This window comes from Microchirus variegatus (assembly GCF_963457635.1).
Source record: "Microchirus variegatus genome assembly, chromosome: 6".
Classification (NCBI taxonomy): domain Eukaryota; kingdom Metazoa; phylum Chordata; class Actinopteri; order Pleuronectiformes; family Soleidae; genus Microchirus; species Microchirus variegatus.
This window is the reverse complement of record NC_139807.1, coordinates 26,650,690-26,787,777: the sequence shown is the minus strand read 5'-3', so window position 1 is coordinate 26,787,777 and position 137,088 is coordinate 26,650,690. Positions and strand designations below refer to the sequence as shown.

Genomic DNA, 137,088 nt, shown 5'->3' with positions numbered 1-137,088 from the left:
CTCGCGGACACCTTTACAACGCAAAGCCGCACGCTGCACTGTGAGCGACGGTAAGACTGGAGTAGATCTGTTCTCTGAGTGAAACTGTGGGCGTTTCCTGACTTTCCTTTGCTTACATGAGCAGCACGCTGATGTGAGATGGAGTTAAGATAGACACTGTGCTGTGTTTTAGCTGTGTTTACTTTAGTGTTTCAAGAGTTTTTAGATAGATAGATAGATAGATAACTTAAGTTTTGTAACTTTTTTGACAATTTTAACATTTTAAATTGTATATTTTTATGTGTAAGACTAACAACCAGTTTGTTTTAACATAAAATGCACAATAAGAAGGTAAGTTAATACAAGTGGTTATTATTCACTAAACTTTTCTATAAATGCTGACAATATAAATTTTCTATACATTTTTTTATTATTAAATATTTAGTTAATTTCCATATACATGAATTACTCAATAGAATAATAGTATATTCTATAAATCAATATTTTTTTTTTTTTTACTTTTTACTGAATTACTCAACAAACAAGTTATTATTTGAATTACTCAATAGAATAGTAGTATATTCTATAAATCAGTATTTTTTTTTTTTAACTTTTTACTGAATTACTCAACTCACGCAGAAAAATGGTGACAATTACGAAATTTGAATAGTGCCACAGCAGGAGTTACAGAGTGTGGACATCAAGCCTGCAGTCATTCTGGTCAAACTGATGTTCTGCAGAGCAGGAGTGCAACACTTCCTGTTGCGACGTACCCTGTATCCTGTTTTCCACAGTCAGTGGTCATGCGTGTCATTCCCCCCTGCATGCTAGGCTGACGTGTGGGCACAATCTCGTGACCCCGCGGTGTGAGGACAAAAAGCAAAAAAAACTAAAAAAAACTTCATCAAATTCTCTGGAGAAAGGACTGAATATATATTTTGCTAACACAGTTTTAGCACTTTAGCATAGCCTCTTAAAATAAGTGCATGCAAAGCTAGCGACGAGAACATAAACACCTCCACACTCAGCAGGGCCAAAGTTCTCAGGGCCAAACTCTGTGACTGTGGTGAGAGAGCAGAGATCCTGTGACTGTGTTCAGACGTGTTCAGTTACACCCTGTGGTGGTGGGACCAAACCATGCAGAGGAACTTCACAGCGAGCGATTTGCACTTGAAAACAAATATATCACTGCATACGACTTTATTTTCTACAGTACGATTCACCGGAGATGGTGTTTTATAGAGTAAATGTAACTTGATCTGTGACTACTCAAAATATCCAGATCCTTTAAAGTCAGGGTCTTTAGCATGTTTCAAAGCAACACTAAGCTAATCAAACAATATATATATATATATATATATATATATATATATATATATATATATATATATATATATATATTTATATATATATATATATATATATTCATGTATTTATGAATAATATAATTTAGGGCGCTTTCACAACACTAGTTCGATTATTTGATCCGCACCAGGCAATACAATTGTTATTATGTAACATATGACTCCAGTGTGGTCCGCTTTCACACCAGCAAACGAACCAAAATTGGCACGATTGACGTTTCATCAATATGTCTATATCTTCCGGTAGAAAAGCGCCAATTTTGACTCACTATGGAGCAACACGTTCGCACATTGCTACTTGCTCTGATCTTCGTTTATTACATTCTCTGTATTGGCCATTTTTGGCAAAATATCCAATTTGAGAATGAGTCGCGACTGCGTCTGGAGAACAATCAGCTGATGCGCTGGAGTCGGCGAAGACGTATAGCGCATCATTTCAGGCAGAGGAGATGCGCTATTTTCATGAATGTGACGAAGATTGCTCCAAAGACCTACAAGGTAGGCTATGTCCATGGCATTTACTGCAGAATATGGTTCGGACCCGAGTTCGCGTTCTCACCAGAGGGACCGCACCAGAGTCTGACATTTGGTGCGGAGTCAAGCGGACCGAGACCACCTCTTTTTAACGGTCTCGGTCTGCTTGATTTGGTGCCGACCCGAGTGCGATTGATGCTTTCACACCAACGAAAACGAAACGAACTAGAGTTTTTGGTTCGAATGGATCGTTTGGTGCGCACCAACTGATGTTGGTGTGAAAGCGCCCTCAAATCAAGAAAATAGAGGTCCAATACCTCTATGGACCCAATAGGGGACCTGGGAAGAGTGGCTGTCAGATCTGCAGCAGCTGGTTAGCCTAGCTTAGCTTAACTACTGTGGGCTCTGTCTTCCATGAACTCGAATGACAACAATAACAATGACATAAATCTGGAAATGAATTGGAGGCGCTTTAAATGATTGACACATTGGTAGAAAATAGTTTAAAAATCAGAAGAAAGCTTGCCAGGTCTCCTTGTAATCATTTGGGACAGAAACAGGCAGGGTTTTTTGTCGTCCATTGTGTTTATTTTGTTAATACGATTTGGCGCACGACCTTTAACTCTAGATATCTATGTGGAAATCTAGACTAGACAATGTCAATATGGACACACGCAGATCCGATCGTGCGATATATAATGTGAGAAGTGGGTCGGGAAGATCAGATTCTGATTGGATGTGCTTACAAATGTGGGCTGCAGTTTAAACAAGGTCTTATTCACCTGCAGTAACTGTTCAACTGCTGATTTCAGCTGCGAATCGAAATAATCAGTAAAGTTAGTGCCGACTCTACATATCATCTTCAATGTCACATAACAATGATTTGTATCTCAGCTGCTTGTGTGATTTTTGGCTCCCGTCTCAGGTGCACTGAGCTTTTAAAGGAAATGACAAGCAAAAGTCTGATTGGTTTTATTGATGTTACGCCCAAATACATCCCCTTAGGAGATGGGCACGCCCTTTAGACCCTTGTGCTGCTGGTTGTTGTGAGCTGTGGATGTGTGGGGCCTGGGTCAAACAGTGGGTTCAAATATCTGACATTCATTCGTATGATTTGTTTCTTTAAAAAAGTGGCCACATTTCAAAAGTGTTTGCCATTCTCGTCAGACAATCAGCAGTCAGTGTTGTCAGATTACAGATTAGGTAAACGTTACAGATTTTAAGAAATTATTTGTAATTTGTTATTTGTTTAATGTGTACTTTAAGGAGTAATTAGACTGTTATGAACTTCTAATTCTCTGGGGCTTACAATCCATAATGACCATTACAGTAGGGCAGTAATTCTTATTCTAAATTATATTGAGAAGGTTAAAAGCCTGTTTTTTTCCCTGATGGGAGAAACAAGGTATTTTCCAAAAATAGGACTGCTTAAGCAAGTATATGTTAGTATTATTGGCTGAATGCACCTATAATAATTTATAGATGCTGAATAAAGTTGAGGTAACCTTTATTGTAATTAGCCAACTGGGTAAATTGAACAAGTATGACAACTAGAATTAGAGTTATTCCATAAAATAGATAATGGAATTTTTTCTTCTTCTTCTGAGTTGCTTGCTGTTGTTTGCCACAGGACGCGTTCATAAATGAGTCAGCACATCTGTGACTCGTACTTCACTAAAAGCTGAGCGTGGTCAGAGTCACATGCTCTGCGTGGCAGTGGTGTCGAGTGTCTCATGCTATTGTTTTCCAACACTGTCTTATGAATTCACAAAAGTCAATAATAAATAAGGCCGGTGGAATTTCCCGGAGACGCTTTCAAAAAGCCAGAACGTCAGCCCTACATTGTTGTGTACCCCTTTGTACAAATCTGTCTCGGTACAATAGTACGATAAACTTTCATAGGTTTCCGGTGGATGTGGGACGGCGGGACGACTTCACACAAGTTTGCAGCCGGCGCTTCAAAAATAATTATTTTGTTGTCACGCCAGGGAAATTGACGAGGTTTAAGAAAGATGCCTTTCCTGCTCTTTATACTTGGAATAATTCCAATAAGTACCAACACTGAGGGCGAGCGAGTGGGAGCGGAGTCCGCGCACTCTGTCTTGTGACTTGTGCTTATTAATGACTTAAATAGTGGTACGACTTTTAAAAAAAGAAGAAGAAACGTTTAATTTGTCGTATAAACTCAGATGTCGTCGTTGCGCCGTACCCTCACCCTAGGGCTGGCGTTCTGACTTTTTGATACGATTACTGTCTCTATTGTATCCGAAATCGGCCCATTTTACTAACAAAATTGACGACTACTTAGGCTGGCTTTACACGACAACGATCTGAACACAAACTGCAAAAGTGGCGTTGTGTTCCCACTTTTTATTTCGCGTTTAGACGAGCGCCTTTGGGGTGGAAATCATGCACGCGGTGACGCAAAAGTGCGTGAAATTTGATGTAGTATGCATGCCAGGTGGCTAGGTGGCACTGTGAAGCACTGTCATACAACAACACCAGGAGCGCACGCATGCGCTGAAACGTCCTTCTACTTCTCTCTAGTAGCGCTGAGAAGCCCACAGTCGAAAACCAAAACATTAACTCTGCGTAATTGCAGAAATGACTCCTGGATAGGTATCAGAGCAGCTAAGGCAACTTGAATGTCGGACTGATGGATATAATCCGACATGTTTTTTGTCGTCTGTCTGTACTGCACATGGATCCGACGTCAACGCGTACAGGAGGGTTAGCCAGCGTGAGCAGCTCAGAGAACACTTTTGCGTTTTCAACCCTTTAGACGGGAATGCGACAGCGGAGCGTTTTTTAAAGATTTCAACTCTGGAGGGTGGGTTCATATTTTTTGCGTTTTTAAGCCTCAAAAACGCCGTCGCCGTCTAAACGAAAGCCAGCCTTAGATCACAATGACAACACGACCTACTGGAAGCAGCCCAGCGTACCAGCAGCCACGGTTGCTCGGCGGAAGTTCCATTGCGCACGTAGCCTATTGTCAGAGAGGACCGGATGAAAGTGGAGTTTTCTCTGTATTTTTATTTATTTTTAATCATAGCAGGCACATAGTGCACATAACACATGGAAATACTGGGAAAAAAACAAAACAGGGCACGTGATCTGTTTTGGGTTTTTTTGTAATGTCGCAATCGGTTACAGTCCATTACAATTTTAGCCGTCTCTTTTTAAAGCAGCACAGTGTGTAGTGTATTACGTAAAGTCGTATTCTCTCATTCTTTGCATGGTATTACGGTGCTGACCCCAAACCTGGAGATCCATAAAGTGCCAGGTCCAGTGATGCAGATCTGCTCAGGCTTTCACAGAGGTGCCACCCTGATCTTAAGAGATATTAATTGAATGTTGTTTTGGCTTAAAGAATGCAAAGTGCTTGAAAGTATAAATGTGTGCCTCGTTAATATCTCATTTCTGTTGTTTTCTTCATTTTGATGCCAGATAAGATGTCTCGCTCAAAATGTCATAAAAACAACTTCTGTGGACATTATTTTTGGTGCACTGACAGCAAAGTCTTATCTGCATCTGCATCTCCATGTGCTAACTGTAGTTTCTAATGTCTTACACAACAGCAACCATTATTATATTTTGGTTGCACTTTCCCACACAGGATGATGCATGTGCAGCTTCAACTGCGTGTGTGTGTGTGTGTGTGTCGGCACCTGGAGCTGGTGGATCCAGGAAATTTCAACAGGCCAAACTGCATCATGTAGGAAAGCAACAGCGGTTGCACAAAGATTCAAGGTGGAAATCAACCATTAGGACATAACGTTTCACAAAAACTGAGCAAAAACACACACGCGACCAAAGAGCAAGCATCGCTCGTCAAGGCCTGGATTATTCCTGACCATATGACAAGAAATGGATTCATTTAAAGGCGACCTTCAAGGAACTGAATCTGAAAGACAAAGTAACCAGTTCCTCATTTGACGACATGTCACTCTTTGGTGTGAATGATGCACGTACTTCATGCTTTAGGTTACAAAGAAGACGAAAAGAGACAAGAGACAACAGATTCTGTGGATTATAAGAAGACTATAAGTCATACACAAGAGCAGTAGAAACACCATGTCTTTCTAGTGACAACAGATGTGAATGTAGTTTAAATGCAGTTTAAACTACAAATCCAGACGACCTCACTGTATATTTTTTGATGAATTTCCCCAAAAAAAGTTTCAGATGGCAGAAAGAGTGACAGCAATATATGTAAATATGTCAGATTCTAGGCCAAGGCTATAGTTTCCACATACAGTTCCTTAACAGGTTGGTGAAGACACTTAACACAGAGATAACAAACAAAGATGGAGCAACTGTAGAAAGATAAAAAAAGACAGAAAAACAAGTCAACAGACGAGAGATAAAGCGCTTGAGTGATTAGCCCTGTTGCACGTTAGCACTCAGAATAGGGAGACAGAATAGGAGCCACTCCTTTAATTTTTTCTTTTTTTTTGCTGTAAGCTGTTCCATGAAGTGCTACCGTGAATGAAAAGACATTTTTAATATCATTAAGTGTGGTAAGAGCCAATCCATGCAGGTTTTTAGACATCAGGCAGGCAGTTTTAAAAGTCTCATTTGAGGAGGTTATATCTATAGGTTACATGTAGAATATTACAGTGCCGATATGTAAAGGTTTTTTTTGTTTTTTTTTAATTGAATGTTTTCAGTGCTTTTTTATAAAGTGATTTGATTGGTTTGATAGCGCAACAATAGCTTTCATGTAATGTAAAATGAAGAACGACAGGCCTATTCTATCCTTTGCAATGTATGTGCTTGTCTGCAGCTTCAATGAGACTACACCTCCAGTTTCACTTTCATCATGTTAGTAAACTAAGAATAATTAGATCCTCAACTTAACTGGTGACCTCACCAAGTTTGAAGATGATCGGAACAAAGCTCTAGGACAAATTCCTTTTTGGACCATCCTGACATGATTAACAAGATTTTTCAGTTATGGTAATGCATGATAACATAGCTGTTAGCCTTGTAGCTGTAACTGCTAACAGCTAATTGAACATTTAAAAAGTTGCGTTGTGCCTTATGAGGTTACACAGCGTTTATATTGTGTTAGCCCTATGCTAATGCTAATCGTGGCCTCTCTAGCTTACCTTTGGAAACAGGTTCGCCAAGTAAGCCGCAAAGTAGCACCATGCAATGTGCTTGCGTATTGGTGAATGGACCCCGACTTCGTCATTTCAGTATAACACCATGTTCTGTGGTGAACCGTGTGAAAATGTCTCACCCACCGTGAGGACAGCCTCCTCACTCCCACCTCCCCGCTGCAGACAGCGCAGCTGCTGCTGATGAGCCTCTGCCTGCCTGGTGTAGCGTGAAAAAAATCAGCGAAAGTGCAGTGTGATAAATCAGTGAAAATTAAAATTACTCCAAAAAATGTGAAAATCAAGGATGCACACACCCTCAAAAACGCGATATGAAATTTGAGAAATTAAAAGTACACTTAGTTAAATTATGTTCATTTATGTAATTGATTAGGGTTATCATCACAAAACACCATGATAATTGGAAGAAGCGCAAAAGTCGCAGTAATTGGTTCCATTTTTGCGATTTCAAATTCTATAGTGTGTATAAGGGAAGAAAATAGCACAGAAAAGGTTGGGGCTATCTATAGCTTTTAGGCATTCTTTGCACTCATCTGTTCATGATTATTATTACCTCTGTATGAATGTTCTGTCTGTCAATGATCACCTGTATAAATAAAAATGTTAAATAAAATACGACGTCTTATTTAATCACCAGTGTTGATGCTGTTTACCGGGATCATTTGAACTGATTTCCTGAAAGGTTTGACTTTCATTTAGTTCTCTCAGGTAAAGCAGTTTTCCTACTGCATGTGGTGGACGTTGCTCAAGCAGAAGTAAACAAGACAAAGGCAACGTGGAGGAATTCAGGGGACAACCGAATTGTCTTCAATTTGACTTTGTGACTTTCTTTGTTTCCTACGCCATTTTCCCCAGTACGTGGTCCTTCCCTCTTCTTCCTCCTGCCCACAGCTTACATGGACATGCACATTGATGACATAATCAAGTATTTTGTTTGGTTCCAAATTTATTTATTGTCCGTGTGAATGTGTAATGAGCAGAAACTTATATTATATAATAATTATTCTCATTCAGTTCAACTCTATTTAAAGTTGTGCATATTTTATTAATTAATTTATGTTACAAAGTACACTTTGAGGTGAATGCACTGAAAATGAGACTTTCTATTTTATAGCCACTGCTTATTGAACATTCTGATGATTTAATTAAATGATGATGCACATTTAAATAGTGCTGAAACACTGGAAATGTCAGTGGAGAAAATAACATCATCCATCCAATTATTAAAATTGTATTCTTGCAAAATGGGTACTTTTACTTGTGATACTCTGGGTATATCAGTATAAATGTCGTATCCTGTGTATCAGTTCTGTTATTAGTACTTTTGTTAAAACTGCAGTGGTGATTTTTTTTATGTTATCTTTGCCTCAGTTTAGTCTTATGTCTTTATGCTCATCTGAAAACAGGCTTTGTCAAGCAATACTATCAGACCTGACTGTTAAGCTTTTCATGGGTGCTTCTTTGTGTTTTAACACCAACATTGCTTGACCAGCACACTCATTCTATTGCCTCCATCTGTCTTGACATTCACTTCCTGTGTGCAGCGCTGGAAAGTCGCCAAGGTGATGCGGGGTATAAACACTGCGACGCTGCCAAACATGGACAAACAGGGAGTCACGGGGAGCTGATGGAGCTGAATCTGCAATCTGTGAACTCATGTAGCAACGGCTTGAGTGTCACATTGTTTTTAAATGTTAAACACTACAGTGACAGTTTTAACAACTGAATTGGATCATTTCATGAGCATTGGAGTCTCTAAGTATAAGTGATATTACACTTGAAGTTGCTTTACAGTCACTTTGTCAGTAAAAAAAAAAAAAAATTACCAGAGATGGGGGAAAAAAGTATCTTTTAGATTCACTTTAAATAGTTGATGGTGGAAATAGTGCATGGCCTAATGCAGCTGCTTATTAATACTCTCGGAAAAATGTTGCTGCCGTCAGTTTTGTTCAAGCAGCTGTGATTCAGATGTGGGACTGTGTCTGCCACAGTCAGTGTCTGTGTGGTTTCAACAGCTCCCACAAACACAAGCTCTGATGATTGTTGACTGATGTCAGTTGAAATCAAACCGACACGAGGTTTGAATGAATTAGACCGTCTAGTTTGGGGTTAGTCAGCATTGCGTTGGCTTTTCTGTGCTGCATAGAGAATGTTTAACAAAGTCAGAGTTAATGCAACCGTGATAAGCCATAATAAAAACACAGTTAGGTTGAAGTTATTCAATCGTACACGCACACAAATATTCAGCACCTTCTCCTTATCACGTCGCTGCAGTCTCGGCTCCTAAAAACAGCAGAGCTAACTATACACTCAGATTTGTGCAACACTGTAACTGTACTATTCAGCGCTTATCTCTGTCAGCATCTGGACAATTAGCCCTTTAACTTCAGCCTTTTGCAGTTGCAATGACATCAGCAACACCACGCTTACCATTTTATTTTTGCTCTGTGCAAAAACCAGAAGTGGACCAAAAACTGCACAGTATCTTTATATCTATATTTATTTATATATATATAATGTAAGAATAGATTAGATTAGAACAGTGGCGAGTAGAACACATCGAGAGACTAAGTAAGAAAATAAGATCGAGTGTAACAAATGCAGCATATGAACTGATTATATGAATAAAATAATGTGAAAAATATAAGATATTTGAATAAAATGCACCTTTTCACAGTGATAAGAAGGTGCAGAGATGTATTTTGAGGGAACAAATGTATGATTCAGATCAGTGTGCGAAATACCCATTAATAATTGGGGGGTCCCATCTCCCATTTGTTGCGCAATACTGTTTCACCACCCCAGGTGCCACGCTGCAGTTTTGGCTATTTTCCCTGTCAGATGTGGGCTTGTGTGGGCCTTTTCCACAGCGCCATTTGGAAAGCAATTCATTAAAACATTAAAAATACAAAATAACAAATAAAATAATTTACATTTTGTCTGGTTATAAAGGACAAGAGAGCATGCAAAGTGTATTATGTATGTAGATCATAGTAAAACTGAAATTACAAAGATCTTTAGGAAAAAAACATGTTTTTCAATGACACTGTAACATAACTCACAAACTCAGGCTGGACGATTATGGCAAAAATATTAGTACACGATAGTTAGATTAGTTACACGATATTCATTGATTTCAAAACTTGAGTATTTATTGAACCACCAAAAGTCAACTTTAAATATATTTAAAAGAACAACCAGAAATACATTAGTAACAAGAAAACAAGTAACCAAAAAAAAATGATAGTAAATTAAAATAATGATAGCAATAAAAAAAATAAAATAACCAATCTACTTGCACTGCTGCACAACCTGCAAAAATGTACAACATGCAAAACACACAAATAGCCTCTAGTTATCTCTTGATGTCTGCGGGACGTGGTGGGATATGGGACGGCATTGTAAAGAGTGTCCTTAATAGAGGACTTTGTTGCGGTGGCGCTGACTGACGAACTTTATCGCCTGGTCATAGACCAGTTTATGGCTGAACTTTTAAGTGATTGAATAAGTTGGTCGTGTTGCCTTGAGGAGCAGACACGACAGCGCCAGAAACTGCAAACAATTTCCTTTTGCTCGACGTCCGTCAAATTGAAGCCAAAACGTTTCCAGGTAACTGATATTATACTACATTTCTTCTCAATCAAAGGCAGACTTTCTGCCATGTTTTCAATCACTCGCTCCTCACATTATTGATATCCACGCGTCACACTCTTGCTGCAGCTGCACGTAACACGGGTGCATTCAAGGTGTTTTTGTAGCATAGGAATTTACATACATGCCACACATTAATCGCTTTTCTTTGATTATAAAGAAAGTTTTTATGATCGTGAGAAGCCAAAATCGAAATCATGAATAAAATTCAACTAATCGTCCAGCCCTAGTTTAGACCCCCCTCAAATTTTGCCTTTGAGAATTTCAGGGGGGTCTCGAGTGTTAATCAGGGGTCTAGCCCCCCCCAGACCCCACCCGTATTACATAATATGAATCACTGAATATGAATTATGTATAATAATTAGCGGGACGTAAGGAATAGTGCAAACTGTTTAAAAAAAACCCTCTTCTTCTGAGTTTGGTCATTGTTGTTTTTCAGCACAGAGGAATCACTTCCCCCAGGAAGTGTTTTAACAGCGTCTCCTCTCTTTGTGATAATCATAATCTCCTTTTACTGCAGTGAAGTTAAACCACAGATACTGTCCATCTTATCTCACACATGTCTGTGTGTCTGTGTGTGTGTGTGTGTGTGTGTGTGTGTGTGTGTGTGTGTTACCTCTTTAGGACCTTTTTTTCTGACATGGTCACTTCTCAGATCTTCTCAGAACCAGTCGTCCTCATGGAGACCGAGTCCTGATGAGGCAGAACCTCATTCCTGAGGAATTGGTAAAGTTTAGAGCTTTAGAGATTTGAACTGTGGTGAATATAAAGTCAGGGCTAGGCATTAACTTAGGTATGGTTCAGGCTTTGTATATAGGCAGGTGTGTGTGCTTGCGTGTGTGTGTGTGTTCGTGTGTGTAACCCAGTCCCTCAGATTCAGGACTGCAGTGCAGGACACACACTTACATCTATGACTGCTTTTGTTGTGCATGCATGCAAATATATGGAAATATTCCCTGTTTTCTAGAATCATTTCATGCTTCCCAGTGTGTTTTTTTGTGTCATCACACATTGATTTAAAAGCTTTAATAACCATAATAAAGCAACATGTGTTACGTGTGTTATTATGTGTGCACTTTATTTACTTTGCTACCTGTCACAACGTAAAGTAGCATTCTCGCTATGTGTTTAAACTGTAAACAAATAAATAAATAATATAAAAGGTCACTTCACACTGTGTTTTTAAACGTCAATAATGTCATCCATTAAACCACAATATCAGTTCAACTATAATATCAGCAAAGACACATGAATTAAAACTTAAAAAACATGAATACATGCGTTATATAAACTGTCACAGGCCTTATTTAAAATATTATAAAAGCACAAGACTTGAATAAAATCAACCCGACTTAAAGCACAGCAGCCACAGTTTAGGGGTGTGGGTGAGAGAATGTCTTCTTTGTGATGATTGGCTGCTGAAGGAGGGGACAGTAGATAGAATCTGATAAAAATTTCATGGTCTCCTCTGTCAAATCATCAATGCCCAGGAAGCTTGAGCAGACACACTCTAATGCTCCCACCCACATGAATTCTACTCAAGTCAAAAGTTCCTTTTTCATTTCACTTCAGTTAAACAGCAATTTTTTTTTTTACCTGACGCGGCTCAAGGCCTCGCAGAGAGAAGGTCGTAACTGTGTCTAATACAATAAGAGAACGAGAGAGAGAGACACCTTTTTCTTTTCTTTTTTTCCTTTTTCGGTTTTCGTTGAGTGAGAGGAAATTTTGAAACGTTGTGCAATGGTGTCACAAAAGTTTTGAAAGGTTGCGAGTGTGTTGGGTTTTTTTTTTTGCCAACAAAGCATCTCGAGTCGGTCTGAGGAGACGAGGTCTCCATGTTGCATCCATACAGAATGGAGAGCTACCTCATTCCACCTGTGAGTATCTCTACTTTTCTTTCTTTTGTTTCTTTTTGTTTGTTTATAACCCAATCGAAGCTCTTGTTTAAGCTCTCAGATTTAAGCGGTTTCTTAGTTTTAAGGAGCACTGAACAGAGAAAACATCTCACCATCAGGACGAAGCACAGTGTGCATTATTTCTAATTATGAGTGAGTCTACTTCAATTTGAATAGAGGCTACAAAGTGAATGAAATCCATCATGAAAATGAAACTCAGACATTCTCGAGGGTTTCATAACAGGAGCTGAACAAGACTGAAACGAGAAAAAGAAAAAAAGTCATCATTAGAACAATAATCGCCGGTGTCTTTAAAAAAAAAAAAAAAAAAATACATGTAAACAAATGTGCAAAAGTTCTAAAAGTGAGTATTAACATTCTAGATGTTGCACAGTAAAACATTCTAATATAATGTTTGTATGTGTATTTGCCCTCGCAGCATTCAGAAGAAATGTACGACCCAGAGATCTATAGACACCAAATTACGGAATATTATAATCCTTATGTCCTCGACGCTGATATCCAGGCAGGTGAGTTTTACCTCAGTGTTTATTTATTTATTTTTACGCCTCATATAAACACAGTTTTTCTTCCCAGAAACGATTTGACTTTGTCTCATATTCCACAGTCTATTTTTTTTATTATTATTCTACAAATGAACCGCCAGTGCCTGATGTGGTGACACCGGGTTTTTCTGTTATGTTGTGCATATAAAGCCTGCAGTGTGTGTGTGTGTGTGTGTGTGTGTGTGTGTGTGCAGCTGGACTCCACCACATTAGCGTGTATGGAACACAGGAAACAGATGCCTTTTCTTTTTCGGCTGCTACAACTATAGACACAGAACAACTTTCGCCCCCCTGGGGTTTTATTGATACATGAGAGACACTTTACTTTCTCTGCTAATCAACTGTTTTAAATATTGCACCAAAACAACCTCGACGGGGGGGGGGGACTTCTGGAGGGAGGGAGCTATATTTAAAATGTCTGACTGAGACTGTATTGTGAGATAAATTGTAATTGTAATGTCATTTATTATTATTTTATTATATGTATTTTTTTATTATGATTTTCAGGTCCATACAGACATCCATAAATCTCGTCCATACAGACTTCACATTTAGCCAACTGCAGTTGTACAATTGTAGCTTATGGTATAAAATCTTGGATGGACCCATTAGGCATTCACCCATCCAGTAAAATCCACTTTTATACAGATGATGGCCGTATTGGTGCACTGTAAAAAGAAAAAAGTTGAGTCGATTTTCTGCAATCAATTTTTGAGTTTACAGGCCAACAAAAGTTCTTGAGTTTTTAAAAGAGTTTCATCAACTAATATTATTTTGTTAGACAAACGTCAAAGTTAGCGTCAAAATTCTGTTTTCAAACAGTTTGACTAACTTCATTTTTCATTTTAATTTTGAGTTGGCACAACTCTAACTTATAAGATTGTCTAACAAATAATATTAGTTGATGGAACTCTTTAAAAACTCTTTTGTTGGGCTGTAAACGCAAAAATTGATTGCAGTAAGTTGCCTTGAAATTTTGAGTTTTCTCAACGTTTTATTTTTTACAGTGTGTGATAAATATGTTTTGATTACTTTTAATATTTGATCTGCATAATATCTGAAATGTGTCAAATCATTTTGAAATGGACTGTTAAATCTGCACAAAAATGAGCACAAACTCAAACACGTCAGATTCTTCCATTATTCTCCTTGTTTCATTTCGATTCATGCAATAATGAGTAAGCAGCCACATGTCAAGTACTGCAGTACTAATGTCCAGGACAGTGTCTCAGGTCTTGTGTGCAACCTCGTATTTGAATGACAATTTGCAAACCCATGAGCCAAGAAACTGGTGATCAAAAGCGTGTGGCGATTATACCGTTTCTCACTTTCTCCCTGCTCAGACCACTGGGACTACCACGCTCACCCTCACGTGCATCCTGTCGAATTTGAAAACCTCCAGGAAACAAACTTCACCGAGCTGCAGAGCGTGCAGGCTCTGCACCCGCCGGGCCTCATACGACACGACGCCATACGATACGACGCCGACAACCTGCTCGACCCGACTCTTGGAGCGCATGCACATGTGCTGCAGCAGCCGGTAAGTCTGACAGTTTAACACACATGGGTTATGAACCTGCACACAACTAACTTCTGCATGGAGTTCAACTTAGTCAAAAAAAGCGAGGTTTCCCTGACAGTAGAGGGAGCAAGTACGTACACACTCGACGCCTGATTGGATGGACCTTCGCTGCATGTATCACCCCCTACACTGCAGTTTCCTGTCTGAATACAAAATAAAAGCTAAAACAGGCGCTATACTGAAAATAAAATGCTGGTGCATAAAATTGATGATTTAAGCATCATTGAGATTGAATTAAAAAGAAAAGAAAAAAAAAAAGGGAATTAAACTCAGGATCTCACCAATAACGTACCGGCAATATTATGATACAGGTCCAACTTTTTCCTGTAGTAACTACAGACAAAGACAATGAGACTTAATTTCTTAATCCACCAAAGAAGTTGACCTCTCAGCCCCTCGAAATGGACTTGGAACAGCATATTTAAAAGCCTTTTTCCAAGTTGTGTTCTGTAGAAGAGAAACAGAGGGAAGTTCATATTGATTATGGTTTCCATCAATATAAGGAGACAGATCGGGACGACCTAAACTAGGCCAAGAATGGTTTTATATACAAAGATCTGCGTATATAGAGTGACAGCCAGTGATGGCACACAGAATAAAGTGACACATCCGATAATAAAACATAAAGCACAGTGGTTAAATTCTTTAGATCCTGGTCGGGGGCAATTCATTCAACAAGTCACCATAATCCAGCAGAGGTAAAGATAAATAAATAAATAAATAAATACCTCCTTGTCTTGAGGGAGAATTTGGATTTGTTCCTTAAACAACCCCACACATTTTCTGATAATGTGCAGAATTCAAATGTATAAAACCCAGTAAAAAAAACTAGTTGACTATATAAACACACAGCGTTACAGCTCTTATAAAACCAACTCAAACCAACTCCTTAAATGAATGACCTTAAGTTAAGGAGTCATTAAGGGGGAACCGTGTAGTTTTTAAGGAAATGTTAGCGATTACAATTTCCCGATCTACACTGAAAATGTTTACATTATCTTTTAGTTATTTCACCCCACAGAGTGGGAATAAAGTATTATTTTGTCTGTTTGTGCTTCTACACTTGCACTTGCCAGTATGACCAACAGAGGCCGCCAGAGGTTTGTTGAGCGAATGGGGCGAAAGTCTGCCATCTCTGATTGCGTGTTTAAATCGTAGTGGAGCTGGCTTATTGAAAACCAGGATGCATAATTATAGTCAAGCGCACACAACTTCGCAACTTCACTGTATTTACTGTAAAATCTGAATTATTATTATTTTAGTTTTTTTGTTTAATTTTTTTACAGACTAGATACAAAAGAGCAGTATTTGTTATTTTCCTCCAGGTTCTTTACATCGGAACACAGCGGAGTTCTTTACATCATTAACAAAATGGTTGAAATTTACCACCACATACTACATTCTACTAATTAAATAGTTGAATATTTTTCAATCAATTTTCACATTTGAAAGAAAAATCACAACAAATGAATAACTAGCATCAGTCTCAGTTCTGTAGTAACAAAACTATATAATTAAGCTTCAGTTCTTAGTTAATGGAACATTAACACACAGAGGTTTAATGAGTGAACACACCCACATCTGCAGCCCCATCACCAGCCACCATCATACGTTTCTCCTTTTACATGATCACAATGTTTTTGTACCACGTGTGGTGTGTTTTTTGGTGAAAATGAGGAAGTCACGATGCTGAGAACCATTTCCTGGTTATGAGTGTGGTTCAGTTTGGGCCCAGTGAAAAACACACGTGGTCAGGGTTTGGCACAGAAAAAGCAGCAAGTCAACAACTCACCCGATGTTTGGATTGGAGTTTGTGTGGCAAACACATCTTAGGAACACCACAAGAGAACATGTGATGTTTGGTGTCTGAGTGTGGTCTCCTCCTGCAGACGTCTCACTCACTCACCATCTCCAACACGTGTGCTGCAAAGGAAAAAGAACATGATTGTTGTGGAAGACCAGGCTGAAATAACTGCACTTTTATCACAGCGAGAAAGGAGATTTTTTTTATATATATATTGGGGTCCTGTGACTGAAAATTAGGAAGTGAATCTGTGAGTTACAAGGAAAAACTTGTTTAAGTTTTCATGTAAAAAAAATAAAAACTTCATACATTCTTTGGATTAGGTCGAAGTTTCGTCGTCTGTGTGACGCCTGCATTTAATTTCTCGTTTTTAACCTGTTAAATGTCTGTATTTGGACTCCATTATAACTAATAACAATGACCAGTTTATTTCCCCATGTACCATTTACTGGGTCATCTTATGAAGACTTGTATTCATAAATGCATATGCACAGGTGCTTTACGCGTCTTTAAAATGAGAATTTGTAAAACTGCCAAAAAATAACCAATATTAGCAGAAAATTACCTGTGGCTCTTTTACTAATAGTACATTTTAATTTACTAATTTTAAGATACTTGTTCTTGTTTTGGAGAATAATGTCTGGAATAATGCTCGAAACTATAATAGCCAGAGGATGAAAACAAGATGAATTTGCTTATATTAAGTGCATTCTAAAAAGTCTCGTAATAAGTTGATCATTCTTAGATCAGGTCTCGTTTTAAGGCATTGTCTAGTTTTAGGTAAACTACACAAACGCATTTATAGATTTAATGCAAAACTTTTATATTCTTATTATAATTGAAATATATGTCAGGCTAAACCTTCACTTACTATTGAAAGGTCATTTTTTTAGTCAGAATTTTTCTTCATATACCAAAATGAACTGAACTTAACTACATATACTTTCATATACATACACAACCCTAAAAGTGTTGTAACTTCATGGTACAGCACTGCTACTGGGAATTATTCATTTATTTATAACAATTTGGGTCACATTTTTTTAATGGCTAATTTTACATTGTGAGAATTCAAAAGATGTTTAAATAGAATAAACGAACATACAGAATAAAATCCTAAGCAGAATCATATAAATGACCACATTTACTGTGTGTATATTACAGGTTTTTATTAATGTCTTTTTACATGATATGGATTTTATATGATTAAACTGATGATTTCACATTTAAAAAAAAAAATTAATATTGATCCCACTTCACCCTCATGCAGGTCGCCTTCTTCCCTCGGACAGTGTACACCGCTCCGCACGTGTCCCAGCGCAGCTCGGACGACGAAGACCACGGAGGGCAACTGGAGGTGTCCGATGAAGAGTGTGTGAGAGATCGAGTGCCTTATGTCACACCTGGAGAGCTGGGTAAGAGAGCGCCTTCTCATACTGTACGTGAACTGGCGGAGCGCTCAGCTGTTAACGCTGACACTTATAGGCAGACGCACACACAGCAACTGTGCTGGGTCACGTGATGTCACGCAAGTCGTCGTCCACCAAACTGTGGATGAACTCAGTCACTTTACATTTTTGAGTGGCTTGAATGTAAATAAGTCGAGTTTCCTTTGGAGTGTCTGTGCTGTGTATAGTGATGTTGTGGTATTTAATTATCTGTTCATTGGGACTGTGTGTGTGTGTGTGTGTATTCATTTAATGGTGATTACCGCCCACCACTGTAGGACTGAGTCGCCCTAAAGCCTCATTCTGGGTTATAGGCCAGTGTTGTTTGGCACTGAGTTATTTCAGCTTTGTGTTCTGCTGACGGCGATAGATGATTTGTTGCGCAACTGCTTTTAGACTCGAGTGACTCACTTTCAACAGCGCGGGGCTGAAAAATAGAGCTTTTTTTGTTTCGTTTTTTGGTCATCGATTTATGCTAAAATTGCAACTCAAAAAGTAAGAGACGGATTTAAAGGGAATTTTCTGGGACTGTAAGTTGTGACTCAAGAAAAAATTGTTTCTATTTTAGTAGGGTAGACCTCATGGAATGTGGCAATGCCATGTTTTAGATGTTGCCCTGCTCCAAAAAACTAATTTTTACAAAAATTGAAACAAATGTTTTAAATAAAATAAAATATATATCTTTATTTTTTAAGACAAAAAGCGAAACATTAAATTTATTTTTTTGACAAAAGTTGAAACATTACATTTTTTGAAAAAAAAAAAAGACTATTATTATTATTACTATTATTATTATTATTATTATTATTATTATTATTATTATTATTATTATTAATAATAATATTTTTTAATAAGACAAAAGTTGAAATCTAATTTTTTTTTGACAAAAGTTGAAAGTTCTGATGTTTAGCTGACGATTTATTTGAATCGGGTGTTTTTGGAGCAGGGCAACATCTAAAACACGGCAGGGCAGTGTTCCCTGAGAACCAGGGTTGGGAAACACTGGCGTAGACTTTTGACTTTGTGGAAACTGCTGTGAGGGCTGCTAGCTACGAACGTTGCAATTCACATTGAATGGAGCAGGGTCGAACTCTGCTGAACTGCATCATGGATCCTTTGCTTTGTTCTGCTTAGTTTGCGTTTGACAGAAGTTGAATATATAATATTCAACAAGCGTCAGTCGATCAAATCACACGATGCAAATATACCAAATAATGCTAGGCTAATACGATCAATTATGTTTATATTAGTGCTGGGCACGCTAACGGCGTAAAGGTTAGCATGATACCTTTCCATGAAGACTGACCGGAAAAAGACATGTGTGACGCCATGTTTACGTGACACCTGATTGTTAAAATGAGTCTCTAAAGTAAAGCACCAGGCACCATTTACCAGCTAGCTCCATTTACACGTCTCCACACGTCGCTAATTTATTGCGTGACAGCTTTACATACACAGTCAATGCACAATGAACAATTTGTGTGAGATTTTTGGTACCAATCCAGACTCCACTCCGGCTATTATTACATACAGTATTATCTTTGTGTTGTGGAAACTCGGCCGTGTTAACCGATAAATCTGGTGAAACTTGTAACATGTTGTGCTTGGCTCCGTTTTCCATTTCCTCAACAGAGAGCGCAAACAAATGCCCGTTAGCTCCGTTAAATACGGCAGCTAGCACTCCCATCGCATCACAAAATGTACAAAGTAATCCCGCGGTAGCATCGATAGCATGACAATGGTGAAAATCACATCTCCACCACATTAACGGTGCTTTTATCTAGTTTACATTTGTGTTTACCGATGCTAGCGTGTCTTTTTTTTAGGTTTCGTTTGATCTCCTACCTGGGGGGTACATTTTTCGCATATTCCTCTACCTTCTGGGTATTTTTTGTCATTTGTTGAGTGTGTATCCAAGTTTTGCTGAAGTGATAACAGATATCGTTTATCTTACGTAGTCACTGTACTGTCCTTCAAGATAACTTCATTAGAAAATTATAAATGATCAAACTGAGCGTCTCTTTTTACGTACATTTTTCTAATGTGTCCCAAAGGCAATAAAAAGAAGATCCGTTTGTACCAGTTCCTGTTGGACCTTTTAAGGAATGGTGAGATGAAGGACAGTATCTGGTGGGTGGACAGAGACAAAGGGACATTCCAGTTTTCCTCCAAGCACAAAGAGGTGCTCGCACACCGCTGGGGGATCCAGAAGGGCAACCGCAAAAAGATGACCTATCAGAAGATGGCGCGTGCTCTGCGCAACTACGGCAAAACGGGTGAAGTGAAGAAGATAAAGAAGAAGCTCACCTATCAGTTCAGCGACGAGGTTCTGGGGAAGACTCATCTCGAGAGGAAATCATACGTGTAAAGGAGGCGGATTCTGAAGATTTGAACTGTAGTTTCTGCCGTTCGATTGGTTGTTCTGGGGGAATGTTGTAGCATTTTGTGAGTAGCATCTATCTACTGTGTACTACCGTATTGAAAACACAAGGTAATGCTGCATAAACGTATAAAGAACTGGACAAAAATGACCAAAGATAAGAGAAAAAATCATACAAAACGTCAGTTCGGTTTGGTGTCAGAGAAACTCGCTGAGATACAGTAAGTTATCAGTTGAGGATAGATCGTATAATACAATGTAATATATAAGATATATATAAGACCATTTGTTTTTGGGGTTTTTTAAAACAAAGAAACAATGACATCCATGAAGACAGGATTTAGTGCCGTCTGAATGTACACTGTATATTTTTGAAATGCCAGCGACTGCAGCTGACAGGAGCACATGAACTTTTACAGGCTTGCAAACAGGAAGCATAAATAGCGGCTGTTTTATTTTAGAATCCAGTGTGTGCCGTGCCGGGTGAGCAACTTTCATTGAAAGGATGAGGCCATACTTTGAAATACCTTATCCTGTGTTTAAGATTGAATTAAGATATATATCTATATATATATATATAGATATATATATGTATATATCTATATCTATATATATATAGATATATATATATACATTTTAAATCCATAAAGGAATACAAGGACAAACCCATCGACAATGATAGTTCTCACTCAAAAGCAGAAAATCACAGTTGTAGAACTGTTCCATATTTCCAAACTGGGTTATCTGATTCTTCAACCTTTCTTTTTGTGGATACTAAAAGAAAATGTGTCACATTTTGAGACATTTTGACATTTTGTTAATTGCCTTCACCACAATGACACCATTCTCATGGTTAATACACGATGTGGCCAGCAGGGGGTCACTTCAGCTTTTCATGATAGAAAGAGGAGACAGGAGAAAACTGCTCACTGGACTGTGTTACACAGTCATCGTGTCTGTGTAAAGTCATAAATTCTATTATATTTCTGTCATGTTTAAAAAAGAATGTTTTGATGGACGACTTGTTTGCATGAGCAGTGACTTCCTGTGGAGTCTCATCATCATCATGATCATCATCACAGCTGAGGCCTCATATTAAATATCCACATGATGAATTACGATCTGACAGCGATATCAATCTGCTTGATTATACCTTTAATTGTTAAAGGTCAGAAGCATTTGACTGATACTGGTTATAGACGATGTATCACTGATGTATTATCTTTAACAGTCAAATGTTGTTGTTTTTTTAAATGATATGTAATTATACTAGTTGTTTATGTTGTTTCCTCCTTGTTTTGGACATGCAAAAGTTCTCTTTTAATAACCTTGGGTCACGATGGTACTGATTGTATATATATTTACATGTCATATTTAAAACAGCAGGGGAGACTTACTGTAATCGGGTCATTATATTACCATTACATACCATGATATACCTTTACCATAGTTATTTACATTTGTATAAATGCATGAAAAATCTGAATGTTGTAATTAAAGACTGCTTGTAAAAAATTAATTATGTGTCATTTGTGACAGAAGTTTTCTCATTTGTATCTCGACCGAACTCATCGATGTATTACACAAGGAAAAAGGACAAGACGACGATGAAGAAGTAAACGTAGAATATGAGGTTTAGAGATATACAGATATGTATGTGTATAGATGTAAGTGGTTAATACAGAGCAGGGTGAAGAGTGAAGTAGTCTCTACAAACTAAAGTAACACATTGGAAACGTCTTTGAGCTAATTTACTTTTTTCTCCATCTGATAAAATAAAACAGTTGTATAAGAACACAGAAATGACTTAAAGGACACGAGCGACAGTGTCTTCTGACTCCGGGTCAAAGTCGTAAAGGGACTGCGGCGGGGAGTCGTGACGAAGCTATTATTAAACATGGTTAAAACAATGTTTTGATAATGAGTTTAAAGTTATTATGATGCTGTTTCAGATTCAGGTTAACCCTTTTCCTATTGTCAAGCCAATTTTTGCCAGATTTGCCGGATATACAGTACATTTTGAAATAATATTTAATTATTTTACAGCAGTTTTTGGGAACGAATTAGTCAGGATATTAAAGGAACTCTTAAGGGTCAGGTAAATTAAAGGTAATTCTGCTTTTATTTTCTTTGAAGGAAGTGACATACATGTCAAACTTTTTGTCCATTTTTTATTTATTTTTTTGAATCCCAACTTCCTCTGTTGCTGTGGGAACGAGAAATGTATCTCAGATCCACTGTTTGATGACCGAATAACACATTTATCTCTGAAAATCATTAAAAAACTGAATTTTTTGGGTGAATTGGCCCTTTAACTAACTTAAATGAAATTGAAAACATATTGAGCCACTCTCGGTGTGTCTGTCTCTTTAATCCATCTCTCTGAACTGCACTTTTGAAATAATAATAATGATATATAAACTCAATAATGAATTACATGAGGCAGGTAATGAAAAAAACTAAACTTTTTCAAATAATGGTTTGGATTAATCACATTTTTAATTTGTTGTTTGTATGCAAACTTACAAAAATAAATAATAGGTATGTAATATAAATTGATCTGATTAAAATTCTGAATAGAACTTCACTATTAACGCCCTTCCCTTTGAGCTGTAAAAAGATTCTCAAACCACTTTTACAAATAAAATGTCAATAAAACATATATATTAAAAGAACATCAATCTCAATTCTTCTTCTTTTTTTTTTTATAAAGAAATGAGTAAGAACTTGGTCACACGTCACATGCAATATGTATACATATGTATAAATGAACAGCACCTGCTGTCCCAAGAGCCAACAGCTCCCCTCCATGGTCAGTGTGTAACTGATACACAATACACAACAGCTGATGAGATGAATAGAATAGAACAGACTTTAGAGGGTCTGCAAAGTAACACATCGCAGTACAAACACGACGAGAGCAAACAAACTTCTTTCTTTTCCTTGGAGTCAAAGAGTCTAAATTTACCCCCTGTCGTACATCCTCCCACTGCCGTCCCTCTCAAGGCCTATCATTCAGTTGAGGTGTTGGAGGAAAGGATGGGTGAAATATAGCTCGAGGTCAGACGCTACTGGCGGCAAGGTGGGTGGGTCGCTGGGTGTTTGTGTGTGTGTGTGGGGGGGGGGGGGGAGGGGGGGACAAGCTTTGATGGGGAGAATTGGTTGTGTGTGTGTGTGTGTGTGTGTGTGTGTGTGTGTGTGTGTGTGTGTGTGTGTGTGTGTGTGTGGAGAAATGTCATGGAGAGGTGGGATGGTTTGTGAAAAGGAGGGGAGGCCGGCAGCTCTATTAAAGGCAGAGAGCGGAGACAGACAGCTGTCTGTTTAGAGGAAAAGTGATTTCCTGCTGTGGAGGAGAGGCGAGCGATCACGATGCCAGAGCCGGTCAAGAAAACAAGTAAGAGACTCCATATCAGACTGTTTTAATGACGTCTAGAGCAGTGTTTTTCAACCAGTGTGCCGTGGCACACTAGTGTGCCGTGGGAGATCGTCAGGTGTGCCGTCCGAATTGGTCTAAAAACATTTTTTTAATTAATTATCTGCAAATAATATGGATATAAATATTCAAGACACTTTGATAAGAATGACTCGCACCATCGAAGTTAATCATCGCACTACTGAAAAGAACTCTTTTGATTGGGCCACATGTGACGTTGTTACACCAGGGGCGACAACTCGAGACTGTGATCGCTCGTGACGGTTCGATAAGGACACATGTACGGACGTGCATGTAGACTGTGGACTGTCTTGAGATGAACTGCAACCTTATGCTATTGCTGCTGTGACGTCAATATTGTCAAAAGATAAGAAAATAAGAAAAAGAAGAGAAAATAAGAAATACAATTTTCTGTGGTAATGGGGGCGGGACTAGATTAAGCTTTGCTTCACCCGCTTTCCCTTTCGGTCGTGTGTATGAATTTAAATGCTGATGTGTGCAGATGTTGCCCGAAATAAACGATTAATTCATTCATTCATTCAATGACTAAATTGTTAATATAGGCTACTGAGTATAATTTTTTTAAACATTTTTGTTTGGTGGCGTGCCTCGTGATTTCAATGAAAAAAAATGTACCTTGGCTCAAAAAAGGTTGAAAAACACTGGTCTAGAGGATATCTGTATATGAGGTAAACTTGTTTTTATCAACATGCCATGGCCAGGATATTTCTTCTTTTCGTTTTGTTTTTTTGACACTTCCTTTAAGCAACTATGTGATATTATTACAATATAATGTGTGAATGCTGAGTAACCTCTCTCTTAAGCAACCCCAACCACAGCAGACCTTGTTGTTCGTGGTGGACACACACACGTACACTCTTAGACTCTGGTGTCACAACGCATCACATTTCTGTGCTGAGCGGTGTTTCATCGCGTCACTGCATGCTCGTCGTGTCAGAGCGAACATTATGACCATTTGTTACCAGTTGTCACCATCAGCTCAAAGCAGATGCTGCTATAAACTTAATTGGTCTTAAACGGGGGGAATGTGAAGTTACAACGGCAGTAAGCCAGAGAGGATACGCTGACAAAAAGCCCTCAGATTAAAATAAACTGATGTCAAACACAAACAATATAATTATTCACTCGTGTCCAGTCGTGTGTAAAGTACTTAAATGGAGTAAAAGAACAAGTATCTTAACAGAAAATGACTTTGGTAGATGTTGAAGTCAACTTACTTCAGTACATGACATTTACTGTTATATAATTATCAATAAAGCCTAAAATACAGTCTCTGCAGGTTTCAACAAGTCAAATTTAAGACTTTTTAAGACTTTTTTAAAGACCCATTTCAAATCCATACTGGCAAAAAAGTACAAAAAACATGAAGAAAAATTGGAGCCACAAAACGTTGAACTTGCAATTGGGCTTATCTGTGGGCTTTCATTAAGTTTTCTCCGCCGCTATGCTAAGCTGTAACACACCGCGACGCGTGCACAGCCCGCTAGCTAGCGGTGCTCGATAAATTCTCACCGGGGAACACAGGTGACCTACTTTAGTTCCGTGTTGTAGTTATGTTATCGCAATCTCAAAAATAGAAACATTTCAAAGCGAGACTGAAGTTTATGCACAAGATTTTTGGAGAATTTTAGACATTTTAAGGCCTTAAATTCAAATTATTGGATTTAAGACTTTTTAAGACCCTGCGGATACCCTGTAAATAGTACTGAGGAGTTAGAATGGAGATCAGTGGTGAAGCAAATTGTATTTCAACTGTAAGGTTGTGTGTAGACCTGAAACAATTTATCGATTATTATTCAATAACTAAATTCTTGAATGTGAATATTTTCTTTGTTTCGTTGCTCCACATAACAAAGAAATCATTAAAACTGAATAATTTTGGTTTGTGGACAAAACAAAGACATTCAAGAACATCGTCATTTCCAGGTTTGACAAACACTGATCAACATTTGCTGTACCAAACGATTAATCGATTAAATAATCGACAGATTAATCGATTACGAAAATCCTTAGTTGCAGCTCGCGTTGTGGGTTCAGCTCCCAACTCCACTTGTCCTTGGGCAAAGACACTTTAACCGCACGTTGTTCCTGACTGCTGTGCTGGCAGCGTGTGAAACATGACTGTGTGAGTGAATGGAAATGGCAAAACTGTAGTGTAAAGAGTTGTCATCAAGACTAGGAGAGCATGTTCTGATTTTATTTGGTAGTAACAAATAAGTAATTGATGTAAAAGTACACAATTATTCAGGAAATGTAATGAGGAAATATAAAAAAAAACAAAGTAAAGTACAGATACCTGAATTGTAACAAACGTTGATCAGTGTCTGTCAAACCTGGAAATGTTCTTGAATGTCTTGTTTTGTCCACAAACCAAAATGATTCCGTTTTAATGATTTCTTTGTTATGTGGAGCAAAGAAACAAAGAAAATATTCACATTTAAGAAGCTGAAACAATCAGAAATCTTGTTTAAATCATGAAAAAAGCTTCAAACCGAATATGGATTATCAAAACAGTTTAATTTAGTAATCGATTAATCGTTTCAGCTATAAAACTATTACGACACTGCAAGTATCATAGAAATTGAGTTGAAGGTAGAGAATGATATAAAGTCATAATGCAGTAGTAGTATTAGTACCAACCTCTACTTATGTTATATATATAATTCAAATCTATTCAGTGGCAGTAAAAGGTAGTAATACTTAGTAGTGCCAATCATCACGGAGCCCAAGGCTGACGTTCAGACACACACATTATTCAACATGTCCTCCAGACGTGTGAAAGTTACTCTGGTCACGTCAGGAACTCACACACACACACACACACACACACACACACACACACACGGACACACACACACATCACAGCGTCCCACAGTGGAAACATCGTTTGATGTGAAATCCACACCAACATCACTACATTCACAAAACGCACCAGCGGGTTGCAGAAATGCCGCGCGCACGATTCCTGCTATAGACAAAATGACTTTCCACTGTTTTGCTCCTCCTCCTCCTCCTCCTCCTCCTCCCTTACTTCATACTTTGATGAGTGAGGATGTATCTGGTATCAGATGACACGGAGCAGCGCACATGATATCGTGTGTGTGCTAAAACCTTTAGTGTCAAGGATTTGTCGAGGACAGTGACAGTTATGTTTGTCTCGAGCCTGCGGCATTAAGAGCAATTATCGTAAACGCCCGAGCATTAAGACAATGGGTTTTGTTTACCGTCTCTAAATAATTCAATATTCTATCAGTTATGTGAGAAAAAAAAATCTGTTTTTCCTTCGTGCAAGACATAAAAATCATCTTTTAAAATGACGATTGAACGTTGTCAGACAGAAATGAATGAAATAAATGATCAATCTAAACTGTAATTAGACAAAAAGGTGTCTCAAAACCTCATTAGGTATTAATAGTACTGGTTAGTAGAGTGACTGACATGCAGTATTTGTAACACGTCTCTTATCCCTAAAAGCATCTTTTGATCTCCAGCTAAACATATAGTTTAATGAAAAAAAAAAAGGTTTTAAGTTTTCAGCCTTTAAATCATTGGTTCTCAAAGTGCGGCCCGGGGCCAATGGCGGCCCGCGGAAACATTTCTGGTGGCCCGCGGTGAATTACAGTTGATAGTTTTAATCCAGGAGCGACTAAGCTTGTTAAATGTTTATTGGACATTACTGAATACAGACCAATAAGTGTAAACAAAAATAGAGTATTTAAATGGTTTCTATATGGTGAATTTTAGTGTATTATTGCGTTATAATACGCAAGCAGGTAGCTACAGCCCCCAATTTCTATTTAGCCAGTAAATATATGGTAACAGAAATGTGTTACTTGGTATTAACCTGTAATTAGAAGGTAAGAACAATGGCCAAAATACTGGGTAATTACCCAGTAAATTATAAAGTGTTATTATATTAAAGCTTAAATTACATTATATTAACGCTTATATTATTTAACGCTAAACTGTAGAACTGCAATCTGGTCATTAAAAATGATTACAAATGGGATTTATTTCTGTTTTTTTTTCCTTTGGCGGCCCTCAGTACAATGTTGGGTTCCTATATTGGCCCTCAGGTATCAAAACTTTGAGAACCCCTGCTTTATATTAACTCACGTTAAACCAGCCATAAATTATAGTGCAATGGCATGTTAACTTAAATCTTACTAAACAACTGGTTGAGCTGTATATTCATAGTCAGTCAATAAATCACAAGTGAGGTGAAGGTGGGAACGTGGTGGAAACATAAATTATTGATAACATGAGACAACGTCGCTGCTGCTGTAGACAGACTGAGGGCATGTCGGTCTTTTTGTGCCTCCACAGTCACAAAAATAGAATGGGGCTTAATCCTACCTGCATGGGCCCTGGTGCAACCATTTATCTTTGCAGTAAATACATGTCTGCATCATATTACACCATATTTTACTTTATGGTTTGTGTCTTTATTGTAATGCCATTCATGACTGTAATGCGCTATTGCATGTAAATTATTTACATCTCAATTATTATGCCTGTAAACGTTTCGCAAATCCAAAAACACGTCACCTTCTCTCAGCACTATTTAAAGGAGTATTTCCACTGAATAGTTCCAGGAACATTTCTCCTGGGACTAAAGGGTTCCGGGAGAATGTTGTGTATTTCCATTGTTGTGAAAGATCAGGGGAGGCTGATTTGTGGCCTTTATATAGAATTAATCCTTGTGTAGTTGGGGGATTGCTCTGTACACACACAAACACACACAATGTTATGTGATTGCAGGTGTTTACCTGCCCAAGCTTCTGCTGCGAGAAAGCGGTAAATACTTTCAAAAAGAGTTTCTGTCTGTTTGTGGAGGCTAAAATAAAACTGTATGGGGGTTTAAAGAGTCACCGCCAAGGTGAGAGACGAAAACACAGCAAGACAGGGTAAGTGAGTGACTCTGCTACTGCAAGACTCGAAAAATATGACTTATGAAGTAATAAACCAGAACCACACCATGTAGTAGGGATCGTGGATAGCACTGTTGCTGTACCTTGCGTTAAGAAGACGCGGGTTTATGACCTGGTCCGATCAAGTGTAAAGGCCACATTATACTTCTCCGACTGCGTGATGCGTAATCTGACTGCATGAGCCTTCATACTTCTGCGTCGTGGACGGATATGCGCTGCAATTTCCCGCCCGATCAGTAGGGGTCGCTGCGCAAGGTTGTTGTGCTTTTGGCTACAGTGAGCAATGGCGTCCGAGAGAGAAAGAGAGAGAAAGACTGTTGTTGTTGAAACAGTGGCCGTTTCTCACTTTTCTGTGTCACGGAACGCAGTTTTAAGATAATTTGAGGCGAGAAATTGGCCATTTAGAGTCTAAACGTGGTTTGTGTATTAAGATATGACGTATTTATAGTTCGGCAGCGACATTGTCGGCGGTGATCAGCTCCGCCTCTGTGGACGCTCGGTGCGCACTGTGAGCCGGCACAGAGCAGCTTTGCTCGGCCTGTCCTGAGGACCAATCACAGCTCTTGCCATCTCCGTTGTCCCTTGACGGAGAGACAGACCCTTAAAAAATATTACGTGCAGTCAGAGACGATGCAGAGGCTCTTTGACAGGCTCTGCGTTGACGCAGAAGGCTCTGCGTAACCTACGTAGAGCACTTTACGCAGGAGTATAAATTGGGCTTAATGGGGATGTAAAAATGGACAACCCAAAATGAGTCTTTGAGCCTTTTGAAGCAAACTAACAAAAAGTAAAACAGAAACAGAAAAACCTCGAAACACAGGGAGAAGCCAAGGAACACATGAAAACCACCGCAATGGACCAGACTGAAAATGGATGTCATAAAACAAACGAACAAACAAACCAAAATGAACTAACACAGACACTGAGGAGCACAGAGACTAAATACACCAGGGAGGGAGAAGAGATAATCAAACACGGATGGAACACATTTGGGCGGGGGAATCAAGGGACTGAAAACCAGACAGAACTAAAAGCATAACGAAAAGAAAAAAAGATTAATTTAAAAAGTCCAATAAAAAGCAACTGGATGATCATGGACCGTTCCATGTATGTTCTCCCTATGGACACCTGGGTTTTATCATCTTAATCGGTTGTAGGTGTGAATGTGAGAGTGAATTAAATGGTTGTTCGTCTCTGTTCATTTGCCCTGCAATGGACTGGACCTGTCCTGGACCTGTCCTGGACATTATGAAAGTGAAAGAGACTCTAATAACAAAGCAAAGTCAGTATTTTAATGTGAGGAGAGTCTGAAATGTAGTGCTGCAATGTGTAGGTGGAAATGCACTTAGTTTCTGGGAAAGTTCCTGGTTCCTGGTATCACTGCAGTTTGAAATCCTTTAAAAAAAAAAAAAAAAAAACAGTCAAGTGTTCAAGAATACTGCTATGAAGATTTAATAAGAGTTTCCCGCTGTTACTATGTGCAAAGCATTTTGGTTGGTTCCCAAACTATGGCTCTGGGCCATCAGAGGTCAGAAGACACAGTCAGACCGTCAGGTGGTTACAAGTCAATTTACAGAACCACATGAAAAACTGACATCTTTAATGTCCTCTCTGAATAATGGAGATCCATGGTTCTGAAGTTCACAATTCACTATCCTCAGTATTTTTAAACTACACTACAAGTTCTAATCTTGTCAATGTCTTTGACTATATTTTCTATTAATTTTGCAACTCTTTTGATTAATAAAAGTGAGACTTTTGAACGGTAGTGTATCTCTAGGAGCAAGACAGATAAGGAATTCTATAAACTGGTGAAAAACTGAATTCACTTCTTTTCAGTTAGCCCCACCCAGTGTCCTGCCGACTGTACAACACTGTACTATTCCAACTCATTCATCATTTCTCTATGGGTTCCTTTCTGTTTTACTGCAGTCATGTACATTTTGTTTTTTTCTGAAGTCTTTTTGCTATGAGATTCTATTCAAATCTTCTTGAGGAAGAAAACACAGACACTGACTTTGTATGTTGAACCCAACTTCCCTCTTCAGTTTCAGCATTTACCAAGAAACCAAAGACTAAGGAGGCACAGGAAGGTTCCTCTGTGCTCTTTGAAGCAGAGACTGAGAAGCCAGAGACTAAAGTAAAATGGCAGTGCAACTCAAAGGACATTTCCAGCGGAGACAAATGCATGATCACAGCCAACGGAAACAAGCACTCTCTCACTATAAAAGCAGTAGGGCTGGAAGATACCAATATCTATGCAGTGATTGCTGGGGGGTCAAAGGTCAAGTTTGAGCTGAAGGTCCTACCAAAGCCAGGTGGGGAGAATTTGATGCCGCACCTGCTCGCTCACCTGCTGTATAAGAGCAAAATAACCAACACAGAGCACAAAGCAGAACAAGAGCGAGCACTCAAAGCAGAAATGCACTGAGCCACTGAATATTTGATGCACTGCATGAACTTGATGTGTCCGCACATGAACTCACACTCTGCATATGCTCATATCTGAGGTTTTTTAGATAGCTTTATTTGCTTTCTTGCCAAGAACATTGACACCGCACAAGAGTGTGTGACGCAACTGTTAGCTTAGCTTAGCATAAAGGCTAGAAATCATTGACCATTTTCAGGTTTGTGATTTGAAAGGTGCCATGTTCCCTTTTTGAATGATAATGCACCATTTCCCTCTTAATAGGAACATGATTTACTAAATTGATACCATGTGCTATAGACCCTTTCATTGGATATAAACATTCCAAGCCTAGCCAGGATGCGCACGCAGTTTGGGGTCAGAGTAAGCGAAGAGCATGTATGTCCATGGTCCTCCACCGAATAATTCTGAATATGCTCTTTCGTTGTTAATTAAGGATTGCAAACAATACCTAAAGCCTACCTAATACCTACATAAAATAGTACTAGCCAACCCAGCTTCCATAAAAGATTGGGTAGATGATATTAGCAAGTTGCCAGCTATTCACTCTTACCTTATAGATAAACCAAGCTTATATACGTGAGAAAGTCAACCTGAAACCAACATGCTCACTAATGCTGCGTTCGAGAGCCCATCCAAACCAGTTGGAAGTGGGACTTATCCTACTTCCAACGAGAAAAAGTGCACTGGAATGCCTGTGGAAGTGGGACCTCCTACTCGCGAAGTCGAGGCTGATCAACCTACCCCGACTACACCAAAATGACGTCGGAGAATAATGGCGGCTCCCATGGAGTCACGTGAATATGCTATAAACTTTACTTTTCTGCGTGTAGAGTTGTTCTAGACACAGCAATTTTATCGCAACTTGTTTTTCATGTTATGGCGTGAAATTATGTCGTCGTCGTTATCCGTTAGCATGAAGATATGTAGGGCTACGGTAAAAGTATGCTCATGATGTTATCGTTATCGCTTTTAAATATACGGCTTGCTTGTGTATGTAAGTAGACTGAATTGCTGACAGTCAAAATGCTTCTTCAAACATAAAGAGAAAGCGCCGCGATCGTCACTGTTTTCTAACATTCTACTTCAATTGGTGGAACGCTTTGAAGTAGGAGCTAGTACAATTCAGGTAGGATATGTCCCACATCCATTTTGTTTGGATGGGCTCTGGAACACAGCTGAACAAGTTGCTTAATGCCTATCATATGGTCAGTCGGCGCTAGACGGTTGGCAGCTAACCACAAGCTAGCTACGTCCAAGAGCACAACATAACTTTAGGCAGCATAGGATTCATATACATATTATGTGCATTGACACACACATTTCTGTGAAATCCAGGCTTTTCAGCGCAATCTAACAGAAAGAGCTGATCAATTATAACTTATGAAGTGAACACTACAAACGCGAGCCTCTTTGACTGCAGTGGCATCAATCCAGTCTTCTCTTTTAAATGCTTGGAGCCACAGACGACGTCAGTTTTTTTGGGGGGATGAGGGATGAGATCCTGTCGGGATTCTGAAAAACTTGCTGGTTCAATTTTCACAGTCAACTACGCTACAAGTAGGCATCTTATGTGTGACCACAGGTACAAGCCAATGGTACGAGTATGTGCTTTTTGACCCCAAACTGCGTGTGCATATTTCTGTCACGTAGCTCTTGAAAGGATTTATTGAGGAAATCTGAAATAAACAGTCGAGAGCACTCTCCGACTCTCCGGGGAATGTTATATATCAGTTGAGACCGGCCTCATACGCATACTTCGTGAAATTCACTTCTCAAATCAGACGACGATCTATCCATAACAGTTGGTAACATGAAGTTTTGCTATTTTAACAGGACCAAACCAACTGTTTCCCCCCCCCCCTTGTTTCTTGTGTTTATGCTAACGCTAAGCTAAATGTGAAATCTGCAACACCGTTAACTCATTACTGGTAAGAAAGCAAAGAATATATTATATTCGCATGGAAAAACAAGCCATTCCATTCAAGGCTGTGAGCACATCACACATCACTTGCTCAATCAGATCTCTAGAGCACTGTGTTGTTACCTGCAGCAACCATGTGCTACATGCGTCACAGAAAGACATTTATGCCATTAATCTGTCTGTGTGAGTCACTGACGCCGCTGGTTTGGATTTGATAAGGTGGAAACAAATCTCAGAGAAAGGCAGCAGACTAATGGGCCCAGTGGACAACAGACGACCGCACACAGCTGTCTGTGGCTCATATCATAGCCACACATGCTTTGGGCTCTGCGTGTATGTTGACCTTGACCCACGCACCAGCACATTATTTCCTCATGAGTAATCACCACTTGACTGGCACTCAAGAAAGGCATGAGAGGGAGCTGATAACGAATGGAAAATCTGTTGGCTGTTTCAAAGATGATAAGACATCATGCAGACAGGAATATTTGAGTGACTGATTCTTGCCAGACGCTTTTTATATATATATATATATATATATATATAAAAAAAAGGCTTAAGTATTAAAAACAGACAACAATGGGGTTTGCATTTTTGAAGCCATGTACTAACCTCTAACTTTGTCTTTTCCTGCTGATGTTCACTCAGAAGCTCCAGTCCAGGTCCCTGCTGAGGCTCCTGTTGATGGACCTGCAGAGTCCCCCAAAGCAGAAGCAGCAGAACAAGCACCACTTGCAGCCACTCCTACAGCGGAAGACGCTGTGGCACCAGCACACAATGGCGCTCCAGCTGAGGGTGAGTTATTCTGTAACAAAAAAATCCTGGTCATTTTGATGTGTTAGATAAATATACATTAAAGCGGACCTAGAGTGGTCCTGTTGCACATATATGTTAGTTATGGAGGTCTACTTACATACATTAACTTGTTTTTATGGTCAAAAAACCTCCTAGTTGCTGTAAACGAGCCGATAGCAATCCTCTTGTCGCGATATTTCAGACTGAACTCTCACCCCCAGAAGACAGAGTCTTGTGATTGGCCAATACTATTCAGCACACCCACTCTCTCAGAAGCACAGCTCCCCCCTCTGGAACGGTGGATGCACTGCTCCTCATTATCAAAACATTGTTTTAACAATGTTTAAAAATAGCTTCTTCATGACTCCCCGCCGCAGTCCCTTTATGACTTTGACCCGGAGTCAGACCCAGAGTCAGAAGTAACTGTCGCTCGTGAAACACCTCCACAACGGACGTTATTCTTCTTCTACTGAACAATGTACGCAACCAGATGTGCCCGGACTAGTGCCCGGAGCAGGACGATCTGCTGTTACGGAGAACAGGTGTTTACGTAACCGGACCAGGTTTTTTTAGAGATTACAATACAACACAGCGTTCTCAGCAGCGGCTGAACTGTTTGTTTAGAACCTTCAGGGCTTCATAAACAAGGTAATGACGCAGATACACACTAAAAAACAGCGTTAATTTGAACTTCCGGTCTAGGTCCACTTTAAAACACATTAACACAAATTCAAATTGGAATTCAAGGCTCTGGTCTGAAAAGGAGATTGATGTTATGCTCCGTCATCTTAAAGCTTAAGTTAACTTAAAGTTGATTCCCTGTTTAGAGTTCTATGTTGAATTTCTCCCATGATCCCATTGGGTTTTCAGATGAACACCTTCCAGACACCAGACAGGACCTGACTGGACTCTTTACAGAGAAACCCCAGAGTGGAGAGGTCACTGAAGGTAATGTGGCTTCACCATGTCTACCATGAAAACTCTGTTAACTCATCTCAAATTGAACCTATCTTGGTGTCCAGATAAACAATGAACAGTGAGACAACCATGTGTGCAGGTGGAAACATCACTTTCGTGGCCAAAGTGAACGTCGAGTCGTTGCTGAAGAAACCTGCCGTCAAATGGTTTAAAGGGAAGTGGATGGACCTCGCCAGCAAATCTGGAAAACACCTGCAGTTAAAGGAGTCATTTGACCGCAACACTAAGGTTTGGTAGCCAAGAACATAGACATTAGGAAACATTTTCCGACTGTATATTACACCAACTCGATGTCATTCTTCCCTTCTTAAATGACCAATTCTCAACTTTGGAATAAATGCCATATTGGCAGTAATGCAAATACATAGCCCAATGTTGTGAATCTTTTGTCAGTGAATTTTCGACGCCCTCTAATTATGCACATCAAGCTCAATGCAATCAGATGTGTTAATGACCAGGGGGAAGCGATAAACACCTCGCAGGAGTCAGTATCTACAGAGGATCGGGGAGTGCTCAGTCATTTTAATGAATTGAAAGAAAAAAGGAGATTAAAACCTGGAAGAGCTTGACGTTTTGACAGCTTTTATACAGTTTGATGATTCTGTAAATGATGTGAAAGGGCAACAGTTTAAAAAAAATAATAATAACGTAGCCAGAGGTGGAAAGTAACTAAATACATTTACTCAAGTTACTGTATTGAATAATTTTTTTGTGTATTTTGTATTCTTTAAGTACAATTTAAAATCAGGATTTTGTATTTTACTTGAGTACGTATTGACTCAAGTATTGTACTCAGTTACTTTATAAATCCTATCCGTTACTGAGTAAAAATAAAAATTCAGCACAATGAAGACCTACAGGGGGAAAATATACAGCAGAACCAGACGAATGATGATGTGATTAGCACCAGCAGTGAAAAAGGAACTTTAGGGGACCATTCTGGGAACCTTTAGAGAATGTTCTCCAATAAAAAGGCTGTATGAAGGTTGGAGAAAAGGCACAGTTGTAATACCCTGTGTTGCGCCGGGTGCGTGAGCTCCAAAATAGTTTTGGATGAACTACTTTTTCCTTCTACTTGAGTACATTTTCAGATTACTACTTTTACTTCTACTTGAGTAATATTTCATCAAAGTATTGGTACTTTTATTTGAGTACAATATTTTAGTACTTTTTCCACCTCTGAATGTAGCATGAGAAACATCTGTTGCGCAAAGGCCTTGTGGTACAGTATGGGTAAATAAAGTACATTCATTGTGAAGAAAGTAAATCAGTGTGACAACTCAAAGCAGATTGTAATGTTTTACATAATGAAGCATAAAACATGTTGTAAAGTCACTTTGTCATATACTCAGGTCCACACGTTTGAGATGCAGATCATCGACGCCAAGCCCAACTTTGCAGGAGGCTACAGATGTGAGGTTTCCTCCAAAGACAAGTTTGACAGCTGTAATTTTGATCTGAGTGTTCATGGTACGTGTGCTTGATCACCCATTATAATAATCATTATTACCATTATTGTTATTATAATCATTGATGGGGAAACATGGGTTGTCTTGTATTTCAGAGGCTCGTGCGACTGAGGGCTTTGACATCAGAGCAGCATTTAGACGCACGTAAGTTGTCTTGTCACGCGCACACACACACACCGACCAGTGTGTTTCCTTCCTTTGCAGGACTTATGCAAATCATTTAACCCTGAACATCACTTATGTACAGGATTCACCATAACCTCACATTTTTATGTCAACATGGAAAAAAATATAGCAATTTTTGTGCAATCAATCACTTTAGAGAAGCCAACGAACAGTTTCAGCTGCTGCTTTAAAGCGATTTGTAGTCAATGCGACAGTTTGTGAGATTGATTTTTGTGTTAAAGCACGGCAAAGTCGAGAAGAGTGAACGTCTAGCATCGACCGTCTACGATATAAAAGCCAGACTTCAAACATAAATGATGAATATCGCTCAGTTTTTGATGGCAGAAATCATCGAAATCTGATGCTGAGAAGGAGGAATTATACTTTAATTTGACTTTGAAACCTCACGCTGCAGCTTTTAATTTTTTTATTTAGAACTTATGAAACATTAGTGGCTCTTTGTATTTATATATATATATATATATATATATATATATATATATATATATATATTGTAAATTCATATCAGACTCCACTGAGAGGAGAGGAAAAAAAACAAGATAAATCATCAATTTTTCTGTTTCAGCTCACAAGCGGCAGCATCAGCATCATTTGTTACCTCCAATTCATTTTGTTTACAACTTTCTGAAAGCAAAGTAGATAAAAGATACAATATTAGCAGACTTTGTCAGATGAATAGTAGGGGTCAGACTCTCATATGTGAATGTGAAAGGCTTTGAGAACAAATTGGACGTTAAGACTTGAGGTACACAAGAAAAACATTGAATGTGTTGATCAATGTTTACCTAAGTAGCATTAAGTATTGACTTCTACTCTCTCTGCTTCTGCACAAAGACCAACATGGATGCTCATTTGAGTATGAATGGAACTTCAGAATAGCCGAGCAGAACGAGATGCGCAACTCTCAAAACTGGGGTCACGGAAAGAGCGAAAAGTTTCAGTTCAGTTTTTCAGAATCGGTTAACATGAACTGAGGATGGGTTAATCACTCATTTACATTTTAAACTTGTGTCGCTTTGTGTACACAATGTCATCATGTAAAATAATAACTGTGGAAATGCTGACCTATCAGGAATGAGGCTGCTGTTAAGAAGAGGAATGGACCATCAACAAGGTAGTAAAAAAAATGGGGTTTGTCGCAGCAATGGAGGCTCAAATTCAAACTCTGAGTGTCAAAAAACAGATATCAGTGTTTTGGATGGTGCCACCTCCATTCTGCTGAGTTTGAAAGAATAACCAGACCAGGAAGACCACAAGAGAGCTAATGGTTGGAACTGCTATTTAAATTAGCCGTCATTGTGTGTGTGTTAATCACTCTGACATTGAAATCTGGATCTAGTTGGATTGATGAAGCCATCAGCTCTCTTTCTGATCTCCTCCTGGCTCTAAGTCCAAAACAGCAGAGGCAGCTGCACAAACAGCTCCAGTAGACGTCGCAGAGTGAGCCGTGACAGTGGTTTGACCGTACTCGTCCACAGGGTTTCCACACAGAGGAAGCACACAGGCAGCACAGTGTGATGTAACTTCACCACATGAACCAGACACTCACCTTCTAATCCCTGTGTTGGATCAGGGACAGGAAACAGACAACAGTCAAAGCTGTGCCCCTGTCTCTTTGATGCCACTGATCAGTGTAGAGCAGACACCATTCACTGTCTGCTGATTTCTTTAACCTCAAGTGTTTCTGCATCGTTTCCCGCTCGGACGACGGCTGCTGCTCATGCTTTAAAAGGAGTCGTTTGGCATTTTTGGGAAATATGTGTTTCTTCACACTGTTAAGTAAACCCCCCCCCCCCCCAAAAAAAGATATACTATTGGGTAAGCAGAGGAGAAATATGTTATAGATAGAGAGAGAGAAAGAGAGAGAGAGAGACTATAAGACTAAGGATGCATAATATTGGACTTGGGGCGATAACCGATGCACGCACACACACGCACACACACACACTTTGTGGAGCATTCAACTACATTTAGAGGTCATTTAGTTCTGTAGTGAAATTAACTTAATATTTTGTATACTGGAGAGGGCGCAAGCATAGAAGTCAAGATCACAGCCTCTTGTTGGGTTGGCCAATACATTTATTGTCAAAATGTCTGTGAATGTTCAATCCTTTAAAGTTGAAGTAAGTAGTTTATAGTGACATCTAGAGGAGAGGCTGAAATCTACAATAACAAACTGCTCCTCTGCTCACCCCCTCCCTTCCGTGAGCGATACGGTATCCTCAGCCGGTCAAATGTCGTCCTCGTCTTTCTCCGTGTCAGCAGATGAGGTTCTAGTATTTATTCAGACAACAAGAGGGCGAGGGCAAGGACGAGGGAGAGCTCTTCGTGGCCGCGGTAGAGCTGTCAGAAGCCGGCGAGGGAGAGGGCGAGCTACCGCAGCCGTAGCAGACGAAGAGGAGAGAGTGGAGGCGGGACTTCCGCTACAAGTAAAGCGACGCTTGATTTGTTCTCTCGTGTTTGTCCTTACAGGCTCCGGTAGAAACATGGCGTCTCGCTGCTAACAGTGGCAATGCAACAGCGGCCCGAGACCATGTTATTTTACACGACTTTTTGAAACACTATGAAAATTAAACAAAAACTATTATACAGCAACTAGACAATGCAGGAGCACATAATATGTACAAAAAGTGGATTTTGGGTCATAAATAAACCCATAAATACTACGCAGTGTCCCTTTAAGTTTTTACGTTTTTGAGCATGTACACTTTGCTCAGCAGTGACAAACTTGCTAGCCTGTTCCATTTGTGTGTTCCCAGAATCTCTCTCTCGGACTTCATTCTGAAGGATCCTCCCTTCTCACTCACTCAGCAAGCTGTTATACAGCCAGAGCTCCACCACTTTATCTTTACCCTACTGGCCACTCACTGCATAGCAGCAGAAGTGATAGCCTCTCTATGAACCTCCACTACATAAGAGAGGGGCATAAACCTGTAGAACCTGTAGGTTCCCCTTGCACATTTTGTGTTTACAGTAACTGGCAGTGCACAACACTTATCCTTCACTCACTGCACACTTCACTGTGATTTCCAGGTCTTAACTGTGACATCAGAGTGGTTAAAAACAGTGTCATTCCCAAAATGTGGAACTCCTCCTTTTACGCATGGCAACACCTGTCTCTCCAGCAAAGCATCTGCCTGCATTCATGTTGTTTTTTTAGTCTACGTCATGAATATATCTGAAGACAGACTGTGAACAGACTGTAAACAGACAAAACACCTTAGTATGGATTTGTTTTATTCAAAACAATCCATGGGTGAAAAGGTTAACATCTGTCTCGTCTTTGGTGAGAGATGGACTTACCTGCCTTGTTGTTGCTGTTGATGTTGTTGCTGGTGGCTGATGTTCTTGCAGTAGCACGGAGGGGAAGGACGACTCGGGAGAGCTGGATTTCAGCACCTTGTTGAAAAAGAGGTGAGCAAGAAGAAAAAAGTGAAAATGAATTTTACATTTATTTTTTTTAATCTAACTAAATCTGACTCCATTTCATTCTGTCTTGTTTTGCATCGGCATCTCCAGAGAGTAAGAAACCTCTGCACGTGCATGCAGGTGGAGTGATCACTGAATAACAACACGTGCATGGAAATAAGCCGTGTCATTAACACACAATAGACTGATAGGACGTGTTGTTGTTGTGTTTTAAACTGCATCCCTTTTGGTTTGGTTTGCTGATTCTCATCTGAAAGATTTAGCTTCTGTGCTTGTGAAAATACACTGGAATGTGTTTGTGTCTAATTTTCCCCTCATTTGCAACTAATTGACATGCTAAACATCTACAGTCACCTTAGGTCATATCACATTTTCACCTCAGGCAAAAAAAACTTCCTAACAGACACAGTTTTTCTCATGTTTTACTCATAATTCAAAAAACAAACACCCCACTAGCAGATACTCAACATCACCTCTCTACAAGAAAACTGGCCTTGATGTCATACCCACAAACAAAACATCTTAACATATCTTAACATATGATATATATAAACATTGTCTAGGTTTTTATTGGCTTGCTTTTGCCACTCAATTCAATTAATATATTCTCAGTTCTAATATGCTGTGTGTTAACTTGTTTGGTTTGTTTTCGCCCATATTTGCCTCTTGGGTTCTACCTGTGAATGAGCAGCAGTTTCTTAAAACACTCCAATCGGTAAGGAAACTGCTGACATGCCATGAAGCTGTCACAGGGAAACTACTTTCTATATTTCTATATTGTACAATTAAGATCCTGTTCATTCATGTTGTCAACGTAACTGGAAACAATTATCTCTTAACACTGTGTTGATAATGTAAAAAAAATACAATACTGGAGATATGTAATATTTAATATGGACCATTATTATAGGTTCATTTGGACTTAACCATCCAGGACCATGTACTGTACGTGTGTGTTACTCATGTTGTGGGGACCTACAACTGTCAACAGTCACAGTATGGGGACTTGTCTTCCTTACGAGGACATAAAAGCAAGTTATAGTAGATTTTAAGGTGATTGCATGGTTAGGATGAGGTTTGGCTTATTAGTATTAGTTCTGGTGTGTGTGTGTGTGTGTGTGTGTGTGTGTGTGTGTGTGTGTGTGTGTGTGTGTGTGTGTGTGTGTGTGTGTGTGTGTGTGTGTGTGTGTGTGTGTGTGTGTGTGTGTGTGTGAGTGAGTGAGTGAGTGAGTGAAAGAATGCTTTTAAGATCCTCAACTAAATCAAGAATAAAACAAAATGTCACCACAGGCAACAGATAAGCTAAACAGCTAACTGATACAGTGAGAGAAAAGAAAACTACTGTAATGATAAGCTAATGAGGTGATGGGCGGAAGCTGCAGACATCTAATCACAATCTACACAATCAGGTGGAAGCACACGGTAGCTTTAGGACAGGGAGACGGAGGGAAAACGGTCGTCTTCTCCTGGATCCATATATACATATACCATTAATCTCTTTAGTGTAACACACAGAACTTGTGGTGATCTGATAAAGGTCCAGTGCCTTAGATGATTGACATATAGTATAATAATACATCGATCACCCGATTGTATGATTTGATTATTTTTTTACATTACATTTATATTAGCTATTTTGGACTGCCATCTTTTTACAGTAGCTCACAACGGACAAACTAGTAGTTGAGTTTTGATGCTAACTGAAGGCTGCACAGATTCTGCACCACACTTGGAAGGGTGAGGTGAGGGATATTCAGTAAATGTCGCTTAATCTTATACACTGTACCTTTAATGATATAGTTAATTTATCTCTGTTATAATCTCCTTCCAAAAGTCTATGCATTATTATTATTATTATAATAGCTCTGTGTGCTTTGTGATCGTCTCCAACATCATTTGTCTGAACTGCAGAGCCGTGCACGCGAGCGCAGAACCCGACGTGGACATATGGAACATTCTGAGCCACGCTCCCGCTTCGGAATACGAAAAGATCGCGTTTCAGCATGGCATCACCGACCTGCGAGGCATGCTGAAGCGACTGAAGAAGATGAAGAAGGAAGAGAAGAAAAGCGCAGGTTGGTTGGTGCGAGGAGTGTGTTGTTGCTGTCGTCGTCGTCCATTCCTGAGACGACGCAAAATAAAACCGTGACTCATGATGTGATGTTGTGCTCTCTGGAAACACAGCTTTCATGAAAAAGCTGGACCCTGCCTACCAAGTGACCAAGGGCCATAAAATTAAACTAGCCGTTGAGGTCGCCAATGCAGACGTGGAGGTGAAATGGCTGAAGAACGGGCAGGATATTCACCCAACTGGAAGGTTTGAATTCACCTCATCACAGTAAAGCATACTGTATCTGTACACGGTTATGTTGAGTTTCCACGAGCATAGTACACCTGGTACGTTTTTTAGTACCTGCTCTGGCAAGGTTCCAAGTGAGCTGTTATTAGCCACTACGCGTGACGTCGTCAGACTGCCATCTTGAAAAAACGGGCAGCCATATTGGAATTCAATTGACACCATTGAGTTTTACCAGTTGGATCACATTTCACATTTCGGAACACATTTCTGTCCATTCAAGTTCTACTTCGTACATTTTGCAAGGCAGCCATCTTGGATTTTCAGCTGGATAACACAGCTTTCTAAAAAAGTACATCCTGAACATCATTTGTGCCAAATTTGGTGCTTGTATCACCAAGTGAAAGATTCTTATGGAATATTAGGCCAATTCCAATTCTTATCTTAACCCTCAGTCTTAACCCTCAAGCTCAACCCTTATCTTAACTGGCCCTTAACAGGTTATTCTGTCACTTAGAAATGGGACACCCCTTAAATGCAGATACGTCTTCAGACTGTAGGGGGCAGAATAACGCGAAAGCTGCGTCCAGTCTGTCAACTCCAAAAAAGAATTAGAACACATTACGTCACAATTATTTATTACGATACGTTTGTCAGTCAAGTTATTAGGTTGTCAGTTAGTTATAAGATGATACTCATACAAATACTACAACCACGGACATATTCAGCTGACAGTTACCACACACCACGGCTTATTGAAAAGTAAACCATAGCAAACGATCGCTTGTCCGCAACGGCCGGCTATTGACAAAAGATCGTAAAATAAAAATAAATGTTACGCAACAATGACGTCAGTAATCCATAATATGGGCCTAAACTAAGATAATACAATGGTTTTCATCATTTTTATATCTCTATTAACAAAGAAAATACTTAATTTGTAGCGTACTCGTTTCGCTGCTTTCGACGCCATCTTTCTTATGTGAAAACACGCAATGCATTCTGGGTAGCCCTTGCTCCCAAGGGTGGTCTTGGAAAATCTCAATATTGAGGGCGATACAGCCCTTAAACTCGCCCCTCAACTTAATTTTTCTGAGAATCGGGACAACACTTGCCCTAGAGGGAGCGCACATTTTTGAGATTGAGGGTTAAGATTGAGGGTTAAGCAAGGAATTGGAATTCACCTATTGTCTATCTGCCCCACTATACACTGAAAACAATTGCTTTGCAAGTTACTCGTCACTCGCTTGTGTGTCACGTGTAAAGTCACGGCAGTTTCACACACAGAGAAGACAATAGTGCCGAGTCAAACAACAAACCACACAGGCTTAAGTGGTTTCTGACCGCGTTAATTACACATAAGCTGGGTTTGAGTTACACAGGAGCCAAGCTCACATGAGAGCAGTGACGTCATAGACGTAATTGAGTGCAAATAATGCCATTTTCCTCGCACCGCCTATTACTTACATAAAGTGCACGCTAGTTACTAATAACAAAGCACACACACACAGTATACAGTATAAAACAAACAATGTGGATTTTACTCAGGCTATTGTATTAGGAAATTAGAGAACAGCAACCTGTGAAAGCGCTTAGGGGCTGTTTAATGTAAAAAAAAAAAAAAAAATCAGTTATGAAGGAACAAAACATAACAGAATTGAGATTCATTTCTTGCACTCAATTGATCCCACTACAAGGAATGTTTTTATTCAACCTATTTTTGACTGGAAATGTAATTATATAATAAAAAAAAAAAACAATAAGAAGTATTATTGCAAAATAGTATCGTAACCATCCATTTTAATGTGAATTACTACCAAGTTATTACCTGCATAATACTTTGGACATAACACAATCACTATCATATTCTCTATGTATACCACACCACTGAAATTGCATAATCAATTTCTTTTTTTTAATCATAGTAATACCATGTTGTTACCGTACTTTGATGTAATGTTTTATATGTAAAGGGTATATTGTTCTTCCATATAATGTTAATTTACGTGGAGACTTTTTTTTTAATAGAAACTGCAACTTATTGACTTCACTGTTATGTCAATATGTGATAAATTGCACATTGATTTCTCTCCCTCTGCCCTTGTCATTCCTGACCTTCCTTCACATCATCACCAGCAAGTAAGTGTCAAGTAACATTGACATGTTTTTATGTGTAGTTGTTAAGAATAAGATGTTGTGTATTATGTCACAAACGCTGTTTCTTTTCTTTTTTCTTTTTTTATTAAATGTATGTTCTTTTGTCCAGGTACATTTTCGAGAGCGTCGGCAACATGCGTTACCTCACCATCAACCACTGCTCCTTGTCAGATGACGCGGCGTATTGTTGTTTGGTGGGTGAGGAGAAATGCACCACGGAGCTCTTTGTTAAAGGTAATACAGGGTTACAAACAATCAACACAGGAGCGAATATTCTTATTATTCTTATTAATAATAAGAATAATAATAATAATAATGTGGAGTCTTTCACTCCTGCAGAGCCTCCTGTTGTGATCGTGAAGAATCTGGAGGATCAGATGGTCATGAATGGAGAGCGGGTAGAGTTGGAGTGTGAAGTTTCAGAGGAAGGAGCCAATGTTAAATGGTTAGACTTTCCTTCCTTACACTCACATGTCATCTGGCTTTTGTTTGTTTGTTTTAATTGCTGAATATTCATGTTATTGGATAACAAAATCCAAAAGTGAAGCATCAGTCAAAACCAGCCATTAAATTGGGGGTTACAGTAGCAGGCGATATCACACAACTCCTTATATGGACATCCTAGGGGTGTGTGTGTGATTATAGGTAACATATTCAGGCTTTTAAAAAATGTGGTGTCGTTATTATATGTGTGTCGTTGAGTCAAAGTAATGATTCATTTTATATCACATTTTAAGTCGTGCGGGCCCTGTGGTTGGTGTAGTGGATAGCACTCTTGCCTTTGCAGCAAGAAGACCCGGGTTCCTGGGTTCCCGCTTGGAACAACTTCGGAACAAGAGCCTTTCTGGAGTTTGCATGTTCTCCCCGTGTGCACGTGGGTTTTCTCCGGGTTCTCCGGCTTCCTCCCACAGTCCAAAAACATGCAGATTTGGGGATTAGGTGAATTGGTCACTCTAAATTGACCATAGGTATTGAGAGTGTGAGTGAATGGTTGTTTGTCTCTATATGTGGCCCTGTGATGGACTGGCAAACTGTCCAGGGTGTACCCCGCCTATCGCCCAATGTCAGCTGAGATAGTGCAAAGCACCCCCCGCGACCCTCTGGTGGAGGATAAAGCGGTAGATAATGGATGGATGGATGGATGGATTTTTAGTCGTGATAAAAAGTAGCGATAATTGCGCAAGTCACAAGAACTATAACGTTTTTTCTTTTCCTTCTGTTTATAAAAACTGTGACGTATTTCCAAATTCCACAAATTGAATCCGATAGTAATGGAAAAACAGTACAGTACAGTACTAGTGACCAGTATCAGACTGATTCAGATACTAGTTTGCACACATCCTAAATAAGCTAATAAACATTCTTCAATGAAGCTTTAGTGTCATTAAATCAGATCCCACTTCCTCTCACTTGTGTTTCCTCAGTTGTTCTCAATGTGTTAGTTGCACAGAAACCCAGCAGATGGCCTTTGAGTTTGTCATGTCCTAAAGCATGTCCTCCTTCTGACAGACTGAAGTCTGCGAGCCGTAAATTATCACCTCAATGAAAAGGTCACATCAGAATGTTTAGTATGTTGTGTGTGACCTTTGTGTGAAGGAGAAAATTGCTACAAGTGTGTGTGGTCTTTTATTAAGAGTCTGAAATCTTTTTTTTTTTTGGTCTTGGAAAGAGACCAATGTGTGAAAGTGTAAAATTACAGATGAAGATTAGAGATCGACTTAGATTGAAGAGGTGAGGGCCAAAAGAAACTACAAAAATCCATCCATGCATGCTATCAGCGTAATCTGAGCTCTAACCATAATAAAACTATTTACCACTTAAGGGATCGAGATGAATAAATAATGAGTTATTTTTAACCGATCTGGCAGTAGGCCTGTAGGGGAGTCTAACAATAAGGTCAAAAGAAATGTGACACTTTTTCACAGCTTTCAACAACCTGTCGCGGTATTTATCTGATAAATCAGTTTTTGTAACTTTAGAATAAGCGCTGTATACACTACCGTTCAAAAGTTTGGGGTCACCTATACAATTTGTTTTGTGTTTTCCATTAAAAGTCACACTTTTATTCATCAAAAGAGTTGCAAAATGAATAGAAAATATAGTCAAGACATTGACAAGATTAGAAATAATGATTTTTATTCAAAATAATAATTTAGCCCTTTCGTCAAAGAACCAGCAAAACTGTTTTCAGTTGTGCTAACATCATTGCACAAGGGTTTTCAAAGGTTTTCTAATCATCCAATAGTCTTCTAACGCGATTAGCAAACACAATGTACCATTAGAACACTGGAAATGGGCCTCTATACACCTATGTACATATTCCATTAAAAACCAGACTTTCGCAGCTCGAATAGTCGTTTACCTAATTAACGATGTATAGAGTGTATTTCTGATTCATTTAATGTTATATTCGTTGGAAAAAAAAGTGAATTTCCTTAAAAAATAAGGAAATTTCTAAGTGACCCCAAACTTTTGAACGGTAGTGTATTATTCAAGCAAGGGCCTTGCTTTATGGAGGCTGCCATCTTGCGCCTCCGTGTTTCTACAGTAGCTCAAAAGGACAAATCAGAGAAACAAACATCATTTCTGGAATGTTACCATGTGCAGTTCAATCGCACCAATCTTTATCATGATTTTTCCGACACAGTCAGTTTAAATTGCCGTGTGAATATCTATGCAGGGAGCGAGATGGCGTGGAACTGACACGAGATGAGTCCTTCAAGTATCGCTTCAAGAAAGACGGCTGCAAACATTATCTGATCATTAATGAGGCCACGAAAGAAGACTGCGGCCACTACAAGGTCAAGACGAATGGTGGAGAGTCGATGGCGGAGGTCATGGTGCAGGGTGAGTGTCGGTCACAGCGGTGTCTGCTGAGGGCTGCGAGTTCAGCGTGACCCTCTTTTGTTAGTGAGGAATAACTGTGTGTGCACATTCTCGTACCATATATACCGGCGACAGTCATGTGGACTTGCCACTCATGACACGCTGTCTATTCTTAGGGATACAGTGACTTGTCATTGTCACTGTTATTCTGCCAAGGTTACTGCGGTGATTTCCACATACACGCCAGCTAAAGTTAGGAGACCTGGGCCTTATTTCACCTGAAGGTCATAGATCTGCTTGAGTGACCCGATTCCCCTCTTTGGTTTTTGTTTCCCCCCCCGTCTGTGTTTGTCTTGATTTAAAGCTGCTGTCAGTGAAACACTTAAAATTAAATCAGGGCTGTCAATCACTTTAAAAATATATATATTATCACAGAGCTGGATGTGCTTGATTGTAAATAATTGCAGCTTAATTCTGGAGTTTGTAATGATTGGTTTCATAAAGTGTTGAAATTCAACAGCATCTTTACATTTAAAGTAGTGCCGTGGCATCAACGCATGACGCATTTCCGTGACTCCCGATTGTTAAATGAGTCTCTAAAGTAACGCTAAAGGTACACAGGTACGCTGGTTATTTGTAGCGCTGCTCTTTTCATTTAATAAACAGACCGCTCCATTTCCACTGTAGGCGCGCTAACCAAGCTAACTGGTAAACGGTGCCTGGACTCTGGTGTCGCGACATGTAAACATGACGCGCATCTTTTCTGGTCAATTGTCACAGACATGCCGTTAACATGCCCAACACTGATTTAAAGAGATTCTCTCCTGTGAGCTATCAAGGTCAGTAAAAGTACAATAATAACAAAAATAATAATAATAAGCTTACCACTTAACAAAAAAGGAAATCCCATGTGTCTTGGGAAAAAGGTGAATTAACCTTTACATCTTAGACAAAGTTGTGTTTTGGTGGAATATACCTTTTAAAAATAGGTCCCTGACAGACTGGCAAACCAACTCATTACTGCCACCTACCTAACTGGAGTGTAGGTTGTAGAGAGAGGGAGAAACTGACTCTCACAGCAAAGAGAAAACATAACACGAATGAACCCAGACAATAATTATAATAACAGATGACTTGTGTTGTCTTGCTAAGCAGGCACGCAAAAAAAATTGGGGACAAAAAAATACACCTGAATAAGACAATAAAATGATTAAATAAGTCACAACAAGAGAAAGAGAGAGCGGAAACAAACAAATGAAGGCCAGTGCACAGAAACACACAAGGATAGCACAGCAGCAGTATGTCAAAGAGTTTGAATTCTTGTGTGTACTCGGTCTAATTACGGTGCCACACCTGTGTTTTAAGTTTGCAGTGATGATGACTTGGATGACATGGATGCAACAGGAGGACTGACTGTAGCCTAAAATGAATTAACGTATAATTAATGGCAACGCTAACCTGTCTGTCTCATTAGCCACGGAGCGACAACAACCCACTGGGCTGGACTAAACCAAAATAGTGGAAAACAAGGGGGGTGTTCTCTGAAGACACGCTGTTACCTGTGAAACACGGGTTCTCCAAGGGCACTTTCACACCCTTAGTTCAATTGCTTTGGTCCGCACCAGTCAGAAAAATGTTACAATGTAGCAAACAGACGTGGCTACGGTTTGCTTTCACATATGCAGAGTTCTAAATAGAGTCGTCAGTCACGATACCAAAATGAGTAACCACGGTACGATACCAGACAAAGTATCACGGTTCCCGGTAGCATCACGATACCACAGCCTTTTTTTAAAATTATTATTATTTTTAGGAACTGCAATGTATTTGTACAAGTTATAAATACTCATTAATGACTTATAATGTTGTTTGGTGCATGATAAACATAATACTGGTGAAGTAAGAATTAGACTGAATGGCTTTAGTTCATAACTGGGTCAACAAGAGTACATGAACAAAAGCATTTCAGCAATAAAAAAAACAAATAAATGAAGTTAGAATGTATATGATTGAAATTAAATAATCATTCAGTTTCCTTTACACATTAATGTATGTTTATCTAATATAAATAATCAACTTAGGATAACAAATCCACTGCCTTGGTGAGTGTGTCGTCTTGTGTTTGTGACTGTAAACCGTGCGCGCGTCTAGGCGAGACAGAACTTTAGCTTGTTGTTTTTTTTTAAACGAATTTCTATCGAAGCGGAGCCGTCTTCATGGAGTTTGTTATTGCCGGCAGAAACACACGCACAGCCAATCAGCTAACAGAGGGGCGGATCCAGCGTACGGTAACAGCCTATCATATCCCCGGACGTCACCAGTAACAGGCAAACAGCCAATCCATTCAGCAGCTGTGTGGTTCGGTTGCAGTAGTTGCAATGTGGGTTTGTTTACAAGAGAGTAGCATGCAGTGAGAAGTTGGGAGGCCAGGAGGAGAGTAGACGCGGCCGCTATGTAGCGGAAGCTGGCACCGGTATATCGGAATCCACGGTATTACCGTCATGTAGAATTTCTAGTACCGTAGGAACCGTTACGAATTGGCACCATGGTGTACCGTGGGTATCGTGCAACTCTAGTTCTAAACGAATCAAAACAGACCGCGGAGACCATCGGCACCGGAACCAGACTAACCCCCGATTTCCACCGGGCGCGACCGGTTGATTTGGTGCGCACCAAAGGACCGAGATTACATCCACACCTACGCAAACGAACCAAATTTTGTGCACACCACCATTTGGTGACATGTTTTAGTTCTACAGTTACATCAGTCAGCCACCACTAAAAGCCTTGTTTCGACTGCGGCCCAAATCAGATTTTTAAGCATATCCAGATTGTTTCAAGATGGATTTTTTTGGGCAGTCGGAACAGCTAAAAAAAAAACCCACATGAAATCCAATTTTTCCAAAGCGGATTCAAACCATATACAGAGGTGGTTCTGATCAGACTTTTAAAGATCCTTTTCAAACTTAACATCTTGATCACTCAGATAGGATTTCAAAGTGTCTTCCATATATAGCATCTCCTTTTGTGTCATCAGTGTGTCAGAATAAAAGCCCCTGTGTTGACACCATATTGTATTTACATGCATGCAGCTTGACTCAAACAACAAACTACTTGTTTTTCCGGGGCGTGGCTTGTAACTATAGAAATCCATGTAGAGGACCAGACTGGGTCAGTAGGTCTGGAAGATCAGATTCAGAATTGGATGTAATGACTGTGCAAGCTTATACATTTAAGGCAAAAAAAACAAAAAAAAATACAATTATAGCTTCTTCCTCTTTACTTAATCAGTCAAAAACCATTCACCATTCATCATCAGCCCAGAGAGCAGGATTCACCATGAAACAAAAACATCTATGACACCTATCGTAATTTAGCCCTGGATATGTATTACATATACATGTACACGTGTGTGTGTGATGTACCTTTCCTTTTTTTGTTGCTGCTCTCAGTCCTGTTGAACTCGTCTGGCCTGTTAATCGAACGCTGAGCCTGCCAAGAATTACCAGCTGCCATCGAGCAGCAGGGATCAACACCTTCATCCAACACCTCCCATTATAATGCCATTCCTACCTTATTTGCCCTCCCTGGCAACAAGCTGACGTCACACTCACGTAACCTTTACAAGGAACTCAGCGTGAGTTCTCTCACTCGGAAAGCAATTTCTTTGGGACAACTTTAATAACCGATGTACATTATTTCTCCTCATATACGGTAATAAACCTGTGGCTCCTGCATCTGGTCTTTCTTTCCTCCCACTTTATTTTCTACCATAAATCCAATCAGCTATTCCCGTCGTGTCTGTTGCTATGATACAACACACAATGGCTGCAAAAAGATAATGAACACCTCACATTGGAGCATATTATTACCAAATTATCCTCATATACAATATCTGCATCCCTCCCTTATTGCTTTATCCTCACACGTCATCGTATTAGCGCGTCTTTGATTTCATCGCCCCCTCGGAATCCTTGATTGTTCCCAGTGACGATCTACGTTTCTCTTTTCTGACTGTGTAGAGAAAGAGCTGGAGGTCTACCAGAGCATTGCAGACCTCACAGTGAAGGCCAAGGATCAAGCCGTGTTCAAGTGCGAGGTGTCGGACGAGAAAGTCAGGGGGACCTGGTTCAAGAATGGTGTGGAAGTCAAGCCTGACGCCAGAGTCAATATCACACACATTGGCAGGTGAGAGCACTTGTGAGCGTGCATTAAATATAGTATGTTGTTTGTGTTCCGTGACACGCACAGGGTGAAGTAAAGATTTTAAAACTTTTTTTTAGAATCCACAAACTGACCATTGATGATGTGAAACCAGAGGATGAGGCCGACTACACTTTCGTGCCAGATGGCCACGCTTTCAACCTCTCTGCCAAACTTAACTTCTTGGGTAACTTGTCCTTTTTTATACCTCAAGGGCCAGTGTGTAAGAATTAGTGATAACGAGTGGCGAGACTCTTCCATTCTCCTCTCTTCTCAAGCGTGTCAGGAAACTACGACAGTCTTTCACAGACCAGAAAGGATGTCGTTCTTTGTCTACGGTCTAAGCTTCTTGTTCAAAAATGTCCATTCAGACTGGTGTAGCAAAGGCTTTGTCTAAAGCAGTTGTCTCGGACACACTGCGCGACAATATTTTGTGGCCCCCAACAAAAAAAAATCACCAACACTGCAGCGTTAAGGGTAGTAGATTCCTAATTATTACACACTGGGCCTTGAAAAGCACAAACATTTACAGAATCACAAGCTAACACCTACATTTTTTCTCTTGTTCCCAGAGGTGAAGATTGATTACGTGCCACGCCAAGGTATCCCATCACAAATGTAGTATTTTGTCATGTGCAGATGCAGGAGGCGGTTTCCTCATTTCACCATTTCTGTCACCATCTCAGATCCTCCCAAGATCCACCTGGACTGCATGGGTCGCACCGCCGATTCGACCATCGTGGTGGTGGCTGGTAACAAACTGCGTCTGGATGTCCCGATCACCGGAGATCCGGCTCCCACTGTGATCTGGACCAAAGGGGAGAAGGTACATGGTCTCAAATCTTACCAATGTCTAAATGTAAAATTAAGAGGACAATATATTACAAGCTGATTTTATCAACTAACTGCTGTTGGCCATAAAATAACTAAAGTGCCATGGGTAGTCCTTTCATCTCCACTAACACATAATGGCTGATACATTTTTAACTTTTTCCATGAAGCTGAATAAAACTCCATTGCTTCCATTCCACCTGGCTTTGCTGATCATTGAGTTGAGGAGAATGGTTGAGGTTTTCCAAAACCTCTCACTTCTCTTCGGCTTTCACCGCTTTGCTCTGCTCAAACGTAGGCTAGTTCTCTAAAACCTGACGGAGTGGAGAACAGAGAGAAGACGACCTCTTGGACCGTGAAGGATGGGAAAGTAAGTGTGCATGTCTCACAGGAGAACAATAACATTCAGGCTTTTGCTGGCATTGCAATTGTGTGTTATAACACTGAAATGGTAGGTTTGTCTTATGGATGTACAAAAGTAGACCGCTTTTTACTTGTTGTGTTCCTACTTGAAAAATAACGTAAGTAAGAACTGTTTTACAACAACTTGACTGAAGGTTTTGAGTTATTGCAACAACGGGCTGCAAAGGTCACGACATATGAATGGTTAAAAAGCAGTTTCTCCAGCGGCTTCTATTGTACATCGATGATATTACTTGATGTGCTTCTGTTTTTAAAAACAAGAAATAAGGTTGCATCTGTGACATCCCTGAGCCTTGTAAATGAGGTAAGAGCATGTTCTGAATCCTCCGTCAGACTCAGATCAGAGGAAACTGGGCAGTAAGTAAGAGATTTTTAAACGCCTGTAGAAATAAATAAATACACAAATACATAAATACGATTATTCATCGATTATTAAATGAATCGTCAAATATTTTGATGATCGATTTGAAGCTTTTTTCATTATTATAACAAGATTTCTGATTGTTTTAGCTTCTTGTCTAATTATGAGTTCCTAAGTGGACCTTAAGTTTTTCCACGATATGATTAAGGTTTCTTTTGGTGTCATGTAGTGATTGTAGATACCGTCACCTCAGGCCTCGAGCCAGCAGGTTCGCACAGCATCAAAACATAGAACAAGTGGAATGAGTCAGAATCAGCAGTGATGAGAACATGGATACAGCTGGAGCCTGCTGTGCCATTTTTATCTCCTATTCTCTGTCAACTCCACCTCATCTGTGATTTGATTTAAATGTGGGGAAACAATGAGAAGCCCACAGGTTAAGAAGCAGATCTACAGTAAGTGAGTTAAGTCTGTCTGTCAGTCTTTTTTTCCTTTAGTCTTCCTGGAAGCTCAAACTGAAGACCCCCCACAAAGTACAACTGAGCAGGTTAAACCCCCTAAATCCCTCATGTGGTGCTGTGTCCTGGTCAACTACAACAATATACAACCCAACGGTGAAATGGGGAATAGTCCTATAAGCACTTAAGCTGCAATAAAGAGAACTGAAATTCGCATTCTCACTTTCCTGTAACTGCCTTTTTTTCTTTGAAGCTACTTGGAAAAATGTAACCTCTGGGGAAGAGGACGGTCTCAGTGTAAATATTCTGTCTCTTTGATCCGTCAGATGCCCGGTCCTGCTTCTGCATGGTGGAATCTGGAGTTGTGTGGCATGATATTCGTGTACCTCATTTGGGGTCATATCGACGAACAGTGACAGGACAGTTACCAACACATCATACACACTCATAATCCAGTAACTCCTTCTGTCTCTGTGTAGGTGATCACAGAAGGAGACGGGAGGGTCCACGTTGAAACCACCAAGGGCCACTGTATCTTCACCATCGAGGGGACGGAGAGGCAGGATGAGGGAGGCTACTCTGTCGTGGTACGAAACCCTGCTGGCGAGGACACGGCAGACATCCACGTGAAAGTTGTTGGTAAGACGGTATCCATGCCGAGATTGGTCAGGTTTAACTTTATATCGTCAGGAAGTTAAACATCTTACATTTAACTTTCCAGATGTTCCAGATCCTCCCCAAGCTCCCAGAATCCTCAGTGTGGCAGAGGACTCGTGTGTTGTCCAATGGGATCCTCCTCTGTTTGACGGTGGACAGCCAATCATTGGTAAAGACGAGGGCTGTGATTAGAGTGACCAGCTGTCCCGCTTTACGTTGTACTGTACAGCAATCTTTGTCCTGCCTCATGCAAATTGAGCGTTTGTCCCGTTTTATTGTTCGACCCTGCCTAATTGAAAATAAAAACACAGATAGTAGGGCTGGACGATTAAAGCGGACCTAGAGTAGTCCTGTTGCACATATAGTTATGGAGGTCTACTTACATACATTAACTTGTTTTTATGGTCCAAAACCTCCTAGTTGCTGTAAACGAGCCAATAGAAATCCTCTTTTCTGACGGTGTTTCCCAGCTGTGATATTTGAGAATCAACTCTCACATCCGGAAGACAGAGTCTCGTGATTGGCCAGTACCCAGAAGTGACATATTCAGCAAACCCGCTCTCAGAAGCGCAGCTCCCCCCTCTGGAACGGTGGATGCACTGCTAATCATTATCAAAACATTGTTTTAACAATGTTTAAAAATAGCTTCTTCACGACTCCCCGCCGCAGTCCCTTTTATGACTTTGACCCGGAGACAGACCCAGAGTCAGAAGACACTGTCGCTCGTGAAACACCTCCACAATGGATGTTATTCGTCTTCTACGGTTCAATGTACGCAACCGGATGTGCCCGGAGAAGGGTGATCTGCTGTTCCGGAGAACCGGTGTTTACGTAACCGGACCAGGTTTTTTCAGAGATTTCGCTGAGCCCGAGATTACATCAAAACACAGCGTTCTCAGCAGTGGCTGAACTGTTTGTTTGGAACCTTCAGGGCCTCTTTAACAAGGTGACGACGCAGATACACACTAAAAAACAGCGTTAATTGGGACTTCCGGTCTAGGTCCGCTTTTATAGAATTTTAGTTATGATTTCGATTTTGGCTTCTCACGATCATAAAAACTTTATAATCGAAGAAAAACAATTAATGCGCCGCACGGAGTGGCATGTATGTAAATTCCTATGCTAGAAAAACACCTTGAATGCAACCGTGTTACGTGCAGCTGCAGCAAGTGTGTGACGTGTGGAGATCAATAATATGAGGAGAGAGCGATTGAAAACATGGCAGAAAGTCAGCCTTTGATTGAGAAGATTATATCAGTTACCTGGAAACATTTTGGCTTCAATTTGACGGACGTCGAGCAAAAGGAAATTGTTTGTAAAGCTTCTTGCGCTGTCGTGTCTGCTCCTCAAGGCAACACGACCAACTTATTCAATCACTTAAAGTTTAGCCATAAAGTGGTCTATGACCAGGCGATAAAGTTCGTCAGTCAGCGCCACCGCAACAAAGTCCTCTATTAAGGACACTCTTTACAATGCCGTCCCATATCCCACCACGTCCTGCAGACATCCGGCGATAACAGAGGCTGTGACATTTATGGTAGTGAAGGACATGTAAGTGTCAGTACCGTAAGCAACCCAGGATTCAAGACACTTGTTAAGACTTTGTACAAGCGTTACGTGTTTCCGTCACGTAAACATTTCAGCAGAGTTGCAGTCCTGCACACAATATTTTGGGTGTAGATTATGCTTTGATTCTTGGAAAATAATGTTGCTTTTTTAATTAACTGCTACATTTAATTGCCTGTGCTAATAATAAAATGGAATATATTCAGGCCAAGTAGAAAATGAAGTTGTTTGCATCTGTTCACTTAACTAGAACAGTATGAAAACAAATTAAAATGCTGGGCCAAATCATTAGAGCTGCCCAAAAAACATGACACAGCACAAACTTCTTCAAACGAAGAAGCATCAAATGAAACTGGAAACATTTCTCCAAAATCCAAAATACTGTACATCACCAAGCTTGAACAAATATTAAGTTTTCTTTCCCCTACGTCTAATAAAAACACAATGACTCATGTGTTTTGACCTCTCTTGTTTTGTCAAGCATCTTCTTGACCTTAACAAACTGCGACGAGCTGAATGTTGATTATCCGTTTCCATGTCAACTCTTTCTAGGCTACGTGCTGGAAAGGAAGAAGACAAGGAGCTACAGGTGGATGAGGCTGAACTTTGACCCGTACCCAGACACCACCTATGAGGCCAAGAGGATGATTGAAGGCATTCCATATGAGATGAGAGTCTATGCCGTCAACAGCATCGGCATGTCCCGCAACAGTCCCGCCTCACAGTCCTTTGTGCCAATGGGTGAGTCCTTTTACCGGCTCTCGTTCACGTGTGTGCGTGTGGTCAAAATATTTCCAGTTTCCCGTTGAAACTGTTGCACAATTGCTGGCTGGTCTCTGTGAGCAGTGTCAGACCTGGCATGTTTATGTCTGACGCGTTTGGGTCTAAAATTTCTCATGGGTCACACGGGGGCCCGTTGACTTGAGGTCATGACACGACAGGGTGAAGTTTGTTGTAACACAAGATGTTTGTGGATTGTTTTTAAAGTCACAAATGTGTCGGGTTGCACATAAATAACATGAACCAGAGGACACTCGGTAGACAGACAAACCAGTTCTATACAGTACTACCGATCCTATACCACCTATACAATTTGTTTGTGTTTTCCATTAAAAATCACAACTTTATTCCTCAAGAGCTGCAAAATTAATAGAAAATATAGTCAAGACATTGACAAGATTAGAAATAGTAATCATTTTGCCCTTCAAACTTTGCTTTGGTCAAAGAACCAGCAAAACTGTTTTCAGCTGTGCTAACATCATTGCACAAGGGTTTTCTAATCATCCAATAGTCTTCTAACACGATTAGCAAACACAATGTACCTTTAGAACACTTGAAATGGGCCTCTATACACCTATGTACATTTTCCATTAAAAAACAGACGTTTGCAGCAAGAATAGTCGTTTACCACATTAACAATGTATAGAGTGTATTTCTGATTCATTTAATGTTATATTCATTGAAAAAGAGAGTTTTTTCCTTCAAAGATAAGGACATTTCTAAGTGACCCCAGACTTTTGAACCGTAGTGTAACTGCTTTGACAATCTTACGTTTACTACGACTGGGTTTAACAATCCCTCACAAATAAATTAGCACTGGGGTTGGAGAGGTCTTCATTAGTGCGGCTAATCCTCCATTGTGTACCCGAGCTTCAGCTAAGACACACTCATGTTTGATGGTGACTCAGGCTGCATTTACACTGAACGTCTTGATGCCAAATCCTGATACAGTACAGTATGTTGCATATGTGATTTTTTTTTGCGGACCTGCTTTCATCGTCTTTCAAAAGTGGCCCATGTCTGATATCTGCATTTACATTCCAGTTAACTCCTGTTGGACACAACCCACAGGGTGGGTGTGCTTTGATCCTTTGAATTCTGCATGGCCGAGAAAGTGTCCCACCTACTGGGTTACTTTTGTCTTCATTCCATGCATTCCTTGCTGTTGTCAAACATTACTCTACACCAGGGGTCACCAACGTTGTGCACGCAAGCACCTGGTAGCCCGCAGCCAGCCAATACGGTGCCCGCTTAACTTCACTCGCATTTATCCATATGATCACTCAGTAAAATATCATTGATATTGTTTATAAAAACTGATAATCGTTAGGAGTAAGCACTGGAATTAATGTGTAAGCAATTGAATGACCCGACTGAGACGTGAGCAATAATCCAGATTATTCATGCGTCAATTATTTTCTCCATAATTAAGTACTCGTACTCAACAAAAATGTTGATCTGTTGAAGTTGAAAGATCAGAAAAAATATTTTTTAAAAATCCAACCGATTAATCAATTGTCAGAATAATTGATGAATAATTTAGTAACCTAATCTATACTTTCTCAAATAGAAAAAAAAGCATAAGTGGTGAGAAAGGAAATAAATAAATGATAAAATCATATTCACTGAGGTGACACCTAAATGATTGAAGGTCCTTCAAACTTAAATGTAGAAAAGTTTAGTTTAGTTTGAAGTATGAATAAACTAAATATATAGGATGCTATCAAACATCCACCATTTTCTTTTTCAGTGTACATTATATTAGAGCTGAAAAGATTAATTGGTGAATCGATTACTAAATTAATAGCCAACTATTTTGATAATCGATTTGAAGCTTTTTTCATGATTAAAACAAGATTTCTGATTGTTTCAGCTTCTTAAATGTGAATATTTTCTTAGTCTTTGCTCCACATAACAAAGAAATCATTAAAACTGAATCATTTTGGTTGTGGACAAAACAAGACATTTGAGAACATCGTCATTTCCAGGTTTGACAAACACTGATCAAAATAACATTTTCTGATATTTTATGGACCAACCGATTCATCGATAAATAATCAACAGATTAATCGATTACAAAAATAATCGTTAGTTGCAGCTCTACATTATATAAGAAACTAATAAAACAAAAATGTTCTATATATAGTTTAGTGAGATGGTGGTGTAATAGTATCTGACATGGCAGTGGATCTCAGTCCATCACAACCACTTTTACAACCATCTGATCCTCACATTGTTGATTTAAGGAACATCATTGCATCCAGATGGCCACTTGTTTGCAAAACAACAGATTAGAGGAAGCTATCCATGGCATCCCTCTCTAAAAATAATGACTTGGGAAGTGCTAGGATCTGCTGGGATCAACTGCTTAACACGGCAGAGTTCAAGCTTCTATCGGGAGCTGCTGCTGCTGCTGCCAAAAGAATTTTACGACGACAAAAAAGACAAGGACAAGAGAGCGCGAGTGAGAGAGAATTACAGTGAAGGTTAGAGGAAGGCATTTGGCAGCAGACGTGGACTCGGACAACCCGCCAGCTTGAATCAGCAGCAAAGAAGGAAGAATGACAAAGCCTAAGCTTCCGAAGACGGCTCAGAAGAAACCAGTGGAACCAGCAGAAGAAAGACCAGCTGCTCCAGAGGAGACGCCAACAGAGGAGAAAGCTGCAGAGCTTCCTGAGACAGAGCCACCAGCTCCAGCTGAGCAAGAGATGCCAGCGGCAGAAGTTTCTGAAGTTTGTGAAAATGCAGTGGAGGAAGAGAAACCATTGCCAGAGTCTGCTCCTGCTGCTGAACCAGAGCCAGAACCAGAGCCTGAACCACAACAATTCCACAGTGGGTATTATATTGAGGTGTTGTGTAGGCGTTAAACATAGAATTGGTTGAATATATAATGTTTTGCCTCAGATTCGTGAAATGTTCAACATAACGAATTGTAAAACCTTTAATTATCTGACATTTTGCAGAAATAATTATTGATATCAAATGATGGCATCAATGTTGACATTTAATAGGCTGCATTTCTCTTTAATTTCCAATGGTTTGTTTGTCTGAAAGCTTTAAAACATGGTTTGCCAATTATGATGATGTTGCAAGTGTCCCGTAATGATTTCATGCCATTTGCTTTTAAAAACACAGACGTATATAGATGTATATGTATAGATGTATATAATTCATGTGAAGCATTGATTTTCCACAAAACACATGGAAAATTACCTCTCGACCTCGACCTCTTTCACAATCATATTACGCTCCACTATACTCATCTTGTCCTTGTCCCAAGGACAGGAATGAAACCCTGACATTATCAACGAGGCCAGAATGAAATCTAAGCACTGTCTGTCCTCGCGCTGTCAAAGAGCCACTGCTACATAAAGAAAAACTAAATATTTGGTGGTCTAAATATTACCTGTGCCATTGCTTGCCCTTCAGGAGAACAGGCCAGTGGAAATTGGATCAGTACTGACTGGAATATCGTTCAGATACATTTTAGATCAAGTGAGATTTTATTTAATTGTCATTCATTTGACGGGTCAGTGGTTCATTCTTCAACATCCATTCCTTCATTATCTATACTGCTTATCTTCTGAGGGTCGTAAGGGAGCTGGTGCCAGTGTCTTGGGTGGGTTTAACCTGTTCATAAATGCATTTTTGCATTTAATAAAACCTGAATTGAGACCCCAGAACATCTGAAATATTGTGTTGTATATACTTTTTTAAATCTTAATGAAGGTGGAAAAGTTTATGTATTGATAAAATGTAAATGGAAGGAAACGAATAAAGGATATAAAAAAAGGATGAAGCAAATAAAGGATGATGTTTAGAGATCTCATAACTGAAGCACCTCTCCAGTGCACTGAGGAGGAAACCACAAAGTGCAAGAGGAAGCAAATATTGAATATAGGTGGACAAAGTAACAAAGAGTACACACATTGTTAATGTACAACTGCAGTGTTTTTCTAAATAAAACCTTCTTTTTTTAGCATTTCAAATTGTTAATACACTACTTTAACATGAAGAAAACTGTAATTAACTTCCATATAGTGGAAATATGGGCAAAAGCTCTAACTCACAGGACTTTAACAGGATTGTCTGGCCCTCTTATGGTTACAATAAGCAAAAACAATTCCAGACGGACATTATGAGGCTTAGGTGTTAAAAGAGTTAAACACATTTGTTTATTTTGATTCTGACTGGTGCATGATGGGATTGTGTGATGCTACCAGAGCTCTATAGAAACAGATATAAATATGTGTGTTTTGTTTTACAAACATTGTTTTTTGAAAAGTCAATTTGTGATCAATTTTAATCGAAATCAGGCTCCACGCTGCTCAGACCTAAACCTTTTCAACTCATTTTGCCCAGTTTATCTCTAAACATAAACCAGAGACACACTGAACTGTGATTATGTGTTATTTCATCGTGATGCTGGCTACAGTTTATCTTTAATCACCGTTTGTGCTTCTTTTGAGGGAAAACATTTATCCATTCCTTAATTGTTCAAAGACGAGGCTGCACTCATGGTGCAAAAATGTATAAAGCCACTTGCTGCAGATCAAGGCCACAGCTTTTCCCTCAAATAAGGGATTATTATTATTATCTATGACCAATTCTCAGTGACGTGCGGTGAGCTCTAGGGTAGGCAGGCAGTCACAGACCAAGACGTACACACACTAAATTAGTATTTCATATGTTGCAGACAGTGCACCACGCAATCTGAGAATATCAAGATTGTAGTACTGTATTATAACAGAAACTTAAACTGTGTGTGTGCGCGCGTGCAAAAGAGGGAGTGCACTTGCTTATTTCATTTGGAGATGAAGTCCATACGCCGTTCCTTCACAAAGTTGTCAATGACAGAGTTATAAAAGTCTCCTGACTTCAGTTTACAGAGTCTACAGAGTTTACAGTTGCTCTGTCCGTTTTCTTATACCACTCCTTTTGAAAAGTATGTATCATTTCCTCTGATAAAAGCTGCCGTTTTTCATCAAATGCAGCCTAAAGAAATGTTTAAGCCTCTCTTGTAGAGCCATCATTACATCTCCCGCTAAATTGCTGGACATAAAACAGCGAGAGGGTAGTGCTGGGTGGTACAACCAGAAATATATATCACAGTATTTTTCAAAATTCTAACGGTTTCACGGTATATGACGATATTTTTTTTTTCATACATAATCAGGTGTTCTGAGCATTTTCTACTGGTTGAGAACAGAATTACTGCAGTAGATTAACTTAGAATGGTCTATTTTACTGTCATGAATACTGTAGAATAACTCCACACTAGTACAGGTTCGCATGATATTCGCATATTCCCTCTAAAAAACACAGATAATAAAAAAGAAAATATAATATTGCAAATATATTTGCAACATTTCCTGATGTTAATCATATTTTCCTAGAAACCACTGTGCTTCCCTGATGATGCGTCAGTTGGCTTTTCATTCGAGTCACTCATTTCGCAGATCAAATAAAATAATATTGCCCTTTTTTGATGGTTGTTCCTAAATTTGCTTTATGTATGACATTGTATTGGTTGGTGTTAGCAGAACTGAAGTCATAGATGTTTCAAAGATGATTTTTGTGAATTCTTGATTCCATCCATCCATCCTTTTACTGACAACATAGCTAATTCTCCTGGCCTTTGCCTCCATTTCCAGCCCCGACAAGTCAGCCGCTTGGACTGTGTGTGGACGACATCAACGACACTTCCATTTCGCTGAAGTGGCGGCGGCCTGAGCGAATTGGCTCCTGTGAGCTCCAGGGATATGGGATTGAATACTGCAAGGAGGGAAGTAAGTGCTGGAGCCAGCCTGTGCTTTGCTTTTGATAAGATACGTTTCATATCATGCACAGTATCAACGTGTAACACATTATCAGTCGTGTTATGTTTCCCCAGAAACAAAACCTAAAGGTCAGACAAATCAAAACATTCGATAGCTGCAGCCTTAGTAAGCTACATTTAATCAGCTAACATCCATGTTAACCTAGCAACCGGATGCTTTGGGCTCAGATGCTGAATCATTGAGGACGTGCTGTTGTGGTAGGCCAGTTGTAGTTTACAGTGGTTACACTGCACCTTGTTGGCTCCTTGTTTAAGCTTGAAATGGTCCCACACTTTGGACATTTTCTGCCTTTTACGGGCTGTTCACTCTCCGTCATCGCACCAGCTGAAATCCGTGTGCTTTGGTAAAACCGGTCCGTGTGGAACAATGATCCAGAGTTGGTCGAATCACTCGAGTAATCGTTGCAGCCCTAGTTCCAGTTTTCTCTGACTTTTACAATAAATGATCAACATCTAATCAAACTAAAACCAAAACAGAAGGACCAGATGAACTTTGTGTGTGTTGTGGTCACAGCGGATGAATGGGTACCGGCCATTCAGGGTCTGACTGAAAGGACATCACTGGTTGTCAGGGGCCTCAACACCGGGGACAAGCTACAGTTCCGTGTGCGAGCCTACAACATGGCGGGACCCAGTCCTCCCTCCACTCTGGATCAAGCCGTCACCATCAGGGAGATCATGCGTGAGTAGATCTGGACAAATGCCTTTTGACGACATCTGGTTACAGTTGTTGTTTTGGGGCTGTATCCATTTATTTATTATAAATCAAAATCAATCTTTCCAGCCTAAGACATTGGAATTTGATTCTTTTTTTTCCCCTCAGAACGTCCAAAGATTTTCATCCCCAGAAATCTCCGCCAGACTCTCATCAAGAAAGTTGGCGACACTGTCAACATCATGATTCCATTCCAGGTGCTATATCAGGGTTCCTAAGTCCTGGTGACCCACCCCCCTGCATGTTTTACAAGTTTCTTTGCTTGAAAACACTGATTCAAATAAATGGCCGTTATCAGGCTTTTGCAGCTTTTGCTGATGAGCTTCTTTTGTCTTCTCTGGTCATTCAGGGAAAGCCAAGGCCACAGGTTACGTGGAGCAAAGATGGCGAGCCTCTAAACCCTTCATTCGCTAGCGTGAGAAACAGCGACGTGGATACAATACTCTTCATTCGGAGGACGGACAGACAACACTCTGGGAAGTATGATCTCAAGGTCCAGATTGAGAACGTGGAGGACACAGCGTGTGTCAACCTGCAGATTGTTGGTAAGCAGGACTGAATAAAAAAAGAATGTAGCTGGATTCACGTCAATGACCTCATAGCATAACATAAGTCATGCCTCTTGTGCAGATCTGCCAGGGCCTCCTCTGGATCTGAAGATCATGGATATCTGGGGCTTCAATGTGGCACTCGAGTGGAAGCCACCAAAGGACGACGGTAACTGTGAAATCACTGGTTACACCGTTCAGAAAGCTGACAAGAAAACCATGGTGAGACTTTATCCACGTTATGAAAGTGGCTTATCTTTGTTCAAACAACAGCTCCAGTATTTGAATTTTGCCGCTGACTTTGTTCATCCATGCTTGCGTCACTGGTGCATGCTTTTGTCACCTTCTTGTCCAACCAGCATGCAGCTTTTTGTCCAAGACTCCTCGCTCTTTTATAAAGTGGAGTGTTGTCATGTGCCCTTTCACTTTCCACAGCTGCAAATATGTGTCAAATTCACTACCAGACCAAACCCCCTGCAATACTGCCCACTCTCCCTCCTGCTCTAACTCACTCAGGTCTCAGCCCACTTCTTGCTATTGTTTCAAAATCAGGCATTGGGCAACATTAGCCTTAGAAAATGGGGTTTAAGGAAAGCGGAATTCAAATTTCACAGAAACAATGTAATTGGCCTCGTTCCTTGTCACAATTATGATCCAGTGTGAGACATATTGACACAAAGAGGTCTGAATACAGTGATGGTTTTTGTGGCCTAAAGCTGGTCTCAAGTCAGGTCTAGGTTCCAGGGAACCAAGTGGAAAATAACCTGTGACATCCAGCGGTGAGGTCCCCACAGAGGAAGCTAATGGTCACTGTGTCATTGTAGCTCTGAGTTTCTTGTTACTTGAAACAGATCCATTGCAGGTCTTTCGTTTTCCTTCTGACAGCCACCATCTGAACCTCCCCTCTCTGTTAACACAAGTGCGTGAGTCTGTCCATGTGGGAGGATGAATGCTGCATGGACACACAGGGATATTTTCACCACCCCGGTGACACTGTAATCAGCCAATGCTGAGCACACACTCTGTTATGTAGGGAGTGATACATTATGGGCTTGTTGGCAAGAGTTCCGGCTGTCAGCATCCTCCACCATGAGCTGCCAGGAACGAAGTCAAACAGGAATGTCCTAATCTTATCCTTTGTAGCCTTGACCTGGTCTGGATCGTCTGTGCGGTGACGCGCGGGCCCTTGTTCTTCAGCCCAGCTCGGCTGACGGTTCATGTTTCACTGTAGGCATTTTTAGATCAAATTAATTTCATTTGCATCTCTTTATAGCAAGCTTAGGGTTGTTTGTTATCATGTTACCAGTGACAATGCACTGTGTACCTGTTAAGATGTTAACAATAACAGTGCCGAGCGCACATGTACTTTAAAGTCCACACATTCAATTTCATTAGCGTGCATAGACGATAAATAAAATATAAATAGTTGCACAAGTCTGTCTGCTTCAGGTGGATTATGGAGGTATTTTTTAAATTAAATGGACACAGGATGTCACTTGTCATATTTTAATGAGCAAATTAAGATTGTGTTTCTATTTATTGCATCAAATTGCTTAACACGCCTTGTCCATAATTTCATCCATGAGCAATGTCTATCATCCCACACTGGGAAGATAGTCAGCAAATCACACAGCGTAGCAAATTTAGCAGAAATAGCAGAAATTTAGAGTTACTAATTAATCTAACTTGCATGTGTTTGGACTCTAGGGGGCGTTGGAGTACCTGGGGTAAATTACTGACTGTCTGACAAGGACACAACTTTACACAAGAGGTACATTTGGGAAAGTTCTCTGAAACTGTTGAGTGAATACTCTTCTTGTTTGCATTACATAAGAACGGAAAACTATGGTGTTTTTAAGGTGTTTCTTTAGGGCGGGAACTTTCTGAGCTGAATAAGACCAACAAAAGATGGAAATATACATTGTATCCCCAAAACTATTAAGCCAATGAAGAACCTCAGAGTTCCCTCAGGTCCATGAAATAGTTTCTGCACCAGAGTTCCTATAAAGCCTCTTTTATACTGAATTTAGATTGCTTGACATTAACCCTAACCCTAACCCAATAGATACATTTGACCCACCACGGGATAATGTTATGTTAATGCTAACAGCTATGCTAACAGTTCACCCACGTCTTACATTCCCTCAGATGCCAACTGGTGCCATTTGCCCCAGGAGTAAAAGCCAAATAAATATTCCCACTGATAAAAAAAAAAGCCTGTTTAATGCCTTTAAGTGTACAACTCAATTAACATAAATTATTTTCTGATTCATATGAAGGAGTGGTTCACAGTCTGCGATCAGTACAGGCGAACCAACTGCATTGCCTCAGACCTCATCATGGGAAATGAGTACGTCTTCCGGGTCTTTTCCATGAACCTGGTGGGTCTCAGCCCTGAGGCCTGCAACACCAAGGACAGTGCTTACATCCAGAAAACAGGTGAGCTCTGACTGCAACCTATTTCTGTGCACAGAATATTTCAGTGCAACTGCTGAATGGAAAATGTAAGTGCTCATGTTCTGCATCTCCTCAGGAATGGCGTACAAGCCGCCATCCTATAAGGACCATAACTTTGCAGAGGCTCCCAAGTTCACACATCCTTTAGTGGGCCGTTCTGTCATAGCAGGATACAACGCCACCCTCAGCTGCTCAGTCAGAGGCATACCAAAGGTCAGTGTGTTCATTACACAAAAACTTATTGAGTGTCGTTGTTATATTAGGGATATCTCAATCTAAAGCCAGCATGTACCAAGGGCCCCATTAATTAGGGTTATATTCGGGCTGACAATGTGGGTTCCAAGTGGGTTTGCCCTAAGTACTAAGTGGGCATGGGCTTGAAGAAGGCAAAGTTGTGTGGGGTCACCGTAGAAACCACTGACAAACCCACTTGGGGCCAATATTGTCAGCCCGAACATATCCCTTATGGGACCCACATACTGGATATCAGCAATTTAACTCAGTCACAGATCTGTGATCTTTTTCACATGCCCCAGCAGCTACTTTAGTGAGCAGGTACCTGATATGCTGTGATATTTTGTCCTCCCTTTTAGCCCAAAGTGACCTGGTACAAAAACAAGATGGACATCACGAATGAAGCCAAGTTCCGAATGCTCAGCAAGCACGGCGTCCTGACACTGGAGATCCGTAAGCCCTGTCCATTCGACGGGGGAGTGTATATGTGCAAAGCAGTCAATGACAGCGGAGAAGACACAGTGGAGTGCAAACTGGAGGTCCGCTGTAAGTGTCCTTCTCTAACCTACTTTGTCCATCAAAATAAATGTCATATTCGTCCACAACAAACAGGTTCAGTGTGTAAGAATTAGCAGCATCTAATGGTGAGACTTCAGAATTGTAACAAACAAAAGTATGTCAGGGAACTACAGTGGCCTTCACATGCCAAATGACACTCACAACTTAAAATGTGCAAAATGGTGGACTCCATAAAGCAAGGCCCTTGCATAAAGTGCATATAAAAAGGTATCTGCACAAAAACATGAAAACTAGACTTATACTTAGACTTGTACAAACACAATTGATATTATGCTTGTATACTTTTGTTGTATTGTGCACACACACACACACACACACACACGTACATGTTTACTATTATGATTAGTACATTCAATTTCTGCCAATAAATCAATTACTTTAATTCTAAATTCTAACACTTCATTTTCTTATTGTGGTATTTCTAAAATTGATTGTATTTTATTTTAAAATCTGATTAAATAAGGTTTTTTTAAAAAGTAAATCACCTCTGCAACTAAAAAATGATATATATATATATATGTATATATATATAAATTTAATAACCTTGTTTCTGCCACAACACCGCACAGAATACAATTATTATGTTGGATATTTGGTTAATAGTTGTGTTGGAAAATGAATATTGACCACTTCATTTGTATCTTGTTTTTTGTTCCCGTTTTGCAGCTCAAATCGTTAAAGAGGAAAAGAAAATTGAAAAGTAAGAGGCTCTGTGCGTTGACCGAAGAGAGGGTCCAGCCATCTGTGTCCAGTGGTTTTATTACTGAATGGCGACAGTTGTGTGTCTTTTCGCTCTTCACCTGCATCTTCGTCTTTTTTGTGTGTGTGTTAGCAACTATTCCCTCTTCTACCATCTGTCTGTGTCATATTCACTGTTATGTTGATATCATTATGTACCATTCATTTACTGATTGAGGTAAACTCATGGTTAAGGCCCTGTCCCAATACCTCCCCTAACCCTAAATTTAGCGTGTTCACGTAAAGGGGGGAGCAAGGGGTAGTGCGATTTTCCCCTTATAATCAACCTTCAAAATGTAGTGAGCTCCGATGCGGGCTTAAAACAAAGTGGAAGCTGAAATTACCCATGAGCTGTTTAGGAAGCTGGAAAGTATTAGTAAGAGAAATAATGTGTTCTGATTCTTATTTCTCACTCGTTTCAAACTGGACAATGTGGAGTCAGACTCATTTATGATTTGTCATTCTTGGATTATTTTGTGTGATTATTTGTGTGCATAAAATTATTTAAAAAAACAAAACAGTGATTTCATTCACTCTCTCAGACACACATACACACACACACACACACACACACACACACACACACACACACACACACACACACACACACACACACACACACACACACACACACACACACACACACACACACACACACACACACACACACACACACACACACACACACACACACACACACACACACACACACACACACAAGAAACAAGGACATGCGAGAGTGCTCCTTAATGTACCACCATGGTCACGGCAGCAGCTGAGGTATACAGAAAATGTAAAAAGCATTTCAATGACAGTCAGAAGTCCAGTGGAGTGGATGAGGATTGACAAGGGTTTAGTTCTACAGCCACAAGTGTGAGGCATGTGTCTAATGTGCAAACCCCGCAGGGATGTGGATATGGGTGAAGTGCTGGAATATGTAGGATGTTCTTTCACTGCTGAGAGCGTGTGACGGCAAGTGCAGGCTGCAGAGTGCGAGATCGCTCAACAAGTTGGTCCTTTGATGCCTCAAATGTAAATATTTCCTGTGACCTCGCTCTCAGTGTACAGCTGTAACACATCCACAGAGCTGCGTCGCTGGCGTCTCTATAAAGACCAGCATCAGCACCTCTGTTAACACTCAGTGTTTTTGACACAAGACTTGACCAGAATCAACAAATTAAGTGTGAAAAGCCAACACGGGTCAAATGTAAAGGCCACATTATACTTCTCCGACTGCGTAATGAGTTATCCGACTGAGTAACCATGGACACCCCTCGAGTCTTCATACTTCTGCGTCGTGGACGGATACACGCTGCAATTTCCCGTCCGATCAGTAGGGGTCGCTGCGCAAGGTTGTTGTGCTTTTGGCTACAGTGGGCAATGGCGTCCGAGAGAGAAAGAGAGAGAAAGACTGTTGTTGTTGAAACAGTGGCCGTTTCTCACTTTTCTGTGTCACGGAACGCAGTTTTAAGATAATTTGAGGCGAGAAATTGGCCATTTAGAGTCTAAACATGTGGTTTGTGTATTAAGATATGACGTATTTATAGTTTGGCAGCGACGCTGTCGGCGGTGATCAGCTCCGCCACTGTGGACGCTCGGTGCGCACTGTGAGCCGGCACAGAGCAGCTTCACTCGGCCTGTCCTGAGGACCAATCGCAGCTCTTGCCGTCTCCGTTGTCCCTTGACGGAGAGACGGACACTTCAAAATATTTTGTGCAGTCGGAGACGACGCAGAGGACTCTACGTAACCTACGCAGAGCACTTTACGCAGGAGTATAAATTGGACTTAAACAGGAGTTATCACATTTCATGGTTGTTCCTTCACACAATATGCAGATGTGTCTCTTTTTTGTTCTATTTATTTTCCACTCGTCACCAGGTTAAAGCTCAGGAGTGGTTGGTAACGTGGCAGAAGTATTCACTCACTGAATGACACTAAATGGTCTCATACACAGGATGTTAACAGACGAAAATAAAACGTAAACCCTATAGTCGACAAGATATTTATAAATACCAAGTTTAGTTGTTGCAGGTCTGGTGTGCTGCAGCTTGCGTACATAGTAGCTTAGTGTTTTTCAAACACTAGTGTGCCGTGAGAGATTGTCAGGCATGCCGTGGGAAATTATCCAATTTCACCTAATTGGTCTAAAAACTAGAGCTGAAATTAATTATTAATCGACTACTAAATTAATCGCCAACTATTTTGATAATCGATTAATCGGTTTGAAGCTTTTTTCATGATTAAAACAACATTTCTGATTGTTTTAGGCTTCTTAAATGTGAATATTTTCTTAGTCTTTGCTCCACATAACAAAGAAATCATTAAAACTGAATCATTTTGGTTTGTGGACAAAACAAGACATTCAAGAACATCGTCATTTCAAGCTTTGACAAACACTGATCAATGTTTTTTTTTTTACATTTTATGACATTTTATGGACCAACCGATTCATCGAGAAAATAATCGACAGATTAATCGATTACGAAAATAATCGTTAGTTGCAGCTCTACTAAAAACATTTTTTTGAAAACAAATAATTAATTATCTGCAAATAATATGGATATAAAAATTCAAGACACTTTGATAAGAATGACTAAATTGTTAATATAGGCTACAGAGTATAATTGGTGGTGTGCCTCGTGATTTTTTCAATGAAAACAAAATGTACCTTGGCACAAAAAAGGTTGATAAACACTGTAGTAGCTAACCCGACTGGAAGCTTCTTCACTTTCCCGAGTTAGAAGAAGGCAACAAACGATGGCAACTCACCTTTTCCTGGGAACATAGTGGCCACAAAGCTCCTCACAGCAGATCTCCATGGTGCTCCAGCTTCATCTCCGTGTCAGCGAACACACGCCCCATAGAGGCTAGCATCCCAGAGTGCTAGCTTCTTGCTCACCGTAGCGCTAGGCTAACGCAGGTGGCTAACCGTCCGAACATTAGCTCCTCATCAGATGAAATGGTTCACAACAGCCCCTCCATTGAACATGTACACTTCACTGTTTGTTTACTTAAATAATAAAGTAACCAACGTGAGGAAATAGTGTGGGTTACGCATTTTACGCGATAACTTGTACTGTTTAGCACCGCAGTAGCCGTTACCTACGTCACATCGAACCCCCCTCTCTCTCTCTCCATCTCTCTTGACACATGACCTCCAACTCGCTCCTCATTGGCTCAGAAAGTAAATAAATATAAATGTGAATTTCTTTCTCAACAATAATTCCAAGCTTAATAAGCTCAATGTAAAAGAAGCACAATATACATTTTTAATACGCAAGTAGTGCCTTTTAAACTCATATTTATACATGTATGAATGGATTGGTTCTCAAAGTGCTGCCCGGGGGCCAATGGCGGCCCGCAGAAACATTTCTGGCGGCCCGCGCACAATTACAGTTGATAGTTTTAATCCAGGAGGTATTAAGCTTGTTAAATGTTTATTGGACATTACTGGATACAAACCAATAAGTGTAAACACAATAGAGTATTTAAATGGTTTCTATATGGTGAATTTTAGTGTATTATTGGGTTATAAGCTGGTAATAAGCAGGTAGCTACAGCCCACAATTCCTATTTACCCAGTAAATATATGGTAACAGAAATGTGTTACTTGGTATTAACCTGTAATTAGAAGGTAAGAACAATGGCAAAAATACTGGGTAATTACCCAGTAAATTATAAAGTGTTATTATATTAATGCTTAAATTACATTATATTAACTCTTATATTACTTATAGCTAAATTGTAGAACTGCAATCTGGTCATTAAAATTATTACGAATGGGATTTATTTCTGTTTTTTTTTTCACTTTGAGAACCAATGTTCTACACTTTCCCTTACGAGCATGTAGGAGAATCTACGGTGGCCTCCATTCATCATTAAAACTAAAAAGGTGACCTTTAAGTGACATGGATCTCACAGTCTCAGCGGTCAGCAGGTAAATCTAGATGAATCTAGACAGTATATCCCCGTAGTCAAAAGTCCCAGTTTTTCTGGGAACATCACAAGCTCGAGGGAAAAAGAAGTGAGGGTGGATTTACAAGGCTTTAGAAAAAGATAACCACAGAGAATTCAACTGCACTTAAACTAGATTGCATAATTATGTGATGGCGGTGAGTAATAATGACATCAGTCTGCTGTGATGGAACTCAAACGTTCTAAAGATGGCCGATCACAGACACTTTAAGACACGTGAACAAAATAAAAGCATAACCCTGATTCTAGCAATAGCCCTTTTTCTTGTTTTAATGTTTTACAAGAGTTTTACAATATTATTTATAATAATAATAATAACAGGGAGTAATGTTATGTTCACAGAACACACATGGGCTATGTATGCTATATAAATGTGGCCGACAAGCCAGTTTAATCCAGCCTCAGAATCAGAAAATGTCTTGTTTTTGACCAACAGGGAAATAAAGGTCACAAAGGTCGAGGTTCAAAGGTCAGATTTCGGTGAGACTTTACAAAGTCACTGCAAACACAGACCAAACATGTCAGTACTTCCCATGAAAAGTGAAACAGACTTTTATTTTGAAACAGTCACAGGAAAGGAAATGTATCAGTGAGGTTACAGGTCACAGCAAAAAAAAAGGAAGAAGGTATTTTGTTTACAGAATTTGAACTATTAAAATGTAAATGATGGAAGAAAATGATAATTATTTATTTAAAACCTTTATTTGTGGGACTTTGCTTGAATTTTTTTTTTTTTTTTACAAACTTTCCTAAACAAATTATTCAGATTAACCTGAGGAGAATGTATCCGAATAACCAACAACACTTTGTCCAATCAGGGGCCAGAACATCAGAAAGAGGCGGACCTCTCTGCTCATGATCAACGCCGTACACAATTCATGAGGAGCAGGAAGAGGGAGGGCAATTCTAGACGCACAGGAAGTTAGCCAGAAGTTAGAAAAATCAACTTTGACAGCAGCTTTAGTTTGGGGGGAAATGTGTCCAACGTTTGCCAAGTGTTCTTTGAGTTCAAATCCAGTTAATGGTCAGATTAAATTATTTTTCTTTTGCTATTTCCAGCTGCTGCTGCTGGATCATGAGACTAAAAACAACAACATTAGAAATTAAACATCATGTTTTCCCATGATGCTTTGGTGCAGCGTGTAGCCTGCAGGACTGTTGTCAGCGTTTCAATCATCAGGGAATCTTAACCACTTTATTTTTAACGTCGCCACCCCTAAAAAAAATCAACATATGACGCCGTTTCAATCCAAGTGGTTTTGTTCTTCCAATTTTATTTATACACAATGTATAGAATTATTTTTGCTACTTAAACAGAATAAGTATAATAATAATAATAATAATAAAAGTTGGGGAGCTCTCACATGAAAAACTACAAATAAGATTTAATTTAAACTGAAATTATCTATGTGAAACTGAAGAGAACATTCATAGTTTATACTTTGATTTTTAAAATAATAATAATAATAATAATAATAATAATGATCACAGTTAGAGTACATAATATTCATTTCCTCCCACAATTTGCAACAAAACTAAAAAAAAAAATGATGAGAATACAAACGACAAAGCAAGGACAAATAAAAAATAGACTATTCCTTTACAAAGCACTGCTGGTAGCCTCTACAGGTGAGGAGGTAGCTTCTTTACTTAGCATCCCATTCTTGATTGTTTGCTTTTCAAAATAATTTACATACAAATATATATATATATATTTTTTTTTTTAAAAGGAAGAAAGAAAACTATTAGAATTTTCACCAGATGGGACATCTCAAACAATCATGGGACATTTTTTGGTTGGTGCAGCGGTTGACACACCCGGTCAGGGAAAAAAAAAACAAGTCAATAAAATGACAATAAAAACCTAGAAAGATAGAAGATTATCAGGGAAACGAGAATGAAACACGCTTGGTGTGAGAGAGAGAGAGAGAGAGAGAGAGAGAAAAGATGGGCTAAATTCCTGAGCGCTCACATGACACGCACTTGTGCATACACGCTCCGAGGGCGTATGCAGCTCAATGTGTACGGTCATGCTCCGGCACACCGAGCGTCGGTCCGTCCTTCGTCACTCACAGTTTCTACTCAGGGCAACAACAACAACAACAACAACAACAGAAAAAGTCGTTTAACTTAAACTGCACAAGCGGAGGATTCATGAAATAACAATGTGATTGATCTACTTTGTTTCCCTGCTTCTCTTCCATCATGGTCTTTGACTCTGGTTCAAATTTACCTGCACTCACACTCTCTCACACACACACACACAAATAATTAAAAATGAAAAAAAAATTGCAGATACTTGTCTTTAGATGTCTGTGGTTGAATGACCACATTTTCACATTTCAATAACAATAATAATAGTGATCTTGGCACTGCTTTTACACTTTTGTTGACTCTGCTGTCTCACAGTCACGAAACGCAGACATTAATTACCCTCGCTTGTTTTCACTTTTCACAAAATTATGTTTTCGAATCGACCGATCGACATTGAAAATAAAAGGCGAGTTTGATTTTTAGACCTCCCCGGTTTGCTTTGTCTTGTACGTCAATTAATCTGTGTGCGGTTAATGGATCCAGCGTCAGATATTAAATAATACTACCCATCAGAGGTGGAAAGTAACGAAATACATTTACTCAAGTTACTGCATTGAATAGTTTTTTTGTGTATTTTGTATTTTTTAAGTACAATTTAAGATCAGGATTTTGTGTTTTACTTGAGTACGTATTGACTCAAGTATTGTACTTAGTTACTTTATAAATCCTATCCTTTACTGAGTAAAAATAAAAACTCAGCACAATGAAAACCTACAGGGGGAAAATATACACCAGAACCAGACGAATGATGATGTGATTAGCACCAGCACTGGCGCGTGAACATAGAGGGCGTGGCCAAAAGTGACGTCATATCCTGTGTCGTGCCGGGCGCATGAGCTCCAAAATAGTTTTGGATTTCTGTCATATTTCTACTACCTTCACACCCCACGCAAAGTAACTAAGTAACTTTTACTTAAAGTACATTTCAAATGAACTACGTTTTACTTCTACTTGAGTACATTTTCAGATGACTACTTTTACTTCTACTTGAGTAATTTCATCAAAGTATTGGTACTTTTACTTGAGTACAATATTTTAGTAATTTTTCCACCTCTGCTACCCATACGTATGTTTGTATAAGTGTGTAATCCTTTAAAAGGAAAATCACATGGTTCCCGTAGCCTTCGTTTAAGCGATGAACCAGTGAAGAGGAAGGAGGAAATGAGTCGCAGCTTTATTGAAGTTTTTATAAAGCTTCCATGTGTATTTTGAAGTAGAAGCTTATTATGCAAATGAAGAAGAAGAATGGCTCAGCCCACATAAATCCAACCCATAAATCAACATGGGAGGAGGAAATGTCATGAGACGGTGAGAGAGACAGCATTTAATACTGTCTGATAAACAAAGGAAAGTGTAGGGTTGCTGAAATCTGCAGTCTCACCATTAGATGTCAGTAATGTTGCTTTTCCATGACATGGCTCTAGCACCACTCCTGTACATTGTCATAGTTATAGCACCTCCCCAATGTGGGTGGAGTCGGTTGCCATAGCACGGCTGCACGCGAATGCTGTGACGGTTGTTTTTCGGTGCAACTGAATCGTTAGAATCAGTTGATTAAAAAGATTTGTTAATCGACTCTGAACGGGGTTATTGACTCCTTTGTTCAATATTGGGATTTTAGACATTTCCTTTGGTAAATGTCGGAGATTAACATACGTTTTCGGGATTTTTAAGTCTTTTCAAATTGATCTACACTTTGGCGTTGTTCGCTTTGATTCTTTTGTCGGACGTCACATTTTATGATCGACTCGGCTCGCTTGGAACAGGTACTAAAAAAAACAATCCACCATGTACCAAGTGGAAAATCATGGAAAATCAAGACAAAAAAAACAGTAGAGTCGAGTAATTCTTACACACAGGCCATTTAAAGAAGATCAGAAGCACATTTTTAACAAGTATTGCTCTTTGTTGCAGGAGCCAGACGAGAAAACCAACACCACTTTGATTTCCGTGTGCTTATTTAAGCATGAATAAAGCTCGGGTAACTGGATATGTTTAATCTGAACGCAGGTAACATAATCTAAAACTTGCTAATTATGTTTGTGTTTATGTTTGTTGCAGCTCTGAAGTTTAACTTAAATCAAAGAACATGATGGAAAGAGACACAAGGCTTAGGATTAGGGCTGCAGGGATCGGTCGATTATTCAACGATCGCCAAATGAGTCGTTAAATTCTTTTGGGTTTCTTTGCTCCACACAACAAATAAATCATTTGAAAACATTTGAAAACGTCATCATTTTCAGGTTTTTCTGAAATTTTACAGACAAAACAAAAAGTACTCGATTAAATCGAGAAAATCATCGTTAGTTGCAGCCCTCGCTTGGATAAAAAAATATATAGAAAAGAACGATAATTATTGTTCAAACTAAAGAAAATGCATGTGTTTATTTTCTGTGAATCCATTTGGCAAATACTACAGTCTTATTGTGAAGTGATTATTCAAAGGCCACCATTCTTACACCTGAAATCACCTCTGTCCACAATCAATCAATAAATAACATCTTTTTAAAAACCACCCAGCACGGTCGTAGCTAAAACAGTGATATCTGATATTTTTAAAAAAAAAAATTTTTAAGTTTAAATCACATTCTTAGTCTTAGTAACATAAAAGAAGTGTGTGTGTGTGCACATACGACCTCACACTGTACGATCACAGGCGGGAAAAGGCCAGAGGTTATTGCTGACGTTATTACATTTCTGTGGTGGGTGGAAAAAAAAAAAGAAAAAAGAAATCGCCTGAAAGTTACATTCAAAACAGAAAAAAGTCTAAAGTTGATTACTACACTTGCTACATTTATTTATTTAAAAAAATAAAATAAAATAAAAATATAAAATAAAATAAAAAGCTTAAATCACAATATCTTTGACACGTACATTGCAACATCATGATATCCAATCAGAAGCAAGAGAAAGGCACTGGTGACCACATGTTCCTTTTTCAGGATCTTTTTGTGTGATGAGAAAATGGATTCCAAGTTCCCTTTAAATGATCTCTGTTTAAATAAGTGCTGGTTGAAGAGTGTTTCAACGATTTCCAACTTTCGATATAAAAGCATTTACATGTTTTTGTTTCGCAGCGTCCGTCCGTGTTTTAGCGCCTTTCGTCCTTGACTCGAGGTATGTTGTATGAGTAGTGTACGAGGGGAAGTCCTCTGGTCTGACAGAAGCAGGCTCGGCCACACGCCTGGACCTGGTCCGAGCTGTCCGACACAAACGAGTCGCCCTCGTCGGCGTACTCGGACTGAGCGGAGGGTGTGCCGCCGTCTGCCCAGAAGCCGTCGGCGTGCTGGCACACGGCCGCTCCCGCCAGGAGGGTGGGACAGCTGTGAGACTTCACTAAGTGTCTGCAGACGGCCGAGGACGACGACGGGGAAGAGCAGGTCCTGGCGTGCAGCACCTCGTCACACTGCTCGCACACCACCGCCTCGCCACAGAGCTGCGAGTACACGCCGCAGTCGCAGCCCAGGTGAGCAGAGGAGCCGCCGTCTGTGAGCTCCGAGCCGCCGCCGCCGATGTCATCTCCGTGGCCGTCGGTGCCTGCCTTCCCCTCCTTGGCGAGACCTCCGCGTCCGCGCAGCCTCAGCCAGTCCTCCCTGAAGGCCGGGCTGAAGAACACGTACAGGACTGGGTTCAGACACGCGGGCAGCGGGAAGAATATGAGCGTGACGGACTTGGCGATCTCTGGGCCGCCGGCCGTAGAGCCGGTCAGGAGAGGAGCGAAGGAGAAAGCAGCCACCGGGCAGAAGAAGATGCAGTTGGTGAAGATGAGCCAGGCTACGTGACGCAGGGCGCCCGTCTGCTCCGGGTCGGCGAGCTCCACCCTCCCCAGGTGACAGTACATCTGAGTGTACACGGCCGCGGTGAACAGGTACGCCAGCGCGTTGAGCAGCACCAGAAACACGGTGACGCTCAGAGCCGGGCTGTCGCCGCCGGCGAAGGGCAAACACAGAGGAGACGCCGACTCCTCGCTGGTGCTCAGAAGAGGCAGGCATGCTGCGGCTGCGGCCAGCAGCCCCAGGAGGCCTGCAGCCACGCTGAAACGCTGGTCTCCTCTGAAACATCCCCGATGGCCGCCGCTCCTCCTCTGCGACATCATGACCTTCCCGAGAATCGTCCGCACAGCCACGCTGCGCTCCACCGCCGCCAGCGACAGTAACAACAGGGCCCACTCCGAAGAGAACACAGCCAGAGCTCCTGTGATCCGACAGCCGGGGCCCATCTCCCACCACACGCCAAACTCGGCGAAAGAGCCCCAGGTCGCGACGTCCAGCACCGTCAGGACACTGACATACACGCCCGTGAGAAGATTGGCCAGAGCCAGCAGTCCCATCAGCAGCCGAGCAGGAGGCAGAGACACGGACAGGGAGTGGGGGAGACCTGCGGCTCTGTACGAGGGGGAGAAAGTGGCCACCAGCACCAGGCCGTTAAACACCAGCGACACCAGGCAGATGAACCAGACGGTGAGGCGGATCATCCAGTTTCCCAGGAGGTGCTCGCATGGCTTGAAAGCTCCTGGGTTCAGAAATGGGACACTTTGGTTTAAGCTCTTAAACTCTGAAATATTGATTAATAAAATAAAGAAAGACACAAAGTGACAGACGTGAAAAAGCAGTTTCAGGCTCACCTGGAGAGGGAGAGCAGTGCATGATCATAGGAACACGCTCCACATCCTCCTTTGCTGTAAAATAATAATGAAGAGGGCAAAAAAGTGAGAAATGCAAAGGTTAAAGAAGGAGCTGCGAGTAGTAACTCATAAAATGACAATGACGCGTCATAAGACTTTAAAGAAACATGGCTTCAAAATATATATTTATAGCCTGCAAATGCCGTTTATGTTGTGGAAAAAGGCTAAAAGCGGATCGTCAAACTACCTGGCAACCTCAGATATCTAGAGAGGAGGAGGAGAAGCAATGCTTTCCAATATTTTATTGCAATACCCTTTTTAAACTCTAGTTGTATAGGTTACAAATACAACTTTATTCTAAATTCACTCAGTGTTTTTCCTTGCATTCATTTACACTGCCGTTCAGAAGTCTGGGGTCACCTATAAAATTTATTTTGTATTTTCCATTAAAAGTCACACTTTTATTCACCAAAGAGTTGCAAAATTAAAGGAAAATATAGTCAAGACATTGACAAGATTAGATATAATGATTTTTATTCAAAATAATTATTTCGCCCTTTGGTTAAAGAACCAGCAAAACGGTTTTCAGCTGTGCTAACAAGGGTTTTCTAATCATCCAATAGTCTTCTAACACCATTAGCAAACACAATGTACCATTAGAACACTGGAAATGGGCCTCTATACACCTATGTACATATTCCATTAAAAACCAGACGTTTGCAGCTAGAATAGTCGTTTACCACATTAACAATGTATAGAGTGTATTTCTTATTCATTTAATGTTATATTCATTAAAAAAAAAAAAGTGCTTTTTCTTCAAAAGTAAGGACGTTTCTAAGTGACCCCAAACTTTTGATTCGGTAGTGTATGATCTGTGAAACGCACTGCTGATCTGCTTTCAAACCTTACAAATGTTGTTGAGGAGTAACAACTCTTCCCACCTGAAGACTTCTTGAAGTCACTTTCCTCAGAGGAGCTCGTCAGTGAGTCACATCCCACAAAGGCGCAGCACTGGTAGGCGTACGGGACAGAGATGGACCTGCAAACAAACAAACAAACACACACAGGTCCAGTGGTGAGAATACAGATGGTGCAGAATCTGAAAACCACGCTTGGAAAAAAGCATAAATAATATATTTGTCTGCAAACATCTGTCCCTTCAGATTTTGCTTTTTTTTTTAGATGTTTCCAATCGTGTGGAAAACAGACTCAGCTGGATTTCTCATTAAATGTCAGTGAAGAGGTGCAGATAATGCTTTTAGGTCTGTTTGTCTGTCACAGATGTGATTTATAGAAACTTCAATTTAATTACATTTTTTAGACTATTGTAACGGCAGACTATCGACGTACATATCTGTGTTGATAGAATGTTTGAAATAAAACCAACCTTGCAATTTGAAGGATTTATGTCTCAGCAGCAGCAGCAGCGCGTCATACTTCCGGCAACGGCGGACTGATTCCGCTGCCGGAAGTATAGTGCTGAGAAAGTAGTCCCTCAAAAATTCATGCGATGCGAGGTTAGTTTTGTTTCAAATATTGTTCTATCAACACAGATATTTACATCGATAGTCTGCCGTTACAATTGATTTGCCTCGGGTGCACTGTGGAGTCGGTATGAGTGTTTCTAATGCCATGCTAGCAGGTACCATTGAGTTGCGCTAGCCAAAGCACCGGCGAACTCGGCAACTAGAAGAACTAAATGAAATTTCTTGAAAACGTCTCCAGACGTCTCCATCACACCGGCTGAGTTGGAAAATAGGTCTTATGTCCAAAATTTCCAAACTATCCCTTTAAACCTCACAAGCGTAAAAGATTTCCCTACACGCTCTCACTTATTCAAACATTCATCACACTCGTAAGCAAGGAAACAGGTTCATCTGTCAAAAACTCAAAATGAAGTTGTTCCTCACCTGAGTTTTGGCAGATTTTTGGCCGTCAGCACATTTTTCATCTGTGGGTTTCCTGAGAGTTTCAGCTGACTGAGGGCACTCAGTCCAGTCATTGGAATCACAGCCAGAGAGTTCATGCTGAGATCTCTGCACACACACACACACACACATATATAAATAATAACAATTAAAACCCATTTCCCAGGGTTCTGCAGTCATTAGCACGCGCACCCGGATCGTACTCACAGGTTGGTGAGTCCAGTGAGGGAACGGAAAGCGTCTGTGTGGATGACTCGGATTTCATTTCTACTCAGGTCTCTGTTGTAAAAACACAATGAATCAGAATCCAGATGTAAATGTAGGTTTGTTTGTTTTACAGTTACGGAGAATGAAAGAATGAGTTCACTTACAGTAAACGCAGAGCAGAGAGACCCTGGAAAGTGTCTCTCTCAATTTGATGAATATAGTTGTGCTGAAAGCTTCTGTGTGATTCACATTTGAAAAGAATTTAGCATTGGAAACAAGCACATTTTATTGCGACAAAAATGTCTTATTATAGGAAAAAAAAGACTCACATCTCCTGCAGGTGGAGGCAGCCTTGAAGAGACGGGAGCTCATCGATCTCGTTGTAGGACAAGTCTCTGATGAAGAAAACAAACAATTACACAACATGAGACATTTTTTACTTCAGGACATTTAACCTCAACCTTCAGTGCATGTAATGTTTAAAATTGAATATTTAGCATTGTCATTTAGCCAACACCCTTACATCCTCAGTGAGTATAATTTGTAGGGATGCTCGATATTATTGGCACGATATCGGCATTATTGGCTTACCAGATATCGGCACGACACAAAAACAGTGGACAGAATAGGCTGCTTCTTTGTTGAGTTCTATCATTTTTTAGGTTTGTTTATTTTATACAGTGACGAAAATATATATCTACATCTAAATAAACTATTGCTTATCAGCCCAAGCACTGATATATAATAAGTAGGAATGTGGTTTTAGAGCTGAAACAATTAATGAATTCAATTATTATTTGATCACTAAATTAATGAACTACTTTGATAATTAAGTCCTCGGTTTGAAACTTGTTTTCCCCAAAATTTCCTGATTTTTTTTTTTCAAAATTATTATTTTTACATGTGAATATACTAAATCATTAAAACTGAATTTTGATAAACACCGATCAACACTTTTTAACGTTTTCTGACATCACATGGACCCAACGATTACTCGATGACGATGAAATAACCGTTAGTTGCAGCTCTAATGTGGGTCACGTGTATGAAAAAGTCTCTTACAGCGTCCGAAGCAACTTGAGATTCTCACAAAGATTAGCAGGGATGGACGATATCTTGGTTCCAGACAAGGTCCTGAAAAAAAAAGAAAGAAAAAAGGTTTTATCAGTAACTTTTCAGCGACTGAAGTACGTGTGGTATAAGATGCCGTTTAATACATAGAGCAGGGGTTAGAAACTCTAATGACCTGGAGGCCACACCAATTGTTCAGTCAGCGCATCACAACATGTGATATTTCATAGAATTTCCAAAACTGAGGGCACAGTTTACTAAACTGAGGGAACGGATTACAATCGATTTTTATTTTTTTCCACACCTGACCCTAGCAGAGCTCTGTATGATTTTTATTCAAAGAACCAGCTAAACTGTTTTCAGCTGTGCTAACATCATTGCACAAGGGTTTTCAAGGGTTTTCTAATCATCCAATAGCCTTCTAACACGATTAGCAAACACAATGTACCATTAGAACACTGGAAATGGGCCTCTATACACCTATGTACATATTCCATTTAAAACCAGACGTTTGCAGCTAGAATAGTCGTTTACCACATTAACAATGTATAGAGTGTATTTATGATTCATTTAATGTTATATTCATTGAAAAAAAGTGATTTCCTTCAAAAATAGGGATGTTTTTAAGTGACCCCAAACTTTTGAACGGTAGTGTACGATCTGTGAAGCTGGAAAAGTTGTTTACCACATTAACAATGTAATGTAAGAGTGTATTTCAGATTCATTTAATGTTATATTCTTTGAAAAAAAGTGACTTTCCTTCAAAAATAAGGACATCTTCTAACTTTTGAACGGTGGCGTATGCGTTTAAATTAAATTAAATATCCACTTTAATCCTAAAGCTTAACTTACAGACTCTCAAGGTTATTAGTCCATGTGAGTATGGGGAAGTCCTGCATCATACTGGCTCCACGCAGCATTCTGAAACACAGAAAAAGCCAGTTTAAAAGACACATGAGTACATTTTGACTGATGCAGTTCAGACCAAACTATTCAACAGTGATGTGTTTGGAGTTTGACATCAGGACTCACAGGGAGTGCAGGTCAGACAGATTCTGGAATGCCGAGGCGCCCACGAAGGACAGAGGGTTGTCATAGAGATGTCTGTGAGGGCAGCAAAGGGGGGGGAGATGATGGGTTGTGAGTTCAAATCCAAAAAAAACATTTACTATGCAAGAATGGCACCATCTTCTGGACATTCAATGACTGAGGGCCTTACGCCACAGGATCACAGATCAGCTCACGACTGTTTACAATCTGTGCTCATGAACAGCAAAGTCAGCGTCGAAACACAGCGGAGTGATTAGCGAGCAATGCCGTGAAAGAGTTTGACCTTACATGGTTCGCAGCAGGGGGTTGTTATGGAAGGCCCCTTCAGGTATGGAGGCAATGTTGTTGCTGTGAAAGCCACTGCAGGAGAAAGGTCAAAGAGACAAATATAAAACACTCACTGTAGTATATTCCTAATGAACAAAACACACTTTTTCAAGAAAAGGCGCTTTGTGCCAGATTTAGATTTGTAGTCCCTCACAGGCGTACAGTACACACATGTAAATACAGAGCTCATATAACACACGCTGGTGTTGCAGATAAGTCCAGTCGCCAAAGAAAAGTTCAAGTTGAGTCTAAGTCAAGGTCGAGTCTGAGCTCCTGTGCTCCTCACTGGCTACAAATAAATAAAAGTACTGCAGATTAAAATAACTGATGTTTAAAAGTAAAAAAAAATAAAATGCCATAATTAATGTAAAATGAAGCATATTTACATTCAGATACTATGATTTAATTAAGGTTAAGTTAGTTTACACATTGATTTTGTCCTGTGAGCTACAGATGGAACTTGCCTGCACTTATACACAGTTACAAAACACGTTGATAGTGGTAGTTAATACATAATAATACACTTTATTAGTTTGATTTTTTTTAGGATTCAATTCTGAATCTCAATTTGACTGTTTTATGTCAGTTTTCTTTCCACTGTGAGTGAATTTCTTGTGCGTCTCTCCCCGTGTTCAGCTCTAACGCAGCCTAAACCACAGAGGCAGAACATATTTTTTAGGTATACTTTTTTATTTTAGAACTGTGTGTGTAAAAATAAAAAAAGAAACTATGGAATTGTCCATCTAAATACAAACTGTATGTAAAAAAAAATTTAAAAATAACTTTCACACGTTTGCACCGCACATGTCTGTGATCTGACAAAACAAGCATTAGAGGTAGAACAATATGCAGCTGGTTAATTTAACTTAGACAACAAAAGTAGAGTCACAGAAATAGGTGCCAAGTGTCTTATTAAGTAAAGGCAGTGGAAAAAAATCATAAAAAACAACAGTGATGACATTATTATTAACAAAAACAGTAGGTCTGTAATATTTGGAGCAAAATAAGGGGAAAGCAGAAAATACAAATTGTGGTGTTTAACCTCTCTGTCTGACACAGGGAATCCTCCTCGATCACTTATGGAGAGAATGTTGTTCCTTTATTATTCAATCAAATTGAATAGATTTGAAACCAAAAAAGAGATTTGAGAGCAAAAAATATTAAGTTGCAATCAAAAAAAAAAAATGAGATCGAAACAGAACAGGTTGAAATTGAAAAAAATTATATATGAGAGAACATATTTCTTCAAATTCAATCAAAACTAATGTTTGTAAGTAAAGACATACAACCATTTTGAAAAACTTTGCTTGCAAATCAGTCCTCTATGTTTGCGAGTTACAAAGTTTTGGTTGCGAATTAAACAGCACTTGATGGGCGGGGCCTACGCTGGTGGATGGGACAAGAGTTTCTATTGGTTTTTTGCTCTCAAATCTCTTTTTTGGTTTTAAATCTATTCTATTCTATAATTCTCTCCATACTCACTAACTCACTGACTGAAACGCCTGAACCAAAGTGCGCTAACAGAGACACTCACAGTTCCTTCAGTTTGGGCAGAGCCTCGATCGCTTTGGGAAAAACCATCAGGTTGTTGAAGTTCAGATCTCTGTGATGAAACAGAAAAAAAGAGTGCTGTTATTTGGTTGCAAATGATAAATATGACATTTTTCCAACTGTCTAGACCACGATGAAGCGAAATCTTGGCTTTTAGGCTGTTTTTATTCACGATTAATCTTTGGATTGTTTTGTAGAAACATGGTATGAGCAAAAAAAATACAATATCTCTGCTAAATTGTTGGAGTAACATGGTCATTGCTGCAGATACTACGGTTTATGGTTATTTCACTGTGTGGTGCGGCAATGAATAAGGTCCCCCCCTTAAACATGGTTTTGCTGCGCCACGTTGCGTTTTTCAAATAGCGGTTTTGCGGTATACGAAATATACTTATTTACAGATATTATAAACAAATGCCGCAGACCACAAAAGGCAACAAAATCTCAAATATATTCAACATAGGACTTCTGAATTGCTTATATCAATTATGATTAAAATCGAGTTGCTATGTTAGACATGTACACTAGATTGTCAAGGAAAACCAGTCGATTTTTAAAATATAAATGAATCATATTGGGAGTTTTTAATAATAGAAAAACAAAAAACATAAGATGAAGTTATAAGGACGTCCTATGTCTCCAGCCTCAGGACTGTGTGAATCAACAGTAGTTATTTGCCATTAGGTTACGGCTGTGTGCCAGGAGGAAGTGAACAGTGGGAGGGCAGATCTGATAAGCATCATGTACTTTGCTCTATTTATCCTAGAGCAATTAAAGGAGGAAGTGGACACAATGATGTCTGGAGGACTGGAGCAGAGGTGGGGGAGGGGGAGAGCAGCCGTGGGCACAAAAACAACACTGGCACAAAATGCTCTCGAGCAGTCAACTATCCACTTACAGTGTCTCCAGGTTCAGGAGTCCAGCAAAGCAGCTGTCTCCTATCTCTTTAATTCTGTTGTTATGGAGATGCCTGGAAAAGAAAAGGCGGTTTTACACATGCACACATACACACACACACACTATCATCTGTGAGACTCCTGTTTGTGCTTTTGATTCAGTCTCGTGATCAGGTGCCTGTACAGTGTATGTGTGTATATATGTTCTTCCTGTTTATCCAGACTTGTTTACACAAACCGTCCAACTGTACGACTCAGTGTGTGTGTGTGTGTGTGCGCGTGTGTGTGCATGTGCGAATCTATGACAGCAGCAGTGAAATTAAAGTTGTTTTTGTTTTGTTTTTTTAAAACAATCCCTCAGATTGTTATGCAACACCACAGGAGGTATTTATTATTATTACTATTCTAAGTTCTCTTGTGTAAAGCTTCAACATTTTACCACCTGACACTGAACACCAAGGTAATCTTGATTTTACATGACAGTCTGAGTTGAGTAACAGTGATATTTTACTGCAATTGAAGAGCACAGGACATGAGCAGCAACCTATATTTGTTAAAATTATAAATAAGAAATAAGAAAAGAAAATAGAAGAGTAAGTTTATGCTGGGAATGGGATCTACAGTTGATCTAACGTTGATCTAAAGTTGAGCTACAGTTGATCCAAAGTTGATCTACAGTTGATCTACAGTTGATCTAAAGTTAATCTAAAGTTAATCTACAGTTGATCTTAAGTTGATCTACAGTTGATCTAAAGTTGATCTACAGTTGATCTTAAGTTGATCTAAAGTTAATCTAAAGTTAATCTACAGTTGATCTAAAGTTCATCTACAGTTGATCTAAAGTTCATCTAAAGTTGGTCTAAAGTTGATCTACAGTTGATCTAAAGTTGATCAAAAGTTGATCAAAAGTTAATCTAAAATTGATCTACATTTGATCTAAAGTTAATCTAAAGTTGATCTACAGTTGATCTAAAGTTGATCTACAGTTGATCTAAAGTTAATCTAAAGTTGGTCTAAAGTTGATCTACAGTTGATCTTAAGTTGATTTAAAGTTAATCTAAAGTTGGTCTAAAGTTAATCTAAGGTTGATCTACAGTTGATCTACAGTTGATGTAAAGTTGATCTAAAGTTAATTTAAAGTTGGACTACAGTAGCTAATACATTCAGATCTAAAGGAGAGAAACTGTATGCAGTGTCAGGTCAATGGACATCAAATGACAGCTCCTTTAATTAAGAGAGGAGCATACTGTGATTGTATGGGCAGAAGTAAATTTATTAAGTTACCACAAATGCTTGTAATAATTTGCTTTTGAACTTGAAAGATCTCCTAATCGACTTAACGCTCAGTGACGTTTAACTTTTCTTCGGCTTTCCCCTCAGGTCATTTTAGTAAACATGAGAATGTTCTCAGTTGGTGTGTGCGGTTAATTAAGGTTTGGAGGAAAAGTACACCAGCAGGTTGTTCCTGCTTGCTTATTGAGTGTATATGTCTATGAGGACTGTGCATGTGCACAGTTCTCTCCATCTGTCGTGGGAAAGAAAGCTCACTTAAATTACTTTAGAAGCCATTTAAAAAAAAAGAAAAAAAGTTTCTCACCAAAAAGCCTTGATTGATGCCAAAATGTATATAAATACCTTGTTTACAAATGTTTTTCTGCATAATTTATCTCACAGAGAGTGAGACTAACTTTATCTGCTTTAAACCAGAGGACATTTAAATAAAAATACATCTGAACCAATTAGAAGCCTGGAAACTGTGGTCAAGGCTCGATAGACATTTAACATACAGTATATGTGTTAATTAAGAACAATAGCTTAATGTAACTTACAGCACAACTAGGCTGGTCAGGTTGGCGAAGGCGTTGTCTGGTATGTGCGAGATGCGGTTGAGCGCCAGCGTCAGAGCCTGTAGGTTCTCCTGGTGCCTCAGTGAACCGATGGGCACCGTCGTCAGGTTGTTGTCGTCCAGCCACAGGTGACGCAGCTGCTGAAGGCCTTCAAAGCTGTCGTCTGGGACCGTGGTTATGTGGTTTGCATCCAGGCGCCTAAAAGTCACAGATTCATTTCATTAGCTGACCTATAGATGACCATTACATATACACTACCGTTCAAAGATGTGGGGTCACCCATACAACCCTTTTTTAAGTTTTCCATTAAAACTCACACTATATTCATCAAAAGAGTTGCAAAACGGGGCCCACGGTTGGTGTAGTGGTTAGCACGCTTGGCTTTGCATCAAGAAGACCCGGGTTCCTGGGTTCGAGCCCCGTTTGGAACAACTTCGGAACAAAGGCCTTTCTGCAAGGAGTTTGCATGTTCTCCCTGTGTGTGCGTGGGTTTTTGTTTCAGCTCTAGTGAGTGAGAAAACTAAGCAAAGCTAAGTAGAATGGAATGATGGAGATAAGAATCTCTGAGAGCGACTGATGTGACAGGAGCTGTCAGGAGCTAAAAAACAGTGATCGATGAGGACAGCGACAAACAAAAGAGAAACGGCCTTTATAAACAAATATGATTATCTACAATAATGATGTGATATTAGTGAGTGTGACTGTGGTGGGTGTGACGCCGTGACTCTGCTATTGCAATAACCTTGACAGCTCCATTCAAGGCATTTCTGATTAATCACAACACCTTGAGATAACAGGTTAAGGCTTTTTACTCTGTGGCGTCATTGCAACCACTGCACTCTGAGGAAGACAGAAATTCCTGCTGTCTTCATTCTTAAAGCAGACCTAGACCGGAAGTTCCAATTAGCGCTGTTTTTTTAGTGTGTATCTGTGTCGTTACCTTGTTTAAGAAGCCCTGAAGGTTCTAAACGGACAGTTCAGACACTGCTGAGAACGCTGTGTTTTATTGTAATCTCGGACTCAGCGAGATCTCTGAAAAAACCCGGTCCGGTTACATAAACACCGGTTCTCCTGAACAGCAGATCGTCCTGCTCCGGGCACTAGTCCGGGCACATCCGGTTGCGTACATTGAACCGCAGAAGAAGAATAACGTCCGTTGTGGAGGTGTTTCACGAGCGACAGTGTCTTCTGACTCTGGGTCTGACTCCGGGTCAAAGTCATAAAAGGGACTGCGGCGGGGAGTCGTGAAGAAGCTATTCACCGTTCCAGAGGGGGGGAGCTGTGCTTCTGAGAGCGGGTGTGCTGAATAGTATTGGCCAATCACAAGACTCTGTCTTCTTGGGGTGAGAGTTCACTCTGAAATCTCGCGACTCAGGAACAGCATCAGAAAAGAGGATTTCAATCGGGTCGTTTACAGCAACTAGGAGGTTTTTGACCATAAAAACAAGTTAATGTATGTAAGTAGACCTCCATAACTAACATATATGTGCAACAGGACCACTCTATGGGAGCTTTAATATGAATGAAACACAAGAAACTTATTTTTAAAAAGGAGGCGGATTTCATGAATGAATGAATGAGATGATCTGGTTATATGGTCATATGCTAACATCTCAGTTTCTAATGTGATCATTCCAAGAATGATTCAGGGAATCCACTGAGCAAGAGCTGCACCCCCTGTAAACTGATGACATTTCAGCGGTAAGAAGAGAATAATTCTTTTGTATGTTATAATTATGAGAATGATTCTTAGAATGGTCTCAAGTTATCGCCGTCACGGCAGTGTTTTCTCCTGCTATCCTCCTTCACCGGGTGTCTCACCCTCCCTCAAAATTCCTCAAGTGTCTGGGCTGGAAGAAAAACAGTCTTGATTGACATTTAGCCTCTCCAAGGCTTTATACAAACCCAAGTCCTGGCTCTGCCAAAGCATATTACTTCAGCTACAGACCTTAAAACCCTCACAGAGAAAAGACATCTGCTAAAAGGAAAAGAGGCACCAAAAAAAAAAAAGAAGCGGAGGGGAAGCAAGGGACGCGAGGAGGGATGTAGAGGAGTGATAATCGCTGAACTTTCAGCACGTTTCTCCAGCTGGATCCATTCCTCCTTAAAAAGCTCAAAGGCACAGCGGTGGAGGGAGGTGGCACAGATGAAGCCATGTAACGTGTTATGATCTCAGTGTAACCAACTGATGCAGACATTCAAGCAGAGAACACTGACAGAGGGGCAAACAGTTGCGAGTGAAGCCGCAAGCAAACAAGCCGAGCTTCCCTGAAATAAATAAACCAACAATCCAATAAAGAGGGGAGAGAGAAAAGTTTGCTACAGATCTGCTGAACACGACCTGACCTACATTTGCACACAGGGCTGTTGCTGGGCTTAGTGCACAACAAACACTGCAGCAGGGGTAAAGCATGTGATAGGAGAGGGAGACGCCCCTAAATGACATCAACGATGTCAAAGAGTAAATAATGAGATTTTGACTGTTGAGCTGGAGTGAAATCTTTATCCTCACCCATGCTGCTGTCCTCAGTTTTAACAGAGTGTTTAACAGAGTGATGGCTGCAACTATACATTAAAGGAGATATATTATGCAAAATCAACTTTTGAATCATTTTGATGCATATATTTGGGACTCTGGAGGCCCTATGAGTCGGCAAAGTGTGAAAAAAGATGACTCAGTCATGTTTTTGTGGTCCGTCTCAGTCTAAGTACAGGAGATACAACACGCAATGTTGACTTCTGCACTCATTGCTACGTCACAATAAAACATTCCTCCAGAAGAGTGGAAGTCTGTGAAGTGTTCTTTTCTTGGCTTCCCAGTGCAGCACAGAGTTTTACACAAACTTCCAGCCACAGAGGATTTACATTTTATATATGATGGCAATGTGCCAGCTAGCTGCTGTTAGCTGCCGGAGCCTCAGTGACACTGACCTAGTTTCCTGTGTCTCATTTGCATTTAAAGAGATAAAATACCTTAAGGATGAAGCACCACAGCAGTTCAATCACTCTGCCCAAACAGCAAATGAGACACAGGAAACTACGTCAGCGACACTGAGGCTCCGGCAGCTAACAGCAGTTAGCATTTGGAAAAGCCGTCATTTGCCGACTCTCGCCGGCACATTGTCGTCATATATAAAATGCATTCCAGGAATTTGCACAATGTGACGTCAGATACCCTGCAGAAGTCAACATTGCGTGTTTTATCTCCTGTACTTAGACTGAGGAGAACCACAAAAACATGTATGAATGGGAATTTTGCATAATATGACTGTGAATTTGGTAACAACACAAAGTTGTTTCATATGTTCAGACGTCACATTTACTTTAAAATCACAGCGCGTTACCGTGTTCATCTACGAGGAATGGGAGTCTAAAGCCAAGCTGGACCCTGTGAGGTTGTATTTGGACACAGTGTTTATATTTTAACATGCATTAACTATAAACTATTTACTGAACAAGTTAACTTCAATCCTAATTTCAAATGTCAGCAGTTTTGGTGATTGCAGCAGCTACAAATCCAGTAGTTGTTCAGACAGTTGTGTTTGGATCAAAACGGTAATTTAACTCAACAGCAGTGCCATCAACTGAGCCCCTTATTGATCTATGCAGACCTCAAATGCATCTGATCCACTTGAAACAGACAAATAAGTAGTTTTTCAGCCCAACACATTTAGATATTTCCAGGAATCAGTAGATAAAATCACTCCTAATGTGTGGCACTGTTGCTGCTGCGGTCTTTTCGATTGAATTGGTGAGTAACCGTCTAGAATGTGGTTGTGAGTTTGGCTCAAACACTGAATTTCACCTTGGACTGAAGCTTGTGTAAATACACCGAGTGCAGAGCTGTATCTGACAGCAGCTCCGGCGGCAGCGTCAGTGTCGTCTCTTTTGTCCAAGAAAGAATTTGTGACAAAAGCATCTCCCTCAACAACCTCAGAATTAGGACTAAAGTGACGTTATGGCTTGAGATTGTCATAATAAGAGTGACTTCTTATATAAACACGAATGACTGAATCTTTGCTGCAGCACCACCACCACCACCACCACCACCCTTCTCATTGTTTACATGTTCCACCCACATTTTGAAAGAAAGAGATTATTTTCAGTCTAAAGGCAGAGGCTGTAGTTATTCCCATGTAGTCGGGCCACGTATGACGCTACCGCCAATTAAAGCTACATTAATCCAAGAAGATGTCTGACCAGGACGACAGCTTCAAATAATTATCTAAATATCTGCAGTAAGTAGTGTTAAAGCATGTGTGTGTGTGTGTGTGGTGGACCTCTTACAGTGACTGGAGAGAATGGAGGCTCTTCAAGGCTGCAGCAGGCACCGTCTTCAGCTGATTATTCTGGAGCATCCTGAGGATTTAATGAAAAAAAAAAATCATGATTTTAACTCACAACAGTTCTTCTAACATCATGGATGTAAAACGGTGTCCTATGTGTGCTGTTTATGTCAATCCACAATCCTGACTTAACCAATCATTCCCGTCTCAGTGTCGGTGAAACGAAACGACACCAAACTCCAGGTTAAGTCTCCACTTAACGAAAACTAAGTCTAAAATTATAACTAGCAGTGAGAAGTTAACTGAAATCAAAATTTAAAAAAAGAAATAAAAACTACAATGAAATGTTGGTGCGCACCAAATGCTGTGGTTCGGTTCGTTCGCGTAGGTGTGAATGTAATCTCGGCCCTTTGGTGAGCATCAAATCAACCGGTCCGAGACCTGCCTGAAGGGGTGGTCTCGGACCGCTTTATCCGCCCTACTTTGGTACGGTTCTTTTGGTGTGAAAGCAACCAAACGGGACGAAACAGTCTAGTTTAACGCATACGGGATAACCCCGGATTTCCACTGGGTGCGTCAGCGCCTTGGAACCTCGCAAACTGAAAAACTAAATAAAAATAAAAACAAAAATTGAAAAACTATAATAATCTTGGTCTCCATGAGTATAAATCATAGGTATAAGCATATAGGCCCCCGTTCAAAAGTATACACTCCATACATTGTTAATGTGGTAAACGACTTAATGGAATATGTACATAGGTGTATAGAGGCCCATTTCCAGTGTTCTGATGGTACATTGTGTTTGCTAATCACATTAGAAGGCTATTGGATGATTAGAAAACCCTTGAAAAACCTTGTGCAATGATGTTAGCACAGCTGAAAAGTTTTGCTGGTTCTTTGACGAAAAGGGCAAAATTGTTATTATGAATAAAAATCTTTATTTCTAATCTTGTTAATGTCTTGACTATATTTTCTATTCATTTTGCAACTCTTTTGATGAATAAAAGTGTGACTTTTAATTAAAAAACACAAAAAATTTTATAGGTGACCCCAATGCTATATGTGTTTTCATATCTGGTATCAAATAGCACACCACAAAGGTTAAGCTCGAAACTAAAGAATAAAGAGGGTTCAGTGTCCACATCTATGCCAGCACACTGCTGCGTGTGCTGCTGCCTCTTGTAAATTATGCATTTTTTATTTATTTTTTTGTCAGAGACAGAGAGACTGTTTGTAGTTGGAACTGTATGACTATGATTAACATAGAAATAACTGACAGCATCACAGTGTCACCACAAGCTGCAGTATTTATTCTCTCCACCAGTGTGTGGTGGAAAAATGCACACAGTGTGTGTGTGTGTGTGTGTGTGTGTACCAACACTGTTGGTGGTGGTGGTGGTGGTTGTATGCTTACAGGACTTTGAGCTGATGCAGGCCAGACAGGGCTTCAGGGTGGATGAATGACAGGTCATTCCCCGCAAGGCGGCTGAGTGAGAGAAAGAGAAAAAGCTTATTTTATTATTATTATTACATAAAAATGACACTTCCCTGTGTAGAAATCTTACAGCCACACAGAGTATGTATCACAGTTCTGAATAAGGCAGCCCCGTGGTGTCGAGAACTTCACATTCAGAGCCTCAGTAGATCAAGTTTCAGCTCACAAGCTGAACACAGGGTCTGGGGTGTCAAAGACATGTGGCTGTGTCATGGCCTGTTGTCACTTCATCTGGCACCTATGAGAGATTAGAACTTTTCCTGGATGTCCCTTCCTTTAGTTCCCCTTCTGAGCCTCTCAACCATCACTATCCAGAGCAGGGGTGTCAAACTTAATTACAGTGCAGGCTGATATTAAAGGCTTTGTCCAAGTCGAGGGCGAGACCAAAAAGTAAGAACATTGCAAGCTTATAGAAAAATAAAGTAACAAACACACCACATTCGGAGTTATACATATATAAAATCTACTTGGACCAACCATTTCAAAGTTATATACACATCTGCTGGAGTATTAACAAAAAACATCAGTGTAAGAGTGGTAAATGTTGATTTATGAATGATTTTCCATTGAAATCAGCAGGACAGTAATGCAATTTCCATCTGTCGTACCTGATTTCCTCTGGTAGATTTCAGTAGAACAGCACATACAGGGATCTGAGCCAATAATTTGCCGTACTCAATCATTTTAACTCGACATATAACTGCTAAAAGAGAGGGAACAAAATACAAAAGAGGGACTGAGACCCATTATAAAAACCTCCTACCCCCCCCCTCTGGTTCTGGCTCGGTGCTTTCAAAGTCCACATTTAATTTGTTTATGTCTTTTTCGGGTGAAGTAACTTGATAAATGTGTCAATGGAGGAGCAGCAAAGACGTAACATATTATCTTGAGGGCTGAACACAATTGTAAAAAGAGTTCTGAAGAGTTTGACACATGCTATAGAGAGTGAAAGGGAATTCACCAACAGTGCAGGCAGTGCAACTAACCCTGGCGCGGTCGCCGTTGCAAATCGCTTTCATTCTAATCAATGAGAGCATTTCCACTCGTCGCGCTGCGGAAAATCTCGGCAGCGTCTCGCTGCGTCAAAGCACTTTCGATAGGTAGCAGTTCTATTTTAGCAGTTGACGCTGCTGAATCACGTAAATTTCAACAGAGCAGATCGCACCAGACAGGAAGTGCGACACAGACTCAAAGTAAAATATGTCCGCCCCCCCCTTTCAAAATAAAACACAATACGCAGGTCATATAGCCTGTCACAACTTCACATTAACGATTGTTGAAGTGGAGAAACATCCAATCATTTATGACACCAGATCAACAGTTCTTCCACGTCCGAGAATGAAAAGAAGCTGTGTTGTTGTTGTCGTTTCCTTTATACACACAGTCTATCCCGGGATCTCGCAAACTCGCGTCCGTTCGAGATTATCGTGTGATCTTCCGTGAATACCGCTGGCTCACAAGGCACCGCGTAGAATCGGAGCAGAACCGCGGCAACGCGCCCAGTGGAAATCCAGGGTAACCGTGTGGCAATCTAAGTTACTTTTTTAACCTTAAACAGTGGAACAACAGGGACAGATGATCAATGGACCAATTCCAATGTATGCATTATGTATAATATATACAAGTTCTGAATGACTAAATTCAGTAAATCTGCTGATTACCCTGTTTCAACCAAAACTGCTCTAAAGGGCTGCAATAATGAATCAATATCTAATCATTAACTAAATTAATCGGCAACTATTTTGATATTCAAATAATCTATTTAGTGTGTTGTTGTTTTTTTAATAATAATTTCTGTGTTTTAAACATCTTAAAGGCAAACATTTTCTGTTTTCTGTGCTGCACAAAACCAAGACATCATTTAAAACGAATTATTCTGCTTTGTGGACAACGATGCTGTCATTTTTACACCTTCTAGAACTGTTAAAATGAAGATGTTCACACCACATTTGTGCCATTTCAAGTTATTTTCTGCTTGTGTTACAGATATTCTTCTCCCGTGACGAGGTAAGAGCCCACAACATGACTCGGCTAAAACGCTGTTGCTGGTTTTTATTTAGATTTATACAGTCTGTGCATATTATAGTATGCAATATATAGGATTCTGTCTGATTAACCGATCCAGTGATTTTGACCAGTATCAGACAACGGTCTCCGCTGTAGTGTTGATTCAGGGAGTGAATCACAACCTTCTGTTGTCAGGGAGTGTTTATGCCACCCTATTCTACAGAGTGCTGTATGACCGCTTGCAGCACTGTTAATAAAAAAAAAAAACAATTCATAAAATAAAGTAATGAAAACTGTGACGTTATACAGTTGTGTTGTCCTTTTTTAACGCTGCAATATAGCAGGCATACACATATTCAAAATTTAAACTATGAAAGAAAAAAAAACTGTGAAGCCAAGTGAAAATATGCAGAAGGCCGGTAAATCCCCGACTGGGCCAGTGAGCAAAAAAAGTGTTACGTAGGACACTGATTTATAATAAGACAGCTGCTTCAGCCTCTGTACAAAATGACTTTAGGGGGAGGGGACACTTCCTTTCCTGCTCAGTACAGGAAGTGTATAGGAAATAAGGGTGTAAATAAGCACGGGACAGACTGACTGGCACACAGAGACCAAGTATCCTATCTGCCCTGAGAGATTAGCAACAGATTTATCACTGCAATGTAGGCCAGGCTGAATTACCTGCAACAGGAGCTGCTGGGTGTGAGAATGGAGGCTCTTACAAGACCACATGAACTTCTTGTGACTCACAACTGGACATTTGTTTGTGTGCAATAAATTGCAATGGTTTCACGGGTTAAACTGCACCTGTTTGCATTTAAAATCTTTGATTTCAATTTATGGATAATAATAAAAGTCCCAACAAAGACTCCACCAAATGCAGACCAACTGCATGTTTACACGGTGGTTTGGGCCAGACACAAGTTACTGTCTACTCTTTGATTTGTGGTTGACCAAAACTATCATATGTGGATGCAAATGCTCACCAGCTTTGTATAAAAAAAGAACATGAACTTCAACAACACAAAAAAACAACATATTAAACCCATTTATGTGACTCTACGCAGCTGAAATTTGTGACCCGTCACGGCCAAAGAGGGCGCAAGTCGGCCCAGCACAAAACGAGTGAAACATGAAAAAAGTTTGTAAGAAGATCGCTGTGAATTGTGGCTACTTAATATGCATGCTAGGGATGGGACTTTTTTGTCCACAAAACGATCGACAATCGACACGTGCGCACCTCGACAAAAAAAATAAAATTTAAAAAAGTCTAAGTGTCACAAACATATAAAGTTCACGCCAGCGAGGTTAAAGAAGCTGTGCACGAAAAGGTGAGCCTGCTGTCCAGGCTCCCTGCGCTCTTACATGATGGTGCGGGCATTGAGGAGGACGAGTCACCGGCCCGTTTTTGTTAATGGAAAAGGTGAGGGCGGGTCGGTAAGGTAACTATGGAGCTTCGGCCGCTGTCTGTGGTGCTCAAAGGCCGGTTTGTAGGATGAGTGTGTGGCCAGTCACCTGTAAGGTTAGCCTACATGGTGACAACAGCAGTTCTCTCCAGTGGCTGCGCGTGTCCAATCGTGTGTGTATGCGTGCATGCAGTGCGAACAAGCTTGCGCTAATGTTTATGACGGGGGTGGGGGACACAACAATAAGCCGTCTACACGATTGAAGACAGCAGCGGAGAGAAAACTCTCCGCTCCGCTTTTTTTTGCCCCTCATTTTTAGTATCGCTGCTTTGATGGTCAATAATGGACATTACAGCCATGTTTTTGAGCCTAAAACGACGTAGTACACTGTAGAATAGTTTCCACCCCAGCATTGCTGCTGTTGCTGAAAAAAAAAAAGACAAAAAAAGACAAAAAAAACGACACGTGGACCTCAGCAATCGACTCTCAAAATGTCTGAAATTCCCATCCCTAATTACACGCACAGCAAGGGGGGGTGGGGGAGGGGGTGGAACTAACAGTCATTTCTTTTATTCATTATTTTATTTATTGTCTTTTAGTTTCCAACTCCATTGTTCTCCACACGGGGGCCCTCCATTCCGGGAGTTCTGTCTGGCCTGCCTGCGGGGGTCCTGTCCTGGGGGCTGTCCGGACCTGGATAGCTAGGGAGTCCCAGCCCAGGGCCTTATGGCCGTTGTATGGGCGCTGTGATGTCTGGGTCGGGGTTGTCTCTGCGGCGGCAGCCCCTGTAGTCATGGCCTTGGGCGACTCTCGTTGGGGATGGCTCCCATAGGTTGGTGTTTCCTCACTTGGTCTATCAGTGCTCAGCTATACTCCATTTTGTGGGTCTAGCGTGTGTGTGTGTGTGTGTGTGTTACATGAGGGTGCGGCGAGTGGGGATGTTTATGGGGTTTGTTTTGTTTTATTTTATTTAAATGTAAAGCACTTTGTGCTACATTCCTATGTATGAAAGGTGCTATATTAATAAAGTAAATTTGAATTTGAATTTCCAGGTTTGACAAACACTGATCAATGTAACATTTTCTGACATTTTATGGACCAAACGATTAATCGAGAAAATAATCGACAGATTAATCGATTGCAAAAATAATTGTTAGTTGCAGCTCTATTTAAAAGTACCGAAAAAAGGTACCGTATCAGTAGTTCAATTACGAATGGTACCCTACCTTAGTTCTGCAATGCATCTTTAACTCCAAGAACATTTACTGCAGTTCTAGCAAAGACCACAGTACAAGTTGTCACGTGTTTATGGCTGCCTACAAATTCACATTCTTATGCTTCATTCATTCTTCTGGCACATTTTAAGGTAATCCAGTAGAATTTCATCACAATCACCGTCACAACCAGCTAATCGACACATGCTAACACGGCCTGACAGAACTTATAAGTCACCATTCAGGTTTCACAATACAGAGAGCTTCTCCTTTTCCCATCTCTCAGCAAATTCAGTGCACGTCCCTCCAGGCTTTGATAAGGACAGAAGAATGTGCTAAATCTCGCTAAGGAAAGGATAAATCCTCTCCTTGTGAAACACCACTCCCACAGGTTTACCTTTGTCAATAGTAAACTGACAAAGAGCCCTGTGGGGCAGGCTGACGGCAGTAAGAAGCACGGACATGTGCTGCTAAGATTGCAAAAAAAATAAAAAATAAAACTCTAACAATTTTGCAATTTATTTTCTACTTGGGAAACCAATGTGGCAAAACCCAATCCGTCCTCCCACAACATGCTCTCACATGTACAACACACACCTTGTATTACCGTTGTTGGTATAGGCAGCTCTTGATTATAAACCGATGACTTCATTTCCAGTGTTTACTTTGTTACTTCAAAATGTCATACGACCAATGTCTATAATCTTGTCTTTGTAACAGAGTTGTCAAGTGCTGGGGCTGTCAGTGACTGGGCGGCTTAAATGATTTACATAAAAAAGTACAAGCCTGTACAAAGATGGTAACTCCTACTAATACTCGTCTGACACTTAATGCAACAGTGAAGTGTAATAGATGTCATGCTGTTTTGATTCAGGCCACTGACAGACTTCTCCATGGAGGCAGCAACAAAGACTTGCGAGGAATTGAAGTTGTTGGGAGTCATCATCAACTGTGTGCCAAAACTGACATAATAGAATTTCTCTGAAACTGAACTATGTAACAGACAGTGAAATACGAGCGGCTCTAAATATCAAGTCTGTTATACATATCGTCATCCTTCCTCGTGCAATATGATAAACGATACGGCAGGGCAAATGTAGATATTTTCATTCGTAAATGAAGGCATTCTGAAATAAACCGTCCCAAAATCCTGCACTTTTCACGGACGTTTTGTTTTCTTCAGTAAGCCAGATATTTTGATGTATCGCTATATGATTGTCTTGCAATATATTCATAATCAATCATTATAATAATCTCTTGATCGTGATATTATTGGTATCATGGACCGTGTATCGCATATCGTATTGTGAGGTACCAATGTGAAATCAATGACTTGACTCCCTCTCTCTGATTTATAAAGTGTGCCACAATGAGGGACAGAGACCGGGCTCTAGAGTGCATCCAAATCTTTCCAAAACTCACACTCAAGGAAGCTCACTCCAGTAGACCACACTACAGTACATTTGAGCTTCAAATGAAATGAAGGCATTCATCTACACAATCACTTACCCTACCGTTCCAAAGTTGGGGTCAACTATACAATTTAGTTGCGTTTTCCATTAAAAGTCATACTTTCATTTATCAAAACAGTGCGCAAAATGAATAGAAGATACGAAATAATGATTTTTATTCAAAATAATAATTTTGCCCTTTCTTCAAAGAACTAGTAAAACTGTTTTCAGCTGTGCTAACCAAATCGCACAAGGGTTTTCTAATCATCCAATAGCCTTCGAACGCGATTAGCACAGAACACAATGTACCATTAGAACACTGGAAATGGGCCTCTATACACCTATGTACATATTCCATTAAAAAATGGAAGTGTGTACAAAGTAGGGATGCAACCAATTAATTGATTATCGATTAATTGTCGATAAGAAATTACTCGATTAAAATAAATTAATTGCAATTAATTGCGTTTTGAACCCGTAATTCCCCGCCAGTCCACGTGAGGGCGCGCTTGACGCCAGACGTACTTGACGCACACGCGGGAACACAAGCGAAGCAAGGCTCCGACGACAACAAGACAAACGAGAAGCGGTAACTGACGGGGTGAAGAGGGGAAAGCGGAGTGCAGTATGGAGCCACTTCAAGTTAGTAAATGACGACAAAGACACCAAATGCACAATATGTGGAAGTATTTTAAAGTACAACAACTCCACAACTTCGTTGAAATACCACCTAAATATGTCACATTCAGCCATGCTACAAGCAGCGAGTGGTTCTTCTCAGCCTACAATCACCACAGCGGATTACATTACCCAACGGATATGTAACATGGTTACTACAGACATACTGCCGATGTCGATGACGGACAGGGATTTCGAGAGGTAATAAAGTACATCGAGCCAGGGTACAATATCCCCTCTAGAACAACCATAACCACGCGTGTGGAAGCAAGCTACGCGAGGGAGAACGCCGAGTTGAAAACACAACTTGCAACCGCGAATGTGGCCCTCACAACAGACTGTTGGACTTCGTTGAATACAGAAAGCTACATCCCAGTTACATGCCACTACATTGAACCGGACTGGTCTACTAATGTTATTGTGATATGGGTCACATTTCCCAGTTTAAAGGGGATTATACATGCTGATGTGCATTGTACAAATGTGACACCTTATTTACTTTTCGGAGTGTATTTTATTTATTTTATTATGCTGCTAAGAGACAGTGCACTAATTTATTTTCATGTTAAAGTAGCCTACATAGTATTGTATTCTTTTCAGTAATGTGTTTTTTTTATGCTGCTGCTATTAATGTTTCCAATGTCGCAGATGAGAGAATGCCCAATTTATTTTCATGTCAAGTAGCCTGTGACCAAAATGCCATTCCCTGCCCTCAAGTTAGCCCAGAATAAATCTTTGATTAAGGAATATGATTTGCATTTTTTCTTTATATCATAAGGAAGATAGCATGTCTTATCTATTAATCGATCATCGATGGATAAGATGAAACAACTATCGATTAATGAATTACTCGATAATTTGCATCCCTAGTACAAAGTGTGTTTCCTTCAAAAATAAGGACATTTCTGAGTGACCCCAAACTTTTGAACACTATTGTACATAAGTATGATGATTGTATATGGGAAATGACAAAAGGGCAACACTTGAAATTGTGGCACTGGTGGCGACAAAATTTGGGTGCACCTTAATTGCACCTAAGCATGGATAGCAACCTCAATCCATCTATTACCACATTATCCTCCACATGAAGGTCGTGGATGGGTGCTGTGCCAATCTCAGCTGACATGACAGTCCATCACAGGAACACTTGTTCCGACCGGGTCTTAACCCAGGTCTTCTTGCTTAACACTACACCAACCATGTGGCCCCTTGGACAGTAACTGAGGAACCTATTAATAATGAATGAACAAACTGAAAACATGTTTATTTTCATCTGTATGGACCTCACATCAGGGGTAGTTGGTGACATGATGGTATTACCATTTTTGGCCGTCACCTTTTTGCTGCTTATTCAAGATTTTCAAGGTATAAAAGTATTTTATGGGATATAACCTGACAAATATGGTGACCTACCTCAAGTACCCGCCTTATACCACAACACAATCATACCCCATATAACTGATGAGCAGAGAAATGGAAAAGAGAATTGCAGAGAGCCATACACAGAAGTAAAATGATTATGTTTACATTCATTTGAAATGAAACCTGTTTTCTGGATTTATTTATTCTAACAATCCACGTAGTAAGACAAGCAGGAGAGGCTTTGAGGGGAGGCATTGTGACAATGTTTTCTCTTTCTTTCCAATAAAACCATGTTATTGGAATAGAAATAATGGATTTCATTTTATTTTCTTCAGTCTGTGTGTGTGTGTGTTTGCAGCAAACCCAGAGGTCAGAAACATTAACACGTATACTTAAATGTGTGTTTATTTATTGAAAGTCATAACATCACTGCACTATTCAACATGACCACATATCTCGTGTTTTCCTCTGCTGTGCAGCCCTAATTCAATTTGTATGAAATTAAACGTTAATTACACACAGATGATAATTAAATATGGAATATAGGAACAGTGTTTAATGAATACTATATTTAAATATGTGCAGTTCACTACAGATAGAAAAAAAAGAACAGTCTCATGGTCACAGGTTATTTTCAACAATATATACAAACTGCACGGGAGACAGAGAATACCTGTCATCACTTCGGCTCGGCTTTGTTGCGCCTTTGGCAAGAAAGACAGAGAGCAGAGGAGATTGCGTGACTACGACGGAGGGAATATTCCTCCCTTTTCTTCACTCCTGACGTGAACGAGGATAGCCCAATCTCTCTCTCTGTCAACTCTTTCTCTCCCTGTCTTTGCCCTCGGGGCCCTTGCTCTGGTTCACTGACACTGCCACAGCCCTAAAGTGAAAAAAGTCAACCACCAAAGTTCACAGAGACGAGCCTGAAGACGTGTTCCCGGAAAAAAGAGAGGCTTGAACTAAGGGTACGCGTCAATCAAAAATATCTTCCTTTAAGAACAACAACACAGGCGACAGGAGTCCATCCATTTACTGTGATCTAAGACAAGAAGCAGCAGCAAGACGGGGTTGGTTTTTAGCCTCATTGCCATGGAAACCATTGTTTTGCCCTCTTCCTTCCTGTCTTGCATTCCTTCGTACAATGTGATGAAAAGTGAATTGCCTTTCAACAAAAGCAGATTGGAGTGTTGCGTGGAAAAGAAGAGGGTGAAGAGTGGATCGGCTGAAAGATGCACGAGAGCTAAAAAAAAAAAAAGTGGAGCTGTGACTTGCTGGTCAGTTTGAATTCCCTGGGCCGCATGCTACCTGATATCAGGTAGACAGATTTTATCTCTGACTGCCAGCAGCGCTGAGCCAGACAGCAGAGTATTTAAAGAGTAAAGAAATAACAAACACCCACTCAGATCAGATCACCACTCAACAAAGTTCCACAGCAGAGACATGCTGTTGCCACCCTGATAATCCTTTAAAAGCAAAAAAAAAATCCACACAGGATGTCACGTGATTGCAGCTTCAGTACACGGTGTCTCACCTCATCTTTTTTAATTGAGGTTTACTGCACCTTTTGTAAACGCCCGTTTTTTTTTTTCAATTCATGAATGGTGAGTGATTCGTTAGCTCACGCAATGCTGTGCTTATCTGCTTCAGAGTGAGCTGTGTGCCCATGCCTTATGTTTGTGTGTGTGTTTTTTTTGCATCTCAGACGCAAAATACCCAGGTGCATATCATAAAGCCCAGCCCTCATGTCAACATTGCACAGAGAAAATACATCATTAACAAGAAAGGAAGGAGAGGGGAGGGCGGTGGGCATGTACTCACAGTTCTTCGAGATAGGGGAAGTTCTTGAATACATAGGCTGGAAGCTCCGTGATGTTGTTCATGCTCAGGTCACTGTGGAAAACAGGAATTAGAAATGCAGTTAAACCTCTGCGTTCCAGTGTTGGTTAAGCCTTCATGTAAGATCTTGGCCTTCTAATATCCTTATTTTCCCCCTGGTTTTTCAAGTGTCACACGAATCATTTTCCACGTCTTATTTGGGAAATTCAAAATAAAGTTGTTTGTGTATGGCGTCTTTATTTTCCCCGCTCAACTAGAACAAACACGTAATTACGGCAGCAGATAGATTTGTAAACTGCATACATGGACACAAACAACGGGGCAGCTCCGTCAGAGATCTCTCTCCCCAGGTTTTTGTGCCTGCATGTGTGCGAACTGAACAAGAAAAAAGTCTTGAAAAGGCCCTTCTCTTTAGCCGCAGGGAACTTCATTTTTCAGAACAACTTCAAGTAAAGATAGGCATGTGGCAGCATGAAAAATATGCACAGGACTTGATTTGCTTCCCCCAACAAAGCTAATATGAGTTTTTTTATCTTCATAGTGGTAATGCAAACAAAAAACAGACACATTTGTGCAACTAAAAATGTGATATTGTTAGGTGTAATGAAACATGAAATAATACAATTATAACCATTAGCCTAAATAATGCCATTTAAATGGACTGATTTCTCTGTCCTAATATTAACACACACACACACACACACACACACACACACACACACACACACACACACACACACACACACACACACACACAGTGGGGAATCTATTTATTGAATTATGAATTAAGTAAGTCCACCTCCACTATGTGGCAATTTTTGGCATATTCCAGTTGACTTATTTTGTCACAAAACAAAACTTACATTTATTCAATTCAAATGTATTTGTGTAGTGTTGATTCATAACATACTTTATCTCACAGCACTTCACTTTTTCCTTGGAAAGCTTTAGACCTCAAAAGTAATGTTATTATTTTATAGTCTTCCAATCATCCATGAATTGTAAAATCTGTCTCGTCAGTTCATCAATGTACTAATAAACCTGGACTTCACCGTCCTTTTATGACCCTTGTCTTTAGGGTGAGGATTCTGGAAATGCACAGAGCACCTAAGCCAGTTTGGATTAGGTTTAGTAAGATTTCAGTCAAACTAACGTGTTCAATTTTATATTTTTAAAAGTCCAGTTTACATCCGACAAACGCGATAATTCAACATTTTCGTCCATCTTGTCAACACCCCCTCCCCCCCACCCCCATATACCATCCCCCAGAAGAGATCTTTCATGTCATGCCTGAAAAAAACATCCGGGATTCACAAATGTATCGACCCCCCCTTTCACTCTCCCACTGGCCATCTTGAATTTCACTGCCAGATCTCTCTAGGACCTTGTGTGTGGGCCTCTGAATCCTACGAGGATCATATTGCCCTTCCTCTGCAGTCCCAAATACACACACACACACACACACACACACACACACACAGTACACACACACACACACACACACACACACGTAAAGCAGCCTTAAAAGGCGGGCCCTGAAAGAACCCTCATCATCCCTGCAACCTATGTCCCATCTCCACTTACCTGGCTATCCAATTACCATAACGACTGCTCAGCTACAACGATTCCTTCAACATCTACAAACCCCTTATGTTGTTTTTTTTTGTCTTAACTCAACTGCAACCACTGCTGCCAATCTGCCACCACCTGAGGTCAGGAGGATGCATCCTTAACCACATTTTAAACTGTTCCGACTTAAACGTCTGCAGACTGTTGACTGGTCTCTGAACCACATGCAGGCTTTGGGGAGCATGGGAGGCCTGACTGCATGACTATATCACACTTCCTCCCTCCCTCTGCATTTGGCTGCTTTACTCATCAAGGTCCTGGCTTGTCCCCGGGCTAAGATAGATTGAGGAGGACACTAAAAATGCAGCTGTGATAAATGGTGACGAGCTTTAAACGCTTCCACAAACAGGTATCGGTGCATTTCAGCCACCAGGACTGGACACAGTATCCCAGGGGGTGAAGGGAAATGCTCTTCCTCACAGAGAACAAATGTACAAAAGCATCTTCTACCATGGAGACATCCGAGGACATGCGTGAGGACACATCATGTGTGTTCTACATTAATGTTTCTGTAATCTAGGGAAGTCCTGAGACTTCCATTGCAGCAGACCTGCAGGGAAAGCTTAGGGCTAAACCACTTTTGTCAGGTTAAAACTAGTGTATATGGTAATCTAGTAATATTAGGGTGAATTCCAATTCCTTGCTTAACCCTCAATCTTAACCCTCAATCTCAAAAATGTGCGCTCCCTCTAGTGCAAGTGCTGTCCCGATTCTCATAAAAATTAAATTGAGGGGCAAGTTTAAGGGCTGTATCGCCCTGAATATTAATATTTTCCGTGACCACCCTTGGGAGCAAGGGCTACCCAGAACGCATTGTGTGTTTTCACATAAGAAAGATGGCGTCGAAAGCAGCGAAGCGAGTGCGATACAAATTAAGTATTTTCTTTGTTAATAGAGATATAAAAATGATGAAAACCATTGTATTATCTTAGGCCCATATTATGGATTACTGACGTCATTGTTGTGTAACATTTATTTTTATTTTACGATCTTTTGTCAATAGCCGGCCGGTGTGCACACGCGATCGTTTGCTATCGTTTACTATCGTTTACCCTTCAATAAGCCGTGGTGTGTGGTAACTGTCAGCTGAATATGTCCATGGTTGTGGTATTTGTATAAGTATCATCTTATAACTAACTGACAACCTAATAACTTGACTGAAATAAAATAATAAATATAATAATTGTGACGTAAATGTGTTCTTCTTCTTCTTTTTTGGAGTTGACAGACTGGACGCAGCTTTTGTGTTATTCTGCCCCCCGCAGTCTAAAGACATATCTGCATTTAAGGGGTGTCCCATTTCTAAGTGACAAAATAACCCTCAACACTTGGTTTTGAGGGCCAGTTAAGATTAAGGGTTGAGCTTGAAGGTTAAGATTGAGGGTTAAGATAGGAATTGGAATTGGCCCTTAGTCAGTGATCCAGGTCCAACTCTTTGTAGTTTTGTGTAAAGTATTTGAATTACATATTTTGTGTTAAAAATGGGTGTATGTACAGCCTTCTCTGGCTAAATACCTCCCATTATATTTGAAGGTTCATATTAGCTGGCTCTTACCAGGCTTTCGTCACTGTCCCGGTGACTTTTAAAGAGAAGCTTTCATTAGGGAGAATCTACCTCCACCATATCAATGTGATACAGTCATTTTATTTGTATTTAATTGTGATTTACTGTGGTAATGTTTTTAACTATGACGCTTTTAGCGTCATGTTAAACCATCATACTCTTTCAAAACCATTAATCTACAGTAGTTTCCATAAAGAAGAAATAACCAGCATCAAGTGGAGCATTTCTGTGATATTACATTTTTCGCTCCCTCTCTCTCTCTGATATCCAATCCGGTGATTTTGACCAGTTTGCATGTTTTCCCAACGTCTCTGTGGGCTTTCTACAGGTACTCCGACTTCCTCCCACAGTCCACAGGCATGCAGGGTGGGGTGAGGATAAATGGAGACTCTTAAATCAGTAATTACCAGGGACTGAAGGTGGGTTTTTGAAGAGCGTTGTTGAATAAATGTGCTGATTCATTAAGTGTGATTCATTTATCAAACACATACTGTATTTCTAAATGTCTGGTTTACCCAATCAACCCATAACCCTACCCCTGACCTTGAGCCTAAAGCCCAATTTATACTCCTGCGTAAAGTGCTCTGTGTAGGTTTACGTAGAGACTCACGTTGATGCAGAGCCTGTCGAAGAGCCTCTGCGTCGTCTCCGACTGCACAAAATATTTTTTAAGTGTCCGTCACTCCGTCAAGGGACAATGGAGACGGCAAGAGCTGCGATTGGTCCTCAGGACAGGCCAAGCTAAGCTGCTCTGTGCCGGCTCACAGTGCGCACCGAGCGTCCACAGAGGTGGCGCTGATCACCGCCGACAACGTTGCTGGCAAACTATAAATACGTCATATCTTAATACACAAACCACATGTTTAGACTCTAAATGGCCAATTTCTCGCCTCAAATTATCTTAATACTGCGTTCCGTGACACAGAAAATTGAGAAACGGCCACTGTTTCAAAAACAGTCTTTCTCTCTCTTTTTCTCTCAGACGCCATTGCTCACTGTAGCCAGGAGCACAACAACCTTGCGCGGCGACCCCTACTGATCGGGCGGGAAATTGCAGCGCGTATCCGTCCACGACGCAGAAGTATGAAGGCTCGAGGTGTCTCCGTGGTTACGCAGTCGGATAACGCATACGCAGTCAGAGAAGCCTAACCCTAGCCAAGGTACAAAAACAGAAATATGCACAAATTTGCTCTTGATAAGCTTGAATTCAGGGTCCCCAAATGAAAAAGTTTGAGAGACACTGCTCTAAACTGACCATAGGTGTGAACTTGAGTCTGAATGGTTGTTTATTTACTCTGCCTCTTCCCCAATGCCAGCTGCAAATAGCTCCAGCTCCCCTGTGACCCTCAAAGGATAAGCGGTATAGATAATGGATGGGAATCCTAAATGTGCTCTCCATATGCAACAAAAAAAACGTTGCCTGTTTAGTATATTTGCCATTTGTCAAACCAACTTCTGAATATTGTTCATTCATCATTCTGAAACTGTCAAATCCCCAGACCCAAGACTCTGTTTTAATGATCCGAGCACATGGTCTTCAAGTGCGTTGAGGGTACAAATTTCACTTTTTAGCTTCACTCTCTTTTAAATACATAAAATGTTTAATTTTGTAAAGAGAAAAAAAAAAGGTCCAAACTCCAAACTAACCATACGTTTCTTTGAATATTGGGCACAAGATTGAGAAAAGCCCGCATCTGCACTGAGAAACTATGTGATGTGGGATTGGGATTAAATAAACAAGTGAAAAGAAAAGGCTTTACGGACAGAGATTTAATATCCTCCCATCCCCAAGTCCTCGTCTGTTTGTGAGCGGGAACCACAGAGTGGCTTCTTTCACCTCTGCTGACCAAGAACAAAAGTATCATTCATTTAAAAATGGACCGAGGGCACCGAGCAGGCGAGCTCCGCCAGCAGAGAGCAAGACCCCTGACTCCACCCCTCCATTTTCTTTAAATCTCGACCTTGTTCACACTATGAAAAGGCCCTGTGAGATGTTTAGCTGCTGACTCCTCGCTCTTTTGCTCACTTAAAATGCTCGACAGTTCACGCAGACGCCGTGCCAAGAACGAAACCTGTGCAGAGACTTGGTGGCAGGTAAACTACATACCTTCCAAAGGAGTGTTTGCTTTGTAACAGACTCAGGGGCCTCCTCATTTCTCTCATCTGCTTTTCTGTGACAGGGCCTTTCCATTACAGATGCCAACACTCAAGCCCCTGTGGGCTCTAGGTAAGAGTCTACTCCAACACAAGTCATAAGATTTATTGATGAAAATATGCTTTTTCCAAAGTAAAAGGTGCAGTTTACCAGGACAACTACACAGCCTACAACATTACTACCTTGTCATTTCTCTGATTGTAGGGTATTACCAAACACTAACTTGCATTTTCTCCTTTCTTCTATTATGTTTCCATGGTTGTATACTTCAAATATACATACCATAACTAGGCAAGAGACTTTATTGTGACTTTCGAAAGGCTCCATAATTGCAAATACATACTGGAGGTTCAGTGAAGATATCGCAATGACAAAACTTTAATACAAGGGGTTTTTCCTTTACACATCAGCAGACTATTGTCGGTGCATTAGCCACGAGAGAAGGAGTCTTTGCAGCTGCGACGTGTCTCACTAATCCATTATGATCCCTAACCCCACTGCTTCACATACAATAGACGTAGGGAGTGGGAGAGGACAACTAAAGTTCAAGAGACCAGGAGAACAAATGAGAGCAGGACAGAGAGTGGGACAAACAACCTTTCACATACTTTTGAAGAGTTTGAGGTGAATTCACTTTAAAAACCTGCCCAAGATCATTCAGGGAACACTTTGAGATGAGAGGACCTTTAAAAAAACAACTTATTGTTTTCCATTTTTTTGGCATAAATCAGGCCAGTGGAGTGGTGGGGTAAGGGGTATGATATCATTCTGTGAAAACATTGTTTCAGACTGCCCTTAATGCAGTGTAGCATTTTCCCCAGATGAAAAAGTAGTGCTTTAACAGTTTCAGCTGTAAGCTCTGCAGCAGGCCTAGTGTGACATGTCTTAACAGCCTGTTATATTAATCCCCTCCCTGTTTACTCTACCTCACACGATCTTCACATTTGTGATTCCAAGTGGCACAACACTGGTTCTGGTGTATAGCAAGGCTTTGACCACCATCTTTAAAAAAAAAAAAAAAAAACACACAGCAGACCTTAACAATTTAGGGCAAGGTGCCGGAGAGAAGCGTTCTATTCCCTTAACCACATAACACATGCTAAATTAGACAAGTGGGTTGTGTAAACTTTAAGTTTCTTCTTTTTATAATTCAAGGAAGCACAGTAATTACAAGAAAGCCACAATAAATTGCTGTTTTCAGCCGAGTTGCAGAGGTGGTTACTTGGGTTTATGATTAACCCAGTGGCTGTGAAACATAGTGAGGCGTTTCTTCATGGGGCAATCATCAACTGTATCTGCCACCTCCTGCCACCAAACTAACCTGCCTGGTGCCCTACATGTTTTAAATGGCCTTACAGAAGTGCCTTCACCAGAAGAACTTCTTAAAAGTTATACAATTCTGACTTATTTTATGTATCTAAAGCATTGGATATGAGGCACTGCTAGCTACAATCCATGCAGCACAACTCACCCAGATCTAACCCAAACATTACTCATAGTCATACAGCCATTCCTATCCAAAGCTTAAGGGGAAATGGTTTTTCCTGCAACAAGTTCTTGATAAAAAAGGGTTTTTGCCATGGGCCAAACTAACATTTAAAATCTTGTTGGTTTAGAACCTGATTGTCCTGGCTGAGCGCAGGCGTCATTAAGAGCTGTAAAATATTTATTTTCAAGGGGTGTATGCGTCAAGGTCAATTGTTACTCGGCAACAATTTTCATAACTGACTTGGACTTGGACCAAGTGAAAACTCGCCAACATTCACTTGTTCCAGGCTCCCATTCTTGTACTTGCGTTTCACAATTTGGATTTGCTGGTTGGAGAAAACAAAACAAGCAAACAAGACTGCTACCAAGTGTCCACAGAAAAACATTACAAAAGCTTTTTTAATGGATGTAACAGTGCACACTCTATTATATACACACGGTATGTTTTCAGTACACCGCTTAATCAACCAATCGGCTCTATAATGACAAAACAGGCAATTTATCAATGTGTTGATTATGAAGAAAATTAATCTGTTGCCATTTTCCTGAGTAAATTACAACTTCGCTCATAAATTAAGCAACCATGACCAAGTGTTACCGGCTGCTGCAGCTTCTAAAGGGTGCCTGCTAACATTATTATTAACTATATTTATTTATGTACTTTTGACAATTGATCCGGAAAGATATGACATTTGGAGACTCCACCCTGGCACCATTGTCTAGACGGAACAAATTAAGCTAGTATGTAATTGGACGGTGATTACTTGATAATTGTTACCTCTGCCAAGGAGGTGTTTTTTTTTTTTCATTTTTGGCTGTGTTCGTTTGACCTTGAGCAGCATAACTCAAAAAGTAAAATGGCTGAGGATGTCGGTTATTATCAAACCAGGAGTTTATTGCAATATGGTGTCGACATGGATTCAATAACACTGCAAGAAACTTGTTGAAATGTTAGCACTTTTTGTAGTTTATAATAATTACTACTTTCAACGATGCACTGGGTTAGCTTACATCGGGATTACAAACTGTGAAGATTGAAAACTGTAAAGTGGGTAATGCGGTTTAAGTTCAGGACGCCATGCAACTTTTTGCTTGTACTGGAAAATAGGGCTAGGTACCATTTGAAAGCTGCAGTGTAGCGTAGAATGATATGTGGAAGTAGAATGGTTAATAAATGCTAATTAAAGCAGGACAGCAGCAAACTAAGGTTAAGTAATAACCCCCCCCCCCCCCACCCCAATTCTCAGGAATTGACCCTGGTTCTCTGAAACATGAGTGAAGTAGTGATACCAAAAGATAACGTGGATAATATGGACATATGGTTCAGAAAGCTCTGCAGTCTCACCTGAGGGGAGGTGAAAGTCTGAGGGCAACACTAACAGTGTTTTGGCAACAGAAGTTACACACTGGAGCTTTAATCATTCCCACAATAGCATTGTATTCATTCGCAACAAAACAAACCTTTGAATATCAATATAATAACGCATTGTTTTGAATGTTTAACCTTGTCTGTCCATAAAAAAAAGCTTTAAACCCCCAATAAACTGCCTTTTTAAAGTTTTACTCAAGAGCAAAAATCTACAATTACTAAACTAACATAGTTTCACAATAATGATCTGTATCAACGGATTTTATTCTTTTTTTTTATCCAGGACAAAAGACCCTCAAGGAAGCATTTGCACCCACAATTTTCCACAGCAGCGCGAAAACTCAAGCAATGACAAGATGCATCTGTGAATACAGAGACATTTTCTGTGGTGGACAACAAGGATTAAATAAAACAACATACACACAATCACTTAAATTAAAAAAGCACTCTCACTGAGTCAATTATGGTGAATCTCCATTATCTGGATAATCATTAATGGAGACAATCATTAATCTACTTTGTGTGCAAGTTACTTGAAAATACCGTTTAGCGTACAGTCCTAGTGATTTATTTTGAAAATGTCACAAGTGAGGCACTGTAATTTAAGATTCTTGTCATTTTACGAGAAAATATGTATTAAAGCGACAGGTTTTTGTAACATCACGACCGTTTAGGTTCCTTCAACAATGTATTTTCGGAAGAAAAAGATGATAGAGAGTGGACAGGCAGCCCGTTTGTATTCTGCAATAACCCCATGTATAATTTTTCTCAGGAAACTTTCACATTACCACTGTCACGCCAACACTGGAGACAAAAGTATAAACAACCGTCACGGACGTACTTTAACCAAACACTACGACCAGTTTACTACACAGAGACAAAAGCTAAAGTTACACAGAGGCAACCAGAGTTCATCCCACTCACTGCCAATGGGTGGACTTCACAAGCTTTACTACTACCCTAATATTTTGCGATTTTGCGGTGTCACAATAAATAATAATATCACAAAGGTACAATACTATCTATGCACAACAAGAACGGTTTGATTATTGTGGTTATCAATTGACTGGAATACTGTTTTTAAATCATAATATTTGAGCTGAAACGATTAATTTAGTAATCGGTTAATAATCGATTACTAAATTAATCTGCAACTTTTTTGAAAATCTGTTTGAAGCTTTTTCATGATTAAAACAAGATTTCTGATTGTTTTAGCTTCTCAAAGGTTAATATTTCTTGGTTTCCTTGCTCGACATGATTCATCGATTAATCGAGAAAATAATCGACAGATTAATCGATTACGAAAATAATCGTTAGTTGCAGCTCTACAGTGTCATGATATCATAAATAAATATTGTACAGTGGATACTGTAGCAGTCATAACTGTAGGGACTACAGATGAAATTTAGCTAGTAGCTAATTCTGGTAAGGCTGAGAGTCGTGCATTGTCCCTGTCAAATAAACAAATAAATAAATAACATGGATATTATGACTTCGTTTTATAGACACTATCACAAACTCACAATAAAACTTGTAACAGGGTTACTAGCTATAGCCAAATCTTTTAAATTGACTTATTACCGCGGTGTTTTTCATATCTTAACTCCGACTACAGGTCTTAATTATCCAGGAAACTCGTAGTGAAACACTGATGTTGACGACTGTCCATCACTCACTCACAAACACAACAACATCCCGCAAACACATGCACACACAGGCCCTCACGGTGAGACACATGTGTGCTGCACACAGCCATGTTTGGAGTTACTACTTCATTGTAGTCGTTGGCGGCGAGAGTATTAAAAGCACTTACAGATAGTAGGTGAAGGCGCTGAGTCCGGGCGGGACGGTGGTCAGTCCTCTGCCGGAGCAGTCCGCACCTCCATCTTCATCGCAGCTGCATGAGGGGGAACAAACGGCCGTCGACTGCCCTTGACCGGCGGCACCGGGACGAAGGCAGCAGCAGCACCACAAACATATCCAAAACAGTCCCACACGCATTTTCCTCTTTTGTCGGTTCAGGTGAAAGCGACCGGGAGGGAGGTGGAGGGGGAACCGCGGCTCGCGAGGGCTTTGTTTGCGGGTTTTTAATCTACTCCGGACGTCGACTTCTCATGTGGTTTGCTCGGTTGAGGCATTGAAGGAGAGAGAGAGGTGAAGCCTGACCAACAACGAAATGTTAGCGTTCAAAACACCTACACGTAAAAAAAATATCCCCCCCCTCCACCACCACCACCACAACCACCCCGTCCACGTCCAGTTATAGTGCTCAAAAACCGAACGCTGCCTTCGTCGACACGGGGTTTATCTCGCTGGTAAACATTTCTCAAACCCCCCCGTGTGTCGTTGCTCTGTGTAAATGAAGTAGCAGCAGTGCTGGCGACAGGAGCGGAGCCTACCTTGCGTTTTTTTTTTTTTGCGTTTTCGTTGTCCCATTAAATAATCGCCCCCACCCCCCCTCGCGGTTGCCTGTTAACGCGGTGACAGTTGAGAGCTTCGGTTCGAGGAGAATCACTTGCGGCGCTGGGTTGGTTTCCCCTCGCAGGAGAGGACCGTCACTTTTCAGCCAGTTTTCCCCACTCACGTTCCCCCCCACCCCCGCCGCCGCCCCTCCTCTGCTCCTGACATCAACAGCGTGCTTGTTTAAGGCTCTGCAGGCACAGACTCAGACACCCTACCGGACAACCTGCAGCACTGGGCCCGGCCTGTGTGTGTCTGCCGCTGCTGCTGCACACCCACCGCCGACAGGGACTCTCAAAGAGAGAGAAAACAACAACGTCAGGTAAAAAAAAACAAAAAAAACTTTTCCTGCTGCGGTGAAGGAACGTGTTCGAATCCCCACACACACAACTGCAAACTTACCAGGCTGAGCAGGGGCGAGTCTAGGGGCAGAGAGGCTGGGGGCCCCCGGGGTTTCACCTGCATGCAAATAATGAAAAGAAAATTGTAATAATTATGTATTACATATCTGCTGTGGAAATATCTGCAGAGAAGAAAACGTCGTCTTGTGTGGTTTCACAACACCATGAGGAGACGGACACAACTTAAAGGGACACTGTGTAGTATTTATGGGTTTATATAACCCAAAATCCACTCTTTTATACATATTATGTGCTCCTGCATTGTCAAGTCGCTGTATAATAGTTTTTGCTTCATTTTCGTAGTGTTTCAAAAACTCATGTAAAATAATATGGTCGCGGGCCGCGGTTGCATTGCCACTGTTAGCAGCGAGACGCCATGTTTCTACCGGAGCCTGTAAGGACAAACGCGAGAGAACAAATCAAGCGTCGCTTTACTTGTAGCGGAAGTCCCGCCTCCACTCTCTCCGCTTCGTCTGCTACGGCCGTGGTAAATTTTAGCCTCTCCTCTAGATGGCACTATAAACTACTTACTTCACCTTTAATGTTCATTTATGGTGTTGTATGAAACCACACAAGACGATGGTTTCTTCTCTGCAGACGTTTTCACAAGCTAAAGTGTCTCGATGCTGATTGGCCATCCCCTCATCGCGATTTTGTCACCAAAGACGAACATTTTTAACTCGAATTTCAGACGCAATGTGTGCAATTGGCTCAATGTTGACACGCGTCTATCGCTGCACCCAGATGTGCATTGAAAAGTTGTTGCATGACAAATTAGCGCATTGTCCGGTGTAAACATTCATGAAACTACAAACTTTTAGTGTTTTCTGCATATTCCCCATGGCAACAGCGAGCATTAACTGCGTCAACGTTAACGCATGTTAACGGCGTCAATGTTAAAGTGATAGTTAGGAATTTTGGACATAAAACCTATTTTCCAACTCAGCTGGTGTGATGGAGACGTCTGGAGAAATTTCAAGAAATTTCATTCAGTTCTTCTAGTTGCCGAGTTCGCTGGTGCTATGGCTAGCGCAAGTCAATGGTACCTGCTAGCATGGCATTAAAAACACTCATACTGACTCCACAGTGCACCCGAGGCAAATCAATTATAACGGCAGACTATCGATGTACATATCTGTGTTGATAGAATGTTTGAAATAAAACCAACCTTGCAATTTGAAGGATTTATGTCTCAGCAGCAGCAGCAGCGCAGCATACTTCCGGCAGCTGCCGGAAGTATGATGCGCTGCTGCCGGAAGCATGATGCGCTGCTGCTGCTGCTGCTGAGACATAAATCCTTTTTATTTCGTTTTATTTCAAACATTCTATCAACACAGATATGTACATCGATAGTCTGCCGTTATAATTGATTTGCCTCGGGTGCACTGTGGAGTCAGTATGAGTGTTTTTAATGCCATGCTAGCAGGTACCATTGACTTGCGCTAGCCATAGCACCAGCGAACTCGGCAACTAGAAGAACTGAACTGAAAGTAGTCCCCTGGAAATTCATGCGCATAGTTTAGTTTATTCATAGGTTAGTTTTTTTTCAAATATTATTCTATCAACACAGATACATCGATAGTCTGCCGTTACAATTGATTTGCCTCGGGTGCACTGTGGAGTCAGTATGAGTGTTTTTAATGCCATGCTAACTTGTATCATTGACTTGCGCTAGCCATAGCATCAGCGAACTCGGCAACTAGAAGAACTGAATGAAATTTCTTGAAAACGTTTCCAGACGTCTCCATCACACCGGCTGAGTTGGAAAATAGGTCTTCTGTCCAAAATTCCGAACTATCCCTTTAACGCGCGTTAATGCATGACGCGTTTCCATGACGACTGACGGGAAAAAGACACGCATGACGTCATGTTTACGTGACTCCAGATTGTTAAAATGAGTAACGCCAAACTTTAAAAACAGAGGCATAAACATACACAGTACACAGGTACGCTGGTTATTTGTAGAGCTGCTGTTTCCCTTTAATAAACAGAACGCTGCAGTTCCACTGTAGGTGCGATAATGGCACTAAGAGGCTAACACAGCTAACAGTTAACTGGTAAACAGTGCCTGGACTCAAACATGACGTCACGCGTGTCTTTTTCCAGTCAGTCGTCATGGAAACGTGTCATGCGTTAAAGCAGACCTAGACCGAAAGTTCAAATTAACGCTGTTTTTTAGTGTGTATCTGCGTCATTACCTTGTTTTAGAAGCCCTGAAGGTTCTAAACAAACATTTCAGCCACTGCTGAGAACGCTGTGTTTTATTGTAATCTAGGGCTCAGCGAGATCTCTGAAAAAACCTGGTCCGGTTACGTAAACACCGGTTCTCCAGAACAGCAGATCCTCCTGCTCAGGGCACTAGTCCGGGCACATCCGGTTGCGTACATTGAACCGCAGAAGAAGAATAACGTCCGTTGTGGAGGTGTTTCACGAGCGACAGTGTCTTCTGACTCTGGGTCTGACTCCGGGTCAAAGTCATAAAAGGGACTGCGGCGGGGAGTCGTGAAGAAGCTTTTTAAAACACTGTTAAAACAATGTTTTGATAATGAGGAGCAGTGCATCCACCGTTCCAGAGGGGGGAGCTGCACTTTTGAGAGCGGGTGTGCTGAATAGTATTGGCCAATCACAAGACTCTGTCTTCTGGGGATGAGAGTTTACAGCAACTAGGAGGTTTTTGACCATAAAAACAAGTTAATGTATGTAAGTAGACCTCCATAACTAACATATATTTGCAACAGGACCACTCTAGGTCCGCTTTACCGTGCGGTAACGTCGATGCTATTTACGTGCCCAGCACTTGCTTTTACAGAACAGAAAGAGTTTCTCATTTTTCACTGACAGAACAGTTATGAGCGACTGGCAACTGGGACGCTTACGAAGGGCTTTGCGGCCTTTCACCAGGTGGAGGCCCCAGACTCGTGCGTCTCGTCCACCACATCATGAAAACACATGTGGTCGTAAAAAACTCATGAGAAGTGACACATTGAATGATGCAAGAAACCAGGCTTCATTTAGCTCCGTTTAATGTCTTCACCTCAGATGCTGTTTGAGTGTTTTTGGAGCAGAGCTCTCTGTGATCTCCGTCATGTTTTTTTGATATTGTGTTTCTCGTCTTTTTTTTTTTCTTCCCTCTGATGAAGTGGTATTCTTGATTGGGTTTCAGCCAGTCTTTTGTTCCTAATCGGTCGGAGTGGCTTGAGTCATCGCAGGCTTTGATCACAGATCAGGTTTTTCCACAACATCAATGTTCCCTCCATAAAAACACACATCAGAATGTCCTTGTATCACTACAGCAATCTGCTCAACATCTTCCGGCCGACGTTTGGTCTCACACCATGGTCTTCTGATTAGTGGACGTGGCATGAAAGTGCAAATGTCATTTTCCTTGTCTAAGAAATAAGTAGCCTTTTTTTTTGTTACCCAGTTTGGCCACACCAACACACTTGCTTTAGAAACTGTTTTGAGCCACTGTCATGGTTATTCAATTCATTAAACCACAGCTGAACTGCATTTTTCACACATTTCATTTCACCACAATAGTCATGGAAAGTAATAATAATATTATAAAAATAATAATACTTTTGTCTCTTGTGATTTATGCACTTTACAAGTCACAGTTTTCTATGTTTTTACTATATTTATTATTCATTGCACTCCTCGTCCTTACATTAAACAATTTCATTTCATTCTATATTTGCATTCTATTCTATTTTTCTATATTGTGAGTCTCTATTTTCCCAGTGTGTGATTAATAATAAAAGTACATCTATTATATTACTTTTGTAAAGTTAGTATTTTGTTTTATAAATTTATGATTTCTTTATTTTATTTTATTTTTTCAAACTTTGTAAAGGGTTTGTCAACATACATTATAATTGGCATCATTCACCAGGTCAAAGTATTTTATTAATTTTTTTAAACTTTATTACTTTGCCAGACATTATTTTTATATAACAATAATAATAAAAATTATAATAATGTATTTAATTTAAGGGAACCTTTCGAAACACTCAAGGTCACCTTCCATTATTTGATTAAAAGAGCAGAACAATGCAGTCAAAATAGATAAAATACAGGCAGCATAAAGCACAGGCTTCCCACAGGACCTTGAATTCCTTGAAAGTTTTCAAGTTTTCGCCCCAAAACAGACATGGGTCATTGACGGTGCTTGAATTTTCTGCAAGAAAAGCAGCCCTTACAAGTTCTTCTCTCTCATTTAAAGCTGCATCAGCACATTTGGGCCCTTGAATTTGAAGGAATTGGCCCCTGAAAGTCCTTGAATGTGATGTTAACCAAGGTGTGGGAACCTCTCCCTACATTGCAATATTTATCCTTTTTTACGTTCACATATGTATATGGTACAAAAAAATACTGAAATACTGTTCATAGCAACTCTATTATACAGTATTTATAATTCCACTTACTAGCAACAACATTAACTCTTTGGCCAAGGTGATGAAGGTAAAAGGTAAACGAGTGTTAGATTACAGGGGCAAACATTACACATGCTGCTTAAAGAGGATTGCAGATTGTTGTTTTTAGGGTTACCTATTACTTCCTGTCTGTCTTAAACCAACAAACACAGGAAAAGCACAATAATGAGGTGCTGATCTTTAGAAGAAGACACTAAAGGTCTGACAGCTGCTGCTGCTGCTGACCTCTTCAGATCTTCAGATCACTGTGTTTTATATGAACTGCTGTCATCCACATTGTCTGAGTGATTTGACTGCATGAATGTGTCCAGTTATACAGCGTTTGAAACAACGACAACGAGAGAAAGCACAACGTTTCCCTGAGGCTCGTCAGATTACCGCAGGGACAATGGCGCTCTTTATCTTGCATGGTAAAAAAAAAAAAAAAGGTTTCCCATCCATGTCTGGATTAGAAGCAATAATAATATTAATAATGAAGCATGAAGACTTTTACACACATTCATAGCAAAACCTGTTGAGACAAAATATTTCATTTGTTAATTCACTGAAACACTAAAGGACCAAATAAGAGGTATTTTTTCTGATAAACTTACATTTTGAAAATAAATGAATTCCTGCAACACACTAAACACACAAAAAAGACGCTAATTAAACTCTTTATCATTTGTCGCAGCTTTGTTCGTGTAATATTTCCTCATTCTTGCTGTAAACAAGCTCAACGACCCGTGGTCGCCATTGTCTGATGATTCTCCTCTTTATAATACATTTTCAATAGGAGACAGATGTGGACTGTGGACAGTGGACACACACACACACACACACACACACGCACACGCACACGCACACACACACACAGTCTATGAAGCTGGTGTAACTCGAGCAGCATCAGACCTGGTATTGTCCTGCTGAAATGGACACAGAGCTTCTAGTAAAAGACGTCATCTGGACAGGGAGCTTATGTCTCTCCAAAATACACAATACATACATATATATATATATGTATGTATTTTGTATTTTGTATACACATATATAAGAATATTCATATACATATGTATATACATACACACACGTGTATGTAGATATAGATATATCTATATACACACACACATACTGTACCTATATATAAATATTTATACACACACACACACATATATATCCATACATATATATGTATATATACCAGTGTCATGATGTAACCAGGTACAAATACTTTGATATTTATATTTCTAGCAACTTTTACCTTTACTCTCCTAAATAAATGTTGTACTTTTACTCCACTATCTACCTCCGTCACTCGTTGCTACCAAATAAAATCAGAAGAAGAGTTGTCTTGATGACAAACTCAAAGCTGCTTTTGCCATTGCTCTCTCATTCAAACTGTACATCTTTCATACCCATTCACACACAACATGGGGTTAAGTGCCTCGTCTATGGACACATACATACAAATGGAGCCAGGAATTGAACCCACAACCTTCCAGTTGGAGATCACCCCCTGCTGTGTGGGAACTGACGCTCACACATGCTGGCTTCTGCACCTGTCATTAGTAACAGAATGGATGGTCTTCTTTTCTTTCTTTTTTTTTTTTTTTATCTTTGGCAAGTACATTCAACATCTGTTTTTCCCCCCCAAAAAAACAAGCTGTAACCAGGACTCCTCTGACCTCAGAACACTTATCTACTGTCTTTCAGTTCATCTCAGATGAGCTCGGGTCTCTCCTCAGTCTAAGTACAGGAGATAAAACACACCATTGTTGACTTCTGCACTCATTGCTACGTCACAATGAGACATTTCTGGAATTGTTGTCTCGTGGAGCTCTGCTTTGTCCCTAAAAAACGCAAGAGTGCAGGCGAGGGCAATAGTATCTGGAAGAGCGGAAAAGTGTTCTATTCTTGGCTGCTCAGTGCAGCACAGAGTTCTACATAAACTTCCAGCCTCAGAGGATTTACATTTTATATATGACGACAATGTGCCGGCTGCAGTCGACAAATTATGGCTTTTCCAAATGCTAACTGCTGTAAACACAGTCGGCGGACTAAAATCGAGCTAATCTGAGTCAGACTAGCATACCTGGATAATGTGACTTATAATCAGACTATTCCTGCATGTATACATTTAGTCGGACTGGAGACAACACAGCAACCCCAAGAGTCGTGCTCCATCTAATTTATATCACAATTGTACAGCAGGCACAAATCCTACAGAGCATCTCACGTCCATTTGTGACGTGAAGGTCAGCAGGAACTGATTCAATATGCACTAGCTCACAGAGAGATACACTGCAGAACTACACTACTGTTCAAAAGTTTGGGGTCACCTATACAATCATTGCAGAAGGGTTTTCTAATCATCCAATAGCTTTCTAACGCAATTAGCAAACACAATGTACACTGGAAATGGGCGTCTATACACCTATGTACATATTCCATTAAAAACCAGACGTTTGCAGCTAGAATAGTCGTTTATCACATTAACAATGTATAGAGTGTATTTATGATTCATTTTAAGCTCACATAGAGTGGTCCTGTTGCACATATATGTTAGTTATGGAGGTCTACTTACATACATTAACTTGTTTTTATGGTCAACAACCTCCTAGTTGCTGTAAACGAGCCGATTGAAATCCTCTTTTCTGACGGTGTTTCCCAGCCACGAGATTTGAGACTCAACTCTCTCACCCAGAAGACAGAGTCTTGTGATTGGCCAGTATATTCAGCACATCCGCTCTCAGAAGCGCAGCTCCCCCCTCTGGAAAGGTGGATGCACTGCTCCTCATTATCAAAACATTATTTTAACAATGTTTAAAAATAGCTTCTTCACGACTCCCCGCCCCAGTCCCTTTTATGACTTTGACCCGGAGTCAGACCCAGAGTCAGAAGACACTGTCGCTCGTGAAACACCTCCACAACGGACGTTATTCTTCTTCTGCGGTTCAATGTACGCAACCGGATGTGCCCGGACTAGTGCCCGGAGCAGGAGGATCTGCTGTTCAGGAGAACCGGTGTTTAGGTAACCGGACCAGGTTTTTTCCGAGATCTCACTGAGCCCGAGATTACATTAAATCACAGCGTTCTCAGCAGTGGCTGAACTGTTTGTTTAGAACCTTCAGGGCTTCATAAACAAGGTAATGACGCAGATACACACTAAAAAACAGCGTTAATTGGAACTTCCTGTCTAGGTCTGCTTTAATGTTATATTCATTGAAAAAAAGTGCTTTTCCTTCAAAAAAATAAGGACATTTATAAGTGAGCCCAAACTTAGAATGAATGGTAGTGTAAATGTACTCAGTTGCTATGAAATAATAAATGTATCTGAAGAGAAAAGAATCGACTTCTTATACCTGAATAAATATTTTCTCCAACATACGTCAAACAGTTGTAATAAAACCAAAGTGGCTGCCATTGTCTTGCCTGTGTTTATTCCCAGTGAGAGTGACCTGCTCCTCTTCACACACCACTTACAAACGTACTGTGATAACACCTGACAGCACCTGGCACTGACAGCATCACCACCGCTCACATTATAGGATATAATCAGTGGTGCATGGGGAAAAGGGCAATCAACCAAATAAAGGACAAGGTGCACATGGGTGTGGTGACAATGTTTGGTATTCCTGCAGCCGGAGGCATTCGTGAACACCTGCTCTGCACATATAGAAACTGGGATTGGATTACGAGCGATACATTATCAGTGAAGTGGCTTCGACAAAGAATGAAGCAGTGTCTCGTTTTTACTGCCATCACAGTTATCGTCTATTGCTTTTATTATCGCTCTGGTTTTACCTCCTTTTTTTTTTATCTCTCAAGGTTTTATTGTTTTACTATCTTTCATCGCCATTGAACATTCTGTTTTTATGCAACTGCTTGTTTTTTTTGCTTTTAATTACATTCATATGTAGAGCAAATGGAGCTTCTAACAAGCTTTGGAAGTAAAGCTTTTATTAGAAGGAGTAAGAATTCAGAAAATGCAACTACATATGCATCTCTGTTCATTATAGTGCAGCATGTTCTCCTGAAGCTCCTCGTTTGACAAAACAGATTCGTTTAAATTCTTATTTTACTGTTATTTCCATGACAAACAAGCACGTTTTCCCACAAAGTTCCTGTTGAGGTGGTCCACTTCCGGACAGATTAATTACCCTTCCTTCTAGGCTAAATACAAACACGATAATTACATTTTAGGTCGTATATTGTGCTTGTATTACCACCTATAAAACCTCAGATGTCCATGGCATGAGCACAGGTTGTTAGAGAACTGATAAATCTAAGTAACAGCGACAGCCTCATGATTTGTGAGGGTTCATATATATAAATATATATATATCGGTGTGTGTGTATATATATATATATATATATATATATATACACACACACACACCGATCATATTATGATATATGTAAATGTCTTGAAAGGCACCTTCAAATATAATGCATTATATATGTATATATAGGTGTGTATATATATATATATATATATATATATATATATATATATATATAATAATAATGCATTATATTTGAAGGCGCCTTTCAAGACATATACATATATATACACACACACATAATGTGTGTATATATATGTACATTTATATATGTATATATGTGTATATATATATATATACCTATATATATATATATATACATATACATATATATGCACATATACACACTCTACCAGTCAAAAGTGTTGGGGTCACTTAGAAATGTCCTTATTTTTGAAGGAAAAGCACATGAAAACAAGTTAATGTCTGTAAGTAGACCTCCATAACTAACATATATGTGCAACAGGACCACTATATGTGAGCTTTAAATGAATCAGAAATACACTCTATACATTGTTAATGTGGTAAACGACTATTCTAGCTGCAAACGTCTGTTTTTTAATGGAATATGTACATAGGTGTATAGAGGCCCATTTCAAGCGTTCTAATGGTACATTGTGTTTGCTAATCGCGTTAGAAGACTATTGGATGATTAGAAAACCCTTGTGCAATGATGTTAGAACAGTTTTGCTGATTCTTTGATGAAAGGGCAAAGTTATTTTTTGAATAAAAATCATTATTTCTAATCTTCTCAATGTCTTCATTTTGCAACTCTTTTGATGAATAAAAGTGTGACTTTAAATGGAAAACACAACAAAAATTGTATAGGTGAGTCCAAACCTTTGAACGGTAGTGTATAGAAAACATGATTTGCATAAAAGCCAGCACTTATTTACAGTGTAAACATAAAAGATCTGGGTCGAGCTGTGCAAGTGCAGTCGCGAGTCAAAAGGTCAAAAACTGTCAGCCGTCCTGGAGAAAGAGAATTATTTGATGATTAAGTTCAATGCGGGCTGCGCTGGCTGTCGTTCAATTCAAAGAACTTTATTTTCCTCGTTAGGAACTTCACATGTGGAGAAGCAGCAGGGCATCGTATATCCACACCCAACAACAGCCCACATTAGACATTAGACACATGGTGTCAAGCTAACGAAGCCTAATAAATAGTAGTTAAAAGGACCATTGAATAATAGCGCGACAGACGCAAAGCTTGACAGGGCTCTGTTGGTCCTGACTGTGACGGATCTGTCTCTGTGGCTTGAGGGGAACGAGCGTGTGTGACGTCCAGGGTGATTTTGTCCTTTTGTTGTGTGTGTGCTGATAAGTGGTTCCTGCTCTTGTTCAATTATTTTTGCTGCTCAGTTTCATGTGCTACATGTTATTAATCCATCCGCTCTCAAACATGTACCACCAGTGGTACTTGGAGGATAATCAGAAACACTATTTAGTGTTTATACCAGGGTTATGTGATCAGAGTGGAGCTGAGGAATTTTGCGTAAAGGTCATAACTAGAAAATGGCTGAACAAGGTGTCTCCAACAATCCTTGATAGGATAGAAACAATACAGCAGGGGTTCTCAAAGTTTTGATACCTGAGGGCCAATTTAGGGACCCAACATTGGAACGGAGGGCCGTCAAAGGAAAAAAAAAGAGAAATAAATCCCATTTGTAATCATTTTAATGACCAGATTGCAGTTCTACAGTTTAGCTATAAGTAATATAGCATTAATATAATGACACTTCATAATTTACTGGGTAATTGCCCAGTATGTTGGCCATTGTTCTTACCTTCTTATTTTTATTTATTTATTTATTATATTATTTTGACAAATGTTTTTATTGTCTTTTTAGTACATTACAAATACACAACACAAAACATAATAGGCACAACTAGAATAAAAATATACATTTGGCAAGTATAAAATGGTACTTAAAGTGATACAAAATATGCAAGTATTAGTGGTACATTTACTGGGCTATTAGCTGACTGTTACTCATCATGGTTTATAGGCATGTACATACAAAGGTGGATACCAACTTGATCTCCTAAGTGTACCCTTATTGTGATACGTTAAAAAAAAAACAAAAAAACTTCTAATTACAGGTTAATACCAAGTAACACATTTCTGTTACCATATATTTACTGGGTAAATAGAAATTGGGGGCTGTAGCTACCTGCTTAGTAACAGCTTATAACCCAATAATACACTAAAATTCACCATATAGAAACCAGTTAAATACAATTTTTGTTTACACTTATTGGTCTGTATCCAGTAATGTCCAATAAACATTTAACAAGCTTAGTACCTCCTGGATTAAAACTATCAACTGTAATTCACCGCGGGCCGCCAGAAATGTTTCTGCGGGCCGCCATTGGCCCCCGGGCCGCACTTTGAGAACCAACGCAGTACAGGAAATGTACACAATGGAACGATTGACCTCTGCAGCAAAGAAGTGTGCATATTACCAGGAAAACTTGAGTTGTTGCTTTTTATATTTAACTTTCTTTTTTGACATCTGAATCTCAAACTGTTTTGCCTGACCGAGGGTGACCCTGTCTGTGTTTCATGTGTTTGTCTGTTTGGCCTATTTTTTTCCTTTCATGTTGTAAAACTATAAAAAAGAACGTATTAAAAAATATTATACGACTGTCTGAAGTACACGTGAGGAAGATGAAGATGATGATGAGAGAGTAAATGATCCTGTTGGGAATAAATCTGCCTCCTGTGTCGTCTTTGCTCGGTTTATTTACATTGTTGTGTTTTAACGTTGTTGATAATGTTGTTACTTTAAGAGCTCAGTATTTTCTCAGGTGTTACTTGGTATTAAAAGTGAATAAACTTTCCTCTTTTGTTTTACTGAATAGTTTTGTCAACAACAAAAAAGAACATATCAGAGATTGAAGAGTGAATATTAATAAGATCACTGAATACTTAAATACATTTATTCTCTAAGAGCAGTAAGCAAGGTCCTCTATTATTAAACATTCACACACTATTGAACATGAACGTGGCTGAGGCCTTGTGAAGGGAAACACTACCCCACAGTGGTTAGATTTTCTCAGTGCTCCTTCCACACTGTTTTTCCCTCTCACACTCGCAGACGCTCAACATGAATGTGGCCGTGCAGGATCATTGCACTGTTACACTGTCAGAGCTGCATGCTGGAACAGATGCCACGCACATGTTCCTCTGTGTTCACTGAGAGGGAAAACGTGTGTGTGTGTGTGTGTGTTTGTGTGTGTGTGTGTGTGTGTGTGTGTGTGTGTGTGTGTGTACGCAGATTTATTTCATGTGAGATAAGATTAAGGAACTCAATTGTCACAGATGTCACATCCGGTCGGAAAAAGAGGAAGAGTAATTTACAGTTAGGATAGATAGAGAGATAGATAGATAGATAGATAGATAGATAGATAGATAGATAGATAGATAGATAGATAGATAGATAGATAGATAGATAGATAGATAGATAGATAGATAGATAGATAGATAGATAGATAGATAACATTGCTACTGAGCATAGATAGATAGATAGATAGATAGATAGATAGATAGATAGATAGATAGATAGATAGATAAGATTGCTACCTAGCATAGATAGATAGATAGATAGATAGATAGATAGATAGATAGATAGATAGATAGATGAGTTTGCTACCTAGCATAGACAGACAGACAGACAGACAGACAGACAGACAGATAGATAGATAGATAGATAGATAGATAGATAGATAGATAGATAGATAGATAGATAGATAGATAGATAGATAGATAGATAGATAGATAGATAGATAGATAGATAGACAAACAAGATTGCTACCTAGCATAGATACATAGGTAGGATTGCTACCTAGTATAGATAGATAGATAGATAGATAGATAGACAGACAGACAGACAGACAGACAGACAGACAGACAGACAGACAGACAGACAGACAAACAAGATTGCTACCTAGCATAGATACATAGGTAGGATTGCTACCTAGTATAGATAGATAGATAGATAGATAGATAGATAGATAGATAGATAGATAGATAGATAGATAAGATTGCTACCTAGCATAGATAGATAGATAGATAGATAGATAGATAGATAGATAGATAGATAGATAGATAGATAGATAGATAGATAGATAGATAGATAGATAGATAGATACCAAGCATATATATATATAAGATAGCTACCTAGCATAGCTATATAAGATTGCTACCTAGCATAGATATATAAGATTGCTACCTAGCATAGATATATAAGATTGCTACTTAGCATCGGGGCGGACGGTGTATAGGGACGATTTGGGCGACGTCCTACCAACTAGAAAAAGTATTTTTTAAATCAGTGTTCTAGAACTTATAGACATTATCTGCCATTGTCCAATCAGAATCGTAAGATTCAAGTCATATTTGATGGTCCTGCCTCTTTTGGGGCAATTTGATTGGTGTGGAGAATCGCCCAAAAATGGTCCCACTGACTCAATGTGTTAAAAGTATTTTTTTTCGAAAAACATACCCTCCAATGCATTTTAATGAGGATTTATGTGCATGCACAAACGTGCTTGCGTCACAGGTAAACTGAGCAAAGAGTTAGCTGTTTATGGCTCGTAGCAGCGTACAGCAGTCATTTGAAGCTACGTTCGTTAGCTTGTATGCTAACATTGTTGACGTTTGTATCGCTCAGGGTTTAACTGCAGGTCAAACTTCACGCAAATCAGACAATCGGACTGTTTCGTGTAAGAGAGTATTCTAAGATGCATTTAGCAACACATCTAAATAATGATTTTGACTGATAATTTGACTGCATCTTGACATACGTTTGTTGTATGTATCTGGTAAAGGTTGTGAAACTCTTGATCCTCGGTCAGTTAATAAATACCTGACTTAATATGCTGCCCCTGTCTTTATGTGGTTGCTGGACACATCTTGTGCAACATATAATTCATGTAAATAAATATTTGTTTATGAAGTTGCCATCTAGTGGACACAAAAAGGAAGTTAATCATCGAACAACAAATTGATACTGTCTTTCTTTATGCACCTATTGAATGGGTCACATAAATCATTATCAGAAACCCCCCCCCCCCCCCCAAACTAAACGTTTTGATGCTAACTGAAGGCTGCACAGGTTGAAAGGGAGGGTGAGGTGTGAGAGATATTCAGCTGCAACTTCACCAATAAATGTTGCTACATTTTACACGTTGTGCTTTAATTAAAGAAGTATTTAGTATGTATGGCTTTTTTTTTTTAAGTGTGATATTCAGTGTGAGACCAAAAATAGTGCATAGTTATATCAAGGTGCAAAAATAGTGCAAAACAGATGTATTTTTAAACGCAGAGAGTGACGCAGATGGAGGACTGATGATAGCTCGGTACAGTATGTGTAAACTCAGGAATTCATGTCTTATATTAAATACATTTGGCCACACAGTTGGTGTAGTTAGCATTCTTTGCAGCAAGAAGACCTGGGTTTGAGCCCCGGTTGGAACAAGGGCCTCTCTGCGTGGAGTTTGCGTGTTCTCTCCGTGTGTGTGGGTTTTCTCCGTGTTCTCCGGCTTCCTCCCACAGTCCAAACACATGCAATATGGGGATTAGGTAAACTGGACACTAAATTGACCGTAGGTGTGAGAGTGACCCCGCCTATCGCCCTATGTCAGCTGAGATTGGCACAGCACCTCTGCGACCCTCGTGTGGAGGATAAAGTGGTAGAAAATGGATGGATGGATGATAAAAAACATTTATAAATGCCCAGTAAACGAGTTGTTAATCTTAAAAAGCTTAAAAAATGTTGGGATTAAAGCCGCTCTAATCATTTTATATCTGTAATCAATGGTCGCAGGAAGATCTAATGGTCCCTGGTGAACTGACGTGAACCCCATTCCTCCTTTTTTTCCCTTCTTGTCACAATTACTACGGCTGCCGAAGGTTACATAACAATAAACATAAGTATGAGTCACAACAAGCTGCTCGGCTGGCTTTTAAAAGCAGACTATCTCATCTGAATTCAGTGTGCATTGTATACAATTAAGAGACATCTGTTTCTAGGTCGAGTGATCAGGGGGCGCAGGGGGGAAAAAGACAGAAAAAAAAAAACACGTCCTGGTGAGGATTGCCTTATTGACTTAATGTAAATCAAAACAAATGCAGACGTCAAACCCTTTTTGACAAAGTGTCAACGTTGCCTTTCTTTCCTGGTGTCACATTTACCCCCAACGTCCCACTTTTTAACCTCATCTGACAGCACAGGTGTTTTTAACGTGACAGTATTCCAACATTAATATTAATGACTACAGTTAGAAACATTGGGACAATAATTTTTTAATCTTAACTTTTTCTTTTAGGCATTTCTTATGGAGCTTTTCAATAATGCACATCCAGCATGACTTGATTCTAGTTAGTATAGTACCTGGTGCTTTGTTTATGGTACCTGCTCTGGTGGAGTGAGTTGAACCTGATACTGAAATATGATGTCAACAGACTGCTGGCCACTGATTGGTCAGAGAGTGTTGTAACTGGAGAATCAAAGCGAGCACTCTAAATTACATAAAAAGACTTTAAAAATCCTGAAAACATGAGTTAATCTCCAACAAGGACATTTCTAAAATCTCAATATTTCATGTGTAAAACGTATGGCTCACAGGCCAGAACTGGCCTGCAGGGTGTTATTTGTGAAAATATCATCATCACATTAACTACTATGTTTTTCACTTCCAGATACCTGTGACTAAATGATTGTGCCTTCATAGATCCAGTGGGATGTAAATCGTCAAATAAGGAATAATATTGTTGACATTGCACTTGTTTTTCTCAGGAAATGTACGTATGTAAAAAGATACCTCGTTAAATGTAAAACAAAGCGTTAGAGTTCTTGTTGTTCATAGGTTATTATGCTATTATGTTATTGGTGCGACACACTTGAGATCATCATTGTGCTGTATATGGCCATTGAACAGAAGAGTCAGGCCACAGTTATGTGTATGTGTGTATGTGTGTAAGTGTGTAAGTGTGTGTTTCTGTGTGTGGGAACTTGGATGGAAATAAACTGTGCAGAGGTTGGTAATCTCATGATGATATTTCTATTTCTATTTGGGTCTCTTTTTCTCAAATTAAATGTTTTGTTTATCTCTAGACATCGCTGGGCAATAAATAAAGTTTTATTTACCGAGCGTACTTTTCATACACAACGGGCAGAATCAAGATCCTGTAGAGGAGCATTTAAAAACAACACGGATTGTAAGACGTCATACAAAGCTTAGGATTAGGATTCATAACACATTATTAGAAAAGAGCGTGAAAGAAATGAAAAGTTTAAGAAGATTTAAAGTGTTAAAATAGTTAAGACAGACAATATCAAAAAGGTCAAATAAGCAAAACTAAATATATTTTACTTTTTTCACAGTATCACAAAGGATCAGATTGTTTGAATACTTAATAAATAGATCAAATAAATGATTGAATGTTTCTCAAACCATACACTTTTTATTATTTATTTCTTCACGGAGTGATGCTTCACTGCTTTACAAAGAAGTTGTTGTAATATTAAGAATACACATTTTAAATAGACCAGTAATCGTTTGTCCTGTTATATCTGTGACACCTGTTATTGTTAGGTCTGGGAAGCCCTATGGGACAATTTGATGCTACGGCTAGAGTTAAGGGATAGGGTGACTGTAACGCCAGATGACGCTGTCTGTCCGCCTGTCTGTCCTTGGGACGAGTGTCAGTGACCACAATGATCACCTTCTTCTGTGGACGTCCAATATTTGTCCCTCACAGACCATAATAAAGCCTCTTTTGTTGAGATGGTGAGCGTATAGCTGACACAAATTAGGATCATCTTAGACACGACGATCGTGGAGACGGCGTGTTCTGTGAATTGAACAGGAATTAGTCGTCATCGACGTCTCAAGGTAATGAAGTCCTCTTGAGTTTGTTTGGGAAAAAGAACACACATGCGTCAAGTTCTTTCAGCCTCCATGTGCTGCTGCTGCTGCTGTTGTTGTTGCTCTGTTGTTGAAATAATTTACACCAATTTCATTTCTCTTCCAATCTGAAGCCGCTCCATTTATGAAGCTGTGTTCGTGGAGATAAACAGAAAGTGGATCAGGTTGTCCTGACTCAGACCCAGAAATCTTAACTATTAAGGCCTTCAGCTAACATTCTCATATTAAAGGTTGCTCAGGGATATCATTCTCTAATTAATAATTACTTAAGGCCTTAAAGCTTCCAGTCTTATTTAAACTTACTCATGGATATAATACCTTAACTGCAACGGAGGGCAAATTGTTCCAGGCTTTAAGTTACCATCCATCCATCCATCCATCCATCCATTATCTACCTCTTCAAATGTGCCTAACTCAGCTGACATTGGGCGATAGGCAGGGTACACCCTGGACAGTTCGTTAAGTTAACATAACTATTGGTAAGTGCCAGAAATCTATATAGCGACAGCTGTGGCTGTAACTAAAGAGCAGTCTTAATCAATTAGCTCACACTCACTAGGAATCACGACAACCACGATTTAGCAAAAACTGCGGTATTTCTTAAAGTTGGCAAACTATCCAGACCCAAATCACAATAATGTTATGACAAGAGTACATTAATGCAAAATGTAATGACTAATTTACAGCCATTTTGGTTGTTTAAGAGGAAATTCCCGGTTCCGAGTTGCGGGTTATAGTTACAAAAGTCTGGTTTGGTAAATTAAATTCAAACTTTATTGTATGCTTGTTATTTAAAACATTCACAATCATACACAGAAATGTGTTTGGGGACCTTTTACATTTAAAAGTAAAATAAATCAACATAAATAAAAAAGTGGTAGTGCCCCCTTATCTGCCTCATCTGGTGCAGACAGATGGCCCTTTTATTTCTGCGCAACGCCCCTGAACTGCTCTCTTCTCCCTCTCCTGCGCCATTCGCACATCAGCTACTGTGCTCTCCGTCTCCAAGCGGGATCTCCGTATCCAAAGCAGACTGGATAATTTCTCTACATACAAATAATGATCTTTATGACGAGGATCGAGTACAGTCGAGATGAAATCCAGGTGATCCAAGTAGATCTTAGTAAAAAGTGGTGACAGACTCTGAGCTGAGCGCACCTTTCATTTTTGTCACTCCGTGGTCTCAATCTTTGTGTAGAAGACGCTTTAGCGATGTTATTAAGGGAATAACAGATGCATCAGATGAGCTGATCTCTTTAGTTAACTGCTCAAAGAGAGAGAATGTTCTCTGGTGTGAAGTAAATGTCACAGGGAATTCATAATCTGCACCGTAGAACAATGTAACCGTAATAATGATGCATTTGATAGTGTAAACTCGGTTTCAATCGGCACCTGGGCGATGCGCTGATTACATGGGGCGCAGAGCCCTTGTTCCCCAGTTTAGAAAAATCTGTGGTGTGTAAAAAAAAATCTATTTAAAACAAATAAACAAGCAACGCTAAGCCTGGGGGCCCGCCAACGCCCCACATTGCATATTAATTGAGACAAGACCACTAAATGGGTTGCGAGTGCTATTTTGCCCGTCTGAGAGACGCAATCCTCGTAGCGCCCTGTTAGTAGATCAGCATCAACGCAATGTGACATCCAGTTTGCGCACGTTTTGCACGCGCACAGCTTTAGTAAATCAAGTCCTATATGTATTGTTTATATTCACATCAGGTCTAGGTCTTCTCTACAAACGCCACCATGTCAGACCACCATGTCAGACCACCATGATAAACACCTTAGAGATGTGTGGAAGTGAAGAGTGAGGTGAGAGACAGACATTTCGCATGATGTAGCTTCACCAGTTTGTTGCTAATTTGCTAACTGTGAAGAAACAGTGCGTCAGGGACGATGTTTCAGGAGGTTTTTAATCTTCACATTATTTTGCTCAGATTCCAGCGCTTGCATTCTTGCATGATCGGCTTATGTGGTCCTGTCAATCATTCTTTCCGTCTGCATAAATGCTCATTGTGAGACACTGATCCCCCTCCAGCTATATTCTGCTAGCTGAGTATGTTAGCATCAGTACAGTGCCCACTCTTGTTTATCATCAGTGGGTGATGTGTCATATAAAGAATATGCTCTGAGATTAACAAGATGTGCCTTTATCAGTCACTTCTGACCAGTGCCGTGGTCAGAAGTGACTGATAAAGGCACATCTTGTTAAATATAAAGCGTGTTGCAGTTTACTGTCTGTGTAATTAAGTTAAATTCTGATTTCATTACAGTGAGAGGCATGAGTTCGATTGAAAATGTCTCTGTGATTACAAACGGTGTCATTCAGAGCATCCATGAACAGATGGATGGAACCATGAGGAGAAGAAGCGCTCATTACAATGAGGTCTATTGTGACAGTTAAATGACAAGGACAGCGATGAAGGATTAACTTCATTTTCCACACATTGTTGTGGTCAATACAGCTGTGATTATACTGACGCAGATGACTGAGAAGAGCATAAATATTACAACTGAACAAGGCCTAAAAATGTTTTATTGATAAGCAGATTATCATTAAATCATTAAAAAACGTCCACACAAACACACACATATATATATACACACATACATACATACACAGCATACAGCATGTGTATATAAAGAGTCAGTGAAGAAAAGTCTGTGTAAAGGAGCATTAATGTCTCCACAGTGAGGATATAAACCTGATTGGGCCTGAATAATACAGTTTTGTGAGGCTGTCATCCTGCACATAAAAAAATGATGTACTTTTTTTATTTTATTTCCACCTTTTTCTTACTTCCACATCTGTAGTTCCTATAACTTTAGGGGGATATTTAAAGAAAAATGTTATTCTACTGTTTGTGCAAAGGCAGGATCTCCAGGACCAGGATATATGATATCAACACACATCAGATACTTCCTGTAGTACCTTTAAACTCTCTCTGTGAGAATGACTTGTCATCTATAAACTCCAAGCACTGCTTTATTCACTTTATGAGTGTACACCAGACCCGCTCAGGTTCAGGTTGAGACGGAGAAAAACCTTTTCTTGTCCTCAATGTAAATCAGACTGGCCTCCTTCTCTCTCTAGCTTCAGACTTGGCCTCCTCACAGACATAATTCAGAAACATCACAACACAGTTTCCCATTTCAGCCAATGGTGTGAGCAGTATCACCTTCACCTCAATGTTAACAAAACAAAAATAAATGGTCTTTGGCAACCCACAACCCCAAGCATCTCCCCATCATCATCATCATCATCATCATCATCATCAGGAATGAAACAGTAGAGACATTTCAGATACCATGGATTCACAATTCCACCCGCTTCCTTATCATGCTCACTGTAAAAAACTCATATAACCAACACTGACACAAAAATAATTGGTCTACAAACTCCAAACCCACTGCTTTATCCTCAAGGTTGTAAAAACTCACTGTTGATGCTCCTTCCTCACTTCCCCTCTCCTGGGCATGTGCAGTCGTTTTCAACAGAGCCAGCGAAAACAAGCCGTGGAGCTGTGTCCACGCAGGGCAGCGTCCGGTTTGCTTCTGTGCTTTTTAGTTCAGTTTCCATTGGGTCATACAGTCGTTTCTGAAACTGCTTTTTTTTTTACCTGCCCTGCCACGATGAACGTCTAAAATATTGTTCAGACTGGTAATCCACAAAAGCTCGACTCAAAACAGTTGAGATTTTTTAAAATCAAAACAAAACTACTTGTATCAAAAAGCTGTTTCAGTACAAACAAATCCAAAAAAGGATACAGCAAAGGCGGAAGTCAGTAAACAGGCGATAGTCCCCAAAAAAAACCAGGAAAACAGATCATGATGAATAGCAAGAGACCTGAAACGTTAGACACGGAAGTACAAAGACAAACTGGGAACACAGCTTATTAACACACGAGGTGGAGGGAGACAACGAGACACTGGTGAATCTAATGAGGGCGTGGCACACAATCAAGACTGGAGGGAAAAACACACGGGCAGGAAGTGAAGCGATCTCAAATGAGAGGTAGAGGTACGTTTTCAAAATAAAACAGGAAACCATGAAACATGAAAGAAAGAAACAAAAAAAACATGACCTTAAGGGGAACACCGAGATCCTGGGTTTGGTAGTGTTGTGTCGGTCAGGAGTGATTCGTTCGAAAGTACGAATCATTTGAGTGAACGAACTGACTGGGATCACTTCATGAACTGATTCGTTCCTTTCTTAGTTCAGTTGAGCTCAGCAGCAATCGTGGCGGCCGGGAGTGGAACTGCGGCTGAGGACGTGAATCTCATCCTCGCTGTCGCTGACTCACTGACCCGCGGCGCGAACGTACTGCACTCAGGAAGGAGGGGAGTCACGTAGCAGGGCACTGGGCTCCTGCTTAGCACTGAACGATTCGGCAAACTAATCTTTTGAACGAATCATTTTAATGAACGGATTCTAGTGATTCAGTACGGTCAAATGAACTGCCGATCCCATCACTAGGGTTTGGTGGTTGACGAAAAGAAAGATTCTCATGAAAGATTCGTACTGAAAGCTACGTTTTTGTATGCTTTCGCACGTAATTTTCGCAACGGAGCCATGGTCACGTGACGATGTGCTATATCCCCTAACCTTACCCGTCACTGTCAAGATTTTTACCAGCTGCTTCTTACAGCTCAATAAACTACCCATTGGAAACGGCGACCAGAACAAGTATGGCGGACAACTCGAGTGTCTTTTTAGGTTTTATTCTACGCACAACTTAATACACTACTTAATAGGTTGTAAACCGGCAAAGAATACGGGTTCTGATGATCATTTACAGATGATGACAAACAAATAAAGGATTAGCTATATACAAGAAGCACTTTGGTCATCACTGCTTTGATGACAATCGCACTTTGATTTCGCACTGCACACGCTGAACAACTGCTCGAAAGTTCTACAGTCACCATAACCATAACAGTAACTGTAACACAAGGCAGAGACCTGAAAAATCTCCATAATAACTGACAAACGGAAGCTAATCCATTCACTGACAACACATGCACACTCGCGCTTCACTCTTTTTTTTCACTGAAGCTCGTGTCATTGGATTTTCACAGGATAATGCACGAAAAACGGGGCCTATGAACCCTTACCATTACCGTGAAGTAATTGAAAATGACGTAACTGATCCCAAACCATGGTTTGACTAAAGTCGAGTGTATGATACTAAAATACAACCTTTTTACATTTACAGTTTTTTTGTCTGAATTAACCCAATAATAGCTTTCTTTTTGTTGCTACAAAGCCAAAAACAAATCACTTACAAACTGTTCGTGGACAAACATCATAGTAACCCATACAAAAAGAAAAGCCTCCAGTTTCGAGTAAACACTGCTCAAACAGTCCAAAAACACAATAGTTGAAAACCACAGAGGCACGAGGAACACAGAAACAAATATTAGGGCCGTGTGTGTCCTGTAGCCTCAGGCTGTCTTTTGAAAGCATGCTGTCAGATTAATTTTCAACCTCTCAATCTGAAGGTCCTGCTGATGGCGAGGTTTAGCTTATCCTCGCCGCTCATTGTGGAAGTACATTTGCAACTGATGGAGCACTATAAAACCACGCTGCTTTCCCTTTTGTGTGTGCAGCAAAGTCTGTGTATGAAAGAAAAACAGTGGTGCAATTTGGGAGGGGGTGGGGAACGAAAATCGGATAAAAGGTTGTAAGTTTTTAACAGGTTTGGACAAAATAACGTCCTCTGTTGGTTACTGCAGCCGTGTAACGGTAAGCTTCATATCACGCTCCTCTGTGGTCACATTTTATGTTGCATTCGGCAGATAAAGTACGAGAATGAGAGTGTAAAAATATTCTGTTAGACTTTAAAATTTGCTCTACGACTAATTGTTGCGTGAGCCTGCTGGATAAAGAGGATACAAGAGGTTTAAATGAAATCCCAGAGAGAAAGTGTGAAGGAGACAAAACCAAAAAAAAACACTCCTGAATACTGAATGATTTTGTTGTTCTTCTTTAAACCTAAAGTCACCATATTGTCATTAATTAAGATTAAGGTTAAGATTCCCTTATTAGTCCCGCAGTGGGGAAATTTCCAATCTCTGCATTTTATCCCCTCCGTGAGTTAGTGAACACACACAGCACACAGCGAGGTGAAGTGAAGTGCCTTGCTCAAGCACTTCAGCTGCGGACAGGTCGGGGTTCGAACCAGCTACCTCCGGCCTCAAGCTTGAAGCCCTAACCACTAGGCCCACAGCTGCCCCAAAATTGCTGCATTGGCCGGGAATCGAACCCGGGCCTCCCGCGTGGCAGGCGAGAATTCTACCACTGAACCACCAATGCTTAATGCATGATTTTGTATACGTGAAGATTTTCACTTTTTAACTGATTTTAATGGTTGTGTTACTTTGGAATGTGTTTCATATTTATTTCCAACAGTAACATTTCTGAAAATCTAAAATCAAAAAGAGTTTAAAAACCTGGAAGCTGAGTTGAACGACTGTTTTGAGGTAAACCTAATG

The 137,088-nt window shown here is 40.1% G+C and overlaps 3 protein-coding genes across 3 annotated transcripts; 2 read left to right on the top strand and 1 right to left on the bottom strand.

Moving 5' to 3' along the window:
• Positions 1 to 12,226: 12,226 nt before the first annotated feature.
• Positions 12,227 to 20,682, top strand: spi1b (Spi-1 proto-oncogene b). Its single transcript, XM_083891207.1, has 5 exons — positions 12,227 to 12,468; positions 12,926 to 13,016; positions 14,396 to 14,592; positions 17,709 to 17,853; positions 19,941 to 20,682. Exons 1-5 carry the CDS (start codon positions 12,427 to 12,429, stop codon positions 20,252 to 20,254), a joined length of 789 nt encoding a protein of 262 aa, XP_083747333.1. The 5' UTR covers positions 12,227 to 12,426; the 3' UTR covers positions 20,255 to 20,682.
• Positions 20,683 to 23,592: 2,910 nt separating this feature from the next.
• Positions 23,593 to 67,989, top strand: mybpc3 (myosin binding protein C3). Its single transcript, XM_083890855.1, has 31 exons — positions 23,593 to 23,660; positions 30,700 to 30,969; positions 33,652 to 33,798; positions 34,669 to 34,746; positions 34,856 to 35,004; positions 36,129 to 36,246; positions 36,341 to 36,389; positions 37,504 to 37,545; positions 39,786 to 39,845; positions 40,549 to 40,575; positions 41,772 to 41,935; positions 42,045 to 42,198; positions 44,423 to 44,547; positions 44,653 to 44,758; positions 46,994 to 47,160; positions 51,162 to 51,327; positions 51,423 to 51,529; positions 51,915 to 51,944; positions 52,029 to 52,168; positions 53,895 to 54,054; positions 54,137 to 54,241; positions 56,191 to 56,379; positions 62,073 to 62,207; positions 62,772 to 62,939; positions 63,081 to 63,169; positions 63,322 to 63,517; positions 63,603 to 63,742; positions 65,800 to 65,959; positions 66,054 to 66,190; positions 66,571 to 66,757; positions 67,457 to 67,989. Exons 1-31 carry the CDS (start codon positions 23,636 to 23,638, stop codon positions 67,492 to 67,494), a joined length of 3,828 nt encoding a protein of 1,275 aa, XP_083746981.1. The 5' UTR covers positions 23,593 to 23,635; the 3' UTR covers positions 67,495 to 67,989.
• A 6,914-nt stretch (positions 67,990 to 74,903) lies between these two features.
• lgr4 (leucine-rich repeat containing G protein-coupled receptor 4) lies at positions 74,904 to 113,124 on the bottom strand. Its single transcript, XM_083891057.1, has 18 exons — positions 112,856 to 113,124; positions 102,820 to 102,891; positions 92,800 to 92,871; positions 91,387 to 91,458; positions 87,082 to 87,297; positions 85,255 to 85,326; positions 84,340 to 84,408; positions 82,767 to 82,838; positions 82,461 to 82,532; positions 82,281 to 82,349; positions 81,420 to 81,491; positions 80,687 to 80,752; positions 80,522 to 80,593; positions 80,358 to 80,429; positions 80,133 to 80,258; positions 79,164 to 79,261; positions 78,223 to 78,276; positions 74,904 to 78,110 (listed from the first exon to the last, which is right to left on the bottom strand). The coding sequence occupies exons 1-18, from the start codon at positions 113,041 to 113,043 to the stop codon at positions 76,690 to 76,692; spliced, it is 2,955 nt and encodes a 984-aa protein (XP_083747183.1). The 5' UTR covers positions 113,044 to 113,124; the 3' UTR covers positions 74,904 to 76,689.
• Between the last annotated feature and the right edge of the window lie 23,964 nt (positions 113,125 to 137,088).

Coding starts and splice junctions, on each gene's coding strand:
- lgr4 (XM_083891057.1), bottom strand. CDS start 113,043: ATGCGTGTGGGACTGTTTTGGATATGTTTGTGGTGCTGCTGCTGCCTT. Junction 85,327..87,081: donor CTGACCAGCCTAGTTGTGCT/GTAAGTTACATT, acceptor TTTCTTTTCCAG/GCATCTCCATAACAACAGAA. Junction 82,839..84,339: donor CTGCCCAAACTGAAGGAACT/GTGAGTGTCTCT, acceptor TTTCTCCTGCAG/TGGCTTTCACAGCAACAACA.
- spi1b (XM_083891207.1), top strand. CDS start 12,427: ATGTTGCATCCATACAGAATGGAGAGCTACCTCATTCCACCT. Junction 12,469..12,925: donor AGAGCTACCTCATTCCACCT/GTGAGTATCTCT, acceptor TTGCCCTCGCAG/CATTCAGAAGAAATGTACGA. Junction 13,017..14,395: donor CGACGCTGATATCCAGGCAG/GTGAGTTTTACC, acceptor CTCCCTGCTCAG/ACCACTGGGACTACCACGCT.
- mybpc3 (XM_083890855.1), top strand. CDS start 23,636: ATGCCAGAGCCGGTCAAGAAAACAA. Junction 34,747..34,855: donor GAGTGGAGAGGTCACTGAAG/GTAATGTGGCTT, acceptor CCATGTGTGCAG/GTGGAAACATCACTTTCGTG. Junction 51,530..51,914: donor TGCCAAACTTAACTTCTTGG/GTAACTTGTCCT, acceptor TCTTGTTCCCAG/AGGTGAAGATTGATTACGTG.